This window comes from Rana temporaria, chromosome 3 (assembly GCF_905171775.1).
Source record: "Rana temporaria chromosome 3, aRanTem1.1, whole genome shotgun sequence".
NCBI classification, from domain to species: Eukaryota; Metazoa; Chordata; class Amphibia; order Anura; family Ranidae; genus Rana; species Rana temporaria.
The window spans coordinates 336,051,120-336,195,298 of NC_053491.1; the positions used below are offsets into that span (position 1 = coordinate 336,051,120).

Sequence of the window (144,179 nt, forward strand, 5' to 3'; positions counted from 1 at the left end):
GCACAGGGATGCACAAAACACCTGTGCATTGCCATGGCCCTCAAACAGGTGTACGTTAAAGTACACCCATGTGTATGAAACCTAAAGGAAATGGGCCTATACACACGGCTGCGTCTGACAGCATAATGTTGAGCTGCATTCAGCAGGGTTAAAAGAAAAAGTATCAAGATCCCATGTCAAGTCCTACACTCCACGTGCATGAGGCCTGCATAACTTTAATAGGGTTTTACTTATATCCCTGAACAGAGCTAACATGGATGTCCTAAAAAATACTGTCACTCTCTTAACTGTATATACAAGGGGGAGGTTATTTTTCAATGAGCTAAGGTTTGTTCAGATCCTAGGCCGAACCCACCTAAGTTAACCCGCCAGCAAGTTGAGCCAATCAATGTCTTGGCCACTTACAGTATGATTGGCTCAGTACAGCAACAGCCTTCTGGCGGGATAGCTCGGGTAGATTAAGACTTGAATCCCAGCACGCCTGAGAGCTAATCCCTAGAATTCATCCATACTGGAGCAACCAGAATCTGGAGCAGCTGTGCATGGCAAACAACAAGTTTCTATCGTTCACTTCTAAAGTTTAAAGGCTAACTGCATCTTTTGCACCATGTTAGTTACACTGGTTTATAGGGTGTAAAATAAAACATGGTGGAATTCTAAACCCCCCCCCCCCCCCCCATCGATAGCATGTGGGGGTTCATCTACCCTGTAGCAGCTGTCATTTGTGTAATTGTAATTTTGTGCGGCAGTGAAAATATTAACTACAAGTCCCATCTGCCACCTCAGTCGATGGAGTTGTAGTCCTTAATGGAACATGGGTACGGTAATTACCGCACTCATCATAGTCCAATGACACCTCCTCTATCTCCCCAACTGAAAGTATGTACCTTGATACAATTAGGGCTCATTTACACTTGCTTCGGTTTCAACACACATTAACGGTAACTTTACACTTACTTCAAAACAAGGCTTCGGACCACTAAATGGTTAGCTTACAGTCCTGTTTACACCTTGCTTTTTCTTTGCTTTGCTTTGGCTTTGCTTCAAAAATTATACCCCATGTACCTTTAGTGGTGCTTCAAAGAGTCTTCAAAAGCCTCCATAGAAGTCTATGGCAAAGCTCGCTTGAAGCCCCACCGAATCCTCATCGAAGCCTTATCGAAGCTCCACCAAAGCCTCATCGAAGCCCCACCGAAGCTCCACCGAAGCCTCATCGAAGCACTAAGCAAAAGTAGATGTAAACAGGACTGTAAGCTAACCGTTTTATTTAGTGACAGGAGCTTTGACTAGCATTCAGAGAGCTTCAACAAAGCGTGTCCGAAGCCATGTTTTGAAGCAAGTGTATACTAGACCTTAGAGAGATGGAAGAAGAATCTGCAGAAGCCTGGCATTACACCCACGATCCACTGATCATGATTGTAATGATTTGCAGACTACTGTGAAAACAAAATAATAAATATTTTTTTTCCTGCAAATATGTACCGTATTTATCGGCGTATACCGCGCACTTTTTTGCCCTGAAAATCAGGGCAAAATCGTGGGTGCGCGATATACGCCGATACCCGCTTTCCCGCGCCGAGTTTGAATACTGCGCCGGCATATACCGAGCGCAGTACACTCGTGTATAGTCGGGCAGGCTCGGCTCCTCTCGCACTCACGTCCTGGACTCGGCGCGGGAAAGCGAGGATCGAGCGGGGAGGACGCGGAAGGAAGGACGCCGGACCCGACGAGGCCGCCGATGGACACCAAAACTGTATACTAAAATCTTTTTTTACAGGAATGTCGGGTCCACTTTAGGGGTGCGCGCTATACGTCGGGGTGCGCAGCCAATCAGAGGAGTTTCTCCCTCGTGGGGCATGCTGGGGGAGGGTACTTCTAGGGTGGACGCCATCTTGTAGGGAGTTCTGTTCTTGCTTCAGGGTGCGGCACCCACCTTCAGGGTGTGCGCACATCACGGGCCCCGGCGATATGGCCTACCAGGTCGGGGCGCACGTGCTACGCGGTGTCCTTAGTTCCGGGACTATGATGGCCCGGAGCAACTGAAGCTGTGGCGGGGCCCCAGTCATTCACTGGGTCCCCAAAATTCTGAAGAAGATCCCAAGCGAGTTGTGCTGTTTGATGGGGAGTCAGTCCATACCTCCCAACTGTCCCTGATTTCGAGGGACTGTCCCTGATTTGGAGCAATGTCCCTCTGTCCCTCATTCTCCTCATTTGTCCCTCATTTTGGTCTGATCTATACAGATGTATATAAAATGCACTTTTTATCTATCAAAAAGTGTTTCCCAGTGCTAAACCTTTCATCTGATTTCTAAATTGCTGCATTTGTAAATTCCAAAAGCCAATATAAAGAAATAGTAGTGGTTAAAAAAGCACTTGTGGGTTTAACCAATCTTATTTTTTTGTACAATTCTTCTTTAAGGGGGCGTGGCAAGGGGTGTGTCCTATGCCTACATACTTTTGCTGATAGGTGTTCCTCATTCCCATCTCAGAAAGTTGGGAGGTATGTCAGTCTGAGGCGAGCCCGGAGGCAGGCGATCCAACAGGGCCTAGACAATCCATCGGGGATCGAGGTGACCGGACACTGACCGTTTGTTTGATGGCAACCTGTCAGTCGGTGACCATTTGAGAGACTACCTGAGGGAGATTCAGGCACTAATCTATCAAGGAGGATTTACCTCACTACCTATGTTCTGGAGAAGGGACCTGTGGCAGAGGTTCCGTTCTGACTTGTCAGTTCTATTAAGTTTGTGGCAGAGACTTAATTTCTCCTCAAGTTCCGAGTGATACCCTGGCTGCCAGGTCGGTGTGAGAGGCCTGTCCGGGTACACTATACCCACTCCGGCTGGAGTGGCGACGAGGGGTTAGAGTCCCATTGGAAGCAGGATTGTTTCCGTCATTCATGGGCTGAATCCGCAAGTTCTCCTTTCACCAACCTATCTCTATTTACCTCAAGTTAATTGTTTGCCGTGTTGGGCAAGAATAAAAGCACAGAAAACGACACCCTGCTGTTTGGACATTCCGTCATTGCTCTCATCATCATCATCATCATCCCTAGATACATCACAGAGGTAATCTAACATGCCGACCCAATCTAACCAGCGGCTCCTGCGGGGGTGAGCGCTACAAGAAGCTAACAATCTGCTTCTAAATATTACATGATCATTGTACCTATTTTCTAATTGCCTGATCTTCTTTACTAATCACCTATTAAGCATAAAACACGTTGATTTAAATGTAACACAGTCCTAGCTATGTTATAGCTATGTGGCCTGTCAATTTTTGCTTTTATATGTTCACTTTAAATGCCTAGGGCAGCAGCCTTGGCAAGGGAGGTGATTAAGAATAACTTTAGTCAGTATGGAAAATCCCTTTAGTAAGCAGCCTTGTGACATATTTTGAATAGTATAGTCATTGTTTATTAGCATATCACACCATTATAAAAGTAAACCTGTATCTCCACCAGCTGAACAAATGAAGATTCACGGCCCATTCACATCTGTGCACTGTAAAATGTGATATACACTTTTTGAAAATGCAAATCATGTTTTTATTGTGTTTTTTTATGTGTTTTGTGTTAAATCTTAATGCAACCAATAATGCATTTTGCATGTGTTTTTTTCTGGGGGGAAATGGACATGTGACTCAAAAAATGCACTAATACACCTGCATAATGCAAAAGCTCACAGATGTGAACATGACCTACATTTATAAAGCGTTCAAAGTGATTGTAAATGTTAAAATGTTTTTTGCTTTAAAATAACAAATATGTTATACTTACTTGCTCTGTGCAATGGTTCATCTCTATGCTTCCGGCTCTGCACCGGATGGCGGCGGGAGGGGGGGATGTCCCCTCCCGCCGCCTGTAAGAACGATCTGCGGTGGAACCGCCAAGACTGTCCAAGTGCCTTCTACAGTGTGTTCAGTCAGTCAGACGGGACTGGTGGAGGTGGTGCCTGAGAGTGTTGTGTTATGTCATGGTGCAAGGGAGCCAAGTAGAGTGCCTGCAGCCTCGTAGGCTGATCTGAGGGACGGGAGCAAGGCAAGCCAGGAGCCAGACTGTCAGTGCTGTTTGCAGTGGAGGGACCACCTGGTGTGGAGAGAGACTGTCACTGTGACTCTGGAGGGGAGTCCTGTCCCTGAACTACATACTTACTTTATCGAAAAAAGAATAAGAAATATGTTTTTTTACTTAACCACATCAATACCAGCCCATTGTAAAATGACGTCCACAAAGGACCTCTACCGATCCGGGTGGACGTCATATGACGTCCTGGGCTTTGTGGGGGGATATCTGAATGATGCCTGCAGCTAGAGGCATCATTCAGATATCCTTCTCTTCTGCCGACGATTCTGCACAACGTAAGAACAATCATAGCGGCGGTTCCACCGCTAGATCGTTCTTACAGGCGGCGGGAGGGGACATCCCCCCCTCCCGCCGCCATCCGGCTCTGGCAGGAAGCATAGAGATGACTGGTGACCAGATGGTCACCAGTCATCTCTATGACCGTCGGAGGACCCGGGCGCGATGTTATTACGTCACGCCTGGGTCCCCGTAAGTAAACAAAGCCGCAATTGTGGCTGCTAAGCAACAGTAATCATGAGATCGGTGAATTTTTTTTCACAGATTTCATGCTTTCCAGTCTGTCTTATTGACCCCGCATCTCTCCATAAAGAGGACCTGTCACACACATTCCTATTACAAGGGATGTTTACATTCCTTGTAATAGGAATAAAAGTGATAATAAAAAAAATAAAATAAAAAAAAAGTGTAAAAAAATAAATATGTAAAAAAAAAAAAAACATTTCTTTTAACGCTCCTGTCCCCAGTAGCTCCCGCGCAGAAGCGAACGCACACGCAAGTCCCGCCGACATATGTAAACGCTGTTTAAACCACATATGTGAGGTATCGCCGCGTGCGTTAGAGTGCCAGCAACAATTCTAGCACTAGATCTCCTCTGTAAATCTAAACTGGTAACTTGTAAAAAATTTCAAAGCGTTGCCTATGGAGATTTTTAAGTACCGAAGTTTGGCGCCATTCCATGAGTGTGCGCAATTTTAAAGCGTGACATGTTAGTTATCTATTTACTCGGTGTAACATCATCTTTCATATTTTACAAAAAAATTGGGCTAACTTTACTGTTTTGTTATTTTTTTAATTCATGAAACAATGTTTTTCCAAAAAAAAGGCGTTTGAAAAGTTATTGCGCAAATACCGTGCAAGATAAAACGTTTCAATGACTGTCGTTTTATTCCCTAGGGTGTCTGCTAAAAAAACATATATAATGTTTGGGGGTTCTGCGTAATTTTCTAGCAAAAAAATTATGATTTGTACATGTAGGAGAGAAGTGCCAGAATAGGCCTGGTATGGATGTGTGTATAAAAGCCCTGTATGGAAGTGGTTAATACCTACCTTAAATCACATGTCTAATTGCATATTGTACTTATTTGTAGCCTAAATACTGAAATTTGTACTTTTGGAAATGCCAGTAAAAACTTGACGGTAGTTGCCACCATCTCTTGATTTTTTTCATGTCTCACTGTGGGTAGTGGTTGGCCCATACGGTAGTTGCCGCACCTTTACCCTCTGCACACATAGTTTCCACTGTAGTGCAGGAATAACTACTTTACCCCTCTCTTGGCTATGCCAGTAAATGTTGGATGTCGTGTCAGTAATTTTCAATCTGGTAAGTTGGCAACACTGGTTGGACGGAAGTTAGCCAATGGCTGGGAGCACTGACCGGAGTGTTCTGGCGGGCGACCGCCCCCCTGTCATAACACAATAGCACAGCAGGGGAGATCACCTTGCAGCACATACTCCTAATTTTTAAGGTAATACTATGAAGTAGAGATTTTTATTGATGTATCCTAAAGGATCTGTGGAGGGGGTATATGGGCTGGGTTACGTCAGTGCAATGTGGCAAATAGGATACGTGTCGTAAAGTGCACTTATTATAAAGATATAGAAAGTGAAAAACATATTTGCTTGTGCAAAGGTGTTTATTCTCTTAGTCTGTTAGAAACAGCAGGAAGCAAGATTGTTGCATCTTGTTTCCTGTTTTATGACTAATTCTGTTTCTTTTATGTAGCCACTTTTAAGGTTGTAAGGCTTACAGTGGTTCTAAAGTAAAAAAAAAAAGTTTTTTTTACCTAATGCAAAAAAAAAAAAAGTATTTTTTTACCTAATGCATTCTATGCATTAAGGTAAACGACGTCATACTACTTGCCATCCCCCATCCCTAAACCCTTACCTGACTAATCTTCTGATGGTGGGGGGAGCTCTTGACATCTAATGTAAGGGGGGTGCTCTGGACATTTAGTCTTACAACTGGCCTTTTCAGGGAAGCCATAATGATGAAATTGAGTTTGACACCCCTGCTTTAAAGGGTTAGTTTACCTTTTTTAGAACAAATAAAAAGGTGAATGAACACCCTACACCAGCGGTCTCCAAACTTTTTAAGCAAAGGGCCAATTTACTGTCCCTTTAGACTTTAGGGGTGGCTGGACTGTGGCCAGTGAGAACATATTTTTTTCTGGCATCAGTGGGAGTAAACAGTGTCCCATCTTTGGTTTTAAATGGAGGAATAGTGCCTTATTGTTGGCGCCAACGGGAGAAATATTGCCCCATTGTTTATGTCAGTGGCAGGAATTATGCCCCATTGTTGGTGTCAAGTTGGCAGAAACGTGTCTTGTTTTAGTGGTATAACTAGTGCCCCACAGGCCGGATAAAAGCAAACATGTGGCCCCCGGGCTGCAGTTTGGAGATCCCTGCCCAATTTTTCAAAACTGTTGTGTTTTTTTGTTGGTTTATATGATTAAAATGATTAAATGAAAAATGATTAAATACGACCAAAATAAAGCTCCATTTGTGGGAAAAAATTACTTTCATTTATGTACAGCGTTGCATGACTGCGCAAATGTCAGTTAAATTAACACAGTTCTGTATAGTAAAAAATGGCCTGGTCATGAAGATGGGTTAAGCCCCGTACACATGGTCAGACTTTTGACCGACAAAAATCACATCGGAATTCCGACAGAATTCCATTGGAGTAAAAGAGAACATGTTCTCTATCTAAACTCTGACGGAATTCCTTTGGAATTTCCGATGGAAAAAATCCAATGGGGCATACACACGGTCGGAATTTCCGATGAAAAAAGTCTGTCTGACTTTTTCCATCTGAAATTCCGATCGTGTGTACGGGGCTTAAATCTTCTGGAGGTCAAGTGGTTTAATAACTGTTGCCAATGCCTCAAAACACGTAACTGTATATGCATTGTGATGCACTGCCATTGACTTCTACAGGCTTCCCAACGCACTACAGTGCAGAAAAAAAACAACCCTAACATATTTTTCAAAATGCATAGCAGTGCTGAGATGGAAACAAACACAATTCATTCCTTTGGGAAGTTGGACCAATGAGTCTTAGCATGCTGGAATACGTGAGATAAAATACAATGGTGTAAATAGGCCCTAAAAAACGTATCAGGGATTACAGAGCTACATTCATTTATGTATTTTATACCTCTCTTCAGTTCAACTTTAAATAAACTTGAACAAACCCCGATTTGCACTTTGAAGGAAAGAAGGAAGTAAACAGCCAGTGATATAAGGCAGTGGTCTCCAAACTGTGACCCGGGGTCCAGATGCGACCCTTTGCTTGCTTTTAATTGGCCCTTGGGGCATTATTCCCCTCACTGTCAGAAATCAATGATGGGACTTTTCCTCTCATTGATACCAATGATTGGGCACTATTACTTCAACTGATACCAATGATGGGGCGCTATTCCTCCTAATGATGCCAACGATAGGGCACTATTAATCTCATTGATACCAATGATGGGGCACTATTATAAGCACTGACACCAATGATGGGGCACTATTAGTAGCACTGACACCAATAATGGGGCACTAGTCCTCCCATTGATACCACCGATAGAGTACTATTAATCCCATTGATACCAAGGATAGGGCACTATTTCTCCCCATGATACCAACAATTGAGCACTATTGCTACCACTGATACTAATGATGGAGCACTATTTCTCCCAATGATACCAATGCTGGGGCACTATTACTTCCCTTAAACAGGAAGTAAACCTATGCTTAAATCTACTGGGAGGATTCGCTCAATTAGTTAATTTAGCTCATCCAAAGTAATAGGCCTGTGGCAGAGGCCCTAGAGCCAGGTCTGTGAGAGAGATCTGTTCCTCCCAGCAACCTAAGTGACACTTCGGCTGCCCGGCTCGTAGCAGGAGCCTGCCCGGGGGCACTTCACCCACTCTGGCTAGAGTGGCGACTAGCTGCAATTTGATACTACTGAGAGCAGGATTGCTCGGTTCATATCCAGGCCTGATACTGCAAAGTTCTCTCTCTTGCTTCATCAACCTTTTCTTCCTACTTGACGTTGATGTTGGTCGTGTTGGTCTGGAATCAAAGCATTGGAAAACCTTTATTCATTGTCTGGACATTCGCTTACTACTCTGTTCTCCATCTGCACCCTAGACAACACTAAGTTAACTCAATACGCCGATCCTAACAACAAATCCTGCTCCTGCGGGGGTAGCGCTACACAAGCAAAAATGTCTTCTTCATTGTTAGTATTGCAATATAAGCATATTGTGACGAAGAGAATTATGCCACCATTGAGAAAGAATGTTTGGCGGTGAAATGGGCTTTGGATTCTCTCCGGTGCTACATCGTGGGTAGACAGTTTGAACTGGTGACGGATCATGCCCCATTGAAGTGGATGGCACAGAACAAAGAGACCAATAGGAGAATAAATAGGTGGTTCCTGGCCCTCCAGGAATTTAGTTTTGCGGTAACGCATCGCCCCGGTGCTAAAATGGGGAATGCAGATGGGTTGTCCCGAGGGCATGCCTGCCTGGCAACCTGTGTCCCAACCCTAGGGTTGAAACAAGAGGGGGGGGGGGTATGTGACAGGAAGTCAGGTAAATCTGTGGGTGTTGTCACAGACGGGACATACATTTCTGCCTTGTTTAGACAATACACCAATTGTTATTAGGCGTCGGCTGCAAATGTAGCCAGAAAAGGCTAAAGGCCGTTGGAAAACTTCAGCTGTTCAGAATGAGGCAATTAAGGCCTGTATAAGTAGTCCAGAGAATTACCACTGATCTGCTGCACCCTGAGGCTTTGTGAGTAAGGAGAAACAGTGTACTGAAAGTCTTCTGAGGAGGTGAGGAGAGGATTGATTTTTCTGTGTGATAAAAATCAAAAGACTATTGTTTTCTGCTGTATGACCAGCAGTGTCTGCCCAGCACTAGGCTGTACCAGACTTCATTAGATAGGTTCCTGTGTGGTGAAGATAGACGCCCCAAGTGGCCAGGGTTTATTTTATGTTTGATTTTGTTTATGCTGTTTTGGATGCTTGCACTTGTTTCCAGCAAGATGGAAGAATAAACCAAAATCTTTGTTTTCAACCGTCTTCGACTGCCTGTCTGTATAAATTCAGGGGTAGATCCACAAAAAATTACGCCGGCGTATCTATTGATACGCCGGCGTAATTTCAAAATTCCCGCGTCGTATCTTTGTTTTGAATCCTCAAAACAAGATACGACGGCATCTCGGCTAGATCCGACAGGCGTACGTCTTCGTACACCTTCGGATCTTAGATGCAATTTTTCGGCGTCCGCTAGGTGACGTTTCCGTCGTATTCCGCGTTGAGTATGCAAATAAGCTATTTCCGACGATCCACGAATGTACGACCGGCCTTCGCATTTTTTTACGTCGTTTCTGTTCGGCTCTTTCCGGCGTATAGTTAAAGCTGCTATATGGTGGCGTACTCAATGTTAAGTATGGCCGTTGTTCCCGCGTATAATTTTGAAAATTTAACGTTGTTTGCGTATGTCGTCCGTGAATGGGGCTGGACGCCATTTACGTTCACGTCGAAAACAATGACGTCCTTGCGACGTCATTTGGAGCAATGCACCCTGGGAGTTTTTAAATGAAACACGCCCCCTACCCGCCGAATTTGAATTCCGCGCCCTTACGCCGCGAGAGATACACTACGCTGCCGTAGCTTACGGCGCAAATTCTTTCAGGATTTAAACCAAAGCAAAGTAAGTAACAGCGGCGTAGCGTATCTTACATACGCTGCGCCCGGCGCCTCTCAGTGTGTAGTGAACCCATCCAAGGGGTCACACACCCCGCTACCGAGCTAACCCCTTACAATATATACACAATTACACATGCATATAAGCATGTATACACACGTATACGTGTAAATTACTGCACTCAAACATAACATTTTCTATTTTTGTTTTACAGCTCTGTACACATCGCTTTATAATTCATCTTCATACAGCTGTGTGTATAGTTCCATAGACTACATCCAGATCAGTTTGGCCTCTGGCACACAGGACTAAAAATCATCACTTTTTATAGATTCATTGTAGTCTCAATTTGGTTTGGACAATTGGTGCCTGGGAGATATTAAATTACTGACATCATCAATGATTCACCCATACAGTGTCTTGAAAAAGTATTCATACCCCCTTGACATTTTCCACATTTTGTCACGGTACAACCAAAAACGTAAATGTGTTTTATTGGGATTTTATGTGATAGACCAACAAAGTGGCACATAATCGTGAAGTGGAAGTAAAATGATAAATGGTTTTCAATTTTGTTTACAAATAAATATGTGAAAAGTGTGTTATGCATGGGTATTCAGCCCCCTTTACCCCTAACCCCTAACTTAAATACCCCTAACTAAAATCTAGTGGAACCCTTTGCCTTCAGAAGTCACCTAATTAGTAAATAGAGTCCACCTGTGTGTGATTTATTCTCAGTATAAATACAGCTGTTCTGTGAAGCCCTCAGAGGTTTGTTAGAGAACCTTAGTGAACGAACAGCATCAAGAAGGCCAAGGAACACACGAGACAGGTCAGGGATAAAGCTGTGGAGAGAATTAAAGTGGTTGTAAAGGTAAAAAAAAAATCCTAAATAGCTTCCTTCACTTATCTCATCCTTCGATTTTGCTTTTAAATGTCCTTATTTCTTATGGGAAATCCTCACTTCCTGTTCTTCTTTCTGTAACTCCACACAGTAATGTGAGGCTTTCTTCCTGGTGTGGAGTGTCGTGCTCACCCCCTCCCTTGGACAACAGAAGAGTCAGGACGCCCACTAACACACAGCTCCTTTCTCTATCTGTAACATAGAGAGCGTTCTGACTCTCCTGTTGTACAAGGGAGGGGGTGAGCACAACACTCCACACCAGGGAGAAAGCCTCGCCTTACTGTAGGGGACACAGCAAATGTGGAAGAAGGTGCTCTGGTCAGATAGGACCAAAATTGAACTTTTTGGCTTAAAATAAAAACGACCATGTGTGGCAGAAAACTAACACTGCACATCACCCTGAACACACCATCCCCACCGTGAAACATGGTGGTGGCAGCATTAAGTTGTGGGGATGCTTTTCTTCAGCAGGGAAGCTGGTCAGAAATAATAGGAATATGGATGAAGCCAAATGCAATCTTAGAACAAAACCTGTTAGGCCTCGTACAGACGACCGGATCTATCCGCTGGGATTGATCCGCGGATCAGTTCCAGCAGATAGATCCGGTCGTCTGTACGTCCGAGTGGACATTTCCCGGCGGATAAAAATCCAGCCGACGGATTCCCAGAGGATAACATTTTTGTAGCATGCTACAAAATCTATCCGCTGGAATCCAGTCCAGCGGACTGATCCGGTCGTCTGTACAGACTCACCGGATCAGTCCGTCTGCTCCCCTCCCTCGCATGCGTCGTAATGATTTGACGCATGCATGGAAGTATTTACCTTCCAGCATCGCTCGCGTCGCTGCGTCATCGTCGTGGCGACGGCGCGACACGTCACCGCGGATGTATTCCGCACGGATTTCGATCTGATGGTTAGTACAGCCATCAGATCCAAATCCGCCAGAGGATATCCTCTCGTGTGTACGGGGCCTTAGAGTCTGCAAAAGACTTGAGACTGCCGCGTTTTGCCATGATTTTGTTCAGGTCACCGATGTAAAAGGCAGAAAAACACCTGTAATATGCCTCAAAGAAGCTCATGTTTTTTGGGCATTTTACAAGCATTTTATGAACTGAAAACGCTCAGGTGTGAATGCAGCCTAAACATACAGTAAAAGCTACATTTGAAAGATTTACTTTAGATCAAAGCATATTCATGTGTTAGAATGGCCCAGTCCAGACCTAAATCCAATTGAGAATCTGTGGCAAGACTTGAAAACTGCTGTTCACAAATGCTCTCCATCCAATTTGACAGAGCTTGAGCTATTTTCTTCATAAATTTGTTTGTTAATAAAAAAATGCCAATAGGTGTATATTGATTGATTTGCATGAAAGTTATAGCACCTACAAATTATGGTATATATACTGGATTTTTTTTTATACTACTAATGGTGGTCATCAGCGACTTATTAGGGGACTGTTTACCAAATCAGAACTCTGGCCTGTGATTGTACACAGCCGATCAGCAGATCCCAGCTGCGATCTATTGACTGGGACTTGCTAACAGTCTCCCACTGTGTACAATCACTAAACCCAGAAATAGGCAGTCACATATGGGTACGTCGCTTTGCCTACATCGCCCGCTCGCCCACAGTACACTGTGGGGAGGGGTCGCCAGGTGATTAAGTAAATTTCTCCAAAACATGATACTGTATATTTTCTGAAAACAGACACCCTAGAGAATAATAGCTCCAATTTTTATGTCATGTGATATAAGCACAACATTTTATGAAATGCAAAATATCAGTTGAAAAAAGACCAAAGTTAATTTTAGGGCACATAATTGCAATATAATACCAATGTTTTGGTAAAATATAAAAAATTTGGTTGGGCCAAGTACATAGATACTCAACATGTCAAGCCTTAAATTTGCATGTGCCTGTGAAACAGTGACAGACTTTGGCACCCTCAATTTTTTTATTATTGCTCTCACTCCAGCATGTTAGGTGACATGTAACATGTGTAGCCTGATTGACATTTTCATGCTTCGGCAACTCATGAATTTACGTTTGCACATGCATGTGTGTGGAGGTGGGGCACAAAAATTTGGGGGGGATGTTAAGTGCTAAAGATTATATATATAGCTCAGCATCACAGGACAGAGTATACAGCCCCAGATTTACAGGACAGAGTATACAGCTCAGCATGACAGGACAGAGTATACAGCCCCAGAATCACAGGAAAGAGTAAACAGCTCAGCATCACAGGACAGAGTATATAACTCAGCCTCACAGATCAAGGCATATAGCTCAGCCTCACAGATCAGGGCATATAGCTCAGCCTCAAAGATCAGGGTATATAGCTCAGCATTACAGATCAGGGTATACAGCTCAGCATAACACATCAGGGTATATAGCTCAGCCTCACAAATCAGGGAATACAGCTCAGCCTCACACATCAGGGAATACGGCAGTACAGATCAGATTATACAGCTCAACCTCACAGATCAGGGTATACAGCATTACAGAACAGGGCATAAAGCTCAGCCTCACAGATCAGGGTATACATCTCAGCCTCACAAATCAGGGTATATAGCACTACAAATCAGGTTATATAGCACTACAGATAAGGGAATACAGCTCAGCCTCACAGATAAGGGTATATAGCATTACAGATCAGGGTATACAGCTCAGCCTCAAAGATCAGGTTATATAGCCCTACCGATCAGGCTATACAGCTCAGCCTCACAGATCAGGGTATATAGCATTACAGATCAGGGTATATAGCACTACAGATAAGGGAATACAGCTCAGCCTCACAGATAAGGGTATATAGCATTACAGATCAGGGTATACAGCTCAGTCTCAAAGATCAGGTTATATAGCCCTAACGATCAGGCTATACAGCTCAGCCTCACAGATCAGGGTATATAGCATTACAGATCAGGGTATACAGCTTTGCCTCACAGATCAAGGTACACAGCTCAGCCTCACAGATCAGGGTATATAGCTCAGTCTCACAGATCAGGGTATATAGCATTACAGATCAGGGTAAATAGCATTACAGATCAGGGTATACAGCTCAGCCTCACAGATCAGAATATATAGCATCACAGATCATGGTATATAGTAGGGTTGTCCCGATACCGATACCAGTATCGGTATCGGGACCGATACCGAGTATTTGCAGGAGTACTTGTACTCCCGCAAATACCCCCGATACCTAAATAGAATACTTGCCCCACCCCCCCCACCGCCGCCGCAACGAATGCCGCCGCCGACCCCGTCGCATACCGCAACACCGCCGCATGGGTTAAACAGCGTGCGGGGAATATCACAGCTTTCATTTGAATAGCTGTAGTATTTCCCGGCGCGCCGCGTATAGACACACCCCCTTGCTCGGGATCTGTCCAATCCCGAGCAAGAGGGAGTGTCTATACGCGGCGCAGCAGGGAATACTACAGCTCTTCAAATGAACTGGATATATGGGGGACATGGCTGCATATAGGGGGGACATGGCTGCATATAGGGGGGACATGGCTGCATATGTGGGGGGACATGGCTGCATATATGGGGGACATGGCTGCATATATGGGGGACATTGCTGCATATGTGGGGGGACATGGCTGCATATGTGGGGGGACATGGCTGCATATGTGGGGGGACATGGCTGCATTTGGGGACACATTTAAAAAAAAGTATCGGTATTCGGTATCGGCGAGTACTTGAAAAAAAGTATCGGTACTTGTACTCGGTCCTAAAAAAGTGGTATCGGGACAACCCTAGTATATAGCATTACAGATCAAGGTATACAGCTCAGCCTCACAGATCAGGGTATACTGCTCAGCCTCACAGATTAGGGTTTTTAGGTTTACAGATCAGGGTATATAGCATTACAGATCAGGGTATACAGCTCAGTCTCATAGAACAGGGTATATAGCATTACAGATCAGGGTATACAGCTTTGCCTCACAGATCAGGGTATATAGCATTACAGATTAGGGTATACAGTTTAACCTCACAGATCAGGATATATAGCATTACAAATCAGGGTATATAGCATTACAGATCAGGGTATACAGCTCAGCCTCAAAGATCAGGGTATAAAGCATCACAGATAAGGGTATATAGTATTACAGATCAAGGTATACAGCTCAGCCTCCCAGATCAGGGTATATAGCATCACAGATCGAGGTATGCAGCTCAGCCTCACAGATCGGCACTGACAGCACCCCCCTGCGGGAAGTCCAGCACTTACCACTGGGCTGTGGTGTTCTCTCCAAGTTCTCCAGACTGGGTCTCGTTCAGAGCAGCAGCGGTGGTGGAGGTGTCCTTCCTCGAGTCCAGCATGTGTCTCCTCTGCTTGTGCCTCCTCTTCCTAAGCGCCAGGCATCCAATGGGATTGCTTGGCGCTTTGGCCGATCGGGAAACAGGTCTAGGTCTAATGACCTGCCTCCTGATTGGCGGGGAGGAGCGTTAGTGTGAAAATAGCGAAAACCTTTTTCTGACACTTGTTTCTTATTAAGTTAAAATCAGTATTTTTTGGTACAAAATTACATTATATATATATATATATTTTTTAGCAGAGACCCTAGGGAATAAAATGGCGATTTGTGAAATATTTTATGTGACACTGTATTGGCATAGCGGTCTTTCAAACGCAATTTTTTGAGAAGAAATACACTTCAATTAATAAAAAAATAAAAATAAACAGTAAAGTTAGCCCAATTTTTTTGTATAACGTCAAAGATGATGTTACGCCATGATAATCGTGATCTTTATTCTAAGTAAAAAAATTGTGATTCTCATTTTAGCCAGAATCGTGCATCTCTAGTGGAGAGGAATTAGAACAGATTTTGAAAATGCATATCTTATATAAAATATATTTATTTGATTTCCATGTTACAGTATATTATTTTACTTGCATTTTTTTTTTTTTTTTTTTTAGTGTTTACAATATATTTGTATAAACTATTGGATATTGTATCCTTGTCGTACTATTTAATGAATTTCATTATTTGTACATTATTTATTTGAAAGAAAATCTGAATAAAATGTTTTAAAAGGAAAAAAATGTGATAGGGAGGAAATGCTCAGCATAGAAAATCACTGAAAACTGAGCATGTGCAGAAGCTGCCATCACTGCTCTGCAAAAATCTACAACTGCATTGGGGACTTGGAAAGTACAATACAGATAATCAGGGTGGATTTGATATAAATCAAGTCGATTTAAATCACAATTTAAATCACTAGTAAAATAGCTTGATTTAAATCAATTCAATTCAAATTATAATTTTTAAAGAGCAACTGTCCTTTTTGTCTTGCATTGGCTCCTCCTCTGGCCCGCTGTTGACTCACCGAAAGTCCCATTTACTTTAATGGGATGGCTGATGATGCGGCAGTGACACAACAAGGTGAGGGATGTGGCGGCAGCAGGTGAGTGAATGCCCACTAACAGGCGCTGCCATGATGGATCTGAAATGACAGGTGCTCTTTAAATATAAGGACTTATTCTTGCTGGTAATTACAATCTTTAATATTTGCAAACAAAATGAAGGTTTCCTATTTATAATAATAAGCTGTCAGGTTAGTAAAACAGCGATATCAGAACAGATTTAATCATACAGTTTGTAGTGTTCATACATTTGCAAAACTATGGGATAAAGGAATATTCCTGAACTTTGTTTTATCCTATGGTTACTGTGAAATTTGTGAATGCATCGATGCAGTGCATGTTATCTCAGCTTTCAGAGCTTGGATTTATTGAATGAGTTTACCAAAAATGTAAATATTGCAGAATATACAGCCTCATGCTACATAACTAAGCTCCATTTCATGCTGAATAAACTCAATTATTAATGTATCTTAAATAGAAAACTATTAAAATAAATCCAAAAACTCGATTTAAATCCCAAAAATCTGATTCTTTTTTGTTTTTTATCATTGATTTATATCCACCCTGCAGAAAATGCACAATACAAAATATGAATTCCATAGTGACTGAGTGAGTATGAACAGCATGTATTACACCATTTATTGATAGTTTTTTATGATGTGGGTTTAGTGACACTTTAAAGCAATTGTAAAGTCAGAATGTTTTTTTATTTTAATGCATTCTTTGCATTAAGATAAAAAAAACTTCTGTGCGCAGCAGCCCCCCTTGCCCCCCACCCCCCTAATGCTTACCTGAGCCCCATCTCTGTCCAGCGATGTCCATGAGTGTCTCAGCTATCCGAAACTCTCTCTCCTGATTGACTGAGATAAAGCAGCAGCGCCATTGCTTCCACTGCTGTCAATCAAAGTCAATTAGCCAATCAGGAGAGACAGGGGGCGTGGCCAGGCCACAGCTTCGTACCTAAATGGACACAGGGAGCTGTGACTCGGCTCAGGTGCCCCCATAGTAAGCTGCTTGCTGTGGGGGCACTCGACAGGAGGGAGGGGCCAGTTGCACAGAAGAGGGACTGGAGAAGAGGAGGATCGGGACTGCTCTGTGCAAATCCACTACAAAGGGCAGGTAAGTATACCATGTTTGTTATTTTTATTGAAAAAAAACAAAACGAGACTTCACAATAACTTTAAGGACTAGATCTATGCATGTACATAGTATTTTTTGTAGTGTTAGGGCTTATTTATACTTTTTCTGGGGATGGGGGTAAAACCCCATGGTTGAGCCACAGTTTTACTGACCCTCAACCAACTCTCCCTTTGCTGCAGAGGAATGAACTCGAGCACCCTCTATAGCTACATCACGTTTTGCTTTAAGTAAATGGGTCAGCGTACAACATTGTGTGGTATTTAGGGGGTTAAAACAAGAGGTGGAAAGGCGATACAATGCCTCCTCACCTCCTGTCAAATACTCTCTGAAGAGTGATCTGAACGCAGGTCACTGTTCAGAGACCAAAGCAGGTGTAAACGAGCCCTAGGACAGATATGTTGTCTGATTTCAGGGTGTTTTTCCCTTGTGCGCTGACGCGCATTATTGGCAGACCTTGATGTGCGTTTCCAATGTGCCTTTAAATTTAGAATTTGGAGTAGATAGAGTTAACAGCTAACGGTCAAAGCTTACGCATGCAAAGCTCAGCATACATTCTCGCACACAGAGGTGGTGCTGGAATGAACTCCCAGCGAGGGACCTAATGGACAAGAAATACGCTGTGATGGAGACGAGTATTTCTGCCTTAATGCCTGTTACCAGTGCATTGAATCGTGTTTTGATGTGCTGCCTAGGGTTGCCACCTTTTCTTCAAGCCAAACCCGAACACTTTAGTGGCCTGGGATACCTTTGGATGCCCCAAGGAGAGTAGTAATGCGATGCGCATAGCTTGCCGCAGCGAATGGTGGGTGTGTCCAAATTGCTCTTGCTGACATCATCGTCCTGCCACCCAGTGATGCAGAACCTGCCCCCAGACAGCTGCCCGCAGCTCCCGAATGACGACAGATTAGTGTGTGACTATCTCGGTTACTTGGGGAGCCACAGTCCAGTCTGAATAATGTGTCTGGGTTTTAGTCTGGATGAAACCCAAACACTCAATGCAAAACCCGGACTGCCTGGGTGAATCCCGGACAGGTGGCAACTCTAGTGCTGCCATTGACTTCTGTGGGCCTCCAAACCAGCGGCGGTGCGTCCATAGTGGGTGCAGGAGCGCCGCCCCCTCTCTCCTCTGCGCCGTCACTCAAGTGTACAATACATAGAGATTCATGCATTGCATGAATCTCTATGTATTGTCGCAGCTGCCACCAACTATTCAGATGGCCGGCCCCCTGTTGAGCGCCGGCCATCTGAATAACAGTAGTTCGTTGGTTTTTGGAAGTGCCTATCAGAGCCAGCGTCTCTGATAGGCTTTCCGATTACAGCCTATTGGCTCTAAATGGCTTCTAAATAGTTAACCAGGGGACCCAGAGGGTGTGCGTTCCCTGGTTAACACTGACACTCGTCTCAGCCAATCAGATTCACCAGGTCTGGTTACCGGTAACCTGATTGGCTGAAGCAACATCGAGGGCGGGACTCAGGAGAAGACATAGAGGGAGTGCGGAGGGAGGATGGCTGACCCAAGAAAGGTAAGTGCCGGGGGACGGAGGACGGAGCAATCTGGAGGTTTTTGAGGGGGCAAACTGGCGGCAATTGATGGGCACATTAGCGACAATTGATGGGCACAGTGGCAACAATTGATGGGCACAGTGGTGACAATTGATGGCACAGTGGCTGCGTTTGATGGCATGGCACATTGGCTGCGTTTGATGGCATGGCACAGTTGCGACAATTGATGGCACAGTGGCGACAATTGATGGCATGGCATAGTGTCGACAATTGATGGCACAGTGGCCACAATTGATGGGCACAGTGGTGACAATTAATGGCACAGTGGCTGCGTTTGATGGCATGGCACAGTGGCTGCGTTTGATGGCATGGCACAGTGGCTGTGTTTGATGGCACAGTGGCGACAATTGATGGCACAGTGGCGACAATTGATGGCACAGTGGCGACAATTGATGGCATGGCATAGTGGCGACAATTGATAGCACAGTGGCCACAATTGATGGGCACAGTGGTGACAATTAATGGCACAGTGGCTGTGTTTGATGGCATGGCACAGTGGCTGCGTTTAATGGCATGGCACAGTGGCTGTGTTTGATGGCACAGTGGCGACAATTGATGGCACAGTGGCGACAATTGATGGAATGGCACAGTGGCGACAATTGATGGCATGGCACAGTGGCGACAATTGCTGGCACAGTGGCCACAATTGCTGGGCACAGTGACGACAATTGCTGGGCTCCTGAAGAAGCTCCCATCGAGCGAAACATGTAGAGCAAACACACAAGCTAATGCTGCATTTGATCTTCTATGTACCACCCAAATGGAGATCTCACCTATTTTTCGTAATTGATGTTATTTAATTGTCTTAATAAAAAAAAATTCTATTTTTCCATATTCCTTGGTTTTTGAATCTCTATTTGCACCGTCTAATAGTCCCCGGGTTCTATTGGTACCCTTTTTCCTTTCTTGTTCCCAGTGAGGCTGCAGTTGATGTTTTTTCGTTTGTTTGCGCCCCCCCAAAAAACTTGGAGCACCAGCCGCCACTGCTCCCAACCCACTCAAATGCACGAAAAATGCATGCATGCGATGGGATGTTGGACGCATGTGTTTTAGCATGTTGCGATGCGCGTGTTAGAACGCAAACATGTAAATGGGCCGTATGTTTTGGGGAATATACTGCAGGCATGCATTTCATTCTTTATTTAGAAACATTAGTTAACATTCGCTTTACAAATTTTAGATTATAAAAACAATTTGATTAAAATACACTGTAAAACTGGGAAATACAATTACAATCCAAAATCTACTAAACATTCCATTTAAATCTGGGGAAAAAAGCCCATGTAATACTGACAGATGTGAGGGCAGGAAAGGGAAAGGCAACGTGCGGAAACGCTACACTAGAATCCAGCAGGACTCAGAATGAACTCGAGTACCCTCTAGCTACATCATGGAGCGCTCTGCGCACGCGCCGCAAAGTTTCGGCCCTACCGCATGCGTAGTGCTCTCTCCGGTTTGCCAGGGCGTGGGCGGAGCTGTCAGGGAGGCCCGGATGCGCAGGCGCAGTGTTGCTGCTGTTTGTTGTTGTGGGCGGGTTGCAGGCTGTGTGTTCGCTGCGTGAACGGCCGGTAAGGTTTTGTGTGGGCCGGAAATCCGTAAGGGGAGACTCCGTCTGTAGACGGGTGTACGGACAACGAGAGGCGGGCGGTGGAGGCCGTGCTCGGTACTGTGTGAGGAGGCAGGGCCGGTGGGCCTGGAGAATGGAACCCTGGAGACACTGAGGAGACACGGACAGGTAAAGGGTGACATACACGGGAGGGGGGCAGAGATAGCGCCTGTCTGTGTGGTGTCACTGAGAGGGGCCTTATGGAAAGGAACACAGGGGGCAGTGCCAGGGAGGGGATAGCCTATGCCCTCTCCTTCTTTCCTCCTGACACATATAGGGGAACACTTCTTCACCAGTCACCACTAATACTAATGAAATTCAATTACTCTCTACCCTTGTTTGCCATATCGTGTGTGCCCGCCTCCGCTTTGCCATATCGTGTGTGCCCGCCTCCGCTTTGCCATATGGGGTAGTGCCCACCTCCACTTTGCCATGTGGGATAGTGCCCACCTCGCCATATAGGGAATTGAGCCCCCCTTCTTTGCCATGTGGGGAAGTGCCCACCCCTGCACTGCGTGTGTGGTAATGCCTGTCCCTGCCCACCTCAGCTTTGCCATATGGGGCAGTGCCCCCTCCTGCTCTGCCATATATGGAATTGGGCCCTCCTGCTCTGCCGTGTGTGGCAGTGCCTACCCACCTCCACTTTGCCATATGGGGCAGTGCCCACCTCAACTTTGCCACATGGGGAAGTGCCCACCTCCACTTTGCCATATGGGGAAGTGCCCACCTCCACTTTGCCATATGGGGCTGTGTCCCTCCTCTGCCATATATGGAATTGGGCCCCCCTTCTCTGCAGAGTGTGGCAGTGCCCACTCCTGCCATATGGGCCAGTGCCTCCTCCTGTTCTGCCCCTGCTCTGCCACATGTGGCAGTGCCCACCCCCACTCTGTCATCTGGCAGTGCCCACCTCTGCTCTATGTTGACAGTGCCCACCCCCTCTGTTGTGTGGCAGTGCCCACCTCCACTTGGCCATATGGGACAGTGCCCCCTCCTGTTCTGCCCCGCCACATGTGGCAGTGCCCACCCCCACTCTGTCATCTGGCAGTGCCCACCTCCGCTCTATGTTGACAGTGCCCACCCCCTCTGTTGTGTGGCAGTGCCCACCTCCACTTGGCCATATGGGACAGTGCCCCCTCCTCTGCCATATTTTGAATTGGGGCCCCCTTCCCTGCATGGCAGTGTCCACCCCCGCTTTGCCATATGGGCCAGTGCCCCCTCCTATTCTGCCACATGGGGCATTGGGCCCCCCTGCTCTGCCACGTGTGGCAGTGCCCAACCCTTACTCTGTCGTCTGGCAGTGCCCATGCCCGCTCTGTGGACAGTGCTCACCCCTGCTTTGTCACATGGCAGTGCCCCCCTCTTCTTTACTGTATGGACACTGCCCACCCCTGCTTTGTCATATTTTATTTATTTTTTGGAGCATCACAGTTTTGTCAGGTGGTGGTTGTGTTCACTTTTGTTTCTAGAGTCTGAGCATCCTATTTTTTACCATTTACTCTAATATTTTGCTCTTGGCTGACCAGTTTATATTCTGTATGCAGATTCGTCTTGCCTGTCTGATTAAAGCATGTTGTCTCAGACGTGTTCTATAGAGATGTTTCTCATCCCATGGGATGTGGTAACGCTGCTTAACGAAGTATAAGGGACATAGAAATTAGAACCCAGCAGTCATTTGCCAGATAAACATAATTTGCCCCTAGACTGGAAAAAGGAGACCTCCGCTTTTTTTATGTGTAGATCAGCAGACATGGCTGATCAGTAACCTGGCTGTCAGGATCCCTCTTACCTTGTGCACTTGGAAGAGGCCACAAACTTCCCTATGAAAGCTGTACTGTGGGTTATTAAAGTGAGGCAGCATTGATGTGCAGTACAATGAATGGGATCGGGCACACAGAGAATGAATAATCTTTATCTGTTTTCTTTCACTAGTGCCAACACTTCATCATATCCTGCAAAACCTGCATGGGTTGTGTGCTGATCTGCTACTAGCTAAAAGCTTATGTTGTGCTCAATCTGTACTTGTAGTAATGATGATTTTCTAATCAGTCAGCTTTTTCTTTACCTTTAGCCCTGGTTCACACTGATGCTACTTTGAAATCGTGCTACTTTACCTGAAGTAGCGCAATTTCAAAGTAGCAAGGTCAGCGCGATTTCAGGTGCTACTTGATAAACATTTGTGTGGCTTCATACACAGATGTCTATAGAAATCGCACCTGAAATCGGCAAAAGTAGTGCAGGAACTACTTTTTCAAATCGGTGCGGCGCCGCAAAATCGGTGTCGCACCGATTGGAACAGTGCCATTGCCGCCAATAGGCTGCGACTTGTCATGCGATTTGATCTCTCAAATCGCCTGACAAATCACTCCAATGTGAACCTAGGCTAAACAGTGCTTGGTTTATGACTTCAGTATTGGTCAAAAGACTTTGGGACTTTGTTGCAGCAATATAAATCACACAATTACAAATTGGTGTATAAAATGTAAAAAAAACAAAAAACGTATTAAACAACAGGTTCAAAATAGACACTTCACATCCTGATCTTATACCATTCCTACAATATACATCAGGGCTCGACAAATCCCGGGCGCCAGGTTGTGAGCTGGCGCCATCTGGTGGCGAGCCGTTGGTATTACAAGTTATTACCACCAGATGTGTGAGCTAGCGCCATCTGGTGGTGGCCGTTGGTATTACAAGTTAAGCATTACAAGTTAAACAGCAATACTAATGTCATTTTTCACTATTTTCACTGCCATCTTCTTCCCTCTAATTAGAACCCCCAAACATTATAGGATAAAAAAATATATATAACACCCTAGAGAATAAAATGGCGATCGTTGCAATACTTTCTGTCACGCCGTATTTGCGCAGCGGTCTTACAAGCGCACTTTTTTGGGAAAAAATTACACTTTTATTAATTAAAAAATAAGACAACAGTAAAGTTATCCCCATTTTTTTAATACTATGCAAGATAATGTTACGCCGAGTAAATTGATACCCAACATGTCACGCTTCAAAATTGCGTCCGCTCGTGGAATGCCGACAAACTTTTACCCTTTAAAATCTTCATAGGCGACGTTTAAAAAAATCTACAGGTTGCATGTTTTGAGTTAGAGGAGGACTAGGGCTAGAATTATTGCTCTCGCTCTACCAATCGCGGCGATACCTCACGTGTGGTTTGAACACCGTTTACATATGCGGGCGCTGCTCACATATGTGTTCGCTTCTGAGCGCAAGCTCGTTGGGACGGGGTGCGTTTTCTGGCTCCTAACTTTTTTAGCTGGCTCCTAGATTCCAAGCAAATTTGTCAAACCCTGATATACATATACTGCAGGGATACATGAAATTATTAAAATGGGAGACATCTTTTGTCTAGTGCAGGGGTGTCCAAACTTTTTTCAAAGAGGGCCAGATTTGATGAAGTGAACATGCGTGAGGGCCGACTATTTTGCCTGACATTCTTTGAACCATTAAAATTTGGTCTAAGTGTGTTCATCTGAGCACTAATACACTGCCCAACAAGAATTCTCTTGCCTTTGTGGCTGTGTGTGGTAAAGAGAAGAGCTTGGGCGTGTTATTTGGATATACTGTGTATATATTTCTTTTGTGGCCCCAACGAATCCGAGAGCGCTGCTGAGGGCTAAGGATGAGCTTGGGCGTGTTATTTGGATATACCGTATTTATCGTCATTTAACACGCACAAGCTTACAGCCTCACCATTGCCATGAATGCAGCCTCACCATTGCCATGAATGCAGCGTCACCATTGCCATGAATGCAGCGTCACCATTGCCATGAATGCAGCCTCACCATTGCCATGAATGCAGCCTCACCATTGCCATGAATGCAGCCTCACCATTGCCACCAATGCAGCCTCACCATTGCCACCAATGCAGCCTCACCATTGCAACCAATGCAGCCTCACCATTGCAACCAATGCAGCCTCACCATTGCAACCAATGCAGCCTCACCATTGCAACCAATGCAGCCTCACCATTGCAACCAATGCAGCCTCACCATTGCAACCAATGCAGCCTCACATGTGCCTAAATGTAGCCTTACATGTGCCATAAATGTAGCCTTACATGTGCCATGAATGCAGTCTCACCATTGCAATCACTGCAGCCTTACCTTTGCCATAAATGCAGCCTCACATGTGCCATAAATGCAGCCTTACCATTGCCTTACCATCAGTGCAGCCTGATCGATGCTCATCTGCAGCCTCGAAGGCAGAGGGAGGGGGGCGGGACGAGTGCCAACAGATTACAAACGGGAGAATCTCTTGTTTACTCTGTGGCCTCTTTAATACAAAGTCCCGCCTCTTATTATAGACAAAACAGTTGTCCAATGGCATCCCAGGAGACGGCGCTTCCAATACAGACGCTGCTAAGAAAACAGGAGATTCTCTTCATGTAATCTGATGGCGCTCATCCTGCCCCCTCCCTGTCCCCTCCAAGGCATCGCCGATAAATGCGGTATATATCTTTTGTGGCCCTGGGGGCCACACACAATATATATATCCAAATCCCCAGGGGGGCCATATTAAATCAACAGGGGGGCCGCATTTGGCCCGCGGGCCAGACTTTGGACATGCCTGGTCTAGTGTATCAGGGATGGAGCAGCCTTCTTCCCATGATATAATTGCTACTCTCTGCTTATGACTTGAGTACCGGCCTGTCATACTCCTTTATTACCAGGCCCTTTTCATTGCTGTAATAGTTTGCATAAAAAATTACTTGGTCATGCAATACTGGACCCAAATGAATTTTTATATAATTTTTTGGAGCCCGAGATAGATTTGTGGTATTTATTAACCACTGGGTTTTAGGAATAAAGAGGGGGTTAAAGCATGTTGCTTGGGATTGGTGCACTAGCTACATTAAATGTACAGGTCATATACACAGGGAGAATGTAAAGGGGTTAATGTACACGTCACATAGAGACTCAATAAAGGTGAAATGTACAGTTAAGGAGGACGACGAACGGGGTAGAAATAAAACAATAAAGATCCCGCAATCTGTTTAAACGCATGACCACAAATCACTTCATTCTGGTAATGTTCATTGATAAATGCTACTTCCTCTCTTTCCACCATTGTGACGGTAAGGAGAGGGCTCTCAAATGTAAACACCACAGTGTTTGGTCGTTATAGCCATCACAAGGTACAGAGCTGCTCAAATTGGCTCTGTACATTGTGTCTGTGACCCGCACTGCCTGTTGATGGCTCAAATCAAGGTCATTCATGGGAGCACATAATGCCTGTGTCTGTTTTCTGAAGTGCCAGTTATAAACATTACTTCAGAAATACACATCTATCACTCTGCTCTTCTTAAGTACAAAAAGCGCCCAAAAGAACACATGTATTTATATTGTATATAATCTTTATAAGATCGCAATTGGGCATGTATGACTTTTTAAAAACCACAAAAGAGAAATGAGCCCTTAGAAATAAGGTACTCTTTAAAGTGATATTAAACCCAAAAATATCATATGTTGCAGTTTACCAATCCTTTAAATGCAGTAAGTTCATTTTTTTTTTTTTTTTAATAGGCTTTTTCACCTGGTGATTTGGCTAGTGTCGCACCTCTTTTATTAGGCCCCTTTCACACAGGCTTTCAGATCAGGCCCGCCTGTCAGTTTTTCAGGCGGACCTGATCGGATTTACTTGATAGATTCACCTCTATGGAGCGGCTGATGTCAGCGGTGACATTTCAGCAGACATCCGCCGATACCCGATTCTATCCTGTCCGTAAAATCCAGACAGATGGTGACCCTACTTTCCATCCATCTGGAGGATCGGACACTCACTTCACCTCTATGGAGCGGCGGATGTCAGCGGTAATATGTCAGCTGATATCCGATTCAATCCTGTCGGTAAAATTCAGACCGATGGTGACCCTACTTTCCATCCGTCTGGAGGATCAGATGAAAATGGATAGGTGGTCAGTTTTCATCTGATCTCCCCATAGAGGAGAGCAGGGCTCTGACAGGTCCATCTCGGCACAGTGAGCGGAGACGGACCTGTCATCCACCTGCTCAGCGGGGATCAGTGGATCGAACCCCTAGCTGAGCAAAGCGGAGTGGTGAACCCCCTGTGTAAAAGGGCCCTTAGAGTGCCTCCACAGGGGCACTTTTGAACAGCATCATTGTCAGTTTGAGGGTAGGAAATTGTTAGTTGGACTAGAACATAGGTGATCAACCTGTGGCCCTCCAGCTGTTGCTGAACTACTAGTCCCACAAGGCATTACAAGGCTGAACAGTTACAAGCATGACTTCCAAAGGCAGAGGCATGATGGGGCTTGTAGTTCCGCAACAGCTGGAGGGCCACAGGTTAAGCACCCATGGACTAGCAGATTTAGATAAACCAACACATAGAAGCCAAACTGCAGTTAAAGCAACTGTTTTTTTTCTTTTGGGATAAATATTGTACATAAAAGCTGATCATTGTACGCACCCCTGTCAGTGATAAATAGTTTGTCCCAACCCTTTAAAGTGAAAGTAAACCGCTGCCTTTTTTCCCCCTGACCTACAAAGTAAAGACACAATGTGCTAGTATTCATACTAGCACATTATGTGAAACTTGCCTGCAAACATATCCCTCCACCGATACGTTGTCACCACTGGAGGCCGCATCCATCTTCCCCCGTCCCCCTTTCGGGAGCTGCTGGTCATGGCACAGGGCTCTGAAGAAACTGCACGGGTGGCCATTCCTTCAGAGCACACGCCGATGAGGGTGCACATTTAGGAGATATTTACAGTCTCTAGTCTATAGATAAGCCTTATTATAGGCTTATCTATAGGTACAAATAATCACTAGGAGTTTACAACCACTTTAAAGGAGTTGTAAAGTCAAATGTTTTTTTTATCTTAATGCATTCCATGCATTAAAGAGGAGTTCCACCTAAAAATGGACCTCCGCTTCACCCACTCCTCGCCCCCCTTACATGCCACATTTGGCATGTAATTTTTTTGGGGGGGGAGTGGGGGCTTCAGGAGAAGGGTACTTCCTGTCCCACTTCCTCCTTCCGCCGAGGGGCTGAAAAGGCGATTAGCTTAATCGCCCTTTCACAGCCCCTCCCTGTAGGCGAGCGCCTGTCCAATCGGACGGCGCTCGCGCATGCGCAGTGGGTGCCCGGCCGTGAAGCCGAAAGCTGTCACTGCTGGGTGCCCACACTAAGAATGAAGACGACGGCCGGCGAGGGGGGGGCGAGGAGCGGAGCCCCGGCCGGCGCGTCGCTGGAGCCGTGGAGCAGGTAAGTGTCTTTTTATTAAAAGCCAGCAGCTGCACTTTTTGTAGCTGCTGACTTTTAATAAACTTAAAAAAAGGTGGAAAACCCCTTTTTAAGATAAAAACCCTTCTGTTTTTCCAACGCCCCACCTAATACTTACCGGAGCCCCATCTCTGTCCAGGGATGTCCACGTGTCTCTGCTGTCCAAGACACTCTTTCCTGATTGGCTGAGACACAGCAGCGGCACTATTTGCTCCCACTGCTGTCAAAGTCAGTCAACCAATCAGGAGTGAGAGGGGGCAGGGCTGGGCCGCAGCTCCATGTCTGAATGGACACAGGGAGCTGTGACTCAGCTCGGGTGCCACCATAGCAAGCTGCTTGCTGTGAGGGGTACTAAGCAGGAGGGAGAGGCCAGGGTCACAGAAGAGGGACCCGGGAAGAGGAGGATCTGGGCTGCTCTGTGCAAATCAACTGCAACAGAGCAGGTAAGTATAACATGTTTATTATTTTTATTGAAAAAAAAAACAAGACTTTACAATCGCCTACTATAATAAGGCTTACCTGTAGGTACTGTAAATATCTCCTAAACTTGCACAATTTAGGAGACATTTACTGTATACACTGCCGCCGACATCATCTGAAGGAACGGTCTGCTTGTGTTGTTTCTTCAGGGCCCGTGCCGTGACCGGCAGCTGTTGTACGCATGATTAACGTAATCGCATCTCCTGCCAATCGAAGCGGCGGAGCCTGCAAACCTGCAATTGACTCTTGTAAATGTCGGCCATGTGAATGGTGTGTCTGCGGATTCAGGGCATCGTTCCAAGGCAAGTATTTCACAATGAGCTAGTATGCAATGCATACTAGCTCATTATGCCTTTGCCTTGAAGGCTTTTTTTTTTTTTGTGAGATTTACAACCTCTTTAACCACTTAAGGACCGCCTCCTGCACATATACGTCGGCAGAATGGCACGGCTGGGCACAAGCACGTATATATACGTCCTGTACTTGTACCCAGCCATGGGTCGCGGGCGCGCGCCCGCGACCCGGTCCGAAGCTCCGGGACCGCGGGTCCCACGGACCCGATCGCCGCTCGAGTGCGGCGATCGGTCCCCGGAGCTGAAGAACGGGGAGAGCCGTGTGTAAACACGGCTTCCCCGTGCTTCACTGTGGCGGCGTATCGATCGCGTCATCCCCTTTATAGGGGAGACACGATCGATGACGTCACACCTACAGCCACACCCCCCTACAGTTGTAAACACTCACAAAGTGAAGCCTAACTCCTACAGCGCCCCCTGTGGTTAACTCCCAAACTGCAACTGTCATTTTCACAATAAAGAATGCAATTTAAATGCATTTTTTGCTGTGAAAATGACAATGGTCCCAAAAATGTGTCAAAATTGTCCGAAGTGTCCGCCATAATGTCGCAGTCACGAAAAAAAACGCTGATCGCCGCCATTAGTAGTAAAAAAAAATAAAAATGCAATAAAACTATCCCCTATTTTGTAAACGCTAAATTTTGCACAAACCAACCGATAAACGATTATTGCGATTTTTTTTTTTTTTTTTTTTTTTTTTTTTTACCAAAAATAGGTAGAAGAATACGTATCGGCCTAAACTGAGGGGGGATATTTATTATAGCAAAAAGTAAAAAATATTGCATTTTTTTCAAAATTGACGCTCTATTTTTGTTTATAGCGCAAAAACTAAAAACCGCAGATGTGATCAAATACCACCAAAAGAAAGCTCTATTTGTGGGGAAAAAAGGACGCCAATTTTGTTTGGGAGCCACGTCGCACGACCGCGCAATTGTCTGTTAAAGCGACGCAGTCCCGAACTGTAAAAACACCTTGGGTCTTTAGCCAGCATATTGGTCCGGGGCTTAAGTGGTTAACTCATGGTCACCAGATGAAAATAAAGCAAAGAAATCCAAAAAAACAAACAAATGCAGCCAAATATTTGCTTTTAGTACTACTTTAAATTTGTATACTGAAATAAATCAGAAATCAAGTATTAAAAATAAATACTAGTGAAATCTCAAGTACATATACTTGAAATGTAAATGATACAGCCGGCCACAAACTATAGCAAGGAGTGAAAATTCTAAAGTAAAATTAACCACACAAAATAAAGTATTTGGTGTGAAAACTGTATAGGAACAATGTGCAAGAAATTCTCTGACAGCCATGGGTAGGCGATTACACAACACTTGTGTCCATGGATTTAATGGAATTTGTCTCTTAACATTCTAGTGGAGAGTTTTTGACCTGAAGGAAGACACTGTTTGTGTTTGTAAGGGTTTAGATGGAATCTGCAAGTTTTCCCAAAGTAACAGAGGTTGCTATTGCTGGCTTCTTTTAAAAATGTTAGTTTGGTTTATATAGAAATTTGAGTTGAGGCTACAATGGACTTTATGGTACCATACAAACACTTGGCATACACAGAATAGATATTAAAGTTGAATTTTATTTAATTTACAACAACATATTAAAAACATACATAGTTTATTTAAAAGAGAAGGCTATGTAACTCTGTAAATTCACAGATAATATCAGCCTTTCCAGTGTCACTTTAACAACTCCCTCTATAACAACTATACATTAGCATGCTCGACATGTTTCGTGGCAATCGTTTTTTGCATACTTATGGTGTTCTAGAATAGAGATCATTATTATACTACAAATAGAAAAAAAAGCATTTGTCTTAACAAAAAATGGAGATATAGCATGCGCGCTGACATAACCCCCATAAGCCACCTTACCTAGAGCAAGACCATGTGTGCAAAAGTCCAAATGGTATAGGTTCTCCCCAATGGGTGTGGAAGCCCCCCACAAACAAAGGGGGAAAGAGGTATGGCTTGTAATCTGATAAAGAGATTGCCAAAAATGATAAATTGGGCTCAAACCTAGCCTACTAGAGCAAACACAGTTATATCAGTCTAAGCTCATGGCTGCTAATGCACCGTAACAGATGCAGCAATCTGAGACAAGTCCTCTCGATAGAGCTATATAAACATAGTATTATATGTGTCCATCGTACAGGCGGTCCCCAAGTTACAAACATCCGACTTACAAACGACGACTACTTAGGGAGGGAGACAACAGGAAGGGAGAGGGAATCTACCCCTAGGAAGGGAAATTCACTCCTGTAAGAGTTGTCATGGGAAAACGGTGTCTTCACTGATGCTTCATCACCAAGGCTTGTTCCCACAGCAACTAGGGTTGTCCGATACCACTTTTTTAGGACCGAGTACAAATACTTTTTTTTTTGTGTACTCGCCGATTCCCGATACTTTTTTTTTTTTAAATGCGTCCCCACAAATATGCAGCCGTGTCCCCACAAATATGCAGCCGTGTCCCCAAAGAGAAAGCCAAGCCCGCCGCCGTCTTCTAGTTGATCAGTGCAGGGAACATTACAGCTTTCATTTGAATAGCTGTGTGTTCCCCCCCGCCACGCCTCATCATATATAGCCCCTCCCCCTTGTCCGGGCACTTTGATAGACAGATCACCCGTCCCAGGATTGGATGGGTGGTCTGTATCAAAGTGCCCGGACAAGGGGGTGGGGCTATATATGACGAGGCGGGGGAACACACAACCCTAACAACAACCCAACATTTTCAAAATCCAGTTGTCATTGGGACAGAAAGTGAGGTGAAATCTTCTGAACAGGGGCACAGACGGCAAAACTAACGTTACAGGGCTCGTGATAATCCTTCCCTATGCTATCCAAAAAGCTTAAAAATAGTTTTTTTGGCTGGAGCTACACTTAAATTTTTTTTACCCTTTCCGACTTACAAACATATTCTACAGACCCTAGCTTGTTTGTAACCCGGGAACCGCCTGTATATATTTCGAACTAGGAAAAGTAAAACCACGCTTTTATCGTAAAGGTCCAGTCCGCCATATAGATGTATGCAAGAGGAGATAAATACAATATATATATATATATATATATATATATATATATAATCTCTCTCTCTCTCTCTCTCTCTCTCTCTCTCTCTCTCTATATATCTATATATCTATATATACGCGTTCCCGCGTATACCGCGCACCCCTAAAGAGGCCCCCAATCCTGTGGAAAAAAAGTTTTTTTTTTTGTACTTACAGTTTTGGTGTCTTGCGCGGCGGCCTCGTCGGGTCCGGCGTCCGTCTGCGGCTTCGGGTGTCCTCTTCGTCGGGTCCGGCGTCCTTCTGCCGCTTCGGGTGTCCTCTTCTTCGGGTCCGGTCCAGTCTGCGGCGTCCTCGCGTCCTCCCCGCTCGTTTCCCGCGCCGAGTTTTGAATACTGCACCGACATATACAGAGCGCAGTACACTCGTGTATTGTCGGGCAGGCTCGGCAACACTCGCGCTCACGTCCTGTACGTCCAGGACGTGAGCACGGAAGGAGCAGAGACTGGCCGACTATACCCGAGTGTACTGCGCTCGGTATATGTCGGCGCAGTATTCAAAACTGTGCGCGGGAAAGCGGGTATCGGCGTATACCGCGCACCCACGATTTTGCCCTGATTTTCAGGGCAAAAAAGTGCGCATTATACGCCGATAAATACGGTATATATGACACACGCACACTCTCACAAAAGTGAGTACACCCCTCCACATTTTTGTAAATATTGTATTGCATCTTTTCATGTGTGAAATTATACACACACTTAAAGTGGTTGTAAACCCTTACAGACCACTTTTACCTACAGGTAAGCCTAAATTAAGGCTTACCTGTAGGTGCAAGAAATATTTCCCAGTCCTAAAAGGTTTAGGAGATATTTGCAGAAAAGGCAGGCACCGATGTCTATGGCGCATGTGCTGTAGACAACGGCGTACTGAGCGAGCCATTTCCAACGGCGATTGTGCCATGACTGCCCCCGCATCGGCCCTCGTTCCCCTCCTTCATCGCGGCCATCTCTCCCAGAGTGACTTTTTCAGGTATCGCGGCTCCGGCGCTTTCTATGCAAGTTCTGTGTGTAGCGGCCCCCCATCTCTGTCTAGCGATGTCCCCTCGTCCCTCTCCCCCTGATTGGCTGAGACACTGCAGCAGTGCCATTGGCTCCCGAAGATGTCAATCAAAGTTAGTTAAGCAATCAGGAGAGAGAGAGGGGTGGGGCAGAACGGCAGCTCCATGTCTGAAAGGACACATGGAGCTGAAAATCAGCTCGGTTGCCTCCATAGTAAGCTGCTTGCTGGCTGTGGGGGCACTTGACAGGATGGAGGAGTCAGGAGAGCTGAAGAGGCACCCTAAAAGAGGAAGATCCAGGCTGCTCTGTGCAAAACCAACTGCACAAAGGCGATAAGTATAACATGTTTGTTGTTAAATTTGTGGCCCCCCTTTGTCAAGTAGCGTTGGATTCTGAAATATCCAGGCACCTTTAGATGGGAGGTCAATCCTCCCCCTTCTCGGCTGGATCTCCTGGCTCCTACCTCCTATTGAATGCCCCCACAGCAAGCAGCTTGCAATGGAGGCACCCAAGCAGGCTTGCTCTTGAGCCACTGCTCTGTGTCTCCAAGCACAGATAGAGCGTGGCTTGGCCCCACCCTCACTCTCCATAATGGCTCACTGGCTGTGATTGACAGTAGCAGGAACCAATGGCTACCGCTGCTGTCTCAACCAATGAGGAGGGAGACAGAGGCGCTTGTGCACATTGCTGGATCGAGGGGGGGCTGGGGGACGCTGCTGAACACGTTTTTTAGCTTCATGCCTAGAATGCATAAAGCAAAAAAAAACTTAAGCCTTTATAACTACTTTAGGTAGCCTCTAGCAACCCTTGGAAGAGCTTTAGAATTTAATTAAACCCTGGTTAAAGCGGAGTTCCACCCAAAAATGGAACTTCAGCTTTTCGGAACCGCAAGGCTTCACTTCCTGATCCCCTCAGAGGATGGCGACGGGCAGCAGAGAGATGAGCAATTTCTCGTCTTCTGCTGCTGACATCGCGGGCGCGCTGGACAGGTAAGTGTCCATTTATTAAAAGTCAGCAGCTGCAGTATTTGTAGCTGCTGGCTTTTAATATTTTTTTTTTCACAGGACCTTCGCTTTAAGAATGACTGGTCTATACATTTCTCTCATTGCAGGTCTCTTTCAGAGTAACATTTTCTTGGACATGCTTCTAAAACCAGACATACTTGGCTTCTGATCTTTAAATATATAATTGGTTCCCTTTAGGACACTTTTCAGAGTAAACTTTATTTTTTAAGATGTGGCTACACATTTTGTGAGAAAGGGAGGTGTGGTTGATTGTCCTTTTCTCCAAACCTTTTATTAATCCTCTGTGGAGAGAGACATGAAAGTTGTAATTACAAGGTATTCCAAGAGAAATATAATTTGTGTAATAATTTGGGTTTTTAATTATTTAGGGGCCTACAACTTTGGAAACAAGCTTCAAATTTTATGAGCACGGCCTAAGTAGAGCGTTCTCCTTTTAATCCAGTGGCCATTCCAAAAGGGGTATTGGTAATACGCTATGCATTTCAGTGAAAGAAAACCAATACGTTTGGCTATCACACGAGGGCATTGATGGGAAGTGGTCGCCCTGATTGGGGTCACAGCAATCAAGAACTGTTTGAGGGTCAAAGCCAGACCTATGCCAGTCAGAACTAAGGAAAATTCCTAGAGACAGTGCCAGTCTGATCTAGAGACCAACCTGTAAAACATCATTGCTCTTTTTAACCACTTCCCGACCTCCTCATGTACATATACGTCAGCAGAATGGCACGGACAGGCACATGTACGTACCTGTACGTCCTCTGCTAGACGTGGGTGGGGGGTCTGATCGGGACCCCCCCCCCGCATGTACATGCGGGGGTCGGGTCCGCTCGGGGAGTGATCCGGGACGACGGCGCGGCTATTTGTTTATAGCCGCTCCGTCGCGATCGCTCCCCGGAGCTGAAGAACGGGGAGAGCCGTGTGTAAACACGGCTTCCCCGTGCTTCACTGTGGCGGCGCATCGATCGGGTGATTCCCTTTATAGGGAGACCCAATCGATGATGTCATTCCTACAGCCACACCCCCCTACACTAGTAAACACACACCAAGTGAACACTAAATGTTACAGCGCCCCCTGTGTTTAACTCCCAAACTGCAACTGTCATTTTCACAATAAAGAATGCAATTTAAATGCATTTTTTGCTGTGAAAATGACAATGGTCCCAAAAATGTGTCAAAATTGTCCGAAGTGTCCGCCATAATGTCGAAGTCACGAAAAAAATCGCTGATCGACGCCATTAGTAGTAAAAAAAATAAAAAATATAAAAATGCAAAAAAACTATCCCCTATTTTGTAAACGCTATAAATTTTGCGCAAACCAACCGATAAATGATTATTGCGATTTTTTTTTTTAACAAAAATAGGTAGAAGAATACGTATCGGCCTAAACTGAGGAACAAAAAAAATTATATATGTTTTTGGGGGATATTTATTATAGCAAAAAGTAAAAAATATTGCATTTTTTTCAAAATTGTCGCTCTATTTTTGTTTATAGTGCAAAAAATAAAAACCGCAGAGGTGATCAAATGCCACCAAAAGAAAGCTCTATTTGTGGGGAAAAAAGGACGCCAATTTTGTTTGGGAGCCACGTCGCACGACCGCGCAATTGTCTGTTAAAGCGACGCAGTCCCGAACTGTAAAAACCCCTTGGGTCTTTAGGCAGCAATATGGTCCGGGGCTTAAGTGGTTAATATACCAGTACAAAGGAAATGCAGTGGCGTTGCTAATGTTGGTTTTTGTGAACTGCTCTACCTAGGTCCAATGTTTTAGAGTCTTCAAATAAACTACAGCTGTGTGTAGAACAAAACTAAGGTAAACCCTGAGTACTTAAATACACTAAGCTTTATGTAATCTGTCTTTTAGAAAGGACACTTGTGTACCACAATGAGAGAGAAATCTTTCCAGCTGGACTGCACCAGTGTTTGCTCATACCATAGCTAGTGTATTAGACTTGAATTGTGTAAGGATGTGTCCATTCAAATTTTTTTTTAAATCATTGCTGTCCAGCAATGTTAATTTTATAGCACTCTGGTCCTTTTTATTGTGACTCTTGGTCTTGTGCCCTTCTTATATTGGATTAAGTCGCATTAAATAAACGCTGAGTTGGCAGCGTGTCCTGTTTCTGATTTTCTTACATTATTAGGCCTCATTTCCACTGGCGTTTTTACAGCCACGTTTCTGAGCGTTTTTTACAGCTTAAAAACGCCTGTCCATGTTATTCTATGGCTTCATTCCCACATAGGCGTTTTTGAGCTGCAAGTGGCATAGACGTTTTTGAGCTGTAAAAAAAACGCGGGACCAGGGCGTTCTGAAGCTCCAGAGTAGAGCTGTAAAAACGCCAGACGTTAAAAAACGCGCAAAAACGCTCAAAAACGCGACCGCGGCATTTTTAAAGCTGCAGCTCACAAAAAAAAAATTTTTTTTTTTTTTTTTTTTTTTTTTTACAAAATAAACATGGACAGGCGTTTTTAAGCTGTAAAAAAGCCTAACAGTGGCTGTAAAAACGCCAGTGGAAATGAGGCCTTAAAGGTGAACTGAAGGTATCTATCTTGTGATAGAATTTGTGCTAAAAAAAAACAAAAAAAAACCACTGTAGTAAAGTGTAATTTTGTATATCATACAGTTTGTTGCACTAGGGGTGCTATTTAAACCTGTTTGAATACTAAAGTGGTTCTAAAGGCAGAAGGTTTTTTATCTTCATGCATTCAATGCATGAAGTTAACCACTTGCTGACCAGGCCTTTTCTGGAACTTTTTGTTTACAAGTTCAAAGTATTTTTTGCTAGAAAATTACCTAGAACCCCAAACATTATAGATATATTTTTTATATAGAGTATAAAATGGCAATCATTACAATATTTTTTGTCACGCTGTAAGTGTGCAGCGGTCTTTCAAACTGAATTTTGTTTGGAAAAAATCCACTTTTTAATGCATGGCTCGACAAAATCCGGGAGCCTGGTCGCAATTGCGACAAATAGTGACCTGGCTCCCGGGAAAGCTTAGGCCTGCAGAAGGCTGCAAAGCCATGGCCTCAATTACCAGCCGGTGCGGGCCCGTCGCGATCGCGCAACGGGGGGGAGATGGGGGCGCACAGCGACACAGGATCCTGTGTCTCTGTGCTCCCCCACCACGCCGGCCGGTAATTGAGGCCGCGGCCTTCTGCAGGCCTAAGCTTCCTTCTGTGATCTCGCGCCATCTTGTGGTGGCCGTTGGCATTACAAGTTAAACAGCAATTCAGCAATTGTAATGTTTTTCACTGTGTTTTCACTACCATCTCCTTCCCTCTAATTAGAGCCCCCAAACATTATATATATTTTTTATTCTAACACCCTAGAGAATAAAATGGCGGTCGTTGCAATACTTTCTGTCATACCGTATTTGCGCAGCAGTCTTGCAAGCGCACTTTTTGGGGAAAAAAATGTTTTTAATTAAAAAAATAAGACGAGAGTAAAGTCAGCCTAATTTTTTTTATATTGTGAAAGATAATTTTACGCCAAATAAATTGATACCCAACATGTCACGCTTCAAAATTGCGTCCGCTCGTGGAATGGCGACAAACTTTTACCCTTTAAAATCTCCATAGGTGACGTTTAAAAAATTCTACAGGTTGCATGTTTTGAGTTACAGAGGAGGTCTAGGGCTAGAATTATTGCTCTCACTCCAATGATCGCGGCGATACCTCACTTGTGGTTTTAATACCGTTTACATATGCGTCGCTACTCACGAATGCGTTCGCTTCTGCCTGCGAGCGTGGCAGGACAGGCGTGTTTTCTGGCTCCTAACTTTTTTAGCTGGCTTCTACATTCCAAGCCAATTTGTCAAACCCTGCTTTAATGAGTTAAAAACACAATAGTTACCCGGATTGTTTTTGTATAATGCGAAAGAAGATATTATGCAGAGTAAATAGATACACAACATGTCATGCTTTAATATTACGCACGCTTGTGGAATGGCGACAAACGACAGTACTTAAAAATCTTCATAGGCGACGCTTCAAAAGATTATTACAGGATACCTGTTTAGAGTTACAGAGAAGGTCAAGTGCTAGAATTATTTCTCTCGCTCTAACGCTCATGGTGATACCTCACATATTTGGTTTGAACACCGTTTACATACGTGGGCGTGACTTATGTTTGTGTTCGCTTCTGTGCGCGAGTATGGAGGGATGGGGCACTTTAAAAATAAATATATATATATTTTTTTACACTGTCCCCCCCCTTTTTTTTTTTTTATCACTTTAGTAGAATTTCTACCATGCAATGCAGGCAGCAGAAAAGATAATCTGCCAAGGGTTTAACGCCCCGTACTCTTTAAAAAAAAAAAAAAATGTACTTCTAATTTTAAAATGCATAAACACTGCATAGTAGATCTCAGAAACCAGTCAGTTATGTTCATGGAATAGAAAACAAAACTGAATGCTAAGCAGGAGCACCGATCTCTGTCTTCATCCCAGACCATCCCCCACACAGTTGGCAAGCACCAGCTAGGAACACAGTTTTTAGCACTGATCACTGTATTATTGTCACTGGTCCTCTTTTGCGCAAACCAATCAATATACACTTATTGAGATCTTGTTTAACAAAAATATGTAGATGAATACATATTGGCCTATTTTTTAAAAATTGTCGCTCTTTTTTTGTTTATAGCCCAAAAAACAAAAATCCCGGAGGCGATCAAAAGAAAGCTCTATTTTTGGGAAAAAGAAGGACATTTTATTTGGGTACAGCATTGCACAACCGCGCAATTGTCAGTTAAAGTAACGCAAAATGGGCCTGGTCATTAAGGGGGTTAAACCCTCTGAGGCTGAAGTGGTTAAATTGCGATTGAAGAACCGATGGGCAAATATTGTGTGATGTAAAAAATTTGAAAACCCACCATTTTATTCTCTAGGGCCTCTGCTTTAAAAAAATATATAATGTTTGGGTTTCTAACTAATTTTTGAGCAAAGAATACAGATTTTTACATGAAAAACAAAAGTGTCAAAAAAAGGCCTGGAGGTCAAGTGTTTAATTTACAGTTCACAGTCTTAGGGTCCTTGAAGCTGTGTAGGCAAGACCAAGAGGACTTGAAGCTGTGGACCAAGAGGACCAGACCTCTTGGTCCACAGTTAAGAAAAGGATTATGGTCTCAAAATTCTTAAGACATGGGTTCAGTTTCCTACAGGGCCACTTTTATATGAACAAAAAAGTCACTGCTATCACCCATACATCACATGGAAAGCAGAGCTCCCAGGTGCTCAATCAACAGCCGCCGGCTGCGTAGAATAACGAGCAAAAGATGATCCATACTCCGGCTGTTGCTCCTAAACAATTGACGTATTTATTGACAAGCCACAGTAGACAAACGCAAATAGGAAAGACGCGTTGCAGCCTAAAATGCCTTAGTCATACCCACCATTATGACTAAGGCCTTATAGGCTGAAACGCGTCAACCTTTCCTATTTGCGTTTGTCAATAAATACATCAATTGTTTAAGAGCAAAGACCGGAGTACGGATCATCTTTTCCTCACACTTTTATATGAAGTTCAAGTGCTCCCTGCACTTGTATGAAGTTCACTAAGGCATGTGAATAATTTAAACATCTTTTACCCAAAATACTGTGCTGTGTGTATGAATTTTGATAGGGACTGTAAGGGAATGGATCAGTGTGAATGAGTATTCTTTGTATAGTACTGCAAAATATGTTGGCTATCTGTGAAAAAGGTTACACATAAAAATGGATTACTCCTGCAGATCAGCATTTCTGCTCAGCCTCTTACCTGTCTTTTTGTTTTTGTGTTTTCACAGTTTGACTTTAACTTTCTCCAAAGGGAATTGGTATGGGTGCAAAGGAAAAGCTGGAAGCCATGTTGAACGTGGCCCTACGAGTGCCTAGCATTATGCTACTAGATGCCCTTTACCGATGGGATGTCGGCTCCTTCTTCCAGCAGATCCAAAGAAGTAGCCTGAACAGCAACCCTCTCTTCCAATACAAGTACCTGGCACTCAACATGCATTATGTCGGTATGGCATTCCTTTCAGATTTCTCATGACCTTATGTGTTTAGTTTAGTATTCATTAATGCCGAAAGATGCATTTTTTTTTCTTGGCTATAAATTGCTTGCTTTTATAGAGAACACAGAGGGCAGATTGATTCCCTGTCTGAGAAATATTGTCATGTATCCAAATATTTGAGGGGTTAGTGTTTTTTTTTATAATCATTTGTGTTTTTTATGAATTAATTATATTTTACTGTCTAAAACATGTGATCAAACTGCTTGAGTAAGGCTATTGTGTCCCTTTTTACATTAAGACAGTCGTTGCAATTTAGTAAAACAGTGAAAGGTGAGTTTCACATACAAAATACGCTGTTCAATAGCCACAGAGGATCCAAAAGATCTTTGTTTTCATCAAAGATCTTTGCAAACCCAGATATTACCAGACCAAAGCAGTGCTGTCACCCACTACACTCCACAGCCTGAGTAGAGCTATGGGATGGACCCAAAAGGCTCCACCCACCACAAGCAGCCTGCAGAAAACTAGAAGGGATGGATACCCCTTGCACAAGGAAAGAGAGCAGCAGTGACTGGTCTTTGTTCCCGGATGCTCCTGAGGCAAGGTTTAAAGAAGAAGTCCAGCCTGAGCTTTTTAGGCTGGGCTTCTCCTCTGGGCCACAGGAGTGCAATTCGTTTTGCACTCCTGTGACCCGTTTTCAGTGGAGAGCGGTCTGAAGTCCGCTCTCACTGCCATCAGTCGGGGGAACCGCATCATCGCGACTTCCAAGTCGGGATCCGCCAGCTGCCTTGATTGATGGCAGTCTCAGCGAGACGATGAGACAGCCTCTCCACTGCTCTGCGCTCCAATGAACGATGAGAAGTAGAGCAGAAGCCATGCTGACTGACAGTCAGTATGTCTCTGCCTGGGGAGGAGTGAGAACCGAGCCATCGGCGGTGTTCGTGGCTCGGTTCTCAGTGCAGAGACGCCGAGGGACAGTGGCAGCATCAGCCTGATGCTCCATCCACCGAGGGAAGTATGAATAGCAAAAAAAAACAACCATACTTCTCTTTTAACACTGGGTTAGATCTGAAAGAAATACTCAATGCACATCAAGATTCAAATAAGAATACATATGACTCTTGTATTTAGACAATAGGTCTATGTGCTGCCTCTCGGATTAATGCCCTCCTTGCCCAGTCCGTGAGTTTTTGTGTGTGGCCGTCTTTTGGCAGGTTTGCTGTTGTGCCATGTTCTTTCCATTTGGTTATGATAGATTTGACGGTGCTCTTAGGGATCATCAAAGTTTTGGATGTTTTTTTTATAACCTAACCCTGACTTGTACTTCTCAACAACATTGTCCCTTACTTGTTTGGAGAGTTCCTTGGTCCTCATGGCAGTGTTTGGTTAGTGGTGCCTCTTGCTTAGGTGTTGAAGCCTCTGGGGCCTTTCAAAAAGGTGTGTGTATATGTAATGACAGATGATGTGGACATCATTTAACTAATTATGTGACTTCTGAAGGTAATTGGTTGAACCAGAGCTTGTTATGGGCTTCGTAACAAAGGGGGTGAATACATACACACATGCCAATTATCCATTTTTTATTTCTGAAAAATATTTGTATGTATATATTTTTCTAATTTTTTTTTTTTTAACTAAAGGCTGTAATGTAACAAAATAGGTAAAAGAAACAAGGGGGGGGGGGGGGTGTGAATACTTTTGCAAGGCACTGTATATCCCTAGGCTTCCTGTACTTTTCCTGTTAATCTAGTATTTCTGCTACAAAGTGTACGTGCTGTGTGCAAAAATTAAGAGTCTGCAGGATGTAGCTTTTACACAAGCAGAGAATTAAATAAGACTTATTTCTAAAAACTGTTCCAGAGGAAAGGGTAGCTGTCCCTCAAAGCTTCTATCTATATCTAGATTTTGTTCTGTGAGGGAGATTAAAAAGTTAACACAACTGATTTGTACAGCTTTAAAGGGCTACATTAAAATAAAAATAAAATCACAAGAGATATTACTTGCATTCAATGTGACGTTTCCCTTATGCTGTGTTCTTTGCTGTTGGCTCCTGCTTTTTCTGTCCTCTGACATTACCACTCCACCGTTGCAATAATCTTAAAGGGGTTGTAAAGGAATTTTTTTTCCCCCTAAATAGCTTCCTTTACCTTAGTGCAGTCCTCCTTCACTTACCTCATCCTTCCATTTTGCTTTTAAATGTCCTTATTTCTTCTGAGAAATCCTCACCTCCTGTTCTTCTGTCTGTAACTCCACACAGTAAGGCAAGGCTTTCTGGTGTGGAGAAAGCCTCTTGATATTTACTATATATGCAGCCAATGACATCATCGCCGCATGCGCTCTGAAGGAACGGCCACCCGGGTTGTTCCTTCAGAATCCTGTGGCGTAGAAGGCAGCTCCCCCCACACATGCCCGGGAGTGACGTCATCGTGGCTCCGCCCATTTACACAACTGGTGTCCATGGACCCGGAAGGAAGACGGGTGAAGGTGGAAGCGGCCTCCAGCGATGACAGCGCATCACTGGAATGCTTCGTTTTCTGCATCTTCAAGGCCTAAAATGATTTTTTTAAACATGGGTGCAAAACGGCTTTGGCAGCGATGGGGTTAAAAACCCTTTATATTGGCATTAGAAGTGCCCACAATTCATAGGCCCTTTGTAAACTCTGGAACTGCCGTACAACTGTTCTATTCAGTTTGGTTGATTGACTTTAACTGAAGTAGACAAGTATCATGTCCTAGTAGTTCAGTTCAGAAAACAACTTAAACTTGGTGCTGGGGCAACCCTGGCACTTTTTTTTATTCTGCTTGTTTTTGTTTATCCAATGACACAAATGTACAACTCTGTGTGCTATTTTTTAATTACCCGATTTTCTTATTCTCTTCTGCAGGTTACATCCTAAGTGTTGTTCTTTTGACTTTACCTCGCCAGCATCTCGCTAAGCTGTACCTCTACGTTGTAACTGCTTTGCTGCTTTACACAGGACATCAGATTTCCAGGTGAGGAGGGTGCATGGGTCATTGTCCAGAGACGCACACATGGCAGTTATCAATCTCTCTTATCAGGCATGTGATAAGAGAAATTGCAGCATTATCATGTGTACTTTGTGGATTTTGGGTTAAGCTTATTACATGGGCTGAATCTGTAATATCGTTATGTATTTTTTTTTTTTTTTTTAGTTGCCTGCCTAAAAGGACTATGAAATGAAAATAAAATCAACCTTGTGTTAGGAGCTGCTAATAACGTTAAAACATATGCTGACAAGATCAGAACATCCTAAATAGATTATTCCAGTTAGCAGTGGCTTAGTGGTAGGCACTTCTGCTTTACAGCACTGTGGTCCCTGGTAATGAAGACATTACCTGCTTAGAGTTTGCATGATTCTCCCTGTGCCTTTTTAGTCTTTCTGAGTGCTCAGGTTTTCTCCTACACTTAATAGACATACTTGTAGGTAATTTGGCTCCTGCCTATAGTTGACCCTACTAATATATTATTTTAATCTAACGAGTGCACCTAAAATGGCTGCCTCACCTCCTATCTGCCCCAACACCAATTTGATAAGTGCTTTGTGTCCCCAGGGAGGAAAACGCTATGGAAATATACAGTAAATTAAACATGAAGTCCAGCCTGAGTTCTTTTGGCTGGGTTTCTCCTATGGGTCACAGGAGTATAATTTGTTTTTCATTCCTGTGACGCGTTTTAAGCATAGAGTGGGCTGAAGTCCGCTCTCTGATGACATCACAGGAATCAGTCCAGGCACCATGTCATCGCGACAATGAAGTCTGGATCTGCCAGGTACCCATCTCGGCCTCTCGGTGAGCCACTGAGAGCCTGAGATGGCCGTTCCCCGCCCCTTCACAGCTCAACACTCCAGTGAGCGTGTGGGGGCAGAATGGAGAGTTGCTGATTAACAGTTGGCAGCTCTCTGCTCAGGAAGTTGTGAAAACCGAGCCATTGGCGGTGTTCGATCGCTCGATTCTCAGTACAGAGGCACCGGGGGACAGATGTAGTATCAGACCTAGGTAAGTATATACCTGCAGGAGAAAAAAAAAAAAACACACTTCTCTTTTAAATTGATTAAAAAGGATTGACCTCTTTCTAAACCTTTAAACGGTTCTGTCAGGACAAAAAAGCAAAGTGAGCTATCAGGCATTAAAGGTTCATAGAAAAACCTGCGGCATCCTCCAGATCCCCATTCTTCTTCCTGAATGTTAGGCTGTTGTAATAGGCAAAGCCCTAAAACTTCGTGTTGTAGTCTGCCAGCCCAGTCCTGCCTCATGCACACGTCTGTTTGTCCGTGAGGCAGCCCATTAAAGTAAGTAATGAGCCAATAGCAATATGTGGGAGATGGAAATAGTAGGAAAGGCATGACAGAGGGCAACACTGCAGTGTGGCGAAGGTAAGTGGTGTTTAGGTTAGGTGCACATTAATGCGGCTCTGCTACATGCAAGGAAAAGGTCCTTTCACCATTTCTGAAATGAGAGCCCACGCAGTTCCCAGTGTGTGTGGTGTACCATTACGATTGATGCCACCTGCATGCATCATCTGCGTCTTTCTGTGCAGGTGGTTGCGGCTGTTGGAATAGGTGTGAACCTAGCCTGACAGGAGAAAATATCCACACAGGAGGATAAAGGTAAAATTGAAGAGGAAAACTAGGACAGCCGCACTCCAAAAAACTTTCTTTTAATTAAAACTGGTCACAAAAATGACATGCCACAGCAAAAGGTAGACCGAAGTTGACCCGTTTCACACTGTATCTCAGTGCTATGATTAAGCAAGGAACGTTTTTTGGAGTGCGGCTGTCCTAGTTTTCCTCTTCAATTTTGCATATCGTTGCATTGCCGGCACCCATGGTTTGAGAAGGTTCCTTGGTATCATCTGAACGGTTACTCTTTCTCTCAGGAGGATAAAGGGATTGTGGGGGTGCTGGATCGTTGGCAGCCTTGTCATAAGTAAACTTTTTTGCTTTTTAAATGTTTTTCTCTTTATGCAAACAAAACAATATCAAATGGTGTTGTCAAATTAACATATGATTCCATTGTACATCTATTAGGGATTATGTTTGCAGTGAGCAGGAGTCTGGCTATGAAGGTCCTATGCATCTAGAGCCATTGTCTATGAACCGGTTTCTCACTGCACTCGTAGGTGAGTGATATCTATTTACCTTGATACACTGTAAAACCTGACAACTTTACCTTTTTTATTCAATGTTGGAGGTGTAATCTCTATAGATGGTAAGTGTACATACAGTGAGGGTAAAAAGTATTTGATCCTCTGATGATTTTGTACGTTTGCCCACTGACAAAATTTGGTGGCTATAATTATTATTATTTTTTTTTTCAAATAACATTTTATTTTATTATGTTTTTTTTTTTTGCATAAAAGATACAAGAGCATACAAGTCAGCAGAATATAGGAAGCAGTGTGTATCCAGTTTATCAAACCAATACTGTTAACCACTTAAGGACCGCCTCCTGCACATATACGTCGGCAGAATGGCACGGCTGGGCACATCCACGTACAGGTACGTCCTGTAATAGTACCCAGCCGTGGGTCGCGGGCGTGCTCCTGCGACCCGGCCTGAAGCTCTGGGACCGCGGGACTCGCGGACCCGATCGCCGCTGGAGTCCCGCGATCGGTCCCCGGAGCTGAAGAACAGGGAAAGCCGTGTGTAAACACGGCTTCCCCGTTCTTCACTGTGGCGGCAGCATCGATCGTGTCTTCCCTTTTATAGGGGGATACAATCGATGACGTCACACCTACAGCCACACCACCCACAAACACACTTCAGGTCACACATAAAATCGCTGATCGCCGCCATTAGTAGTAAAAAAAAAAATAATTAATAAAAATGCAATAAAACTATCCTTTATTTTGTAAACGCTATAAATTTTGCGCAAACCAACCGATAAACGCTTATTACGATTTTTCTTTTTTTACCAAAAATAGGTAGAAGAATACGTATCGGCCTAAACTGAGGAAAACTTTTTTTATATATATATTTTTGGGGGATATTTATTATAGCAAAAAGTAAAAAATATTGAATTTTTTTTCAAAATTGTTGCTCTATTTTTGTTTATAGCGCAAAAAATAAAAACCGCAGAGGTGATCAAATGCCACCAAAAGAAAGCTCTATTTGTGGGGAAAAAGGACGCCAATTTTGTTTGGGAGCCACATCGAACGACCGCGCAATTGTCAGTTAAAGCGACGCAGTGCCGAATCGCAAAAACGGGCAAGGTCCTTTAGCTGCATTTTGGTCCGGGTCTTAAGTGGTTAAAATACGGCATTATGCTCTGAATCGGTAACAAGCACATAACTAAATGTTGTTGTGATTCCGCATGGCATCGTGGATTGGCATCCACCAAACCAGATCAGTCTGTAATTTTAATGTTCGGTTTATTTTAACAGTGAGAGACAGAATAACCACAAAAATATTAAGAAAAACGCATTTCAACAAAGTTACCAATTGATTTGCATTTTAACCCTTTCATGACTAAGCCTATTTCTGACATTTGGTGTTTACAAGTTAAAATCTCTATTTTTTTGCTCGAAAATTACTTGGAACACCCAAACATATATATTTTTAGCAGAGAATCTAGAGCATAAAATGGCGATTGTAAACCTGAAGTGACGTTGTTCCAGTCTATGGATAGCCGACAGAAGTGCCGGATCGCAGATCGGGTCTCCCGGTGGGACGGGAGGCCCAGTCAGAGCGGCGGAGGAAGTTTTTTATTTTTTCCCCCTGCTCCTCCGGGATAACAACCGAGTGGCTTTTAACACATTGGTTGTTATGCCCGGAAAGCCGATCGCCCGCTCTAAACAATGGTACCAGGATAATGCCTGCAGCTGCGGGCATCATCCCGGTATAACCCCACGAAAGCCGAGGACGCAAATATGCGTACGCTCGGTGCGAAGGGGTTAATGAGTGCAATTCGTTTTTTACCCCTTCGCAAAACATGACTTGGTACTTGATGGCAAAACCCTTGTTGGCAATCAGAGGTCAGATGTTTCTTGTAGTTGGCCACCAGGTTTGCACACATCTCAGGAGGGATTTTGTCCCACTCCTCTTTGCAGATCCTCTCCAAGTCATTAAGGTTTCGAGACTGATGTTGGTAACTCGAACCTTCAGCTCCCTCCACATATTTTCTATGTGATTAAGGTCTGGAGACTGGCTGGGCCATTCCAGGACCTTAATGTGCTTCTTCTTAAACCACTCTTTTGTTGCCTTGGCCGTATGTTTTGGGTCATTGTCATGCTGGAATACCCATCCACGACCCATTTTCAATGCCCTGGCTGAGGGAAGGAGGTTCTCGCCCAAGATTTGATGGTACATGGCCCCGCCCTTCATCCCTTTTGATGCAGTGAAGTTGTCCTGTCCCCTTAGCATAAAACGCCCCCATAGCTTAATAATGTTTCCACCTCCATGTTTGATGGTGGGGATGGTGTTTTTGGGGTCACAGGCAACATTCCTCCTCTGCCAAGCACCGCGAGTTGAGTTGATGCCAAAGAGCTAGATTTTGGTCTCATCTGACCTCAACGCTTTCACCCAGTTCTCCTCTGAATCATTCAGATGTTCATTAGAAAACTTCAGATGGGCCTGTGCATACTTGCAGGCACTGCAGGATTTCATTTTTTCACAGTGTAGTGTGTTACCAAGTGTGTTTTTTTGGTGACTATGGTCCCAGCTGCCTTGAGATCATTGACAAAATTTTCCTGTGTAGTTCTGAGCTGATTCCTCACCGTTCTCATGATCATAGAAACTCCATGAGTAGTTATTTTGTGTTTCTTGCATTTGCAAATCTCACCAACTGTTGTCACCCTCTCACCAAGCTACTTGGCGATGGTCTTGTTTCCCATTCCAGCCTTGTGTAGGTCTTCAATCTTGTTCCTGACATCCTTTCACAGCTATTTGGGCTTGGCCATGGTGGAGAGATTGGAATCTGATTGCTTCTGTGCATAGGTGTCTTGTATACAGGTAAGCTGAGATTAGGAGCACTCCCTTAGACCCCTTTCACACTGAAGCGTTTTTACAGCGTTTTAGTGTTCAAAATAGCGCTATTAAAACGCTCTCCATGCATCTCAATGGACCCTTTCACAATAAGTCCTGCAAGCCTCTTTGGAGCAGCTTTTGGGGCGCTAAAAAAAACACACATTTCAAAAAGCCCCTCTCCATTGAAATGCATTGAAAGCGCTGTAAAAACACCTTGCCCTTTCACAACGAGGCACTGCAAAAGTGGTGCTTTACCCGCGTTTTTCGGGCACTGGCAGTGTGAAAGGGCTCTGGAAGCACTCGGGCTTTCACATTGGGATTGCAGATGAGGCTTCTTTCAGGCGCTTTACAAGCTTTTTTTTTTTATTGCCAAAGGGCCTGAAAAACACTTGAATAACGCCCAAAAAACGCCCCAGTGTGAAAGGGGCATTAAGAGTGCTCCTAATCTCAGCTTGTTACCTGTACATAAGGCACCTGGGAGCCAGAAATATTGCTGGTTGATAGGGGATCAGATAATTATTTCACTCATTAAATCAAATCAATTTATAACCTTTTTGAAATGCGTTTTTCTGGATATTTTTGTTGTTCTGTCTCTCGCTGTTAAAATAAACCTACCATTAGAATTATAGACTGATAATTTCTTTGTCAGTGGGAAAACCTACAAAATCAGCAGGGGATCAAATACCTTTTTCCCTCACTGTAGATGCTTATAATTGGTAGATGGCAGCCCATGGTTTGAAAATTATCTGACTTCCAAAAGCCCTTTTTTAATAGTTGGTTGCCTATACACTTGATTGTTCCTGTAAGTGCTCATCTCTATGTGCGTTGCAGACAGTGGAAAACACTTTATTGATGGCTGCTCAATTGTGCTACTGAACAAACTGTGACTGCTTGGCTTTTTTAATGCAGTGCAGCCTGGCCTTGGAAATCCTTTTTCAATGAGTCACTCTGGTTAATGTACTAAAACTGGAGAGTGCAAAATCGGGTGCAACTCTGCATAAAAAACAATCGGCTTCCAGGTTTTTTTTTTTTGTCAAAGCTTGACTAAACTAACTGAAGTTAGAAGCTGATTGGCTAATGTGCAAAGCTGCACCAGTTTTAGTAAATCAACCCTTCTGTCTCTACATGATCAAAACAGCAAAATGGCCTGCCTTTTAACCCCTGATTGATATCTATGCGGTTTCCAGCAGCCATGTTTGCTTGGGCACAGCAACTCATTCATTTGAATGGGCTGATGTTCCCATGAAAACGTGAGAAAAAAGTCTCTGTACCATTTCCAAAGATGCAGCAGGGAAAACATAATTCAGTGCAGTTCCCAGTGCATGGGGTGATGTCAGGATTATTAATATCCCCACGCATCTCCTAAGCAGCACTGCATTTTTCTCTGCGGTTGCGGGAAGGCATGCGATTTACATGCCTTCTTGCACCCTCTAAGATGTGAGCCTAAAAGAAGAGGTTTTATGCTTGACTTTCCAGCAGCTGGTGTTGTAAAACTTCATTGCACTGCTGCTGCCTGGCCACTTCAGGTACTTAACATTTCTGGGTGCGTAAATAACTGATACTCTTACCAGCTCATACATCATCACAGTCACATAGGAGCCAGCAGAAGGAACCACTTAATGGGCAATCCATCTGACCTATTGAATACTTGCAGCAGCTGGGGAGCTTTTGAAAACCTGGGCTGCCAGAAACGGGTGTATAACGCTGCTTTATACAGATTTGTCTTTTTTCTGTTTTGACCCTATGGTGATGTGGTCACTTTAAAATGTATGTTCAGCTAAATGTTTTAGATGGCTTGGGGAAGAATACAACCCCTATCTGGTTTGTACTGCTATCTGGGCTCTGTTAGAGAGATTTATCCTTACTTTCTGTCCCGGTGACAAAAGTTTACCAGACAAAAGTTTAGGGACAAGATAACGGCTACATAGAATGACATTTTTTATCTTAATTATGCGGTACGTGACACAGGGGAGGAAGTCATAGACCTTGAGTTATATGCCGCTACCGTCAGTTGATTTGAAACTGATAAAATCTTTGCTGGGACTGCCCTTGTGCACGCTCGTAAAACTCCACCCACTACATGCTTGTGTTTTTAGGTGATGGACCTCTTCTATGGAGAAGTTTACTAAACCATTCTTTTTATATTTATTCGCTACTTTGACACTTCTATTGATATCCAACTGCTTATTGCCTAAGGGCTTGTTAGCAGTTTCCAGTTCGGTTACCCTTGATTTATATCTTAGGAGCCATACTGGGCTCCTGCAGCAGCGAGGCTGGCTTGGAATGTTTGCTTCAGGCACTGGATTCAGTGTTTGGCTCACACCTAGGCAAGTGCGTGCGTCAAGTGTAGTTAGCCGGAGATGGCTTTAGAGAGCCATGGCCCATTCGTTTGACACCCAGGCCCTGAAGACCGCTTTAGGGTATGCCCATTGTGACAGGTGAAGTTTGATTTGCAGGTGGGTAAGGTAAGACAGGATTTCCCTGTATTTGTGACTGGGTCCTGTTTTTACATATTGAATGTTATTAGTTTTCACTTCCTTTTGATACAGACGACAAAAAAATAAACTGAAAAACTATCGGAGTAATAACCTTTCCCCTGCACACAGCTCCCTTCCACTTAAAGCGTTTGTACAGGAAAAAAAAATTTCCGTTTAAAATAACAAACATGTCATACTTACCTCCACTGTGCCGTTCGTTTTGCACAGAGTGGCCCCAATCCACGTGTCCTGGGGTCCCTCGGCAGCTGTCTTGGTCCTCCCCGCAATTAGTAACCACAGTCATGCGAGCGCTCGCATGGTGGTCACTAATTGCGGGCGCGCTCCCGTGATACAGCGAGCGGCCATAGCCGCTTGCTGTATCACTCGGCCCTCGGTGCGCCGCGTCACTGGATGTGATTGACAGCAGCGCTAGCCAATGGCTGCGCTGCTCTCAATCCCATCCGCTCTAGCCAATCAGCGGCCAGGCTGAGCGGCGAAGAGGATCTTGGGACCGCGCGGAACTTTAGAGGGGTCAGGTAAGTATAACGGGGGCTGGGGGGCGGCGTTATGCGATGTTTTTTCACCTTAATGCAAAGATTGCATTAAGGTGAATATTTTTTCTACAGTGAGCTCACTCCCGGAAGTGGGGAGGGAGGAGGACCTGTCAAAAACAAGTCCCCGTTCCCCCCTCCCCCTGAAAGGTGCCAAATGTGACACTGGATGGGGGAGGAAGCGTATAAGCGGAAGTTCCACTTTTGGGTGGAACTCCACTTTACACTTGTGGCACTGCATGCCAAGGTGCATGCTACATGCAGGATCCAGTGCCTGAACCAGTAAGTTCCCGAGATCTACATCGAGGGTAAGGCTGGGTTCACACTACGGTTTTCCCGTCCGTCAGCCGCATACGATTTCAGTATTGAAAACGTACGGGCCCGGACGGGAAAACGTAGAGATAGGCAATGCATTGCAAATCGTATGCACTCGGATGCATCCGGGTGCGTACGATTTGCTGGCAAAACGTTTTTTAAACGTACGCAAAACCGTGTTCAACCACGGTTTTGCGGTCGTTTTTAAAACAGTATGGCAACCGCATACGTTTTCCTTTTAACATTAATGTTAATGGAAAACGTACATATGTGCGGTTCCATACGTTCCCGTCCGTTTCAGCCGCATACGTTTTTTCATATAAATCGTATGCGGCTGACGGACGGGAAAACCGTAGTGTGAACCCAGCCTAACTGATCCAGAAACTGATAGTAAGCCCTGATGCAATCGGCAGTTGGATCTTGATAGAAGTGTCAGTTGAAGTCGTGAAGAAAGCTAAAGCAAGAATAACTTGGAAAACTTCAGTTTGAGTGGTCCATCATCCAAGGACACTAGTGAAACTAGAGTTCCACGGAGGGGGTGGGGTTATATGAGGGTTCACAGGGGGCGTTCCCAGCATAGTCTAGGCCAGTGCACAATCACCTGAAATTAGCTGCATATAAGCCATTGCCTATGATTTGTTGCCCTGCATTGTACTCCATTTTACTATTATTTTTTTTGTTTTTGTTTATAGGATAAGGAAGGCTGCAACTCGGCTTTCTATTACTGTGTGTGTCACAGTTGTGAATTGAGGGAAAATCTCTGTGACAGAGCCCTGAATAGCAGTTAATACCTAGCAAGTTTTCTAGTCATTCCACACTCTATCCAAAACTTTGAAAAAAAAAATCTAATTTTGGCTGGACATAAACTTTTAGGGGAACAATATTTTAACCTTCCCTGACTAGTAGTCTAAGGGCCCTTTCACACTGGGGCATTTTTCAAGCGCTTTAGCGTTAAAAAAAGCGCCTGTAAAACGCCTGAAAGAAGCTGCATCTGCAATCCCAATGTGAAAGCTCGAGTGCTTTCACACTAAAGCGCCTGAAAAACACCCCAGTGTGAAAATGGTCTTAGCGTTAAAAAAAAGCGCCTGAAAGAAGCTGCATCTGCAATCCCAATGTGAAAGCCTGAGTGCTTTCACACTGAGGCGCTGAGCTGGCAGGGCGTCAAAAAAAGTCCTGCATGCAGCTTCTTTGCAGCGCTTTAGGAGCGGTTAATACACCGCTCCTAAAGCCCCCTTCCCATTGAGGAAGCTTTTTTTAACGCCAAAGCGCCTGAAAAGCGCCTCAGTGTGAAAGGGGTCTTAGCAGCGCTTTACCAGCGTTTTTCGGGCGCTGGCAGTGTGAAAGGCCTCTGAAAGCACTTGGGCTTTCACATTGGGATTGCAGATGAGGCTTCTTTCAGGCGCTTTACAGGCTTTTTTTAAACGCCAAAGCGCCTAAAAAACGCCCGAAAAACGCCCCAGTGTGAAAGGGGTCTTACTCTCTCCTGATCCATTGACTGAACTTGCTGTGACTTTCCAGAATTGTTCAAATCCTTTCAGCTTCTACAGGGTTAGGCAACAGTTATCTAACTCCTATGGGTCATAAAAGCATATGTGCTTTATATGATAAAGTTGCTCAGCTGCATAATATTTAGTATCAACAAAGTTTGTAAACTTTGATAGGAGAGATAAGGGATAGTTTAGTATATTACATGATTTTTCATTTTCCAGCAATTCTTAGACTATAAGTAGTACTAGAAAAATAGGTCTAAATGACTCAAAACAACCAATTAAATGTTTTGCATTTTCTTAACTTGTGCAAGCAAAGTGACCCTCACAATCTAGCTGCGATTGACACTTGTCCTTGCTGTAAGTTTTCTGATTGACCCCCTTTTCCCAGAAAAAAAATTGCCTCTAATAACCTGTTTATGCTACCAGAGGTTTAACTCGTGGTCATTGTGACATTATGTTACAGGCCAGTTGGTCGTCTGTACTCTCTGTTCCTGTGTGATGAAGACAAAACAGATCTGGCTTTTCTCCGCTCACATGGTCCCCCTGATGGCTCGCCTCTGCCTTGTTCCTATTGAGACCATCGTCGTCATTAACAAGTTTGCCATGATTTTCACTGGACTCGAAGTGCTGTACTTTTTGGCATCCAACCTGCTGGTGCCTTTTAACCTTGCGAAGTCGGCATACAGGGAGCTGGTTCAGGTAAAATGTTTTGAATAAATGCTGAGGAACTATCAATATGAATCTTAAGTCTGCTTTGACATGTTGCAGTATTCTAGAGGGGTGGGGAAATGTTTCAGTACTTGTCCAAGGGACCAATTCAGGGTCCCAATCAACTTGTCCCTCATGACAATTTACTTGTCCTAATAAAAAAAAAAATTCTAACCAAAACCGTATTTAAATAAGGTGAAGGATTGATGTTTTTTTTATTAGGCAGAGGTGCTTTTAGGAATGTCTGGGGCTTTTAAAAAATGAAAGGGGCTTTATGGCGACTTAAACTTTTATTTTTTTTAACATTGCGCTGTTTATCTCCTACTCACCTCCCTGCCTGCCTCCCTTACCATGCCTGGGGACTAGCAGGGAGGGGAGAGACCTTGCAGTGTGATTGAGCACCAAATGGGTGCTTGTCAGGATAAGGGGGGGGGGGGGGGTTGGTGTCAGGGTCTCTTAACGCTCAACAGAAGTGTATTTGCTAAATGAATAAATAAGGCCCCGGCCCAAGCAAGTAAAAAAAAAAATGTTCAGTTGACGTTCGCACATGAAAACACTTGAGTGCTCAGTACAAGCGCATGCTGAGCAGCCAAATCAAGCTTTTGTGTCCGCTCTGTTAACCACTTTAAGACCAGGCCTTCTTCTGACACTTTTTGTTGTTTGTTGTGTTTTCTTTCTTATTTTTTTAAATGAACATGTTGTACTTCCCTGCTCTGTGCAAGGGTTTTGCACAGAGCAGCCCCGATCCTCCTTTTCTGGCAGCACTCCTGGGAGCCGATTTCCATGGGGGAACTCGTGTGAGCATGCTTCTGAGTCCTGCTGCGTCCTTTGACACAAACGGCCCGACTCGCCCCCGTCCGCCGGGTTTACAACTCCTTTTTTTTTAATTATTTTTTTGCTGGGAAATTACTTGGGACCCATATATATATATATATATATATATATACCGGTATATATATATATATATATATATATATATATATATATAATTTTAAGCAAAGACCCTATAGATTAAAATGGTGGTTGATGCAAATTTGTATATTGCACTGTCGCAGCGGATTTTCAAACGCAATAATAAAAATATACTTTTGTGAATTTTAATGCAAAAATACACAAAATATAACCCGGTTTTTGGTAATATATAAAATATGATGTTCTGCCGAATAGATGGATACCTAACATGTCATGCTTTAAAATTGCGCACACTCGTGGAATAGTGACAAACTACGATACTTAAAAGTCTACATAGGTGACACTTTTTAAACTTTTTTACAGGTTACCCGTTTAGAGTTACAGAGGGGGTCTAGCGCTAGAATTATTGCTCTCACTAACTTTTGAGGCGATCCCTGACCAACGTTTACAAATGCGTGCGTGACCTACTTATGCGTTCGCCTTTGCACGTGAAGATGGGGGTGCTTTAAAGAAAAAGTGTTAATTGTCCCTTTTAAAAAAAAAAAATTTAAGCACTTTTATTGCGGTCACAAGAAATGTAAACGTCCCTTGTGAGAACAAAGCATGACAGGTTCTCTTTATGAATACATCTGGGGTCGTCAAGACCCCAGATCTCTCCTCTACCCTTGAAAGCATCAAAATAAAATATAATAATAAAATAAATTGATCCGGGGCTTTACAAAAATTTTTATTGTTTGTTTACATCCATCATAAACCGGAAGTGACATTATGACGTTGCTTCTGGCCTCCTAGATCATGAAGAGGTGAAGAGAGAAGATTTGGTCTCACCTCTACTCTATGCCCAGGCGTGCAAACCACCGGATTGTTTGTTTCCTGGGCTCACCAGTGTTTTTTAGGCTTGCCATTCTCACCGGAGAACCAAGGATGCAATCTGCCGATTCGCACGACTGGCCGTAGAAGTAAGGAGAGACCAGATCGTCTCTCCTCACCTCTATGATCTAGGAGGCCAGGAGCAAACGTCATCATTTTTTTTTTTGGAAAGCATCAGATCCATGTTTCCTGGGCTGGCTGGTGAGAATGGTAAGCCTGAGACGACGACCTAAAAGCAATCTAATGGCTAACCAACCAATCTGTTTACTTTTAGTGAAAAGAGAAACGCCAGCTGAAAACCCTGCAGCTTGCCTGTAACGGAGCTAAAAAAAAAAAAAGAATCACCTGCCCAGCGCCCGAAATTGCATTTCCTGGGTGTGGGGCGCTATGATTTGTGCATCCCTGGTTCTAGCAAATGTGCTAGAACCAGGGATGCCAAAAAATAAAATCTCCCAAAGATTACATGACCTTGCTAGGATTCAAACATTGTACATTTTTATCAAGGTCACTGAACAGTTGCTCTGTGAGAGTTTGGTATAGGACAAGACATTTAAAGACTGGATTGATTCTCAGTCTTGGTTCTCCATGGTATTCAGTATTGCATACTTTGTGGTCCTCAAAGTAGAAGCACTACTTTAAATGAATAAGTTGGAAAAACATGCACTGCTGGTGACTACAGAAGCTTGGGCTATAAAAACACTTTTAGGTCGTTTTTATAATTACTGCCCATATACATAATATTACCAAAAGTATTGGGACGCCTGCCATTAAAAATTTAATAGCATCCCATTTTTGGTCCATAGGGTTAAATATTGAGTTGGCCCACCCTTTGCAGCTATAACAGCTTCAGCTCTTTTGGGAAGGCTGTCCACAGGGTTTAGGAGTGTGTCTATGGTAATGTTTGACCATTCTTCCAGAAGTGCATTTGTGAGGTCAGACACGTGGACAAGAAGGCCTGGCTCGCAGTCTCCGCTCTAATTCATCCCAAAGGTGTTCTATCGGGTTGAGATCAGGACTCTGTGCAGGCCAGTGCATCGCATACTAGCCCATTATGTGCCACTTATCTGCAGAATAAGCCTGCAATGTCACCATTGTCCCCACTGTGTAATTGTCCATCTTCAACCTCTCTTCCTTCCGGGGGCCGTGCCGTTGACTCCGTCTCTGCAATGGGCCGGAGTCGCGTGACGTCACTCAGTGCGCATGAGCCGGTGTTTAGGAGATATTTTCAGTACCTACAGGTAAGCCTTATTATAGGCTTACCTGTAGGGAAAAGTGGTTGTATAGGGTTTACAACCACTTTAAAGTGGTTGTAAACCTCTGATTGTGACTTTTACCTCTAGGTAAGCCTAGGATTCTATCTCCTAAATGTGCGGCGTTTACAAGATGTTTGCTGTAAACTGCGCCAATGATGTCATTGACGCATGCGCTGTGAATAAACAGTTTCTTCACTCGCAAGTGCTGTGGCTGACGGATCCTGCGTGCATGCATGGGAGTGACATCACTGGGCTCTGGCCAGTCACAGAATTGGAGTATGCACCCCCGGAAGGAAGAGGGGCGATGATGGATGCGGCCATCAGCAGGGACAGCGTGAGCTTTGTTTTCAGGCAAATGCCAAATAATGGGCTAGTATGTGATGCATACTAGCCCATTATGCTTTTACTTTGCAGGGGAACTAAGAGGAAGTAAAACCCATCCGGGTTTACTTCCTCTTTAAGTGTTCCCTTCACTGGAACTAAAGTCCAACACCTGAAAAACAACCCCACATCATAATCCCCCCCCCCCCACCAAATGATTTGGACCAGTGCACAAAGCAAGGTCCATAATGACATCGATGAGCGAGTCTAAGGTGGAGGAACTTGACTGGCCTGTACAGAGTCCTTACCTCAACCCGATAGAACACTGTTGGGTTGAATTAGAGTGGAGACTGCAAACCAGGCCTTTCGTCCACATCAGTGCCTGACCTCACAAATGCTCTTCTGGAAGAATGATCAAACATTCTCATAGACACACGCCTAAACCTTGTGGACAGCCTTCCAAGAGGAGTTATAGCTGCAAAGGGTGGGCCAACGCAATATTGAACCCCTACGGACTAAGACTGGAATGCCATTAAAGTTCATATATGTGTGTGTAAATGCAGGCTTCCCAATACTTTTGGTAATATAGTGTACAATGTACCTGCAAATGATGTGCACTATGAATTGAGTGAATATGGCATCTCTGGTAGAGGCCTAAAGTCAGCTTTTTGTTTAATTTGTATCATCCATGCTGTCCTAGCTTGATAAGCGATGGTTTGCTGTTTTCTAATTACACTGTGTGCACAATTATTAGCCAAGTGGTGTTTTTGAGGATTATTGTCATTGAACAACTACAGTGCTCTCGGTCAATCCAAAATGTTAAACCTCCAACCTGAATATTTATGAAAGTAAAAGTGAGGTTTCTTTACCTTGGCCATGTCTCTGAGCACTGAACACCTTGTACTTCTGGGCACTCCAGGTAGGTTGCAGTTCTGGAATATGACAGCACTGGAGGACAATGGGTTCCTGGTAGCTTCACGTTTCATTCTTCTCAAATCTTTGGCAGGTAATTTTTTTATTTTTTTCTCAACACATTTCTTGCGACCTTATTGACTATTTGCAAGAAAATGTTTGGTTCTGATATGCTTAAACCCAATAAGCATTCGAGTACAGCGGAACCTTGGATTATGAGCATAATCCGTTCCAGGAGAATGCTAGTCATCCAAAGCACTTGCATATCAAAGCGAGTTTCCCCATAGAAGTTAATGAAAACGAAAATAATTTGTTCCACATTGACTTCTATGGCATGCAATACCGCATGTGGCCAGAGGTGGGGGGGCGCTGGAGAGACTTGGAAATACTCAGAGACCATTCGGAAAGGCTCGGGAACTGAGTATTTTCAAATGGCCAAATGGGGTACTGCACAACGCAGAGGCTTGAATCCTGCTTGCTTTGCGAGACAACACTCGCAAACTGAGTCAGGATTTAAAAATAATAATTGCTCGTATTGAGAAACGCTCGTTAACAGAGTTACTCGCAATCCGAGGTTCCACTGTATATACAGCTTGGAGTTAGACAATATGCATTCAAATGTTGTTGATTTACTCGCTTGCCTAATAGATGTGCACACAATGTGGTTGCTTTAGGTACTTTCCCAGTTTTGCATTTTTTTTTTCCTGGGAACTTGCGATGGCAAGAGGGAGCTGACAGAGTCAGGAATGCAGATAATCTGTTGGTCCCATACGTACAGAGCTATGGCAGCCTTGGTATAACCCAAATATAGATTTCAATAAAGTGATTAACGTATAAATAAAGTAATAAACTGTAAGTAAACTGTCAACTGAATTCCAATTTCCCTTTCCAGAAAGCCCACAAAACCCAGATAGGTTTATTATGTGAATATCAATGTCTGATAGTTACCTGGCACTTGGGTTCTTTTTCCTTCTGCATGACTCTTTTGGTCATTGAGACTCCCATTACAGCATGCATGCTCCCATTTTTTCCATGCCTTGTCCCATTGTTCTCAGCCGCCTACCAAATGCAAAAGTGCTTGTCGGATCGGTTACAAAAAACGGCTTCTTTCTCCAGGGAGAATTACCGTCTTAATTTAACATTGTAGACATGTATACCTAATACAAAAAAATACTAAATGGGCAGCCCAATGCATGGAAGAGCCTGTTGTAGAATTCAGATGACTGTTTACTGTTAGATTATATAAAAGTGCACTTTTAAAGACCTCGGTGTGGGATTATTTGTATATTGGCTCACAGTTTAATTTGCTCCAATAAAATATGTATCACAAAGTTGTGGAACTTTTTTTGAATGATATAAAAAACATTTGGCATTAACTATTTCCAAATAAAAACAAAATCCTGTTTTTAACCTTTTTGATCCCATCAGTATGGGTTATGTCTTCTCTCATCATGGATGAATTCTGTTTGTGAACCTCCACTTTTTCTTGTTTGTTCTTGCACTACAGGTGGTAGAAGTGTATGGTCTACTGGCCCTGGGGATGTCACTGTGGAATCAACTTGTGGTCCCGGTCCTATTTATGGTTTTCTGGTTGGTCCTTTTTGCTCTTCAGATTTACACATACTTCAGCACACGGGACCAGCCTACCTCTCGGGAGAGGCTCCTCTTCCTCTTTCTTACAAGGTATGTTTCAGTAAATGGACTAACAGTTTAGGTGAAAAGACAAACTTTAAGAACAGGTTAAAAAAAGCAAATGTTTCATAGTGCTTCAGCAAACAAAATGACATACTCTTAGTGTTTATATTTGCTTTAATTAAATGTTTAGCAGCACTCTACAGAAAAAGTATTTGTCTTCATTCTGACACTGACTTAACCATAAACATCTGGCAGTGAGGGGCTGGGGAAGCCTAAACATTGCTGAGGTTACTCGTGATTCTCTCGTATTTATCACCCAAGATGATTGCTAATAACCTGCTTTGTATATTGGTTGCTAGGGTGCGTCCGATGCAAAGCAGATAACACGAGTGACCTGTCAGGCGTAGACCTTAAATACCAATCTGGCATGTTAGTCAGCATTTTAATATTCATTGGCTTGGAAAGCTTATCACATTCCAGAGATAGTGTGTAAATGAAGTGTGTGTCTATGTGGATAGATGACCATCTAACACTTGAGTTAACATTTTTATTACAAGACTTGGTTGTTCATCTGAGTGCTATTAAATTTTGCTTAATTTAAAAGAAAAAATGAGCAGTATATAACAGTATATTTACCATTGTCAGTGATTGCTAGCCTGCTTTTTTCTTTTGCTTTTTTTTTTTTTTATCATTTTATCTAGGTATATAGTCACTAGATATATTTTATGCAACTAAGGCTGGGTTCACACCGCAGCACGGAGCGACTGTGTCCTTGTTCTCATTGTTTCAGGTCTGATTTCAGTCCGAATTTTTGGCTGAATTCGCACATGAAACAGACCAGAGGACGCATAGGACTCCTGTGCAATTCGCACAGGAGCCCAGCGGAGATGTGTGAACCGGTACCATAGAGAGCTGGTCACAATCTCCTGACATGCAAATTATGCTGTGAGTTTTTGAGTAGTGAGACTGACCTTTCAGGCTATAGTACAGGGATTGAGGGCGCTTCCTCGCCCTCTCCCCCTCTTCCTGACTGGGCAATCGAATAGAGAACATTATCATGACTTTGAGGACCCTATTCTTCTGGAACAATTGAAGCTCATATTTTCGGTGATAATTTGTTCATTCCCTAGAGAATGTACTTCATCGGGTCTCTAGGATGACACTCTCTCTGTGCATAATTTTGTTAAAGGCTAGGTCGGCTGAACCTGCTTGCAAACCCCATGCCATTCAATTGTTAATTGCCTGTTTGGGTTATCCCTTGAAAACCTTATCAAGGAGGTTATGGGGAACAAGGTCTTCTACCCCACAAAAACAGCCTAAGCCTACTACAGCCATGACTACTACCACTTTCCACTTTAAGTGCTCATCTTGTCCCACACAGGCATCCTAATTTAAAGTGTTTTTTTATTCAAAGTAAATAAATCTTGTTCCCTTAAAGCATGTTATGCAGCACAGTGTTTGTGCTGTGTAATTTGGCCCTTTCTATCACCAAAAATACCTGGTCGATCCTGCCTGCTTCTGCTCTCCTCCCTGTAAACTGACCATGGTTTATCATGGCTGCTAAGCCCCGACACCGTGGTCAGTTTACCTTGGTCATCCGCAGCTCTCCTCTGTCCTCTCCCTCCTCCCCTCCCTTCCTGTCAGCTCCGTCTGCTCCCTGATCCTCCCCCTCCTGCTGCTGTCATAATTGTAATATTTTCATACAATCCCCTGTGTTTAATAACGTTCTATGCCCCAGTGTATGTGTTTTATAAAAAAATGATTTGTACCTTATTTCACAGTGCCTCCCGGCGCTCACGTGACTGCTCGGCTCTCTCCTCCTCTCCTTCCTGGCTGATGTCGACAGCAGTTCTCAGCCCCTCCCGCTTTAATTCTCAGCCCAGGAGAGGAGAGAGCTGAACAGTCACGCGAGCGAAGGCAGGCCCTGTGAAAAAAGGTACAAATCGTCATAAAAAAAAACGCATACACTTGGGCATAGAACGTTATTAAACACAGGGGATTGTGTGTTCATAACCAAGTGGCTTTATAACCACTTTAAGTCCAAAGTGGGTTTATCCTTTCATCACAAGTCTTGGACCCCAAAACCCTCCAAGCCTACTCAGAAGTCCTCTTCAAAGCTAAGGGGCACCCTCACTTGTCGGATTGGAGGGATGTCTGTTTTGCCTTTGCTCCAGTCTGGATCAGAGATGTCCTGGACCTTTGTGTCCAATCCGTAGTTTCGAGGGGCTAGCTATAAAATGACACTCCTATCCCTGCCCCCTCTTAAGTTCCTAACCTCCAATCTGTTAGTTTTCCCTCAATCAAAGACAGGCTGGTTTGTGGACAGTCCTGTGTCAACTTCAAGCACAAGGAGTGTAATCACAGTTGTTTTGGAGTTCCAATGTATTCTCTTGTAATCCCCTTAAGGCCCATTAGACTGCTACAGAGAGGGGACATTAGTGAGCCAGTCAGGGCTCTACAAATGTCCTCAGTATGAAGCAAATAAGCTGTGTACAGTGCAGAGAGATGATATCAGCAAGCTGCTTCTCCTTCATTGTCCAGTCACAGGATGAGGCCAGTCTTGGATCAGGCTATTATTTAAATGCTTTATAATCTATAGAGAAGACCAGCACCTGGCTGTACCACCTGGAAAGGGTGCCAGGATCTCGGAGCTCATTTTTCAATTGTGTATCTATCTGTGTGCTGAAGTTTTGCTAGATTTGGGTTGCTCTGCTTTCCCAGGATCCCAGCCAAAGGTCCTTGCCATCTATCTCTCACCTAGGAGTTGGAAGTCAGAATGTAAGTTAACCCTTTTGCTGCTGGAACATGTTTTTGTTGCACACATTAAAATGTGCATCTCTCCCCATGCCCCCCCCCCCCTCCCCCTCACCAGTATAAAAAGGTAGCAGTTGCAAGTTTTAAATGCCACATGTTTGTGCAACAGTTTATCAAACCTATCATTTTGGTAAAATTTAAAAGATGAGATTGTTTCAAGTAAATAAAAATTAACAGGTTATGCCCAAAAAATTCTTCACCCATGAAACAACACACATAATATGCCTTTATAGCTGGTTTATAAGTAATTGAACACTTTTCAGGTTGTCCAGGATAAAGGGTTAACTGAGCAAAAAGCTAAATAATCCTAAGCAAGAGACAAGATATATAAACTGGAAGAAGAAAAACAGATCATTCTGGAGTTATTGGTTTTAATGTGCAGTCAGTAGAATATTTAGCTTTTGATTGATCACATCATGAGTTATCTTCCTTCATATTTTTTTCCTGGAAAGCTCGCCCACCAACCGGGGGCCACATCACACATGTTCTTATCTGGCAGTTCCCTATCGTTTAATCATCATGATGAATGCCAAGTTTTTTTTTTACCAAGTCTTTAAGGGTGTCCGGCTGGTAAACATCATCATTTTTATATGTGGTCTGTGCGCTACGTGACCAGCTTACTGTGAATAGACTAGAATTTTTTTTTAGCAACCATGTTCACGTGCTCTTCAGGTTGGCAGATGCCAAATGCTTGAAGGCCAACTGGAATTTAAGTTTAAATCTGCTTAATACATTCCAGGTGCATAAAATCAAAAGGTGTGCAGAGTCTTATGCCACGTACACACGATAATTTTTCGGCATGAAAAAAAAAAAGGACGTTTTTCGGCATATAGAAAAAACATTGTTTTTTCCAACTTCATTATTACAACGACGTTGCCCACACACCATTGTTTAAAAAAATGCTCTAGCAAAGCGCGGTGACGTACAACACGTACGACGGCACTATAAAGGGGAAGTTCCATGTGGATGACGCCACCCTTGGGGCTGCTTTAGCTGATTTCCTGATAGTAAAAGACGATTCGCGCTTTTCTGTCTGTTACAGAGTGATGAATGTGCTTACTCCATTACGAATGGTAGTTTTACCAGAACGAGCGCTCCCGTCTCATAACTTGCTTCTGAGCATGCGCAGGTTTTTAACGTCGTTTTAGCCCACACGCGATCATTTTTTACAACCCGAAAAACTTTTTTTTAAATGTTGTTAAAAAATGCAGCATGTTCGAAAAAGAAATTTGTCATTTTTCAGAACCCGAAAAATTATGTGATGCCCACACACGATCATTTTTTTTTTTTTTTTAAACCTTTTTTTTTTTTTCATGCCGAAAAATGATCGTGTGTACGCGGCATTACAGTTTGTTTTCCTTGCAGCCAGAGCCTGAATTGGAAAGCATGTCTTCTTCCAGCATGCTGCATAGAAAGACGCCCTGTGTAGAAGCAGTGGTCTCCCTGTAGAGGTCCAACACACCCCTTACTGAGTCCTTACTGAATACCTATAGCTCTGCAATCAGCAATGTTAATTGGAGGGCTCTAGTTCTCATTAGGTGGGTTTGTGTCAGATCTCTACAGAGAGAGAGACTGCCTCAGCCTCTCAGCCTGTGTCTGCTTTTTATACAAAAAGAACTCTAACTTTGAACACCTTTTGGTTTTGATACACCAGGAATGTATTTAGCTGATTTAAACGGAAAATCGAGTTGGACTTTAAAGCATAACGCTAAATGCACATTAGAAATGTTTATGTGCAATGTCCATCCAAATGAGTTATTTCAGTTTTTAGGTAGTAAAACCTAGGTTAGGTAACGGAACAACCCACTGACTTTGTTACTGCTGCAAAGGGAATTTGCCTACTGAGTCTGGAACTCCAGGTATATTGTTGGTGGTGTATCAGAATCATTGGGTGTTTCAGTTCTCATGGACTGAACTTGTTTCAGTAATGAGTTTGTGTTAGTAAAACATATAGGAGCCATTGTTACTAATTTTGTTTCATCTGTCATCCTGATTTTAGCTTTACTAACTAGTAAACCTGTTTTGACCTGGAGAAAGTGAAAAATCGCAACTCTTGTTCTGCATGCTTATTGTGGGTCACTGATTCATTTAGGTGGAAATGATCTACAAGTATAAAAAACGGGGCCTTCCACTTTAAAGACAGGTTTATATCTGTCATCGCAGGCTCATTTTAAAGAAGAACAATTATCTAAAACCGGCACATGCTATTTCAACCTTTTTTTTGTTCATTATATGTATTAGATTTAATTGTAAAATATAGAATACAGTTAATATTTTTATAAAAAAAAAGTCCATAATTTTTGTTCTTTGTTTCTGCAGCATTGCAGAGTGCTGTAGCACTCCTTATTCTCTCCTGGGTTTGGTCTTCACTGTGTCCTTTGTGGCTCTAGGAGTGCTGACCCTCTGCAAGTTCTATCTGCAGGGATACCGCGCTTTCATGAATGACCCCGTTATGAACAGGTGAGAGTGCTGTCAAGTGTTTTATATTTTGGAGAACCAGAAAATCTTTGAGCAGCCAGATTCTGTATGCAATGCTAGACCCCAGAGTACCACAAGTGTCTATTTTCTTCCATTTATTTAAACATTTCTCCTCTGTGTGCCCTCATAGACCAGGTTCTCTTTATTATTCCTCACTACAACTAAGCAAACCCACCTGCGAGTACCTCAGTGGCCAGTAAGGGAAGTTTTACTTGACATGGGGCAGATGTGTGTGCAGTGCCTACCTCCTGAAGTGAGTCACGCCCTTAGTAACCAAGAGAAACCAGCTTTTTAGTTTGAAAACGTACTTGCACTTCTGTGCTTTGTAGAAGTGATCAGGTGGCTTTACATCTATCCAAATCGCTTCTACAGCAAGATGCACAGCCTGCTGATTATTCTTAAAAACAAGTGTACAGCTGCAGTGAAGGTTGTGAGCTTTTTTTTTGACTGACTGCTAGGTCTGTACTTGTTTTTTTATTTTCCCTCAGTTAAATTTGAGTTAATCGGGTTTTAAAGGAGATTATATGTATAGCCAAAGCTCTTTTGGTCCCACTTTACCTGTGGGTCACAGGAGTGCACTTAGTTCTGCACTCCTGTGACCCTTATTCAACCGACAGCGGGCTAAAGTCTGTTTTCAGCTGATATCACTCAACCAGCCCCAGGCTCTGGGGAGACCCTGACTTGATTTTGTGTCAGCTGGAAGTTGTCTATAGTTAAATTTTTAGGCCAATCTGTGTACTACGTTTGTGTTCCATGAGACCTCCTATAGCCAAAGATCTGGTTATTTAACAGGTTAAAAAAATATTGTATATGTTTACCAATTTTTTTTAATTGTTTTATTTTTCACACCTCTGATCATAATGCAAATGTTTTCAAGGTATGTCTCAGTTGGTGTTGAGAACAAACAATTAAATATTTTTTTTCTCTTCGCAGGGGAATGACAGAAGGGGTGACTTTGCTGATCCTTGCTGTGCAGACAGGACTGATTGAGTTACAAGTGGTCCATCGAGCTTTCCTGCTCAGCATCATTTTGTTCATTGTAGTAGCTTCAATATTGCAGTCAATGCTGGAGATAGCTGACCCCATTGTCCTTGCTCTGGGTGCTTCACGAGACAAGTGAGTGTTGCCTGATGCTTTCTCTGGGCACCATGTAGACCTAAGCACTGAATTATAATTTTGTTTTACTTTTCCCATAGGAGTCTATGGAAGCATTTTCGGGCTGTCAGTCTATGTTTGTTCCTCCTGGTTTTCCCTTCCTATATGGCCTACATGATCTGTCAGTTCTTCCACATGGATTTCTGGCTGCTGATCATAATATCCAGCAGCATACTCACTTCTCTTCAGGTACAGTCAATATAACAAGATGTCTGCTGTAATGTCTTTTCCATCAGGGAAATTTTAAAGCCTGGTTGGCACACTTAGCTGGACAATAGACATCAAGCAGCTTGTACTTTAGGGCTTAACAAGGAACTTAAACCCGTCCCTTTATAATGTTTTATTTTATTTGTTTTGCCCTTTTTACCTTTTCCACAAAAAACATACTCGACTGCTCAATTATGCCAGTGCTGTTTCCTGTATTCTGTGCTCCATCTCAGCATTGCAAGTCCTGCGTTGCCATGCTCTTATATGATGTCACCAGAAATCTATTTTTGGTTCTTTAACCACTTAAGCCCCGGACCAATATGCTGCTAAATGCCCAAAGGCGTTTTTACAATTCGGCACTGCGTCGCTTTAACAGACAATTGCGCTCTCGTGCGACGTGGCTCCCAAACAAAATTGCCGACCTTTTTCCCCCACAAATAGAGCTTTCTTTTGGTGGTATTTGATCACCTCTGCGGTTTTTATTTTTTGCGCTATAAACAAAAATAGAGCAACAATTTTGAAAAAAATTCAATATTTTTTCCTTTTTGCTGTAATAAATATCCCCCAAAAACGTATATAAAATATTTTTTTTCCTCAGTTTAGGCCGATACGTATTCTTCTACCTATTTTTGGTAAAAAAAAATCGCAATAAGCGTTTATCGATTGGTTTGCGCAAAATTTATAGCGTTTACAAAATGGGGGATAGTTTTATTATTTTATTTTTTTTACTACTAATGGCGGCGATCAGCGATTTTTTTTTGTGACTGCGGCATTATGGCGGACACTTCGGACAATTTTGACACATTTTTGGGACCATTGTCATTTTCACAGCAAAAAATGCATTTAAATTGCATTGTTTATTGTGAAAATGACAGTTGCAGTTTGGGAGTTAACCACAGGGGGCGCTGTAGGAGTTAGGTTTCACCTAGTGTGTGTTTACAAATGTAGGGGGGTGTGGCTGTAGGACTGACGTCATCGATCGAGTCTCCCTATAAAAGGGATGACTCAATCGATGCAGCCGCCACAGTGAAGCACGGGGAAGCCGTGTTTACATACGGCTCTCCCCGTTCTTCAGCTCCGGGGAGCGATTGCGACGGAGCGGCTATAAACGAATAGCTGCGCCGTCGTCCCGGATCGCTCCCCGCGGGAATCCGACCGCCGCATGTAGCGGGGGGGGGGTCCCGATCGAACCCCCCACCCGCTAGAAGGCAAGGACGTACCTGTACGCCCATTTGCCTGTACGTGCCATTCTGTGGACGTACATATACATGCGGCAGTCGGGAAGTGGTTAAGCTGGCCCAGCGATGCATGGCAGCATTTACGGAGTGTGGTAGACAGTTCCAGCACTTGCGCAGATTTTCCTACAGTTTCAGTGTCTTCTTAAAATAACAAGTAAAACCAAGGCGGGAGATTAACTTTCTCATTCAGAGGATTGTTCATGAAGTGACAACTCTCAGGAAAAGTGGATAAATAAAATCTACCAGTGCTTACATATGAAGTGAACATTCAAGTATTACATATGCTAAAGCCTAAATGTAGCTAAAATAAAAAACTGAAAAATTAGCACAAGGGACATAACTTAGTCAGTAAGGATGTGTTATGCTGATTCCTCTTCTGTTGGTGGAGATTTTCCTTCACCCCCAAAGTCCCCCCTCCCAAAATTGTCCAGTGTAGCAGGGATTAAAGCAGAGTTCCACCCAAAAGTGGTACTTCCACTTGTTCGTTCCCTCCCCCCCTCTCGGTGCCACATTTGGCCATTTGGCACCTTTCAGGAGGGGGCTACCTGTACCTGTTCTATGTTTACCTTAGAGATTAAAAAGAAAACTGAATGAGCTGAGCTGCTGGAAGTGAAAGTGCTTCTGCTGTAAACTGAGGATGAATTCAACTGCATTGCCTGTGGCTACAGGTGTGAGTGGGGGTTAGTTTATATGTGGATGACACAACATTCTGACATTTTTAGAACCAAGGTCTTGATCTGTGTAGTAGTGACTGCTGGTGTTTGTTTCAGCACTGTTTTGACAGAAATGGGCATGTCATTGCCTGTTAAATTGTAAACTCAAATTCATACGTTGTTGGCTACAGATTGCAGTTGCAGCTAATTATGTGTACCTATGCAGAAGTTACTGAAGTAAACTTAAAACCTATATATTTTTTTCATAGACTTTTTTTATTCTTAAAGTGAATGTAAACCCGAAAAAAAAAATTCGGGTTTACAGAGAAAAACCTTAGTCCGTTCCGCCCCCTTGCTGTGAGTGACGGGTTATTTACATATCTCATGCATTAGCCTGGAGATTTTTTAATTCCCATCCCCACTCCTTTTCTGAAGTCATGTGGTTACTTTTCTGGATGTTGGTGATCATAGCAGAATTTAGTGTAAGGGGAGTGTAGAGTCTGACATCACGACTCCACCACAGAGCTCCAGACAACAGATCCACCCACAGAATCTGCAGTTTTTCAGTTCTTATAACAGAGAGAGGGGAGACATTTGACAGGTAAGGATACATGCAGATGGCATGTATAATCCTTATAGATCATCACTGTGGTAGTAGTTTAGAAAGGATGAGAGTGGGTTTACATCCACTTTAATTGTACATCACAGGAAGCAGAGCATCTTCATATTCATGACGATGGTGGTTATTCTGCCATCTTCTCTACATCCTCTGCCTTTTCCATTGCCGCTACGCTGGATGAGCAAAACGGCTTGGCTGGTGCCATCTCAGTAGAGGCTTGTTTGGCTATCTCATCCAAGGCTTCCAGGGGCACTCAGTGTTTGGATAGAGAACAGTCGCACTTAGTGGTGAGGGACCTCAAGCCACAGTCGTAGATTTGTGTTGTGGGACTACAGGTCGCAGCAGATACTACAACTTTGGGATTTGAGGTTGCAGCAGAACCTCACAGTGAGATTACAGGACTTGGTAGAACCATGTGTTGTGGGACTGCTAGTTGCAGCTAAGTATACAGAGACCTCCAACCTTTCTTAGTGGGGGTGTTGGGGGAACTGGGTCCTCTTCCCAGAGTACCAGCATACCAGTGTTTCTTTTGACACAGTGCCTCACAGCTGACACAGACTGGTAATCGTTACCAAGGGTCCTTGTAAGTTCACTGGCAGGCCATGTCTCCCAGACGACAGAGAGTAGGGCATGTAAAGGAGTGAAGGGTTCCAAATACTTGCAGGTGGCAAGGTATCTGAGTGCAGCCCTTTGTGTAACATATCTCCTTAGGGTCAGGGTGTTCCATGCAGCTTTGTCTGGTATCCCTGCTATGTCTGGGGCACCCTTCTCCAGTTCCTTTGTGACATTGGAGTAGTTCACCTCTGCAATCACTGGAGTACAGCAGCAGTCTTCTGAAATATTTGCCGGCTTGGATCACTTTTGTCACAGGTGGAAGTGTTCCCCCTCTCTCCCCCCCCCTCTTTATGGAGGAGGAACCAGTGAAACACGAGGTAGAGAAAGGTTGAGCCTATTCTGGTAGAAGGGAACCACCTTGAGGACTGGAGTTGAGAAACACTGGTCTAGACTAGTCCTCTTCTGCAAACATCTCAGGATTTGGATCATGGCAGCCACCACAACAACCTCAATCCTTTACTATACATCTTCATTTAACATGGACAAGGCATCCACCTGACAAGGTGTCTGTTCCACCAAAAAGGTTTGCTCAGCAATAGTGAGTTCGCTAAAAAATAAGGTATGTCTTCGGTAGATCTGGCAGTTTCTCATTTTAATAAAAACTTTGCGTGCCCAATGGACAATGTTCTGGAATTTAAGAATGCCCCAGATAAACATCTGGGGACATTATTTAATTGCACCTTTTAGCTGTTTGTCAATGCCTTTAAAGTCTGAGTTCATCATATGACAAGAGTACCTGCTAGTGGAGGGGTACTAAAACAAGTAGAAACCTCGATAATTTCCCACGTTTTCTTCACTTCTCCATGGACACCTTGAAGGACTCCTCCATACAGCAATTTTCTTGCCTAACGGGTCTTGTCCATACATATGCGCAGGATCTTATCGCTGAAGTGTTGTTGACCGAAATTGCCCTGCTGTGCAAGAAGCATATGGAATGTTTACCTTTCCGAGGGGAATGTTTGTTTGGTCCTGCCCTGGATGATTACATCCAGAAGTTGACCATGTGTAAGAGTACTCTCCTGAAAGTTAAAAGAAGGCTAAGGCTCCATTCACATCTATGCGACAAAACGCCCGACGCCGGACGCTTCTGCCGCTAGAGGGGAGAATTCCCATTGCTGTCTATGGAGATGGTTCACAGCTCATAGACGCCGAACGCCTGTCGCCTGAAAAAAAGCCCCGGACCCTTGGCAGAGCGTCTTGAATGTCACCCGGTCCTGTACGGACAGCCAGTGGAGGGACCTCAAGACTGGGGAGACTGATTCCCACGGCTTTTTACCTGTTACCAGTCTGGCTGCCGTGTTCTGGACGACTTGTAGACGTGCCATCTGGTATTTTGGTAGTCCTAAGTAGAGGGAGTTTGCGTAGTCGAGTCGTGAGTTGATGATTGTTCCAACCACTACTGCCGTGTCTTCTTTCGGGATAAAGGGGATGAGTCTATGTAGCATGCGGAGCAGATGATGAGAGCTGCTGACGACTGATCCTATTTGTGCATCCATCGTCATGTCTGAGTCGAAGATGATTCCGAGACTTTTGATTTTTTTGCTTGGTGCGATGGTTTGTCCGAGGATGGTGGGTGGTGTCCATGTGGTCCTAGAAATGGATTTCTTATTTGCGTGAAGGATGAGTAGTTCTGTTTTCGATCCGTTAAGTTTGAGGGAGCTTTCGGTCATCCAATTGTCGATCAGTGTGCGGCACTTTCCAAGTTCATGAAATTGGTCTTTTTTGTTGGTGATTCGAAGGTAAAGCTGCGTGTCGTCCGCATAGGAGTGGTAGCGCAGGTCCTGTTTGCTGATGATTTTGCGGAGCGGGCGGATGTAGATGTTGAAGAGTAGAGGTGAGAGGGGTGATCCTTGCGGGACTCCGCATGTGATGGTCCGTGTTTCTGATGTGAAATCTCCAAGTTTCACGGTCTGAGTGCGATTTTCCAGGAAAGATGCGAACCACGGTAGGGCTGCGTCAGAGACTCCTGCTACTTCTTTGAGTCGCGTGAGCAATATGTTGTGATCTACTGTGTCGAAGGCTGCACTAAGGTCCAGCAGCACTAGGAGACAGGATTCTCCGTCATCTGCTGCTTCAAGGGCGTCATCCCATATCTTGAGAAGAGCCGTTTCTGTGCCGTGGCCTGGGCGAAAACCTGATTGTAGAGGATCTAGGAGTTTGTGGTCGTCCAGGTGGGGCTGGAGCTGTTGCACTACTGCTTTCTCCATGATTTTGGAGATCGTGTTCAGGCTTGTTACCGGTCTGCGCTGGTTAGGGTCTTTCGGATCGAGGTTGGGCTTCTTTAAGAGAGGTTTTATTATGCCTTGTTTGAGGTTGTTCGGAACCATCCCTTCCCTGAATGATTGGTTTATGATGTGCGTTATGGTGGGTGCCAAGATGTCCGTGCATTCTTTCAAGAGTTTTGTCGGGATGATGTCGTTTGGGGATGTGTTGTCTAAGCCTATGGTTTAAAAACCTGCTGCTTTTTCTACTACCAGGAAGCATTTATTTTGCCAATCTCAGGCCTCGGGGTATAAGCCTAAACCCCAGTCCCAACTCCTCAAGAAACCACGGACTCCAAAGCCCTCTAAGCCAAAGGGCGAGTTCTCTTTACAATTAAGTTCACCCCCACTCACATGGGTGGGGCGATGTTTTCAGGCCTTCACTGAGGTTTGGCAGGAGGTAAATACGGACAAGTGTATCCGCTACATAGTGGCTACAAAATTGAATTTTAGAGCCTTCCCCCCTCTACGCTTTATGCTTTCAAATGTTTCTTTAAATCCACCAAAATTATTTTCTCTCTCAAGCTCTCAATCATCTCCCATCTCAAAGGGTGATCATTCCAGTTCCGAAGGGTGTAAGGTTTTGCATTTTTTACTTTTAATTTAACCTCTTTACAATTCCGAAACCAAACAGCGATTCCCGTTCCATCCAGCATCTCAAAAGGCTCCACAAGCTTCCATGTGTGCAAAAGTCCTGGATGGGATTAGTGCAGTCGGTGCTGGCCTCTCTCCAGCAGGGGGATCAGTGGATATCAAATATGCTTATCTACACAATTTTTTCATGTCCTCCAAAGGTTTCTGCAGTTTGTGGTGGAGGAATGGCAATTCCAGTTTGTGGCCCTGTCGTTTGGTCTGTCCATGGCTCCCAGAGTGTTGATCAAGGTCCTGGCTCTTGTTCTCAGGGTGTTATGTTACTGAGGTATCCCTGTTTTAGGGCACTTGGACCTCTTTCTGAAAGGACAATCTGCTCTTTTTTGGAGACCAATATTCCTCACACAGTGTACACTTTGGAGAGGTTTAGAAGGGTTCTGAATCTTCAGAAGTCTGCCTTGAATCCAGCTCAGGGGTTAGAATATCTGGGCCTGATCTTGGATACTGCTCAATTGAGGGTGATCCTCCCGCCAGGAAAATGTCATGCTCTGAGGACTCAAGTGGACTTTCCCCAAACGCTAACAAATAGTTTGATTCCCTTTTGCACAAGGGCTTTTGGAAAGATGGTAGCTTTTTTTTTTTTATGCGGTTCCTTTTGCCCTGTTTCATTCCAGACTCCTCTGTTGGAATCTCTTGGTGGCATGGGAACAGGAGGACATGGGGTTTGGAATCCCCAATGTCATCCAGAGCACAAGGCTGTCTCTGGACTGGTGTATCGTTTTACGGATGCTGGAAATGGGAATATAGTTTTTAACCCTGTCCTGTCCAGCCTGACTCTACACCATCTTTCAGTCCAGGGGACTTTGGTCTTCGCAGGAGAGGTTGTTGTCCATCATAATCTTGGAACTGAAATCTATTTGTCTATTTGCTCCATTGGTCCGTGGTGCTGGAGAACCTCCCTGTGAGGGTTTAGTCAGGCAACGCCATGGGAGTGGTGTACTTAAAAAATCAAGGAGGCACCAGAAGTCGGATAGCTCAGGAGGATGTGGACCTCATACTGTCTTGGGTGGGACACCATGTTCACACATTGATTGCTGTTCATATTCCAGAAATGGAAAATTGTCTGGAGGATTTTCTTAGGAGTCAGCAACTTTAAGGCTCTGCCAACGATTAGGGACTGAGGATATGATTCTGGTGTCCAGATTGTGCAAAGCTGGATAGGTTTGTCCTAAAGACCAGGGATCCTTGAGCGTTTGCGGTGAATGCTCTGGTGACACCGTGGTACTTCTGGTTCTCTCAAATCTATTCCTTTCCGCTATTACAGCTTTTACATCGTCTGCTTTGCAAGTATTGAGTGGAAGGAATTATGGCGATTCTGATCACTCTAGTCTGGCCCAGGAGAACTTGGTACTCTGACATTGTGAGCATGTTGACGGATGGTCCCTGTACTCTTCTAGACTGACCTGACCTACTGTCACAAGGTCTTAACTTCTATCCTTATTTACAGTCGCTGGCTTTAACAGAAGGCTGTTGATGACAGATTTCTATGGGACAGGTATGTCTTTGGTTCAGACATTCCTACCTCAAGAAGATTTACAACAAAACTTGGAAGACTAATTTTGTCTGGTGTAAAGCTTGGGGGGTTTTCACCCCCACAAGTATATGGTTGGCCAAATTCTGTCTTTTCTCCAGTCTGAAATGGATCAGGGGTTGGTCTTGAGTACACAGATGTCAAATTTCAGCCTTGGCTTTCCTTTCAGAGACCGATTGTCTCACGTTCCTTGGTGCAGGCCTTTGTACAAGGTGTTAAAAACATTGGGCCTAATCCTCAAAAAAGTGTCGCAACGTAACTTTTTCCATTTAAGTTACACCGCCGCAAAATCTCTAACTAAGTGCCCGATCCACAAAGCACTTACCTAGAAATTTTGAGCGGTGTAACTTAAATCGGGCCGGCGCAAGGCGTTCCTCTTCTCCAGGGGGCGATTACAATTTAAATGAGGTGCGCTCCCGCGCCGGCCGTACTGCGCATGCTCGTGACGTCATTTTCCCGACGTGCATAGCGCGAAATTACGTTACGTCGGGCTTTGTGGATTGCGACGGGACAATAAAGTTGCGTCGGGTAAAAAAAGATACGACGCCAAAAAAATTTTTAATTTTAAAAAAATCGCGTCGCGAGCAAGAAAGGTCTGTTTTTACAAGGTGTAAACAGTTTACACCTTGTAAAAGCAGCCCTAATTTTGCGTTAGCAAAATAAAACTTACGGAGAAAAAACGAAGCTGAAAAGCTTTGTGGATCTCCGTAAGTCCTAATTTGCATACCCGAGGCAGCATTTCGACGCTAAATGCCCCCAGTGGCGGATGCGGTACTGCATCCTAAAATACGACAGTGTAATTCAATTACACATGCCGGATCTTCGTCCTAACTATGGGAAACTGATTCTGTGGATCAGTTCCATAGTTAGGACCAGGGATACGACGGAGTAACAGCAGTTACTCCGTCGTATCTCTTTTGAGGATTTGGCCCATTGTTCCACCATCTAAGACTCGATAGTCTCAGTGGGACCTCAATTTGGTACTTTTTGTTTTGCGGAAATTCTCTTTTGATCCCTTCCGGGATATTCCTTTAGGCCTTCTGACTCAGAAGATTATTTTGCCATTACCCTATGTCTCAGATGGTAGAGATTTTTGAATGGACAGCCGCACTCCAAAAAACCTTGAGGGTTGTCTTTATTGTAAAACAAATAGAAAATACACAGCAAAAATAGGGATGACTGCCATCCCTATTTGTTGCTGTATTTTGTAGTGCATTTTCTATTTGTTTTACAATAAAGACAACCCTCAAGGTTTTTTGGAGTGCGGCTGTCAATTCAAAAATCTCTACCATTTGCATCGTGCATTGCCGGCACCCTTGATCTCCTGAGAAGACATTGATTGCTTAGCATACCCACCTGGAGCGGTAACTCCCTTCTCCCACCCTATGTCTCAGAGTTTTGTAATTGGCTGCTCTTTCCTGTAAGAAACCATTCCTGGTGCTCCATTGTGGCAAGGTGGTTTTACTGCCTTAGCGGTCTTCTTTGCCTAAGATGGTTTATTCGTTCAATCTCACTCAGAACATTGTATTGCTGTCCTTCTGTCCTAAGCCTCAGAGGATGATAAGGATCCTTACACCTTGGATGTAGTTCATGTTGTTAGGTTACCTGAAGTAGACTGCTGCTATTTGGCAGTCAGATTCCCTCTGTTTCCTGAGGGTCCAAAGAAATGTCAAACAGCTGGCAAATCTACAATTTCTTGATGGCTCTGTCAGCTTATTTCTCAAGCCTATGGTTGAAAGGGAAAAACTCCACCTTTTTCAGTGACTGCTCATTCTATCAGTAGTGTTGGTACCTCCTGGGCTATTTGTCATCAAGCTTCTGTAGTTCAAATTTGTAACGCTGCTACTTGTTGATTGGTCAGCAAGTTTTATAGTCTGCTGTGTGAAGTTCCAACATATTATGGTTTGGTTGTTTGGGTCCTGTTGGCTTGTTGCCCTTTGAACATCTTCAGTGGTTTGTAACATCCCTATTTTCATGAGAATGAGATTTTCAGTTTTCCGTGTCCTGTGATGTACTTCAAGAGATCGAACGGGTAATTTCACCCCTATTTCTTCTTGTGGTTCACAATGCTTCAAAAAACTGAAGCCTTGCCTAATGGGGAGGAATTAGGCCTAGGAGGGGACTCTTTCTTTTTGTTCCAGGGCCCAGTCACCTGAAAGTGGTAGCCTGATGCCGCGTACACACGATCGGAATTTCCGACAAGAAAAGTTTGATATGAGCTTTTGGTCAGAAATTCTGACCGTGTGTAGGCCCCATCGGAATTTCCGACAGCAAAAATTTGAGCTGGTTCTCAAATTTTCAGACAGGAAAAGTTCTTGTCGGAATTTCTGATCGTCTGTATGCAATTCCGACGTACAAAAATCCTACGCATGCTCAGAATCATTGAACTTTTTCTCGGCTTGTCGTAGTGTTGTACATCACTGCGTTCTTGAAGTTCGGAATTTCCGATAACATTTGTGTGACTGTGTGTATGCAACGCAAGTTTGAGCCAACATTCCGTCTGAAAAAAAATTCATGGTTTTCTTTACGGAAATTCCGATCGTGTGTACGCGGCATAACCCCTATGGTCCTAGATATGAACATGCTCTGTGTTTCGTGGTCTACTCCTGGAGGGTGATTTTACAGGTAAATGAAAAATCCAATTTTCCTATTTTGCTAAAAACCGCTACTAGATTAATGGGGTTTAATCCTCATTTTAAACCACCTAAATTCAACTATCTGAACAGCTTATAGTCATGCTGTTTATTTACCCAGTTAATTAAAATTTCCCCCCTCCCCCATACTGAAGAAAGATCTAGTAGTTATTGTTTTGTGTGGGGATGGGGTAAAGTACTGACACACTAACTTCCTTCTTATCCCAACAGGTCCTTGGTACTCTTTTCATCTATGTCTTATTTATGATTGAGGAGATCCGCAAAGAGCCAGTGGAAAACATGGATGAAGTAATTTACTATGTAAATGGCACTTATCGTCTGCTGGAGTTCCTGGTGGCGTTGTGTGTTGTCGCGTATGGAGTTTCTGAGACTGTGTTTGGCGAATGGACAGTGATGGGTTCCATGATTATCTTCATACACTCATACTACAATGTTTGGCTGCGGGCACAGCTTGGCTGGAAGAGCTTCCTCCTTCGCAGGGATGCCGTGAATAAGATCAAATCCTTACCTGTTGCCACAAAAGAACAACTGGAGCAACATAACGACATCTGTTCCATCTGCTACCAGGTGCGGAGGTTGTATGTATGTCATAGTGGTGCACCAACATTTTGGCCGCTGAAAATAGAGTTTTCAGAATTGTGCAAATAATGGCTGCCAAAAACGCCCACGATTTTTGCCACAATTTTACTTTTACTTTGCTTTTGGTGTATTATTCATAGGTCATGTGACTCAAAATGCATCAAACACAACACAGCATTTTTGCTGTATTTTTTTATGCATTTTAATATGGAGGTGCGGTTTGCCAAATATGCAGCAAGCAGGATTTTTAACACCGCTTCAAAAGGTGCCAATAATGGCCAACAATAAATTCATATTAATTTAAATTCATGATATTAAAATGTTGAATATAATACAACTATTTAAAAAAATATATACAGCGGGTAAAATAAGTATTGTATAAGTATTTGAAGGGGTCCTGCGTTTCTCCAAACTATGCTATCTTCTGTAGCAATGTGATTGCTGAATACAGCTTTGGACCCACTCTGGAGATCCTTGGTGTGCTGGTGAAATTTTTTTACTTTGACACGGTTCCAGCCGTTGGTCGCTACAGCACCCACTTAGATGCAAAGCCATTTCTACAGGAATGTATGGATTAGCGTGTTAAAATAAGTATTAAATACGTCACCATTTTTCTAAGTAAATATATTTTTAAAGGTGCTATTGACATGGCGTTTTCATTACATGTTGGTAACCACCCATACATAGAAAAGAAACAAAACAAATAAGTTCAGAAATTAAGTTATGTGTAATAAAACATAATGATAGAGGAAAAAGTATTGAAGACATGAAGAAAGGGAGGTGCATAAAGGCATGGAAAGCCAAGACACCAGCTCAAATCTATCAGTAATTGGAAAGCAATCCTACCCCCCTTGTCAGTGCAAATTAATATCAGTTGGTTAGGTCTCAACTGATGACCTACAAAAATGTGTCTCATTACCAAGGTCCCAGAGATGAAACCTCTCATAATGGCTAAAGGCAAAGAGCTCTCAAGACCATCACAGCCTTATTGTTGAAAGACATACTGATGGCATTGGTTACAGAAGGATTTATAAACGTCTGAATGCTCCAGTGAGCACTGTTGGGAAAAGAACATCACTTTACCATAAATTGGTCACTACCAGGTGCTCCTCACAAGATTTCTGACAGGAGTGAAAAGATGTTTTAGAAGAGTTGTCCAAGAGCCAAAGACCACTTGTGGAGAGCTTCAGAAAGACCTGGAATTAGCAGGTACAATTGTTTCAAAGAGAACAATAAGTAATGCACTCGACCACCATAGCCTGTATTCACGCTCCCCAAGCAAAATTCCATTACTAAAGAAAAAGCACGTTGAAGCTCGTTTAAAGTTTGCTGCACAACTTATAGACAAGCCTGTGAAATACTGGGAGAATATAGTCTGGTCAGATGAGACCAAAATTTTTCTTTTTGGATGCCACAATACACACCATGTTTGGTAGTCAAATTACACTGCACATCACCCTAAATCGCCATACCAACAGTAAAGTTTGGAGGTGGGAACATCATTGTGTGAGGCTGTTTTTCAGCATAACAGTACTGGCAAACTTCATGTCATTGAAGGAAGGATAAATTGAAAAATGAACCAAGACATTCTTAATAAAAAATCTGCTGCCATCTCCCAGGATGATGAAGATGAAAGTGGACATTTCAGCAAGACAATGATCCCAAACACCAAGCCAAGGAAACTCAGTTGGTTTCAAAGAGAGAAAAAGCTGCTAGAATGGCCCGGCCAATCACCTGTCTTGAATCCAATAAAAAATCCATGGAAAGAACTGAAGATCAGAGTTCATAGAAGAGGCCCACAGAACCTTCAAGATTTGATGTCTGTGTGGAAGAATGGGCCAAAATCACACCTAGTCAATGCATGCGTCTAGTTTCTCCATACAGGAGGCGTTTTGAAGCTGTCATTACCAACAACAGATTTTTTATGAAGTATTAAATACATTTCAGTTAGCGTTTTCAATACTTTTTTCCCTGTGTCATTCCTTTTTATTACACTTCATTTCTGAACTTATTTTTTTATTTTTTGTTTGTATGAATTGTTACCGATGTGGTGAAAATTTCATGTCCATACCACCTACATATATATATTTTTTTAATAATATACATTTTCGGTTTCGGACAAGTGCATCCTGAATTTTCAGTTTCGTCACCGAAATTTTTATTTCGGTGCACCACTATTATGTCACCTTTCACAGTAGGGCTTATGCAGGGTTCAGAATATGCAGTCTTTTTGTTACTGAGCTGACTTGAATATGAAAGATCTATACTTGTCCCTCTTTTTTAGCTTTGCTTCTGGTTTAGCACACTGCCTGTCCTCTCCATGAGTGTGCACAACAGTAACATTATAACAAATTAAGTTAGTTGTATTATTTGCATCATATATGTGTTTTTTTTTTATGACCTTAGTTCCAAGAGGAGTCTGACAACATTAACACAGTAGGTTTTGTTTTTTGTTATATAATTGTGTTTGTTGGGTTACAGCCATTCCTGAGCCTTATTGCCGTCTGTATCTTTTTGTCCACTGCCATCTTTCTTGGTTCTTGCCTTGGTGACACAGGAATCGGAAATTAGAGGAAATCTCCCCAGTAAAACTTCTCAGTCTCCTTTACTCTATCTGAAAACTTAAAAAAAAAAAAAAAATTGTGGAATTTCACTTGAAATATATTAATATATAATGTATTTATGAGGCAGAAAAGTGAAACGCTCTATTTTGTAAATGTTCTTTACTCGTCATGTTCTGTTATGCTTGGACTTCTAAAGCCGTGTTTGAAATGTATATGTATGCAACTTTTTTTTTTTGTATAGGGTAGACCCGGGGTTAAAACTCTAGTCTACTTTGAACACTAGCTAACAGAAAAATTGTAAGCTTGCCCCCATATATCCATTTTCTCTACCCAGCATACCTCAGTTTTTTGCTAGTGGTCTAAGAGGTTTAATAATTTCACTGCCAGGCCCTGTGTTCCACTTTTTTAAACTCGGGTGTCCAGACAATTTTTCCAATTTTTCCATTGCCTTTTTTTTATTTTTCCCTTTTTTTTTTTTTTATAGCTTTCAGAGTTTGTAAAAGACCCACCAAACCATATATTTTCTGAAAGCACAGGACCAGTCCAGTAGAATAAAAAGAAGGTTCTGCTGATTTTTAAGTCCCAATGATATTTGCGCAAATGTTTATCTAAACAATATTTTTGCCAAAAATACACTAAAATTATTATTGGCAGATAAAAACAGCAAATTTTACAAAATTCCTACTTAATATAAAAGCTTAATCTGTGTTAAGTTAAATAAGTTAATAAATAACAAATATTTGTAACTTTATAATTGCGCCTTTTTGCGAAATGGTGAAAAACGATAGATGCAAAAGTGTAAATATCCAAATTTCGCTAAAGATCTGAAGGTCTTAATTTTTCCCTTTTTACAACAAATACCCACCAAATCATATATTTTCTGAGAGTACATGACCTGTAGAATAAAAAAAAAGTGCTACTGATTTTTAAGGCCCCGCAATATTTGCGCAAATGTTTATCAAAACAATATGTTCACTAAAAATACACTAAAACCATTAGACAAAAACAGCTAATTTTACAAATCCCTGCTAAATACCTACTAAATATAAAATCGTAAACTGTATTGTTAATAAATACCAAATATTTAACTTTTAAATTGCGCCTTTTTGCAAAATGATGAAAATCGTACATATCGTACAATCTGAAGGTTTTAATTTTTCCTTTGTAGCTTTCAAAATTTGTGAAAGACACCCCCGCCCCAAACCATATGTTTTCTAAACGCACATGACCTGTAGAATAAAAATTAGGTGCTGCTGATTTTTAAGGCCCTGCAATATTTGCACATATGTCTATCAAAACGATATTTTCACAAAAATATACTAAAATCATTATTAGCAGATACCAACACAAATTTTACAACATTTCTGCAAAACTAAAACTCCTACTAAATATAAACGTTTTTAACCTGTATTGAGCGAATAAATACAAATATTTGTCAAATTTTAAATTGCCCCTTTTTTTTGCAATGGCAAAAATCAAACATACACAAAAATGTCTCTAAGATTTTTGGGGTTTTCATTTTTTACTTACAGCTTTCCCTAGACCATTCAGGTCTAGGGGAAGCACCACAAATTCCAAGCAACCTTGTGCAATGCATGTGGTTGCAGTGCATTTGTTGGTAACATGGGGTTTAAGCTGGCGGTGAAGAGGCGTTGCATTGCTTCCCCCATTGTCTTAGTGAAGATGCCAGCACCTGAGGCCGATTGAAGAATCGGCTCAAGTGCTGACATCACTGGATCCCTGGACATTATTCAGTCACTTGGGACAATAAAAGTAATATTCAATGGGCTCAACATGCCTCTCAGCAATTTCCGTGGGGTGGCTACTTTCCAAAATGGGGTCATTTGGGTTGTACTGCCCTGCCATTTTAGCACCTCAAGAAATGATAGGCAGTCATAAACTAAAAGCTGTGTAAATTCCAGAAAATGTACCCTAGTTTGTAGACGCTATAACTTTTGCGCAATCCAATACATATATGCTTATTGACATTTTTTTTTTAACAAAGACATGTGGCTGAATACATTTTGGCCTAAATGTATGACTTAAATTTAGTTTTATTAGATTTTTCTTATAACAAAAAAGTAGAACATATAATTTCCCCCCCAAAATTTTTGGTCTTTTTCCGTTTATATCGCAAAAAAATGATATCTTAGAGGCAATCAAATACCATCAAAAGAAAGCTCTATTTGTGGGGGGGGGAAAAAGGATGCAAATTTTGTTTGGGTACAACATTGCATGACCGCGCAATTACCAATTAAAGCAGCGCAGTGCCCAATTGTAAAAAGACCTCCGGTCTTTAAGCTGAAAAATAGTCCGGGGCTGAAGTGGTTAAGGTCCTTGAGTGGCCTAGCGAGTCTAGAGACCTTAATCCCATAGAAAATACATGGAGGGAGCTGAAGGTTCGAATTGCCAAACGTGAGTTTCATAACCTTAATGACTTGGAGAAGATCTGCAAAGAAGAATGGGACAAAATCCCTCCTGAGATGTGTGCAAACCTGGTAGCCAACTACAAGAAACATCTGACCTCTAATTACCAACAAGGGTTTTTCCACTGAGTACTAAGTCATGTTTTGCGAAGGGGTCAAATACTTATTTCACTCGCTAAAATGCAAATCAATTTATAACTTTTTTTTTTTTTTTTTATGCTTTTTTCCGTTTTTTTTTTTTTTTGTTCTGTCTCTCACTGCTAAAATAAACCTACAAAATTATAGTTATAAATTTATAGTAGACTGATCATTTCTTTGTCAGCAGGCAAATGTTCAAAATCAGCAGGGGATTACATTTTTCCCTCACTGTAGCTTTGGAAGCATGGCAGAAATGGAACCCCTGTTGCATTTTAACTGCTGTCTGTGACTTCACAAGAGAGTTTTCCCCCACTTAATGTCCTGATGAGAGCGTTTCACCAGACAGGAAGTGAGAATCTCCAACAGCAACATGAAGATAAAAATGCTTCTTTCTTTTTAAGTTTGGGAAGACTAGAACCCCCGCTGGATTTTTATTTCTTTGTCCCTACTTGGTGAACCGTTGTCAAGGTGTGGTAAGTGAGGGCAAATCTCTCTAACAGAGCACCAAATAGCAATAAAAACATGACAGGGGCTGTAATCCTTCCTTATGTTATCCTCCTAAAACCTGGTTAAGTAGAAGAAGAAGAGGGAACATTTAATGCTGTTTATTTACAATGAGACACAATACACTATTATGGGTGAAAAGATGAGCACCTATGCTTATAATGGCATTGTACTCCCTGCTATAATTTGTCAGAATTGATGGCATATCAACAGTATTTCTATTACAACCTTTCGACATTGCTTATTTAGACTATATATATATATATATATATATATATATATATATATATATATATATATATATATATAGTTAATGTATAAATTTATAGAACCACTTTTTTTTCCCCATGTAAATTCCATTTAATTGATTTTTTTCTTTGCTTTTGTAGGACATGAATTCGGCAGTCATTACTCCTTGCAGCCATTTTTTCCACGCTGGATGCCTTAAAAAATGGTTGTACGTACAAGAGTCCTGTCCATTATGTCACTGTCAGTTAAAGTCCCTGTCTCAGCAGGCGGTAGGGGATCCTGGCACATCTATCAGTCCTACTTCTAATGCCAACAACGTTAACCCACAACCAGATGGACTACCGGGGGCACAAGAAGTAGCAATTCCCCCAGTAAATGAACCAAAGCAGGACACCGGGGAGCCAGAGCTTGCAAAAGACATACAATCAGTGGGCTCTCCAGGGACCAAATCGGAACACACAGGGGATCCTCTGTGCACAAATTCTGAAGGACTAGATATCAGCGAGTTCCTTGAGGGCGTGGCAAGCCAAATGCAGGCTGAGGACTTACAAGAGGAGCAATGCCCCCTTAAAGGAATCTGACCCTCCTTTTTTGCCTGTTTGAACATTTTCATTATGAAGCCAAACCCCATCCTTACCACATGCAGCATTCTGCAACTCCTAAACAGAGAACTTTAGCACTGACACTGATTAAAGTGTATGCAAGATTTTTCCCCCCTTCTTTTTTTTTTTTCTTTTCTTTTTTTTATGTTCCAGTGCCGAAGTTAAAGCATAACAAAACCATTCTTTTTAGCTACTGCCGATGGATACAGATTACTGCTTAATTTGCTGGGTGCTCTTTTTTTTTTTCTTACATTTTTGTTTCTTTTCTCAGTGGGTAATGTTTTGCTAAGGGTTTCCAAATTTATTTTTTCAGCCTCCTGGGATTTTATATCATATCCGTTTACATAGACCAGCCATGGACAAAATATTGTAGAAGTCAAGAACCAGTCATTGAATCTAAGGGCCAGCTGATAACAATAGAAAAGTCTAAGAAGGCCCTGTTACATGGAATTTGTTTAGCCCTAGCATAAACATATTTTCCAGGATTGATTCAAGCATGGGGAGTTATGTTTATCCCAGCTGTGTGATTATTTGGAGACGATGCTGCACGCTTGCATGCTCACTTGCTTGCACTTGAAGTAAACACAGTGTGGGAATGAAAGGGGGCGGGGCATCAGTAACCTCCAAATTCCGTGGATCCTACTTTTTTTTTTTCTTCTTTTCTTTTTCTTTTTCTTTCTGTTTCTTGCTGTGTTATTGTGTCGATGTTCTGATCAGCCCTTATATGAAGTATATTTGAAGTTCAGGTGATCACTACTTGTCGTGGGATGAACTTCATTGCACAGAAGGGGCTGAAGAACCTCATTACTGCACTCTCAAATATAAAAAAAAAAGAAAACCTACAGTGTTAATGGCAATATTTGCACTTTTTGAAAATGAGTACATATTTCTTGTGTATGATCAAATTCCGCAAATGCCATACTAAGGCTTTTAGTAGACACTTTAATGTGTATATTTTTTTTATTTTTTTTTTGCCCTGAAAAGATTGTTGTGTTGAATTTTTTAAATGACATTGCTTTAGGTGGATGAAAAAAATAAAAAAGGCAATTTTTTTATGTGAATTTTGATATAAAATAAAAAATTAGAAAAACCAATTATTTATACTTTGTGCACATTTGGCCGTAAAGGGAAAAAGTGAAAAATTAAATCATTCTGATGGAAGTTGTGACATTTCTAGGTAATGGTTTATTTTGCTTTTTTTTTTTTTTTTTTTTTTTTTTTTTTTATAATTTGTGGTACGTTTTGGATGTAGACTGACAGACATAGCTGAATGTCTTAATAAATTATATTTAATCACATAGTGCCATGGTCTTTTATGTACATTTGTAATACCATGGTGAATTGTGGATGGAGATTTGCAGGAAAACTGACTAATCTGTATTTACATTCAGGTGACGCTTTGTGGTTTTACATCCCCTAGGCCTCGCACACACTTGCGGCTGGGGGTGGTAGAACCACAGGGTTGAGCCATGGTTTTACCACACACCACCAACCGCTCCCCCACAAGGTGGTGGTGCTATGCAATGCGGTGTGGCAAACATTAACCACGCTTCTGCAAATATTGTAGATTGGTAGCTTGGCGAGCTTAGGAGAGCCTAGAGGGTGGAAATGTGTATGTACCATAAGCAATACAAAAATAAATGAACAATGCATTCAATCAGTCATACCCAGGTAGTAAACGCAAACCAAGAGCATTTTTAACATTTTTGGATGAAAAAGGTGGCATCTAGACAGGGAAGAGAAATTAAAATAAAATGGAGGGGGAATGAGGAGGCAAGGGGGGGAAGGGATGTGAGAGGGTATAACGAGAGGGGGCCAAGGCATGGGCAATCGTGCTCAAGGGCTGTTTCAATGATGAGAAGAGGAAACAAATCTGAGGTATGAGAGAGATTTGTTCGAAAAACGGAACAGGTCCCAGTGGAGACAGCATGTATTATGGTCCTCTTTTTTGTCATTCAGGCAGCTATCAGTTGTTCCATGTGTTCAATATCGTTCACAAATTTTTTATTGAAAGAAAAACTTGCATATCTCTCGGAAAACCATAACATGGCCATATGGTAAAACGGAGTTCCACTCAGGGAGAAGTATATAGTGTTAAGTAGAAATCTGACAATAGCAGTTGTAATTTATAGAGCAAGTGATGTCCAGCGGTGCTCAAGTCATAATGGAAAATGGAACTAATGAACAACAAAAAAAAAACTTTAAGACAAACTATGGTGACCCTCCTCAGCCATAGATCAAGGATTAGTAGGGACAGCTGGACACTAGAGAATTTAGGTGAATTAAAACAGGCAATGGCTGGGATGTCAACCCAAAAGTCACCGGGCCCAGATGGGTTGCCCATAGAGATCTACAAAAGATATGGGGATATTTTGCTACCAGAACTCCTTAAGACACTAAATTGGGCACTTACTAACAGAAAACTTCCCGCTTCTATGACAGAAGCTACCATTATAGTCTTACACAAAGAGGGGAAAGATCCAACTGAGGCCTCCTCGTATCGCCCCATCTCACTTCTTTGCACTGACGCCAAGATCTTGGCCAAAGTGTTAGCAACTCGTCTCAATCGATATATCCAAGAGCTTATACATCCCGACCAATCTGGCTTTATCTCCAATAGGTCAACTAGTATCAATATTAGGAGAGTGTTCCTGAATATGCAAATTCCAACTGAGGGGGGGGGGGGGGGGCCCCAGAGCAGTTTTAGCCCTGGATGTTGCCAAGGCTTTTGACAGTCTAGAATGGGATTAACTTTGGAAGGTCTTAGAGAAATTCGGGTTTGGCCCCCAGGCTTATTAGCTGGGTGAAGCTGTTGTACAACCAGCCAAGAGCAAAAATTAAAATCAATAACGAATTCTCAGAAATTTTCCAACTAGAGAGAGGAACGCGACAGGGCTGTCCCCTTTCTCCCCTGTTGTTTGCTCTAGCGATGGAACCATTGGACACTAAGATATACAGGGGTTTCGCAAACAGACTATGGAGGACAAGATCTCATTGTTTGCGGACTATGTCCTCTGTTTTTTTTTGGGAGATGTCGAAACCTCGTTAAAAGTGATCAAAACGGTGGGCGACTTTGGGCTATGCTCCGGGTTGGTTATCAATTGGGAAAAGTCAGCACTATTGCCAATTGACCCTCTTGGTGCCCAGATACCTCATGGAATTCCTCAGCTAATAATAGTAGCCATGATGAAATATCTCGGGATATGGATTACGAGGGACACCAATAGTTTTGTCCAAAACAATTTAATTCCCTTTTGTCTAAATGGGAACAAAAAGGAGACATCTGGTGTAGACTCCCATTATCCATAGCGGGCGATGCAATCTAATAAAGATGCTATGGTTGCCCCAGCTACTTTATATCCTCCATAACTCCCCAATCTGGATAGACCAAAAATGGTTTAAAATAATAGAATCCCTCTTCAGAGAGCTAATTTGGAAGAAGGGTCAAGCCAGGATCTGCCTCCAGACCATGCAGATACCAGCTGTGACGGTATCGGTATGATATCCCCGTCAACGTTCCCTTCTTCCCATAACGAAAATCACCTCAATATTCCACGAGGAGGGATATCCCTGGAATCGCCCAGAAAGCCACACATGAGACAAGCTTACTGCTAGAACAAGACTTTAATGACACAAACTCAGCTTATATGTGGTTACAGCCTGTTAGGAACGCCCCCCTCACACAGTGGGGTTTCCCATACAGATTATAGGAGACAAGTCGGAGCCGACCCTGCAGACACGTTTCTTTAGATAAAGACATCACTGGAGTTAAATACTAGTTGTAACAGCCTGACCACAATGAAGCAATCGGAATAATTAACATGAGCCACTTATCTAATCATTGTAAACAGTAAGGCCGGTCTCCTTCCCACACACAATAAATCAATTACCATTTGAACTAGGGAGCTGGCTGAGGAAGGGTCAATTACATGTCAATAGCTTGTAACACATGAATCCATCTAACCCACAATTTAACCAAGCAGGGAGATTTACACTGACATCCTTCACAATGGCCCCCCTTTTTCTCCCTGCTCCGGCAAACCCGGTTGGACCTTCCCTGGTCCAGTAGGGTTGACGGGTTCAGAGCTTTTAGTCCGAGGTTAACTCCGTTTGGCGTGACTGACCTCCATTGGTAACTGCTTCCGACTCAGGTATGCCACCGGGTCGTCAGATCACACGCCGGTCAGTCCCCAAGTCTTTGTGCGATCTGCAAAGTCACCAGATGTCAGTGTGAAGACAGCGAATGGGTCTGTGCGCCGCCGTCTAGGTGTCCCGCTATGGGAGGGGGCAGGTTATGGCTCTGAAGTGACAATCACAGGAGATTCATAAAAAGAAAAAGTTATATTTGTTGAAATGCTGTAGCACTGGTGCTCAGAGTCCGGGGGGGGGGAGGGGACTCAGAGCCCCATAAGGTCAGCCACCCCCTGCTCCCTCCGCAGCCGCCGGTTCTCCTCTTGGAGCTTCTCCAGCTCCATCTCCAGTTCATGGAGCCTGGGGGTGTCAGCCTGCTGTGACCTCAGGTGGTTGTTCTCCTCCTCCATGCGGCTTATGCACTCCTCCAGCTCTATGTACTCACGGATCAGCTCCTGCTTGCTCATGTCCTGCAGGCTCTCCACGTGGTCCTTCATCATCATGAACTGGGTGGTGGTGTAAGGGGCCACCGGTGGGCCCTTGGCGAACATCTCGGCCCGCATCTGGGACGCCCGCTGCGATTCCATCTCCTCCAGTCGCTTCTTCTCCTCCCAGGTCCGCTGGTTAAATGACTTCCAGGACCTCTTCTTCTTGGAGGGTAGCTGGCGGTGCCTCTTTCTGTGTAAGAGTCTTCCGTGGTTTTGCGTGAGTCCCTGAACTTCTGTCGGTGGGACTCTGGGGTTACTGCATAACGAGCCAGGAGCACTTCTTTAACCCGGGCGTAGCTATGGATATCCTGATCTGGCACGGTCCGGAAAGCATCAGAAGCTTTGCCTGACAGTTTGCCTGACAATATTGCAACCCACTCTCTTCTAGCTATTCGGTGCAGGTTACATTGTCGCTCAAAATCCGCCAGGTAGTTATCAATTTCACAGTCCTTTTCATTAAAAGCGCTAAACGGAATCTTCCTTGCGTCTGCTGTGCTGTACTCACTGTTCGGAGAAGGTGCGGCTGCTTGTTGGACTGCTGCCAGTTTTAACTGTAGTTCTGCGTCCCTTATTTGTTTATCCTTCTGTAGTTCTGCGTCCCTTATTTGTTTAGCCTTCTGTAGTTCTGCGTCCCTTATTTGTTTAGCCTCCTCCGCTAACAGGTCCATCACTTTCAGCACCACATCCGGCGTTGGGTTCGGGCCGAACCACGCTAGCTTCTCTCTCATTAGCTTGTTGGCTGGTGATTCCTCCTCCTGAATCACTGGTGTATCCATCTCTTGTACTGCTGGCGTTGCTGCAATCCCGTCCTCCTGGTCTATCTCCATTGATTCCGCTATGATGACCCGCTTGGTTTTGTTGCTAGCAATCCTTCCAGTAGTTCTTCCAGTGTCTGCTTGGAATCCGGGTGTGAAGGAGGGTAGAAGGGAAGATCCCGCTGCTGCCAACCAATTTGTGACGGTATCGGTATGATATCCCCGTCAACGTTCCCTTCTTCCCATAACGAAAATCACCCCAATATTCCACGAGGAGGGATATCCCTGGAATCGCCCAGAAAGCCACACATGAGACGAGCTTACTGCTAGAACAAGACTTTAATGACACAAAAACTCAGCTTATATGTGGTTACAGCCTGTTAGGAACGCCCCCCTCACACAGTGGGGTTTCCCATACAGATTATAGGAGACAAGTCGGAGCCGACCCTGCAGACACGTTTCTTTAGATAAAGACATCACTGGAGTTAAATACTAGTTGTAACAGCCTGACCACAATGAAGCAATCAGAATAATTAACATGAGCCACTTATCTAATCATTGTAAACAGTAAGGCCGGTCTCCTTCCCACACACAATAAATCAATTACCATTTGAACTAGGGAGCTGGCTGAGGAAGGGTCATTAACATGTCAATAGCTTGTAACACATGAATCCATCTAACCCACAATTTAACCAAGCAGGGAGATTTACACTGACATCCTTCACACCAGCTAAAGAGGGGAGTATGGCAGTCCCACACCCAAAAACATACTTTGTAGCTTCGCAGCTACAACATCTTGCAAACTGCGGAGTGAAGGGAGGGGGAAATTCTGGCAGATTGATGCTAACAGGGGCACAGGACAATAGCGGAGGCTGACTCGTTTATCCATAGATGCCCGACAAAACTCATCCGTAAAGTGTGGCAAACAACAAAAGTACTATAGGAGAGGTAACTGTCAGCGCAGATACAAAGTACATATATGGGTAGGAGTATGGTGATTAGTCCATTGGAAATAGTAGTAACAGGCAGTTCAATGGTTAAAAATGCAGGTGATGTGGCTGTTCAATGGCGGCTGCTGTCCTCAGAGAGCTGACTCTGTGGTAAACAAAAAAGGGGTAGAGAAAGGAAGTGCCACCTAAGTGCAGTATTAAAGAGGTTCTTTTAATGACACATTGTAAAAAACACACTTACAAGAAGGTAAGGAAAGAAGGCTCATCTGTAACATCCTGTAGTCCTCGTCCCGGATCCATGGGCTGCTTTAGAAGTGAAGAAAGCAGTTTGTGTGGAGTCTTCAGGCCTGTCCTGTGGCCTTCGGGATGTAGTCTGTTCCAGCCTCCACAACAACAAAAGTACTGATGGGTTATAAGGGAACAACAACTTTTGCCCCTCTCTGGTGCAATAAAAATTTAAGGGAATTAAAAGAAATTGAGAGATCTAAAGAGTGGGAGAGACAAGGTATAAGCCAAAAACAAAAGTGCAGCGCCAAACATGAAAATCTAACCAAACATAGGTGTGGCTAGAAAAATAAACACAAGTGTGATGTGTCACACTTCAAGGTTAGGAGGATAAAACGCTGGTGCGATATATCCAAACACACATCCGACATGTGAAGAAACAATCAATGAATGATAAAGTTCAACATGAATGGTGAGAATTCATAAAACACATTAATATTGTGTGTATGGTGTCCATCCCATTAAATCCAGCCTTCAGAGCTTATATGGTAACTGATGTTGGTAAATTTCCAATGCAACAGTAGCTACGATCCCATTAACAGACGTTCCCAATCATCAAGAGGTAGAGAGATAAAATACCCTTACCAGATGTGGTGGACCCAGTAACACCGTACGGTGGTGGGTCAAACGTGCTTAATCAACCCAACGAGTGGGGGGCAACTTCTCTCGATGCCTCTGGACCGTAGCTCTCCACGCTGGTAGAAATCCAAATCAACTGGATCCTGGACATAGAAGTGGTATCAACAGCTTCCTTGTAGGCATAGGATGGACTCACCATAAAAAAGAAAGAAAAAAGAAAAAAACAAAAGAGGATGCCTCCTCATAGTGTAAAAAAGCAAAATTTATTGTTCAAAAGGCAAAAAGCCACACATGAACACACTCAGCAATACAACACTGAAAATGCGTAAAACCACAGCAAGGAAAAAAGCCAAAAATGGAATATAAAAATATAAAAATCCCTGTATTCAATAAAAAGCACAGTTAGGAATGGCTGGGGCCAATGTATGTGCCCGACCGGTTCCGTGTAATGACACTTCAACTGGGGCATACATCAGTCAGGCATTCCTCTGTGCTTAAATAACATTGTGAATCATTTGATTGGTAGCTTACGTGAGTCCAGCTGATCCAAATAGTTGATTAAAAGAACCTGATGGAAAACAAGCAATCCAGAAGGAAGTGAGTGCATTGGTGATGAAACCACCTGCGCTCAATGATCCAGGGTGTACCAAAAAAACGTGGGTGTACTAACTAGTGGGAGAAGAGAGGGGGATGGTGGGACAAGGGGAGGGGGATGTGTCATAGAAGCACACCCTGTGACTCCCACATTATTAGATAATCAATTCGCCGCAATCGCGGCTATGAGTGCCCCCTGTCATGTCACATGGCAAATCGACCTGGATGGGCGTGGATGACAGCGCCACATCCAATCAGAGCATAGCATCGAATGACCCGGACGGGTCATGTGACCGCAATCTGCAGCACATGACCACAGGTCACAGCGGGGCCAGCAGCCAATCAGATTGCGGCCATGAGTGACGGAGCCAGCAGCCAATCAGGCCGCGGCTCACTCATTAGGATCCTCTGGTCATGTTATTATATGGCCACAAGGTAACCTGGATGGGCGTGAATGACAGCGCCAGCATCCAATCAGAAATCGCCACGAATGACCCGAGCGAGTCATGTGACCGCAAACTGCAGCACATGACCGCGGGTCTTAACGGGGCCAGCAGCCAATCAGAATGTGGCAATGAGTGACGGAGCCAGCAGCCAATCAGAGCGCGGCCGCGGCTCCCTCATTCAGAACCTGCAGTCATGTTAATAATACATGTTTATCAGGCGGCCATTCAGATCGGAGGAATGGATAGAAATGTAACTCCTGACCTCTAGTGGTCAAACCAGAGAGGGAACGAATTTTTCAATAACAGTCGGCTAACAGAACCCAGGACAGGAATGTTTTAAATTAATTACAAGGAAGATGTGTATACGTATGAACGTAACACATATAAATATAAACCGGACAAGTCCATATATATTTAATTAGGGTATAAATAGCTTATCACAGATCATATAGTAATACAATCATATAAGAAAGTATATATGTAATAAAAATATGTGAATATTATATGGAAATAATTAATTGAATGAATAGAAAAAAAGGGGGAACAAGTTTTTTTAGAAGTTATATTCATATATCACTCCACCTATTAGATGTTACTCCAAGGGGAACATGAACTTCCCCCCAAAAAATATTAAATGAATCAACTTCCTATTATATAACTTTGATAGAACGTGGATCTCACGGCCACTCCCAACAAATGTAATATACCATATGTACCGAATGTCATGGTACTAGACACAACATGTTGAAAAAACAGGAAGGGCCAGAGCCCCCAAAAACAAAACAGAATTTTATAACTGGGAAATGAAACAAGGGATGGTGCCTCTCTATTTTCATTTCTAATGTTAACTGGGCATCAACATCAGGCCTGATTAATAAAGGCATTGATGTTTCAGTCCACATTAAGGCCATACGGTACGTAGCACTTGAGCCGGTATATCCAGGAGGTCTCTAACCTTTACACACCCCTCAGGCTAGGTTCCCCTCTCCAATGGGGTATGAATCGGTCAATAATCTGAAAACTAGTGCCCGAAAGGTCCCTATTATGACTCTCTAAGTAATGCCTCGGCACCGTATGGTTTGTGCGGCCTTTCTTAATACTCGTGATATGTTCACCTACCCTCGTGGAAAAAGACCGTATGGTCCGGCCTACATATTGTTTCCCACAAGGGCAGGTGATGAGGTATACAATGTACTTAGTAGCACAAGTGGAGAAATGTTTCATAGAATATTCAATGGAAGTGGAAGTGGAACGGAAAACTGAGGTCTTTTTCCTTCCATTCCTTTAATTCAATTGTATGACGGTGAACATATGAAATCCTTCTTAGACCTGTGACAGGAATTTAATATAGCAAAAAATTCATTCTACAAATACCTCCAGATACGACGCGCTATTCAAGCCCAGTTTGGGTCACAACCAATTGTATGGTCCCCGGCCCCTATCCTCCTCAAAATAACTTCTTCAAATACAACTAAAGGCCTGATCTCCAAACTGTACTCCAGAATAGGAGCTAAAACAATAAGTAGGGCAGGCCCCATCAAGAGTAGAATAGGATGGGAGAGAGACGTAGGTCAAATGACCACGGAACAGTGGAGCGCGATCTTGAGGAGGGGGGTACTGGTCTCGATCTCTCCATCTCAGAAAGTATCAAACCTGTTCCTTTTGCACAGAGTATACTACACCCCTAGGAGGATGTTTAATCTTGGGTGGAGAAGCACTGACGAATGTCCAAGGTGTAGATCGTCTGGCAATCTCATTCATATGCTATGGAAATGCCCAAAGCTATTTAGATACTGGGAGGAGGTGATAGACATTAAATAAAACAAAGCTAGAAGCTGAGTCCAAGACATGCCTATTAGGCAGTATAGAGGAAGATAAAGTGCCAGTCGGCTCCCTTGAGGTGGTACTGAGATGCCTCTTCCAGGTAAGGAAGTTAATTGCGTTGAGGTGGCAGGCCCAGATGCCACCCACTACCAAATCTTGGGTTGAAACCATTAACTTAATGATTTGGAGTGAAAGAGTGACACTCGCCAAACAGGGCAACTATAGAAAGTTTGTGAGGATGTGGAAACCTTGGCTAGACGAAACAGGATGTCCTATATAAGATGATGGTAGTCAGCCCTCAAATTTAATACACATCTTAACACTTTATCAGGCATCCCTTCTTAGGGAAATGTTAATTAGCGAAGTATATCAACTTTAAAAACTGATTTATGGTGTGGGTGGGTGAGGGTTAGAGGGGTGGGTAAGGGGGTAAGAGGAAACGAGGGAAGATGATCTGCAACCGAGAGGTTTTTTTTTCACGCTTCACAATGATATAAAGAAATAGAAAGGGGTAGAAGGGAATAGGGGGGAAAAAGGGAAAAATAAAAAACTATGGTTGTGTACTCGATATGTCAAGATATGCACATTGGTGTATTGCTTTTTTCTATATACTTTTGTTATGCAAACAACAATAAAAAGTTATGAACTTAAAAAAAAAGAGAATTTAGAGTGAGGAGCGAAGAACGAGAACATGAGGGGGATAGGGTGAGGTCTCAGGAGTCACCAAAGTAGTGATGCCACAAGAGTGTGCGGATAATAAATTGTCTACATATATTGGAAGTCCAAAAGTGAGCCATCAAAATCAGGGGGGGCTAAAAAATTGTCCGCCCAGGGGCGACAATATTCAGTGTAGCTCCTGATTCTGTCTTGGAGAGTGGCTTCAATTTTGGCATGAATCGGTGCCTGGGTAACTTAGTGTTTTGTAGGCAGAACACAAAGTGTGGGTGTTTTCCAAGATCGTCACTGCAGCAGCAGTGAAAGATTTAGTCAGTTCTAATAAGTTATTGTTTAGCAATGCAATCCGAGGATCGGGTCGTATATGAGAATTCAACAATTAAGAAATCATTAAAAATATTTTGGCCCAGAAGGATCGCAACACCGGACAGGTCCACCAGACGTGGAGGTATGAGCCAGACACACCACAGTCTCTAAAACAGCTCAGTGGATAGCTTGGGACATATTTTGATATATTTTGGGGTACAAGATACCACCTAGATAATACTTTGTAAAATGCTTCTATATTTTATATATTTTGGAACGATTTAGAAGTTGGCAGCCAAATGTTCGTCCAGTCCTCAGGTGTAAAGTCAAATGACAGATCTGCCATCCATTTAGCAACATAAGTAGGGATGGAGGGTTTTAGGTGGGACAAAAGGGCTTTATATAGTATGGAGATTATCTCTTTGGCATGGGGATCTGATGGGCACAATCGCTCAAACTTGGTTATTGAGTCAAGGTTTGAATAGGATTGTATGCATGTGGTGTGAAAGTGTCTGATCTGGAGGTATCTAAACATTTCCAAGTTTATATTGTTCTTCGAAGAAAGTGAAGGGTTTACAATTGGTGGAGGTAACTGGTGTAATCGTGTTGGAACCTGATTGATACGCTTTATTTTATGCCATAGAGGCAGGGAGTTATAGGTTAGGGTACATGTATTGAACACAAAGCCTGCCGGTCGAATGAGGCCCCCTCGCACCTATGCTGCAGCTGCGAAACCCCCTCATCTCTGCCCCCACCTTGTCTCAGCAGTCGGCATCAGAGAGGAGGAAAGAACTCCTCCTACTGATCCTGTGCCTTGATGTGCAGCCACAGCACCCCCTTGTTTCTGCCCCCTCCAGTCTCCGCATTCCGCAGACTCCGGAAGCTGGCTCAAGCCCTCCTCTAGACCAAGAGTCTCCACACTATGGCCCTCCAGTTGTTCAGGAACTACAATTCCCATCATGCCTAGTCATGTCTGTAAATGTCAGAGCCTCATGGGACGTGTAGTTCAGCAACAGCTGAAGGGCCGTAGTTTGGAGATCCCTGCTCTAGACCCTGAACTTTCTGCTTCCCAGCTCTTTTCCAGCAGCAGCACAAGGCATAGGGGTGCACTGTGATGTATGGGAGGGTGGGTGGCTGTTTACTTCTGGCAGTGAGGGGCCTCTTGACATCTGATGTAAGGGGGGGGGGGTGCTTTGAACACATACCTATAAATATTATGAGAATAATACAATTCTATGCCATTTGAAAAGGAGGGTCGCACACCTCTGGTATCATCCACAAGAAACTTTATTGAAGACTGCTCAGACAAAACACCATATCGGAACCATGTTTTGTCTGTGCAGTCTCCAATAAAGTTTCTTGTGGATGTTACCAGGAGTGTGAGAAGGTTCTGTCCTGCTCTGCACCCGCCCTTCAGAGCTTAAGTAAGTCATAAGCTAGTACTAAAACTAGTAGTAATCGAATACAGAGACAATTATTTAATATGATAAAGAGTGGATATATTTATATAGTCTTGCAGATACAAACAGCCCTTTGAGGGCAGCCGTAATGGTGATGTGGCAGTTTAATGTAACAAAAATGTAAATTAAAGCACCACAACAGATACAGCTTTATTCCAATAAAAGTCAGGAGGACAAACCAAAGAGTAGCCAATGTGCTTTGGGGTCCAAAAATGGCACCTTCATCAGGGCTAGAAAAAAAATAAGGACATCTCCATATCAATACAATATCGCCTCCTCTGGGGTCATAGTTAAAACAAAATACCTAACAGAATTGGATGTATAAAACTTAAAGCTGAACTAAAGGGAAAAAACTTACCTTCCAAGGGTCCAACACCCATGAAGTCCCTCACAAGTGCCTGCATCTTCTCCCCAGCTTCCTGTGGGTTCCAGTCTTTGGCCGTCTTGATTGGTCAGTGCAGGATGGCGTTATTCCTGGGCGTGTGCAAAATACACAAGAGCCTCAGACAAATGTGTAGCACTGCCCTCGTAGGGGTTGCTGAGTATAGTCTTCCCTAGGCCTTCTTCTGATTATCCTGCAGCCAGACACTTGGGTATTTTCACACTATCACCCGCACACTCTTCTACTCGTTATCCAAGGATCAGTCTAGGGTATTTGTTTTTGTTGGGCATTTATTGGTAAATCTTGGATAGAAGAAGGGATTAGTGGGATACACTTCAACTTGCACAGAAGAGGACAACTCTCGCTTGACCCATTACATTTTATTGAATAGCAGATTCCCTGCCGGATCACACTATAGCTGTGTGGGAGAATAGATCCTTTGCTTGCTCTGGCAGCAGACTCCATGCACCTCTCTTCTTCAGGACACTCACCAGTATCCCCTTTGACTTACACCTGTCCACTAACTTCACCAACGTAAAGATGGCTCTTGCAGAACAGGCCACTAGACAAAGATCTGTACTCACAGTAGCCAGGAACAGATCCTCCTAGATGCGTCTCCCTTCTAGTCAGCTCTGCAGGACATCTGGGTTGCAGCTTCTGCAGCTCCGGCCCTCAGGTCGACTACCTGAGGCTGCACGGCAGCCTGTACAGAAGGGGGGCACTAGCTCCCTCCGGGACCCCCTCTCCAGCCGAAAACATTGAGCATAAAAAAGCCCTAGGCATATATACAGTCACCCAGCATGCCTTGAGGCACCACCGTCTGCCAATGGCCAAGGCTGTAACTACGCCTATGCTACATTTGGCACCTTTCAGGGGGGAGCAGATACCTGCCTAATCCAGGTATTTGCTCCCACTTCCGAGCATAGATAGCCACGGCTATCTACGCCACATCTGGCTCCTCCTCCATCCCCCGCTGTTATTTGGGAGACCAACAGGTCCCAGAAGACAATAGGGACCAGTGAGGACACGCAGCAGGGAACCAGGCTGTGAAGCTGCAAGGCTTCACTTCCTGATTCCCTTACTGAAGATGGCAGCACCTCCACCTAAGAGCCGAGGAACAGATCAGGTGAGGACATTGTGAGCGCCCCACAGGTAAGTGTCCATTTTTTTTAAAAGTCAGCAGCTGGAGTATTTGGAGCTGCTGACTTAAAAAAAATTTGGGCTGAACTCTGCTTTAAGTAAATAAGTCAAATATTTTAAATAAATTGTGTATAACTCAAGCCATACATTTACAACCCCTGAACAATCCCCCTAGCCACACCAACACCATGCATTATAAGAATAAGCCCAAGCACACCTATCCATCAGTGGTAGGTCCAAATGAGACTGTACAATTTGATTGTACCATATATGTACAGCCTAGGTCAGGGTGTCAGATTCAATTTCATCACAGGCCGCATCGGCATTATGATTTTCCTCAAAGTGCCTGTTGTATCTGTAAGACTAGATGTCCAGAGTACCCCTCCCCTCCTTATACCTAATGTCAAGAACACCCCCACCATCAGAAGTCAAGAGGCTTCCACCCTCTCCTACATCACAGTGTTCCCCAATTGTGCTGCTGTTGGGAAGAAGCTTTGGGGGGGGGGGGGGAGTGCAGAGTCTGGAGAAGGACCAGAGCTCTCCTGCAGCTGCAGAACAGGTGCGAGCGCCACATGAAATAGAATGGTTTCGGCCAGCTGGCCTTGTGTTTGATACATGTGACCTAGGAGGTGGACAAAGAATTGTATGACCACAGATCATTCAAAACAACACTACATTATTTCCAGGGGGTATAGGTTGCCTACAGAAGGTAACTGCTATATGTACCTTGTAGTCATATTAAACACATTTTTGTTAGTAGTTCCCATTTCGCTAAACAGACAGGACACGACACATGGCTCCTTATGGTGTAAGCTACATAAGCAATAAAAAAAAGCGACAATCAATATAACACTTTCATGCCTAAGCCCATTTCTGACATTTGGTGTTTACAAGTTAAAATCTTTATTTATTTTCAGTACATCATGGAACACAGAGCCATTAATTACTACATGGGTTATAAGACCACCTTCAGGTGATGCACACTGGCATAATGAAGACTGGAAGTCACCTTCTATATAACCCCTCTTACATGGGGAGTACCTCTGTTTTTCGGCCAGTGTCTAAGGTGTTGGTCACGGTTTACTTTATGCTCCCCAGAAGAGCCCTGCCCAGGGGCAGGGAGCTGTACAATCGGATCCATTCAAAAAGCCAAAACAAAGGCAAAAGTGGATGATACCCAGCCTCGATACTGAAGAACAAGGTTTTGCCCAGGAGAGCTGGGCCCTGGGATTCAGCACCTTGGTCACATTTCTATACCACAGGTTGTTCTGGCAGGGCACTCTACAGGTCCAAGGCAGTGGACCCTATAAATTAAAAGGGGACCCTGTCCTTGAAGGTCTGGCAGGACTCAAGCCCGCCGTGATGGGTGAAGATTGTGTAACTGTGTTAATTTGAGTAGTACCCTGTGGCGGGAATGGTAAGTTAAGAAGATCCTTTTGGACTTCTTTTAATAAATAGTTGATGTCTTGCCTGTATTCTCTCCTACCACTAGAGGGTGTGAAGTAGCATACCTGGTGTCAGCATCCCATGCCTGCCTGGTTGATGGTCTGTCAGCAGGACTTGTGGAGGAGTTTTTCCTTCCCTCTCAGTTCATCAGCCACCTTCCGCCCCCCCCCCCCCCAAGATCCTTGTGTGAATCGCAGCTTGCGCACGTGCGAAAATAATCTCTTATTTGAAAAGAGACACAGAGTGGCGCTGCTGGCGTGCACGTTTCCGTGTGCGCATTGCCCTACGGTGCATGCGCGAACCGGCATTTTTTTATAAATTTGAGCCGTGTGTGTACAGGTGCGCGATGGAGAAACGCAGACACTATTCACAGGGTAAAACAGAAAAAAATTGTGCATACCATATGTGTAAAAATAAATGTGAAAAAAGCTGCGACTTAAAAATATTATACAACATCAATATACATAAGAAAAGGGGAGGAGTCGCGCTATATACCAGGACTAAAAATGCTTATTATCCAATATAGTGAAATGGACACAATATAAGGTAAATATCCAAAGGCATACAGTGAGTGTCCATGATATATATAAAAAATTGAAAAATTAAAAAATAATAATATAGCAAAGTCCAATAGAAGACAAAGGTAAGGATAGTCTGCCCAAAGTGAAAGGGATCCACACACGGTGCAGTAGATGAAACAAGAGCCTCCACCACCATCAAACACTGACCCTTACCAGAGCCAAAGATCTCAAAGAGATAAAACACAGCAGAGATGTAGAAATAACAGCCATCCTCGACATTAAGGGTGTGATTGTAGCATCTGTCTGGTTAAATAAGTCAAGTCTTCACCCGTATCTCAAACAGTCACAGGGTAACAGCATTCCAGGATATGAAAAAAGGAACCAGGGAAGACTCGCATAGTGTAAAATCACTTATACATTTAATGGATAAAAAAAGAGTGCGCACTTACATCAGATATGTAGGTAAACAGCATAAAAACAATCAGCCGGCCGGCTCTCAGTAGCGTGTACCCGTCTCTTCTGGGTCCTCACACGTGATGCGGTGACGTCACCGCATCACGTGTGAGGACACTATTCACAGGGCACATAAGCGCTGGGAACAGGCATTTACAAGACATATCTGTTCAGCATCTGAGCTGTGGCATTTGATAGCGGCATATTAAGATTGCTAAGACTGAGCTCAGCAATAGATGCATAATAACTGGTACCTCTGCTTTGTGCCTGTGACTATGTATTCCCGAAGGAGAGGGGCAAGCACAGGGAGAAGGGGTGCAAAAGCGCAGCGGTCTGTCTCTGGGAACCCTAGCCGTGCCTCCACGGCACCTGCCTCCCCTGTAAGACCGGAAACGGTTGACCAAGTTGAACCCTTGTCAGGCATTGTAGCTACCTCCAACACCCCAGCCTCTGCATATGTCACTAAAGATGACTTGGCTACGGCTCTGGCTGGTTTGGAGGGTAAATTAGCTAGTTTGATTACGTCCACCTCCCAGTCTGGGAGAAAACGTGACAGGTCCCCTTCCCCTGCTCCTGGGCCGTCGGCTGCAGATCAGGAGTGGGTAGAGGATTTGGATGTGCTTCTAGAGGACCCATTGGAAGGGCAGGAGGAGAGCTCCTCATTTGATGGCTCAGCCCCAGAGGAAGCTTCCACAACCTCACAGTCTCAAAGGTTGTTAATTTAATCGCTCACTGAGACAGTACGTATTGGTTATAAATTGCACTTGACAGAGTCGGCTGAGGCCCCCTTTTCCTCTCTGGGTTCTCTAAGGCCTCCTCAAGGGGCACATCCTAAGCGCCTGTTGCTGGAACAGCCTATTTATGCTGACTGGGAACACCCAGACAGGCATTTTATTCCTCCTAAAAGATTCTCTCAGATGTATCCTATGGAGGAGAAATTCACAAAAAAAGTGTCAGCGGTAGACACTGCTGTTTCTTCCCTGAATAAAAATCTTACTTGTCTGGTCGACAATGTTCAGGTATTTAAAGACCCAGCGGATAAAAGGCTGGAGTCATTGCTTAAAGCCTCCTTTACTATGGCTGGTGCATTTGCACAGCCTGCGATAGCAGCTATTTGCGCCTGTCAATTCCTTAACCTCCCTGGCGGTATGATTCTTTCAGATTTTTGGTGCTGATAGCGGTACAATTGTTTTGCATGGAAATTTGGCGTTTTATATTGTAGGCCTGTAATTCTTAAGAATAACTCACTTAAATCTGTCCAAACAAGAGTCTAGTAGACATCCCGGGTATGATAAAGTTTGAAACACAAAATCATAAATTATAATATAATAAATGACTATAACAAATAATATAATAATAATAAAAATTATTACTTTCAGTGCTTGATGACGAATTTCCCCACAAATCACTATCGCTCAATTCTGCAAGTGATTCTAATTTATTATCGCTGTTTTCTAGCTTGTCTAAAACCACTTTTGACATAAAGGGACACTTTTTGGTTGCTATGGACAATCTACAGTTTCCAGGCAGAAAGAACAGTCTTTATTATATGAAAGTGCATGCAGGGGTACTGCGTTTTTATCCATTGGAATTTGGCACCGATCTCTACCCCGTGCATCGTAACGTCGCAGGGAACAGAGCTCGGCAGCACACGGGCACTGTGGGAATCCAGCGAGGAAACAACTCGATCACACAGCGGGGAGACATCGCAGGATCCAGGGGACAAGGTAAGTCCCCTGGATGCGATCCCGAGTCTGGCTCAGGGGTACCGCTAATGGTACTGGATTTCCACCCCGAGCCAGACTCCGGATTACCGCCAGGGAGGTTGAGGATAAGGTAAAACAGGTCGTCGGAGGGGAATAGGTTCCAGAACTTCCTAAGGCCCTTTGTTTTGCTGTAGACGCCATTAAGGATTCTATCCATCAGACGTCACATCTCACTTCTGCTGGTACACATGCGAAGAGTACTATGGCTTAAGCAGTAGTCAGCAGAATTACTTTGTAAGGAGCTGCTGACTGGGTTTCCTTTTCATGGAGAGCGTTTATTCGGGAATGATTAGGATAAATACATTCAGAAGATCTCGGGTGGAAAAAATACCCTTCTTCCTGTAAAGAGAAGAAATAAGCGTCCTTCATTTAAACGTTCTACCTCTCTGTCGCATCAGTCTCCAGGCAGTCACAATGGCCTCCGCCGTCAGCCCCAAGAGGAAGGCCCCAAGGCCAGGCTCAGGGCCAGAAAAAGGAGCTGCGGTGGCTCGACGCGATTGGCACTGCGCTGACAAGCCATTCACCTCTGCAGCTAGAGGTTCGGATCCCGGTCTCAGCTACATGTGAATTGAGTTTGGTGGTCTCAGTCCGGCTCCCGGTGGGTGTGCTATGCGAGGTAAGCTTGCGCTTAGTACGCCCACCCCCCTCCCACAAAAACACCACACTTACACGCACTCAAAATTTGGTTAACATGCACGCACTTTGACCACGCGGTCTCTAAAAACAGAGGCGAAGGACTAACGGGGCTGGTTGAGCGGGCTAGATCCTCTCACTCCCTTATAGGGAGTCCCTCTGCCCCGTTGGGCTTCAAAGTGGAGCAGGTAGGGCGGGCTGTGTGGGAGGACCCCCTCACACACCCACCATTGCCACCCGGGACATGGAGAAAGGTGGCAGATTGCCTCTGGGGGAGGCCTGCCTACTCCCAACTCCTGCAGTCCGGCTCCTCTCTCGAGTACACGCACAAAATACACTTTAAAAAAAAAACAATGGCCTCCGCCGTCAGCCCCAAGAGGAAGGCCCCAAGGCCAGGCTCAGGGACAGAAAAAGTCCTGAGGACAAAAATCTGCAAAGCAAAATCCCGAAGCCGAAGCACGAGTGGGGGGAAGGCTCCTGCAGTTTGCAGGAACCTGACAGGAGGAGTTCCAAGACAGATGGGTCATCTCCATAGTTTTTCTAGGTTACAAGCTAGAGTTTCGAGAAATTCCTCCGCCTCATTCTCTAAAATTGAGTTTGGTGGTCTCAGCCCGGCTCCCGGTGGGTGTGCTATGCGAGGTAAGCTTGCGCTTAGTACGCCCACCCCCCTCCCACAAAAACACCACACTTACACGCACTCGAAATTTGGTTAACATGCACGCACTTTGACCACGCGGTCTCTAAAAACAGAGGCGAAGGACTAACGGGGCTGGTTGAGCGGGCTAGATCCTCTCACTCCCTTATAGGGAGTCCCTCTGCCCCGTTGGGCTTCAAAGTGGAGCAGGTAGGGCGGGCTGTGTGGGAGGACCCCCTCACACACCCACCATTGCCACCCGGGGCATGGAGAAAGGTGGCAGATTGCCTCTGGGGGAGGCCTGCCTACTCCCAAATCCTGCAGTCCGGCTCCTCTCTCGAGTACACGCACAAAATACACTTAAAAAAAAAAACAATGGCCTCCGCCGTCAGCCCCAAGAGGAAGGCCCCAAGGCCAGGCTCAGGGACAGAAAAAGTCCTGAGGACAAAAATCTGCAAAGCAAAATCCCGAAGCCGAAGCACGAGTGGGGGGAAGGCTCCTGCAGTTTGCAGGAACCTGACAGGAGGAGATCCAAGACAGATGGGTCATCTCCATAGTTTTTCTAGGTTACAAGCTAGAGTTTCGAGAAATTCCTCCGCCTCATTCTCTAAAATTGAGTTTGGTGGCCTCAGCCCGGCTCCCGGTGGGTGTGCTATGCGAGGTAAGCTTGCGCTTAGTACGCCCACCCCCCTCCCACAAAAACACCACACTTACTTACACGCACTCGAAATTTGGTTAACATGCACGCACTTTGACCACGCGGTCTCTAAAAACAGAGGCGAAGGACTAACGGGGCTGGTTGAGCGGGCTAGATCCTCTCACTCCCTTATAGGGAGTTCGTCTGCCCCGTTGGGCTTCAAAGTGGAGCAGGTAGGGCGGGCTGTGTTGGAGGACCCCCTCACACACCCACCATTGCCACCCAGGGCATGGAGAAAGGTGGCAGATTGCCTCTGGGGGAGGCCTGCCTACTCCCAAATCCTGCAGTCCGGCTCCTCTCTCGAGTACACGCACAAAATACACTTAAAAAAAAAACAATGGCCTCCGCCGTCAGCCACAAGAGGAAGGCCCCAAGGCCAGGCTCAGGGACAGAAAAAATCCTGAGGACAAAAATCTGCAAAGCAAAATCCCGAAGCCGAAGCACGAGTGGGGGGAAGGCTCCTGCAGTTTGCAGGAACCTGACAGGAGGAGATCCAAGACAGATGGGTCATTTCCATAGTTTTTCTAGGTTACAAGCTAGAGTTTCGAGAAATTCCTCCGCCTCATTCTCTAAAATCAAGCGTTTCCAAGGATCCAGTAAAAAGAGCTTCATTGTTTCAAGCACTAGACCGGTTGCTGTCTCAAGGGGTGATCATAGAGACCCCCTCAAGAGAACAGGGAATGGGTTTTACTCAAATCTCTTCACGGTACCCAAACCAAATGGGGATGTCAGACCCATTTTGGATCTCAAGGGTCTGAACCAATTTCTGAACATCCGCTACTTTCACATGGAATCAATTCAGTCAGTAGTCTCCTCCCTTCGGGGAGGGCAGTTCTTAGCGTCAATACACATCAAGGACGCACATCTCCATGTCCCAATTTTCCCTGCTCACCAGATACTCCTGCGATTCGCAGTAGAGCAGCGACATTTTCAGTTTGTAGCGTTGCCCTCGGGTTGGCCACGGCACCTCGAGTGTCTACAAAGGTCCTGGCTACATTGTTAGCAAGTATAAGAGCTCAGGGGATAGTGGTAAAAGCATACCTAGACGACCTGTTGCTGGTCAACTAGTCCATAAAGGGGCTAGTTCTGAGTGTAACCAGCACAGTCAGGTATCTGGAGCATCTAGGTTGGATTGTCAACCTAGAAAAATCTTCCTTACGGCCAGTAAAAAGACTGGAGTACCTGGGACTGGTGGTATACACAGCCCACAAGAGGGTCTTCTTACCCCAGGCAAAAGTCTGCACAGTAAGAGATCTGGTGCACATGGTCAGGACAAGGGAGAAGCATCCCATTTGTCTCTGTATGAGACTGCTAGGAAGATGGTAGCTTCATTCGAAGCAGTTCCCTATGCTCAGTTCAATTCAAGACTGTTGCAAAACAATATCCTGGCTGCCTGGAGCAAAAGGAGCCAGGATTTGGATTGTCCAATGCACCTGACTCCAAGCATACGCCAAAGTCTCAATTGTTGTTTACTAACTGAAAATTTGCAGAAGGGGAAAACCTTCATGCCAATCACTTGGAAAATAGTGACAACCGATGCCAGCCTTGTAGGCTGGGGAGCAGTACTAGAAAAGAAGGCAGTTCAGGGAGAATGGTCAGAGTCCAAGAAGACCTTGCCCATCAACATTTTAGAAATTCGGGCAGTACAGCTGGCCCTGAGGGCATGGTCGGGCATATTGCGGGGATACCCTGTCAGGATTCAATCCGACAATGCCATGGCAGTGACCTATATCAATCACCAGGGCAGCACCAAGAGTTGGGCGGGCCAGAAAGAGGTAGATCATATTCTGGTGTGGGCAGAGGAGCATGTTCCTTGACTATCTGCGGTGTTCATCCCAGGGGTAGAAAATTGGCAGGCAGACTTCTTAGGCCGCCAGCCATTGCTCCCAGGGGCGTGGTCCCTACATCCAGATGACTTTCTGGCCATTTGCCGGAGATGGGGTACCCTGGACGTGGATATTATTGTATCCAGATTCAACACGAAACTAGACAAGTTTGTGTCCCGAACAAGGGACCCACTCACTTGCGGGACAGATGCATTGAGTAACTCCTTGGGATCAGTTTTCTCTGATTTATGCGTTCCCTCCAGTTCAGTTGCTCACGTGTCTGCTTTGCAGGATCAAAGGGGAATGCAAACAGGTGATTCTATTGGCCCCGGCGTGGCCCAGGAGGTCCTGGTATGCGGAAATGGTGAGGATGGCAGTGACGGATCCTTGGGTTCTATCAGCCCACCAGGATCTGCTGTCACAAGTGCCGGTGTTCCACCCTGCCTTACAAATGCTGAATTTGACGGTTTGGCTGTTGAGACCCTTGTTCTAAAAGACCAGGGGCTTTCAGACTCAGTGGTATCTACCCTAATTAATGCTAGGAATCCAGCTTCTAGGGCTATCCACTATAGGGTCTGGAAGACCTATGTTTCTTGGTGTGAAAGCAAGAGATTAGATCCTCGCAAGTATAGCATTAGCAGGATTCTAGACTTTCTACAGTTGGGAGTAGAAATTAAGCTAGCCTTGAGTGCTATTAAAGGTCAAGTCTTGGCCTTGTCAGTTTTTTTCCAGAAACCTCTTGCTTCTCACACCCTAGTACAGGCTTTTATGTAAGGTGTAACACACATAAATCCTCCGGTCAAGTCGCCAATCTGTCCATGGGACTTGAATCTGGTCTTGTCAGTCCTTCAGGGGCCTCCCTTTGAGACGATGTGTGAGGCCCCATTACCCATGGTCACAAGGAAGCTGGTATTTTTGGTTGCGGTAACTTCCGCAAGAAGAATCTAGGATTTGGCAGCACTATCTTGCAGATAACCATTTCTGGTGGTTCATAAAGACAAGGTGGTGTTACGTCCCCGGCCATCTTTTCTGCCTAAAACAGTGTCCAGTTTTCACTTAAAGTGGAGGTTCACCCAAAAACTAAATTTTTAACATTAGATTGAGGCTCATTTTGGGAAGCAGAATCGGGTGTTTTTTTTTAAATCAAAGCAGTGCTTACCGATTTAGAGATAGATCTTCTCTGCCGCTTCCGGGTATGGGCTGCGGGACTGGGTGTTCCTATTTGATTGACAGGCTTCCGACAGTCTCATACAGCCCGTCACGATTTTCCGAAAGTAGCCGAACATCGATGCGCAGGCGCCATATAGAGCCGCACCGACGTTCGGCTTCTTTCGGCTACTCGTTACGCGATGTATGCGACCGTCGGAATCCTGTCGGAAGCCTGTCAATCAAATAGCAATGCCCAGTCCCGAAGACCATACTCGGAAGCGGCGGAGAAGATCTATCTCTAAAACGGTAAGTACTGCTTCGATTTAAGAAAAAACACCTGTAACGGACACATGCATGCTGCCGAGACAGTTATAATCTTCGTGCAGGGGGACTACAAGGAACTGCATGGCCTGTCACAATTGGATGTACCACAGTGTATTCTGAGCTCAAAGGGTTAATTGGACAAGTTTCTTTTCATTGTTGAATGCTAATGTTCCCTTCGCATAGATAATGAACTCTCTTTTGTGTGCAGGTAAACAGCCCCCCTGTGAGGTGTATGCTGATGGGGATTATGTGTGAGTGATAATTGTTTTAAACGTTAATTGAATTCTATGTGCCTGGCCAGGAAATGTTAAGTGGGGTGAGGTGCCGAAGCGGCTAGAAACTGGCCAAGTGATTAATTCAAGGAGATGTCATTGTTCTTGTAACAGTTGTAACCAGATACAAGCAGGTGAAATATGCCAAATAAAGTCAGTCTGCTTGACCCTTCAAACGTAGCACGTCTCGTTTCTTGGAAGGGCATATCGCAGCTTGCCAGGGAAAAGGACGTCTCCAACGGCTGAGACCCTCACACCAGTGGGTAGCCGTTACATTGGTTGGCAGTGGTGGGATGGTCCTTTTATCCAAAGAGCAAGTGCTGAATGGAGTCGCAGTACGCCAGGCTGAAAAGATCCACACTAAAAGATCTATTGGAGAGTCGTGGTAGGAGCACCAGCAACAGACCACGGAGGGAGCTGATAGCTGACCTGCTGGAGCTGGACGAAATGGATGGATCCATGGAAGGAACGGAGCCCCTTGCACCTGTAAGCAAAGAAGATGTAATTACTGGGATTGTACAGCGGAGATTATCCTTGTATCCAGAAACGTCCGTGGAACTAATCAACCAGCTGTTCCGGGAAGCAAGGGAAGAGATACAAACGAAGAGGGGACAAGAACTGGAACTGGTAAGAGCGAGACAGCCCATTACACCTGCAGTTCCTACCCCCCCACCTGCTGCTACAGGAAAGAAAATACCGTTCACTGCATTTAAAGCTTTTGTAGAAAGTGAGGAGGAAATCGATGGATATTTGGCGGACTTTGAGAGGCAGTGCTCACTACACCAGGTACCACCAGACCAATGGGTCACTATTTTGTCGGGGAAATTGTCGGGCAAAGCCAATGAAGCCTTTCGGGCTCTCGCTCCAGAGGATATTTTACAATACCAGCAAGTTAAAAAGGCGCTGCTAACCCGATACGCCGTAACGCCAGAAGCCTACCGCCGGCGCTTTCGGGAGTCCAAGAAGATGGCTGTGGACTCCCACATGGAATGGGCCAACCAGTTACAAAGGGTGGCATCCCTTTGGGTCCAAGGGTGCAAGGCCAACACCGGGGAGGAAGTATTGCAGCTGTTCCTAATGGAACATTTCTTTCAAGACCTGGCCGCAGACATACAAGACTGGGTACGAGATCGCCGGCCCGCTAACTTAAACGAGGCGGCTCGGCTAGCAGATGAGTACGCGGAGACGAGGAAAGTAAGCCAGGGTACTACACGGCTGGCTCAGAAGGTAGAACCGCGTACTCCAACCATCACCCCATGCCCAGAGTTTCGGGCTCCAGTCCCACCACGTCCTCAGGGGCCTAGCAACTACCCCCGGGATTCGCCTAGGGTGACGTGCCATCACTGCAGCGACACGGGACATATTGCTCGTTATTGCCCTTTGAGAGCTACAAATAACAATTGGAGACGCACAGAACCTAACACAGAGGTCACTCCATCACGTCCCTCTGCGGCCCACTGCCTGGAGACCGAGGGGGGCCCTGAGGAATGTCTGGGAATTTGGTATGAGGCAGACCCAATACAAGCTGCCTCTCCGGATAACCGTCAGCATCACCGTCAGGAGGTACGAGTGAATGGACAAGTAGCACAAGGCTTAAGAGATTCCGGGACTACTATCACTCTGATTCAAAAACATCTGGTAAAGCCAGAGAACGTGTCCACTCGCACAGTTGCCGTCCGGGTCGCAGGGGGTGCTGTATTTCGCGTACCCACCACCCGGGTGCACTTAGACTGGGGAGCCGGGTCAGGAAAGACCACAGTTGGTATCATGGACAACCTACCTGCCGAGGTGGTGCTGGGCAACGACATTGGCCCTCTGACTTCGGCTTATTTACCTACACCTGCTGCTGCTTGTCCCGGGACCACCCGCGTTGCTGGAATCAACCCACTTGCTGCTGAGAACCGGGTAAGACTCCCTTCCCCGACATGTACTGTAGATCCGGCACAATATCACAGTCTAAAATGGGAATGTGACAAGTTGGCCAGTGAGAAATCAGAGATGCAACGACACTATGTCATGTATTATGAGATGTCCCGTGGCTTGAACATTGAAATGCACAAACAGGTGGAAATTGTCAAAAGATTAAATGGGATTTGCATCCAGGTGGTGCCGTATCTGTCCCAAGAGCATCAGCAACAGGTTTTGGGAGCCATTGAGAGAGCAAAGCAAGTGACTGTTCCAGAATTGAATTCTATTATTCACCGTCACCATCAGCTACCGACCTGGTAAGCCAATGGGAAGGCCGACGGACTGTCCAGGCAAACGGAACTTTTACCCTAACAGCAGACCGGACATCCCCAAGTTGATCCGAAAAAGATCAATCCGGGTCTGCCGGAGTGTTACACAAAGGGGGAGTAGTGTAACGGACACATGCATGCTGCCGAGACAGTTATAATCTTTGTGCAGGGGGACTACAAGGAACTGCATGGCCTGTCACAATTGGATGTACCACAGTGTATTCTGAGCTCAAAGGGTTAATTGGACAAGTTTCTTTTCATTGTTGAATGCTAATGTTCCCTTCGCATAGATAATGAACTCTCTTTTGTGTGCAGGTAAACAGCCCCCCTGTGAGGTGTATGCTGATGGGGATTATGTGTGAGTGATAATTGTTTTAAAGGTTAATTGAATTCTATGTGCCTGGCCAGGAAATGTTAAGTGGGGTGAGGTGCAGAAGCGGCTAGAAACTGGCCAAGTGATTAATTCAAGGAGATGTCATTGTTCTTGTAACAGTTGTAACCAGATACAAGCAGGTGAAATATGCCAAATAAAGTCAGTCTGCTTGACCCTTCAAACGTAGCACGTCTCGTTTCTTGGAAGGGCGTTCGATGGGATATACCGGCGGTACCTGCATATCGCAGCTTGCCAGGGAAAAGGACGTCTCCAACGGCTGAGACCCTCACACCAGTGGGTAGCCGTTACAACACCCGATTCTGCTTCCCAAAATGAGCCTCAATCTAATGTTAAAAATTGTTTTTCGGGTGAACTCCCGCTTTAAACCAGGATATTTTGCTGCCTTAATTTTTTCCGGAGCCGAATTCGGCAGTAGAAGAGTCATTTGATTGTCTTGATGTAGTGAGAGCAGTTAGTTTCTACCTGGAAGCAACTGCTCAGATTCAGAAAACGGATGCGTTGTTCGACCATCTCTCGATGTGTTCGTCAGATTATTACTCAAGCCGATGGTTTACAAGGTAAAGTTCCACCTTTCTGTCTTAGAGCGCTCTCCACCAGAGCAGTTAGCACTTCTTGGGCAGTGCGTCACCAGGCCTCTATGGCTCAAGTGTGCAAGGCAGCAACTTGGTCATCTGTGCATGCATTCACAAAATTTTACCAAGTGGATGTGGGTCAACAGGAGGATGCTGCCTTTGGGCGTAGTAATTTGCAAGCGGCGGGATAGGTCCTCATGTCTGTCAGAGGTCTTATTATTATTGGTGTTACCCTCCCATCAGATGGCATTGCTTTGGGACATCCCATGTAGTAATGAATGGCTCTGTGTCCCGTGATGTACTTAAAAAAAAATAGGATTTTTATAACAGCTTACCTGTAAAATCCTTTTCATGAATAAAAAAAAAAAAAAAACAGTAAAGCTAGCCTAATTTTTTTGTATAGTGTGAAAGATGATGTTACGCTGAGTAAATAGATACCAAACATGTTACGCTTTAAAATTGCACGCACTCGTGGAATGGCGACAAACTACAGTAGCTAAAAATCTCCATAGGCGACTCTTTAAAAAAAAAATACCGGTTACCAGGTTAAAGTTATAGAGGAGGTCTAGTGCTATAGTTTTTGCTCTCACGATTATGGCGATACCTCACATGTGTGATTTGAACACCGTTTACATATGCGGGCGCTACTTCCATATGCGTTTTCTTTGCTGCGTGAGCTTGCGGGGATCGAGGTACTTAAAAAAAAAAAAAAAAACATTTATTTTTACTTATTTTACATTGTTAAAAAAAAATGTGATCACTTTTATTGCTGTCACAAGGAATTTAAACATCCCTTGTGACAGTAGTAGGCGATGAAAGAAGGGATCGGGGGTCTAAAAGACCCCCGATCCCTCCTTTGCACTGAAAACAGCGATTCTGAATAGTGTATTTTTTTTTAATCTGGCACCATTGGCAGCCGAGTAAACCGAAAGTGACATTATGACATCACTTCGGTGTTTACAGAGAGAAAACTTGAACAAAGCCGTTACCGGCCTCGTGCCAGTCTGTCTCTAGGCGCCGGAAGTGACGCGTCGCGTATTGGGTCTCCCCGTGGGACCGGAGTCCCGGTAAGAGCGGCGGTAGGGGGCGTGTCCCTTCCCGCTCCTCCGGGATAACAACTGAGCGGCTTTTAGCAGCATCGGTTGTTATCCCTGGAAACCAACCGCTGGCTTTGCAGCTGCGGGCATCATCCCGGTATAACCCCCCTAAAGCCGTGGTCGCATATATGCATAAGCTTGGTGGGAAAGGGATAATACAGTGGGAGCACTGTGATCATACATGATTCATTAATACATAATTACATACACAAAATGATTAATGCATGCAATTTCTGCAGCTTTTACCATAGGGAGCTGTTAGTTCTGTCTCTTTAGTGATCAATCACTATTATTGAATAATCACTAGAGATTTTGGTAATACAATTGAGCTACTTAAAAACTGCGTGGGTAGTGTTAACCTAAAAAAAATCCTTTTGGAAATCAAGACACAATATCAAACCAAGATTGTACCTATAAACTAAGCTATGAATTTTTATTATTATTTAAACATTTTTATTAACATTGAAGAGGTCGCCACTCCTGCAAATAATTTTGTAAATGCTTTAAACTTTCTTCTGAATCAGTTTTTTGGGCAACTTTTGATGTCTGCAATTGTATCCTAGATGGTTCTATGTATGTAAAAAATGTTAGGCAGTCAACAAAACTATTTATTTTACATCTTTTCTGACAAAAATGAGGTAAGGAATCCACAATACACCCAGTGATTAGCGAGAGGTTGGCAAAGAATACGTCTTTTGGTATAGGAGCACTACACATTATTTACCACTAGATGATGCTGTTGCATTGCAAAAATAAAAATCGGACTGTATTTCGTTGCAAAATTTTTTGTTACAATTTATTACAAAATTAGCATGTTTTTAGGCTCCATTGGCACTTGTCATGCTTGGACATGACAAGTTGAATGTTCAGATCAGTGCGACTTAAAGTCGCAGCAATTTTGAAAAGGTGCCTGCACTACTTCGGTGTGACTTTTTTAGACGACTTAGGTCTATTGATTGTAAAGTCGGATCAAAATTGCACTTAAAGTCGCACTGGAAATCGTAAAACTTTGGAGTCGTGCTAGTGTGAATGGACCCTTAAATGTCGTTTTGTTGAGTAAATGTGTATAAAAGTAAAAGATCCTTTCAAGAAAGCAATGAATTGTACTTTCACATGTTTTATTTCTATTCACAATTTTTATTAAGATGAAATGAAGTCTGAAATACAGGCAAACATCCTAATGTGCTTATAGGAACCACATAATGGGTCTGTTTTACCCGTTTTGTATTTCTGTCCATCCAATCTTGAGACTTACAAAGCTCTATAGCACAGCACAGCCCCGTTGGGCAAGGGAGGAGTCCCGATTTTTCTCTGCTTCAGGTCTTGTCACCGGAACTCTGGCCTGACAACTGGATTCTCCATCACTAAAAAAAATTCCGGGTCCATTCCGGGAATTAAATGGTCACACTTCATGTGTGTGTATACACACACACACACACACACAACAAGTGAACTTGAAAGTGCAGTCTCTGTAGATCTGAGGGGAGGCTCTGAAATTAGGGGAAGCTCTGCTGATTTTTTCAACCAATCATGTACAAGCAAAAATGCTGTTTTTTATTTTCCTTGCATGTTCCCCTCAGAACTACAGCGACTGCACTTGAAAGTGTACTTGTACAGCAAAGTGGATTTGCCTTTTCGTAACTAACCCCCATTGTGTTACCAAAAGTATTGGGATGCCTGCCTTTACACGCACATGAACTTTAAAGGCATCCCAGTGTTAGTCGGTAGGGTTCAATATTGAGTTTTCCCATCCTTTGCAGCTATAACAATTTCAACTCTTCTGGGGAAGGCTGTCTGCAAGGTTTAGGAGTGTATCTATGGGAATGTTTTTTTTTTGTGCAAATTTGTATTGAATTTAGAAGGGGTGGAGGTTACAAAACATAGCCTATTGGGCATACCCAGGCTTGAAAAAAACAGTGAACAAGGTGACAATAACCAAAACACATAAAACTTAAAAGCTGGTAACAAAAGCCCAAAGTAACCTCACTCAAAACTGCTGGAAGGTACTAGGTAGATGTCAGAAAAACTTTCCCATAGTGTACACAACCAAGCGAAAACAGGTACTTAGAAGCAAGGCAGTGCACATTATTGAGGCGTTGGTGATGATACAACAGTATTCCTGGAATTTGTCCCGATATCCCACACCTTGAATTTTTTTTTTTTTAGGGCATCCCCTTAATTCATATGTGAATTTATAGAAAGAAAAACACATATTGGTTGCGCTAGGATCATATAAAGACAATACAATCAATTAATATTCTAAAAGCAGCTAACACAATATGCAAGGATAAGCACACAATTAATATAAAGAGAGTGGTGCAGCGCTAGTATTATCGTAATATAAAGTCCAACACAGGGGCGGACTGACAACTCATGGGGGCCCCGGGCAATAGGAGATTATGGGGCCCCCTAGCAAAAGATTATGGGGCCCCCAGGCAATAGGAGATTATGGGGCCCCCAGGGAAATTGAGATTATGGGGCCCCCAGGCAATAGATTTTGGGGCCACAGTATACATACACACATAATATACATACACACACTGAAAAGGTACTGTAGAGGCAGGGCAGCTATAATCTTGGGATTTTTAGACCAAAAGAATGTCGGTAAGGGACATTTCAGGGACAGATGTAAAAAAAACACAGATTTTTACATACTGTCCTTGGTTTTACTGAGGCTGGCAACCCTGGTGGGGCCCCCTAGTGGCATGGGGCCCTCGGGCAGTGCCCGAGTGGCCGAATGGTCAGTCCGCCCCTGGTCCAACATGAACCAAAGGGTATGATGGTGTAAATTCGCAAAGACTGAACCAATAAATATAATTCATTTAAAGTCCATGAATAATCAAAGAATTTTCTTGAGGTAACACAGTTGTGTAGAAACCACCACCATCACCCAAACACACTGCCTCTTACCCTCAGATGGAGGGCTGGTGCAAGGATTTTTCCACCCCCTTGGCTCCGCCCCTGACACATGTTACCTACCTGACCATTACACATACCTACCTGACACATACACTGACCTACCTGATACATACACTGACCTACCTGATACATACAGTGACCCACCTACCTGAAAACCACACTGACCTACCCAACAACCACACTGACCTACCTGACACATACACTGACCCACCTACCTGACACATACACTGACCGACCTGACATCTACACTGACCTACCTGACACATACAGTGACCCACCTACCTGACACATTGACTTCTACTTCCTGCACTACTCACCCCCCACCTCGATGTAGATCGGGGAGGATCCATCCTCCTCCTTACCTCTGCTCTTCATGGCTTGATTGACTAAAACATCAAGGCTCTCCTCAGCAACGGGCGAGCAGTAAAGCATAGGAGTCCCTGCCAGAGTTGCCATCCAGCCGCTCCATGGTGTCCCCGCTGGCTGGGAGGTCAGCTAACAGATGCTGCATCTTTCAATGCTCCCATCTCCACCGAGCCCTGCTTGTCCGCTGCACTCACACAGACACACAGCCCCACCCTAGAGGGACAGACTGGAGTCCTGAAGCGGCGCTCAGCGGGACACATCAGAGGATTGTCAGCCCGGGCTGTCAGCCGGGCTGGCTGTCCCTAGGACAGCCAGCCCGGCACCAAGCGCTCATGCAGCCCCAGACCATGATACTCTCACCACCATGCTTGACTGTTGGCAAGACACACTTGTCTTTGTACTCCTCACCTGGTTGCCGCCACACACGCTTGACACCATCTGAACCAAATACGTTTATCTTGGTCTCATCAGTAATTCATGTCCTTAGTCTGCTTGTCTTCAGCAAACAGTTTGCAGGCTTTCTTGTGCATCATCTTTAGAAGAGCCTTCCTTCTGGGATGACAGCCATGCAGACAAATTTGATGCAGTGTGTGGTGTATGGTCTGAGCACTGACAGGCTGAGTAGAACCTGTCCTGTTAAAGTGGTTGTAAACCCATTTTGCAAAAGAAATAAAAAATCTAACACCTGCAAGACAAAGGCATAATGAGCTAGTATGCATTATGTAATACTCACCTGGAATCGAAGCCCAGCTGCGGTGCCCGACACAGCACTGGCCAGCGACATGTCATCCCTGAGTTACTTTTGGATATTGCAGCTCAGGCGCTGTGATTGGCTGGAGCCGCGATGACATCACTCCCACGAATGCTCACGGGACCCGCCGTTAACAGCAAAGTCACTGAAAGCAATGGCACGTACATGCCATTGCTTCAGTGCACATGTGTCGATTACATGCACAGGGCATAGCTCCTAAACCAGAGGATTCCCAAAATGTTAGTGCAGACTTGTGGGAAAATCAGTGAGCCAATTACACAAGCAGAAAATCAAATTTCTGGGGGAGTTCCCTACACCATCTGCATAACTCCCAACTTTCTGAATTGGGAATGAGGGACACCTGCTAGTATGTAGGCATAGGACACCCCCGCCACCTCCCCTTTAAAGGAGAAATGTACAAAAAAAATGATTGGTTAAACCCACAAGTGCTTTTTTTTTTACCACTACTATTCCTTTATACTGGCTTTTGGAATTTACAAATGCAACAATTTAGATATTGGACGAAAGGTTTAGCACTGGGAAAAAAATGTTGATAGATAAGTAGTGCATTATATATACAACTATATGGATCAGACCAAAATGAGGGGGAAAAAGGGACAGAGGGACTTTGATCCAAATAAGGGACAGTTGGGAGGTATGCATCTGTGAACAAAACGCCTCCAGGTTGCCATATTGCAGTGTTTTTTTACATAAAATTTTGTTTTAAATGCTGCAGATTGAAAAGGAAAGGTAATTTTAATAACATTGGATTAAAATATAACTTGTGTACAAATTTGTTTCCATAAAAGTGGAATAACCCTTTAATATGTTAAAAATTGTATGCTCAAACCCTGGGGTAATGATACATAGTATTCTGTGCCATTCATAGATCCATTTTCTTTGCCGTAAGTAAGCAAATGCAATTTATTCAAATTGACAGTAAAGTCCATATGTTTTTTTCCTAAATAATGCAAGGCTAGATAAGTAATTTATGTTAACAGTGTGAAAAGTACTTTACAGCTTGTATTTACTCTGCTTACATTATTTTCCTTGTTTTGTTACATTGAATACATTATTATTATTCACTTTACACATTCAGGTAAAGTGCATTTTGAATGTAACTTTTTATTGCATTTATTTAAGAAAATCAAAGCCATTCTCACTATGTTAGCGTTGAATTGTCAATCAATGGCTTTGTTAATAGTGCTTGGTGCCTTAAAGCGGAGCTCCAGGCTTCTTCAGAAAAAAATAAAAGGCAGCAAGCTACAAATACTGTAGCTGCTGACTTTTAAGTCTCATGCACACTGAATGTTAAAATAACGTTATAAAAAAGGCAGTAGCTCTGCAGTGAGTTTTTCAACGTTTTCGCAATAGCGTTTTTATCGTTTTTCCGCATTAGCGTTTTTGTTTTTTTGAAGAAAAAATTATTATTATTTTTTTTCAATGGATCCAAAACGTTACAAAACACTGGTGAGCGTTGTTTTTGAGCGTTTATCGGCATTTATCAGCGTTTATCAGTGTTGGAGCCTTTTTACAGCTGAAAAATTTCTCTCAGACCCCCCTAGTTTTTTTTTTTTTTAATGCTCAAAAACGCCACTGCCCAAAACTTCTGATAACAGCCTATGTGTGCATGGACACATAGGATAACATGATGGAGAGTTTAATGACTGTAGAAAAAAACATGTACAGACAAAAACAGCTGCTGTAAAAACGTCAAAACACGTCCAGTGTGCATGAGGCCTAAATTTTAGGACACTTAACTGTCCACTAACCCAGTGGTGCCCTCACCCAAAACAATTTTTCAATCGCCTCTCGGGTGCTGCCTCCGCCATCTCGGGTAAGGGAAGCTTAGCGCCTTCGCTGCCAGTTCCCTACTGTGCATGCTCAAAGCATGCTGCGCTTTTTGAATGGCCTGGCTGCGGGGGGAAGAGGAGGGCTAAGCTTCTGGCTGAGTTAGCCGCGACGAACTGACCCGGAAGTGGGAGTGGGTACCTGTCATAACCAGGCAGCACCCAAAAGCCGATTGAAATACTGGCTCGGGTGAGGACACTACTGGATTCGTGGACAGGTAAGTGTCCTAATATTAAAAGTCAGCAGCTACAGTATTTGTAGTTGCTGATTTAAAAAAATTTCTGAAGAAGCCTGGATCATTCACTGTAATCCCATGTAGGGGTTATAAATCTGAACAGAGATCACTACAGCCACTAGTTCATGTCTTCTATACATTGCTAGGGAAGTAAAATTGTGTCATGAAGACAATCTCTTGTTCAGGTCAGAGTGGAAAGGAATTAAATAGAAAGCACTAGACTTGCCTATCCAAATGAACAATCTCATAATCTTGCCTCATAAAATATTAAGGGAGCATGTTTTCCTGCATTTCTTTGTACAATCAGCAGTTTCTTTTATCTGTGCTGGTAAGCAAATGATGACATAAGTCAACAGATCACACTTAAAACACACAAATGCAGAAAGAAAACCCTAGTTCTGTTTTTTTGAGGGGGCCAAAATGTAACCAGATTACCCTCTGACTAGTAATTATTAATAGTCTGCTCTCAATGGCTGAAAATACAGTATGTATGTGTGTGTGTGTATATATATATATATATATATATATATATATATATATATATATAGTGCCTTGCGAAAGTATTCGGCCCCTTTGAACTATGCAACCTTTTGCCACATTTCAGGCTTCAAACATGAAGATATAAAACTGTATTTTTTTTTTTGAAGAATCAACAACAAGTGGGGCACAATCATGAAGTTGTAGCGCCAACTTTTGCTGCGATTACAGCTGTAAGTCGCTTGGGGTATGTCTCTATCAGTTTTGCACATCGAGAGACTGAAATTTTTGCCCATTCCTCCTTGCAAAACAGCTCGAGCTCAGTGAGGTTGGAGAGCGTTTGTGAACAGCAGTTTTCAGTTCTTTCCACAGATTCTCGATTGGATTCAGGTCTGGACTTTGACTTGGCCATTCTAACACCTGGATATGTTTGTTTGTGAACCATTCCATTGTAGATTTTGCTTTATGTTTTGGATCATTGTCTTGTTGGAAGACAAATCTCCGTCCCAGTCTCAGGTCTTTTGCAGACTCCATCAGGTTTTCTTGCAGAATGGTCCTGTATTTGGCTCCATCCATCTTCCCATCCATTTTAACCATCTTCCCTCTCCCTGCTGAAGAAAAGCAGGCCCAAACCATGATGCTGCCACCACCATGTTTGACAGTGGGGATGGTGTGTTCAGGGTGATGAGCTGTGTTGCTTTTACGCCAAACATAACGTTTTGCATTGTTGCCAAAAAGTTCGAATTTGGTTTCATCTGACCAGAGCACCTTCTTCCACATGTTTGGTGTGTCTCCCAGGTGGCTTGTGGCAAACTTTAAATGACACTTTTTATGGATATCTTTAAGAAATGGCTTTCTTCTTGCTACTCTTCCATAAAGGCCAGATTTGTGCAGTATACGACTGATTGTTGTCCTATGGACAGAGTCTCCCACCTCAGCTGTAGATCTCTGCAGTTCATCCAGAGTGATCATGGGCCTCTTGGCTGCATCTCTGATCAGTCTTCTCCTTGTATGAGCTGAAAGTTTAGAGGGAGGGCCAGGTCTTCGTAGATTTGCAGTGGTCTGATACTCCTTCCATTTCAATATTATCGCTTGCACAGTGCTCCTTGGCATGTTTAAAGCTTGAATCAAGAAAAACGTACTACACAAGGTAGTGACAGGGCGGACTTTTTCAGGCAATCACAGGGACATAGGGATTTAGAAAAATATAAATTTAATTACAAAAAATTACATACAATAACTTCAATAAAATACAGTGAAAAAGTACAGGATATACATTCACAAGCAATATTATCTTTCGTCTCACCTACGCGTTTCGCCTAGCGGCTTCTTCAGGACGAGTTTGAGAGAGAGTTTTTAACAATAGAGTATTGCTAGTATCATAAGTCAGTAAGACTGCTAGCCATCCACGTGCATCGAGGACCGTTTGGGATCGCAGATGTACAGAATGTATATAGCTTGTGAGAAAAAACTCAAGGCAGCCTAATAGGAAAAGAAAAGACGATTTCCTATGGTTGGCGGCAGACCGTGATGTATAAAGATTACATAAATAGGTAGGTTCTGAAGTAAAACGAGAGCCCATATAGACCGGGACCACAGAGGCACGGAGCAGGGGAGAGAAGCCAGGGTGGAAATTAAATCCACATGCTGGGCAAACCACACTGCAATGTCCAATAGAGGACAAGCCAGAGAATTGAAGGCCTCAGCAGAGAGGGAGTATCGTGTGTAAAAACTCTCTCTCAAACTCGTCCTGAAGAAGCCGCTAGGCGAAACGCGTAGGCGAGACGAAAGATAATATTGCTTGTGAATGTATATCCTGTACTTTTTCACTGTATTTTATTGAAGTTATTGTATGTAATTTTTTGTAATTAAATGTATATTTTTCTAAATCCCTATGTCCCTGTGATTGCCTGAAAAAGTCCGCCCTGTCACTACCTTGTGTAGTACGTTTTTCTTGATTCAATATTTCGGATGTTGGCAAAAGTGAGTGCCTTTATGTTTCCCCCTCCCCTTACCTTTTTGAACTATGTTTAAAGCTTGGGAAATCTTTTTGTATCCAAATCCGGCTTTAAACTTCTCCACAACAGTATCTCGGACATGCCTGGTGTGTTCCTTGTTCTTCATGATGCTCTCTGCGCTTTAAACTGACCTCTGAGACTATCAGAGTGCAGGTCCATTTATACAGAGACTTGATTACACACAGGTGGATTCTATTTATCATCATTAGTCATTTAGGTCAACATTGGATCATTCAGAGATCCTCACTGATCTTCTGGAGAGAGTTTGCTGCACTGAAAGTAATGGGGTTGAATAATTTTGCACGCCCAATTTTTCAGTTTTTTATTTGTTAAAAAAGTTTGAAATATCCAATAAATTTCGTTCCACTTCATGATTGTGTCCCACTTGTTGTTGATTCTTCAAAAAATACAGTTTTATATCTTTATGTTTGAAGCCTGAAATGTGGCAAAAGGTCGCAAAGTTCAAGGGGGCCGAATACTTTCGCAAGGCACTGTATATATATATATATATATATATATATATATATATATATATATATACAGTACAGACCAAAAGTTTGGACACACCTTCTCATTCAAAGAGTTTTCTTTATTTTCATGACTATGAAAATTGTAGATTCACACTGAAGGCATCAAAACTGAATGAATTAACACATGTGGAATTATACAAAAAAGTGTGAAACAACTGAAAATGTATATCATATTCCAGGTTCTTCAAAGTAGCCATCTTTTGCAGCAGACACATCTCTAGAACTGTTAAGAGGAGACTGTGTGAATCAGGCCTTCATGGTAGAATATCTGCTAGGAAACCACTGCTAAAGAAAGGCAACAAGCAGAAGAGACTTGTTTGGGCTAAAGAACACAAGGAATGGACATTAGACCAGTGGAAATCTGTGCTTTGGTCTGATGAGACCAAACTTGAGATCTTTGGTTCCAAACCCTGTGTCTTTGTGCGACGCATAAAAGGTGAACGGATGGACTCTACATGCCTGGTTCCCACCGTGAAGCATGGAGGAGGAGGTGTGATGGTGTGGGGGTGCTTTGCTGGTGACACTGTTGAGGATTTAATCAAAATTTAAGGCATACTGAACCAGCATGGCTACCACAGCATCTTGCAGCGGCATGCTATTCCATCCGGTTTGCGTTTAGTTGGACCATCATTTATTTTTCAACAGGACAATGACCCCAAACACACCTCCAGGCTGTGTAAGGGCTATTTAACCAAGAAGGAGAGTGATGGGGTGCTGCGCCAGGTGACTACCTCTTGAAGCTCATCAAGAGAATACCAAGAGTGTGCCAAGTAGTAATCAAAGCAAAAGGTGGCTACTTTGAAGAACCTAGAATATGAAATATATTTTCAGTTGTTTCACACTTTTTTGTTATGTATAATTCCACATGTGTTGATTCATAGTTTTGATGCCTTCAGTGTGAATCTACAATTTTCATAGTCATGAAAATAAAGAAAACTCTTTGAATGAGAAGGTGTGTCCAAACTTTTGGTCTGTACTGTATATATATATATACTATATATATATATATATATATATATATACTATATTACCAAAAGTATTGGGACACCTGCCTTTACAAACACATGAACTGTAATGGCATCCTCCCAGTCTTAGTCCGTAGGGTTCAATATTGAGTTGGCCCACCCTTCACAGCTATAACAGCTTCAACTCTTTTGGGAAGGCTGTACAAGTTTTAGGAGTGTGTCTATGGCAATAGGAGTGTGTCTATGGGAATGTTTGACTATTTTTCCAGAAGCCCATTTGTAAGGTCAGACACTGATGTGGATGATAAGGTCTGGCTAGCAGTCTATGCTCTAATTCATCCCAAAGGTGTTCTATCGGGTTGAAGTCAGGAAAGGGACATCCCCAAACTGTGCCCACAAAGTTGGGAGCATAAAATTGTCCAAAATGTCTTGGTATGCTAATGCCTTACGAGTTCCCTTCACTGGAACTAAGGAGCTAATCCCAACCCCTAAAAAACAACCCCACACCATAATCCCCCTTCACCAAATGCCTTGAACCAGTGCACAAAGCAATATCTATAAAGACATGGATGAGCAAGTTTGGGGTGGAGGAACTTGACTGGCCTGACCTCAACCCAATAGAACGCCCTTGGGATGAATTAGAGTGCAGACTGTGAGCCAGGCCTTCTCGTCCACATCAGTGCCTGACCTCACAAATGCACTTCTGGAAGAATGATCAAACATTCCCATAGACACGTTCCTAAACCTTGTGGACAGCCTTCCCAGAAGAGTTAAAGGTGTTATAGGGCTGCAAAGGGTGGGCCAACTCAATATTAAACCTTACAGACCAAGACTGGGATGCCATTAAAGTTCATGTGCGTGCAAGGGCAGGCGTCCCAATACTTTTGGTAATATAGTGTATATGACATTAATGGAAATGCTGCAAAAATTGTACCTCTAGGTATATTGTCCTGTCCACTTGTTTTTTTATGAGTGTGGAGTTTAGGCACCGTGTTGGTCGTCATTTGGCAAAAAAATAATAAAGAGAAGTAGGAGGTTTAAGGATGATTTTCAGAATTTTGTACTAGGCTGGCAGAGGGTAGGGATGAGCTTTGTGTTCGACTCGAACATCGTATGTTCGATCGTTCGTCGAATTACGAACGTTTTGGGCCATTCGCGCCAAATTCGAGTGGCGTGTCACGGCCCATAATTCACTGCAGCATCGCAGTGCATTGCTGGCTGATGATTGGCCAAGCATGCACTATGACCCGCATGCTTGGCCAATCACAGCTTGCAAAAAACGGAGAGCCATAATTGGCCAAAGCCAGGGTGGCTTTGGGCAATTATGGCTCAGGGGGTTTAGTACACGCCCCACACTATAAAAGGCCGCCTGCAGGTCGGCCTTGTGTAGTGTGTTGCGGTGGTTAAGAGAGAGAAGACAGAGAGAGAGAGAGAGTGTAATTTTTTGTAGGTAGATAGAGCAGGCAGGCAGGCAGGCTAGTCAGTTAAAGTTACAGTGTGTAGAGGATATATATGCATCCCAGGTGTTGTATATATATTTATACACTGTATAGTTTAGCTAGATCCGCTCTTCCTAATTTACTGACAGGCAGGCAGGTGATTGTGCTAACTGCAGTATTCTCATGTGGTGTACTACCTGTGTCCTTTGCAGTGTGCACCTAAAGCTACGTGGTGTGTGTACTGCCTGTGTCCTCTGCAGTGTGCACTCAAAGCTACGTGGTGTGTGTACTGCCTGTGTCCTCTGCAGTGTGCACCTAAAGCTACGTGGTGTGTGTACTGCCTGTGTCCTCTGCAGTGTGCACCTAAAGCTACGTGGTGTGTACTGCCTGTGTCCTCTGCAGTGTGCACCTAAAGCTACGTGGTGTGTGTACTGCCCGTGTCCTCTGCAGTGTGCATCTAAAGCTACGTGTTGTGTGTACTGCCATTGTCCTCTGCAGTCTGCACCTAAAGCTACGTGGTGTGTGTACTGGCATTGTCCTTTGCAGTGTGCACCTAAAGCTACGTGGTGTGTGTACTGCCTGTGTCCTCTGCAGTGTGCACCTAAAGCTATGTGGTGTGTGTGCTGTCTGTGTCCTCTGCAGTGTGCACCTAAAGCTACGTGATGTGTGTAGTGCCCATGTCCTCTGCAGTGTGCACCTAAAGCTATGTGGTGTGTACTGCCTGTGTCCTCTGCAGTGTGCACCTAAAGCTACATGGTGTGTACTACCTGTGTCCTCTGCAGTGTGCACCTAAAGCTACGTGGTGTGTGTACTGCCCCTGTCCTCTGCAGTGTGCACCTAAAGCTATGTGGTGTGTGTACTGCCCGTGTCCTCTGCAGTGTGCACCCAAAGCTACATGGTGTGTGTACTGTCTGTGTCTGTGCTATTTTTCTCAATGATTTTCATCCATATTGCAGGGACCAGACATTACATTAAAGCCGCAAGCAGTTTTAAATGACTTTTTTCTTATAGTAATCTCATTTTGTGCAGGGACAGTTCTAAACATGTGCCACTTCACAGACATAATATAGACACCCAGCAGGTACGATATTTAAATGAATTTTTCATTTTTTTTCACTTTAAGCATCATTAAAATCACTGCTCCAGAAAAAACGACAGTTTTTAAAACTTTTTTTTTCCATTGATACACGTTCCCTGGGGCAAGACCCAAGTTCTCAAACACGTTTTACGACAATAACTTGCATATTAGGCTTTAAAATTAGCACTTTTGAATTCGAACGTTCGAGTCCCATAGACGTCAATGGGGTTCTAAATGTTCGTGCGAACGGTCGGTCCTTTCGAAGGTTCTGGTGCGAACTGAACGGGGGGGGGGGGGGGGTTTGTTCGGCTCATCCCTAGCAGAGGGGTGTTGTTTTAATCATTCTATTAAAAAAAAAAATGTTTTCCTATAAATTCAATAGGAAAACTTTTTGAAAGATAAAAAGTGCATTTTCTGTACAACTATATAGATCAGACCAAAATGAGAGACAAATGAGGAGGAAAGAGGGACAGAGGGACTTTGTTTCAAATCAGGGACTGTCCCTCGAAATCAGGGACTGTTGGGAGCTATGACAAAAGGATGCACCTAGATATCTATATATGAATTGTAATCATTAAACTATGGTAAATCAAGTGATATGTGGAACAAGTTCAACATATTTCTTTCAGATAAACCAACAGTAATTACACAATTTGTGTACCTACTGAACGTACACAATAGTTTAGTTTTCCATCAATGTTAACATGTGCTAATGTAAAGGTATAGAGACAGAACATATTATTTATCAGGCACAACTATTTTAAGCATAAGCATTTAAACATCTGCCATTAGGACTTGCCATTACGCCATTGTTTTATGCTTGATTCCTAATGTGGGAACTCGGAACTCTATTGGTATTTGTTTTGGTCTTGACCCACAATGACCCTCGCTTCCTCTTTGTGCAACAGTTCTGAACACTGAGCAATGAATGGCCTCTTATTTGATCTTCCTTCACTTTGGACTATGTGGGGGCAGAAGGAAAACACAGCAAAGGAGGTCAGCTGCTGCAGAGCCAAGATAGCATACAGCAAATTCCAGTCTATTAAATACTCCAGCCTATTACCCTGCACTTAAACTTTGAACAATCAAGGCTACTATGAACAGAAAATTTGTTACCATTGCTGAATAACGTGTTTGTTCATGAAAAATAAATATTTCAGCAATAGATGGAATCGTAATACGTTAAGCCACCCACTTCAAAGTCAGCATCTCCCTACCACGGTGCCTGTGTCAGTTTCCTTATTGATACATCAGGACTTTCCCAAAGTTCCATTGCCTTATGTTGCACTACAGTGCTGCAGAGAATGGCGCTGATATCATAATACCAGCTCCCCAACAGCTTTAAACTGCTGTCTACTTTTTTTTACTATCTATAAAAAATGTATTGACAAATAAACAGGGAGCCCCAGGATGCCAGAATGTATTGTAAGAGAACACAGCAGAAGCTTCTTTCTTTCAGACCTTCTCTCTGGATTAAACTACATCTAAAAGATGAGTCATTAATATGACTCAAATGTTTGTGTACATTTTGCTTTGAGCTCCGTAAACCTATATACGGTAGGTCTTTTTTATCCCACAGAGGAGGTAAAGATAAATTGAAAATACATAAAAAACGCAACAACTCCATCTACTGGCTGAATATGAGAATACACAAAATATTTATATGCAATTATTTATTTTTACCTTATTAAAGATGTATTTTTTGGTCTCGATTTTTTTAGAACATAAAATAATATATAAAGAAAATACACACAAAAACACAGTACATTATATTATAGTAGAGATGGCTAAGATAAAACAGATTTTCAAAATTGATTGTCATTTTGGAATGACTTGTTTACATTGAGGCTGGGTTCACACTTATACGAATTGGATGTGGGTTTCTCCGCATCCAATTCACATGATAGGAGAGTGTGCCCAGCTCTCTTTGGAGCCGGTTGACACAGCTCCAGGGTGGCTGAGGAGCGCGCTGCAGAAGGGTCTTGTGCGTCTTTGGCTCAATTTTAAGTCAGAATTCAAGCAAAAATTCAGACGTAATTCAGACCTGAAACGGTGAACGGGGACGCACCGGACTCCCTGCTGTAAGCCACTACGCACCCAGCCTTAACTCATCATTCTTAAAAGAAATACATTGTTTAAGTATGTTGAAAAAAAAAACAGAAAGTACTGGATTTTCAGAAATACTAATACACAAATATATACTGTACATATATAAGGTTATATTGAAATGGAGTTGAGAGAGGATGATTCTCCCATTTGTTTCTAAACTGTATTCTAGGGCCTATGTTCAGATTGTATGGGGAACTCTGACTGTTAGGATGAGTCAGTAAGAATATTTTCAGAAATGTGTCCGCCCCTCTCATTCATTTCCTTCTGTACACCTATTTCGGGTGAATAATATCCCTTGTGAAATATGTAAAAACAAGGGGGCGCTAAATATTAGCACCCCCTTTATTTTACATATTTCACTAGTTAAAGTCAGCACATTCTACTTTTCTGGGGAGCATTTTTTTTATTTTATATTTTAAGCATATTGCATAGCGCAAAGTTCTTTTTTTGTGTTCAAATAATATCACTTGCAATTTTTTAAATTTATAAACTTCTGCAATATCCTTTTGACCAAAAGGTGGCAGCGCAGAACAAGAATAATGCACGTTTTTAGACCCAAACTGTCCCGGGTTTTCTACAAATTTTCTGAGAATTTTGACCATTTTATATATATATATATATATATATATATATATATATATATATATATATATATATATAGAGAGAGAGAGAGAGAGAGAGAGAGAGAGAGAGAGAGAGAGAGAGAGAGAGAAAGAGAGAGAGAGAGAGAGAGAGAGAGAGAGAGAGAGAGAGAGAGAGAGAGAGAGAGAGAGAGACTATCTGAAAAAAAATGCAATTTAAAGTGGATATCAGCTAGTTCAGCTCTGCTTTTTAATTAACTATGTTTAACAAGAATTTACTGAAAGCCATATCCCTGTCTTAGGTACTGGGTCAGTTGCTTTTTAAAGTGTATCTAAACCTGAGGACAAAAAAAGTCATATTGTTAGAGTTCTTAGATACAGGCTTTTTTAACATTATTTTTACCTGGAGACCTCACCAGTAACACGTTTTTGTCCTAGGGTGATGATGCTTACACAATGTATCTGTGTAGTAGCCGTATTGTTACACTAGAACAGAAAGTATGTTAGGACTACAGCCCCCCATTTACCCCCACTCTCTCATATTTTGCATAACAACAGTTTTTTTTACACTTATTGCTATATACCTCTTTATAGAACAGGGAGGGGCAGCCATGGTGTCAGTATATTGGAAGCTGTTGCAGGAAAACGATAGGGAAAGCTGTGGAACTGCATTGAGAGAGATTCAGGGTCAGATAGGAAATTGTGCTTTAATTATGATTGCTGGCTTCTGTTGAAGGGTTGGTGTATTTAAGTTTGTGCAATTATTTTGGGGTCATTTTATTTTATGTTGTTAGGGTCTTTATTTTAGGTTTTCATGTATTTTGGTGTTACCATCTCTTTCTAATTAATTGAAATAAGTAATTTACGTTGTACATGGTTTCCTATAATAACTAACCAGATTGCAGCTGCTGTCTTGCTAGTGGAGGTTAGAAAAAGGTTGGAAAAAGAACACAAGGTTCTGATTGGTTAGATCAGGGGTCTCAAAACTTTCTAAACAAAGCTGTCTTTCAGTCTTTAGGGGGGCCAGACTGTGGCCAGCGGGAACATAATTTTTTTCTGGCATCAGTGAGAGTAAACAGTGTCTAATCTTTAGTATTATGCCACGTACACACGATCGGTCCATCTGATGAAAACGGACTGATGGATTTTTCCATCAGTTATCCGATGAAGCTGACTGATGATCAGTCGTGCCTACACACTATCAGTTAAAAAAATAATCGTGTCAGAACGCGGTGACGTAAAACACAACGACGTGCTGAGAAAAATTAAGTTCAATGCTTCCAAGCATGCGTCGACTTAATTCTGAGAATGCGCGGATTTTTAACCAATGGACGTGCCTACAGACGATCGTTTTTTTCTATCGGTTAGTTAACCATCAGATAGTTTTAAAACAAGTTCCTAGTTTTTTAACCGATGGATAAAAAAACCATGGGGCCCACACACGATCGGTTAGTCTGATGAAAACGGTCGATGAAAACGCGGCATCAGTGGGAGAAAAAAATGCTCCATTGTTGCTGTCAGTGGGCAGAATAGTGCCCTGTATCATTGAGATGAATAGTGCCCCAAGGGCCGGATAAATACAAGCAAAGGGGCCTCATCTGGCCCCTGGGCCGCAGGTTGGAGACCACTAGGTTAGATCATGCACTAGAAGTGAAAATGCACTGAGGAATAGATTATGTAATCTCTTATCAGTCACTAACAATTTACTAGTTTTGTTAATTTTTATAACACTAACAAATTTCAAGGAGCTATACTAAGTCATTGAAAGCATACCCAGCATTACAGGAGCTGACAGTCCAATGTACTGGATGCTCAACAGCATATGCTATTGATGGAGGTCCAATTACCAACCTGTGTGTTTTCAGATTATGGGAGGCGTCCAGAATATCAGTTGGAAATACACACAACAGGTAAATATACACACAGACCTGCATGGCCACGAGTCACCATGCTAAACCCTCTTTTAAAGATTTACCCTGCTAATGTAGAGTAAAGCAACATCACTTTAATACCAGGAAAAGGGGAAACCTTTACCTTGCCAACACCCAAATATATAGAAAAAAGTTTGAGAAAGTAGAACCTACTTTCTCAAAAATAGCGGACTTTGTAGGCACAATACGAGGCAGGTAGTATAAAATATTAAGTAAAGCTCTCCCGGTGGTATCTGACGCCCTCCAGACTACACAGATGCTTTCCATCTGCGCCAAACTGTTGCTGGCGCTGCGGGGAGGAGGAGGGGTCGCTGATACATATTTTTTTGGTCCTGCCCCAGATTGAGGAATTTCTGCAGGAGGTCCGTCGGATCACGCAGGAATTTACAGAATATGTCATCCCGGATGATGCTGCGTCTTTCCTCTTACATCATTCAAAGATCCCCACCAAAACATACCAGAAGTCACTGATACGCCACCTGCTCAATTCTGCAAAGGCGTGTATTACCCTGTATTGGAAGCAGCAATCTCCCCCGTCTGTTGCGCACTGGCTGAGGAAGGTGGAGGAGGTGCGGAGAATGGAGGACTTGATCCTTACTGTGCAGCACAGAGGGGAGTTGTACAAAAAGACCTGGTATATATGGACCATCTTTGTTTTCTCTAATGAAGGGCAACGCCTCTTGGGAACTTAGGGGCAGATCCACGTACATCGGCGCATATATAGGCCGGCGTAGCGCATCTCATTTCCGCTATGCCGGCTCAACTTAGAGAGGCAAGTACCGTATCCTCAGAGTATTTTCGCCCAACGTTGCGCCGGCACGACGTAAATTCCTAGGCGTAAGCCGGCGTAATTCAAAGTAGGAAGGAAGTGGGCGTGTTCCATTGAAATGAGCCGTGACCCCATGCAAATGAAGGGCCGAACGAACGGCGTATGCGCCATGACGCTGACTATGTTCCGTGCCTCTCTGCGCATGTTCAGAACTAGGCCCGGCGTAATCAGTGAGATACGCCCAGGGCATAAATACGCCCAGACATGCGCCCGTCGAGTGCAAAAGTACATCCGAAGTACATCCGCTTGTTTCCCCCCTGAAGCAAGGTACTTTTGCTGGTTTCTTTGCTGCTTTTTTTTTTGAGCCATGTCTGCTCCAGCTGCTGAGAAGAGGAGGAAGTTGAATTATTCTCGCCAGGAGAAGGCAGTGATTATCAGGGCCATGGCCCAGTTTGATGTCTTCCTCCATGGTGCAGAGAGTGCCAACACCACCAAGGCCAGGAGGACAGAGATCCTGTCGCAGATTGCAGCTGATGTGAATGCCTTGGGATATGAGGTCAGGACCCCAAATGACATTAAAAAAAAAAAATGATTAGCGTCGCCTGGTGAAAGGTAAGATGGCGAGGATGAGGGCTCATGCCAGGGGCACTGGAGGGGGACCAGCAACTACCGAGACGCTCACTCCTGAGGAGCAGGTGGTTGCCCAGTGCCTCCACAGGCATCAAGTGAAGGGAGTTGAGGGCTTTGACTCCGTTGAGGATGCCTTGAGGACAGGTAAGTGTGTTTTATCTCCTATCTGGTGTGTAGCATGTGTGGGGGTGGAAGGGAACATGTGATACGTGTGTGGATCCTCCAACATGTGAATGTTTTGTGTCATTCACAGATGTGCAGGAGGGTGCTGGGCCATCTGCTGCCGGTGGCCAGTCCACACCATCCCCCGGACATCAGTCCGAGTCAGACCCCCTGGCAAGCCAGGAGTCATCAGTGGAAGGGAGTGGCCACACCTCTCCTCAGGAGGTGGTTGAGGAGGAGGTGACCAGTGGGAATGAGCTGAGGCTCAATTTGGAGGAGTCTCCCCCTTTGACTGGGACCAGTCAGCCCTCCATCAGGGGTAGCCCCTCCCGGTCCTCCCCCAACAGGGCTCCCCCCTCAAGGGTCTCCCCTTCTCCACAGCCCCAAGCCTCTTCTGGCCACAGGAAGGTGTCCAGGAAGACTAGGGGGGTGTCAGATGTTCTCCCAGAACACCTCAAGAGGGACCAGGCCCGCCAGACCCGCCATCTGGGTGAGGTTGCCATGCATGTGGAGCGCATGGCAGACAGCATGGCCTCCTTTGCCACTATGACAGAAGCTGTCCAGGACGTTGGCGCAAATACGGCTGCTGTGGTCTCCTGGCTGGGGGATCTGCAGGCCACCACAGCAGGCCTTGTGGATGAGGTCCACGCCCTGACAGAGGCTGTCAGGGACAACACTGCAGCCATCCAGGCGGAGGGGAGGCAGTCCAGGCTGCTGCAGGCTGACACAAATGCGGTCCTCACGCCAGCCGTGGAGAGACCAGGGGATGCTCCTCCTCCTGAATCCCCCCCCCCCATGAGTCTCCCATGAGGAGCCGGGGCCGGGGACGCGGCCGTGGCAGGCGTGGGGCACGTCAGCGTCGGTGATGATTTTTTTGGTGTTTATTTTTGTATACTCAGGTTATGAGTTTTTTATTTTTATTTTTGTATACTCAGGTTATGAGTTTTTTATGTTTATTTTTGCATACTCAGGTTATGAGTTTTTTATGTTTTATAGCCCAAGCACACGGTCAGTAGTGCAGGCTACAGTGTGACTGGTGTTTGAATGTGGGGGTGACATTCCTGCTGGAAAAGGCGTGTCACCCTCGGTCGTTGGGGAGAAGTGATCCCCAGGACCAGGGAGAAGTGATCCCCAGGACCGTGTGAATGTGGTATGAATGGACAGCAACATAATTGGAGCCTTGACGGGGCGTTGCTGCTCCCAAGTCCTGCATTGTGGACTTGGGCTAATCCAATGTGATGAGGATGTGGGGTGTGTGTGCTAGGGACCACAGTGGTTTGCATGCGTGCATTCTCCTTGTGCCATGATGAATGTGTGTGTTTAAAGCGGAGGTTCACCCAAAAATCCACTTTCTGTCACTAGATCCAGCATACTGCTGACATCTGCAGATGTCAGCAGTATGCTGGATCTAGTGACAGAAAGTTGATTTTTGAGTGAACCCCCGCTTTAACGTGCAAAGATACCTACTGTGAGGCATCTCCTGACTGCTCTTCCCTCAGCAGACGGGGTAGCCTCGGTTAGGGGGGGAATGTCTGGTTCGGGGGTCAGGTCATTAAGTATATCGATCTCCAGGCCCTTTCTCACGGCGAAGTTGTGCAGCATGCAACATGCACCGATAATCTGGCACACAAAGTTTGGGGAATACAACAGGGTACCCCCGACTTTTCCAGGCATCGGAAACGGGACTTCAGGAGGCCAAAGGTGTGTTCCACCACTGCACGGGTACGTGTGTGTGCATCATTGTATCTTCTCTCTCCTGTGGTTTCAGGATCCCGGAATGGAGTCATGAGATGGGGCCCAAGTGCATATGCAGAGTCACCTGGAAAGGAAAAGACAGGAGGATGTTAGTCGTGCATGTGCCCCTCGTGATGTCTGCATCATGGGGTCGGACAGTCATGCCTGACTCCCATGTCACTCACCAACCAGCCAGCTATTCCCATACACATTCTGTTCAAATTCTGTTGGGATGGTGCTTTGACGGTATATGTAGCTGTCGTGGCTGGACCCTGGGTGTTTAGCACAGACGTGCCATATGAGGCATTGGGCATCGGCTATCACCTGTATGTTGATAGAATGCCAATGCTTACGATTGTGGTATATGTGCTCTGTGTCACGGGGGGCGTAGTGCCACATGTGCAGAGGCGTCCCTAGGGGGGGGCCAGAGGGGGCCCTGACCCCCCCAACATCATGCTGTGCCCCACCATGTGCCCCCCCAAAAAAAAAATTTTTTTTTTTTTTTTTTTGCAATTTTTGTATTTTGCTCCCCGAGAGGGAGAGCGTCCCCAGTCAGCTCTGCGGGGGATTGCTCCCCCTCCCTCTGCTCACCGACACTGCATAATGCGAGCACTCACACAACCAGATATTCTAGCCTGGACCGTGTTTAAGTGTGTGCACTGCAGACTGCAGTACACTGTAATCACTGAACTACATTATCTCCATCCCTTCTCTCCCCCCCATCTGTCTCCCTCCCCCTCTTCTGTTCTTTCAAAACATTCACTATTTACTTTCACTTTCAGTTAGGCAGATAATATACGGTGCAAATTTCTTTCCTGCATCCACAGATTGCAGGAAAGAAACTTGCATGATTCCCCCATCAACAGACAGTGCTGACAGGGGAATATCCCTCCTGCCCAGCAATTATATTCTCCCGACAAACAGTGATTATCACTAGTGGCTATACAGCAACCACTAGTGATAATTATAAGAGAATCTGCTCATTAATGGTTCAAATCTCAGCCAGTTTCTGCTGAACCAGCTGAGATTTAAACTGTCTATGGCTGGTCTTAGCTCTTAGGCAGCTCATACATTGATTAGCACTGTGGGGTGTCGGCTTCCTGGCGGGATTGGGCATGTGGGATTTCAAACACACCCGAGACCATATCTATTGGTTGTAGACAGTTGAGCTCCCTGCAGGTTGCTTAGCAGCAGTGGACCCTGCTATGACAAGCTGATCGGGATGCAATCCAGGTGATGCTCTTAGTCAAATCCTAGTCATAAATATCAGTGATTTTATTGATCAAAGCCCACACTTTACAGGCATAGAGCCCACATGGCTGCTGATCATACGGTTGATTATATTTATGTGGTTGTACTCTTGATGCTAATAAATACTGTGTTTATTAGATCTGACTGGGAGCATCACCTGGATCACATCCCGATCAGCATGTCAACAGAGAAGGTTATACAGCATTATTACTGCTGCTAGGTGACCAGCTGGGGGCTCAGCTCTCTATAACCAATAGTGCCAGCCTTCCCCTGCATACACCCATAAAGTCACTAGCACTAGGTCCTAATTGACTGCCGTCGCTGCCAAGGAGACAGATGCCAGACCAGCGCTGTAAATAGCAGGGACAGGACAGCTGGGGAACCCCACAGTGGCAGAACACCAGGGCCCGGTGGCAAGACAACCTTTGCAACAATGATAGTTCTCCCACTGCTTTGGACCCTTATATTTTCTTGGTGTGCTGGTGACATATATCTCTTGTTTTCTGCCACCCTGGGGGGCCCCAATACAGTAGGAAGGGAGCTCACTGCAGAACATGTAAAAGGGCCCATAGTGGGATCGTAGTAAAGGGCCCCAGGATATATATATATATTTAATTGCAATTTATAGTTGGCCCCTCTACTTTTGTCCCTGTCCCCCCATGTGCCCCCCCTAAATATGAAAGCTGGAGACGCCACTGCACATGTGTGCAATCAATGGCCCCCACGGTGCGTGGGAATCTTGCAATACTGTAGAAATCACGCATTGCCTTCTGCCGCAGATGCTCCTGGGTGGGTCTGACAATGTGGTGGGCCATGCGTCTGAGGATTGCGGGGACAACCTGGTGCACACATCTGCTAATGGAGGATTGTGCCATCCCAGCCACAACTCCACTTGTACGCTGGAACGAGCCACTGGCAAGGAAATGGAGTGTTGCCAGTACCTTGACCAGTGGCTCCACTGCATGTGAGCGGTGTGTCTGGCTTGTGATGTCATCTTTCAGGGTTGTGGTTAATTCCAGGATGGCAGCAGGGCTGAATCTGAAGATGCGATACACCTCCGAATCACCCATGCCAAAGACGTTTAGGCGCGGTCGGTATATCCGCTCCCGTGCCCTCCTCCTACACGCCTGTGAAGCCAGTAGTATAGCTATGACTATGGATGCCCCTGGCATGTTGGCATACAGATTGTTGTCCTGCAAGTGTGGGTGCTCAGCTAGTCCCTAACGGTGCTGCTGAAGCTGCTCTGCAGCTGACCTGTGCATGTCTGCTGCTGACTTACCCCTGCTTTATGAGGGGGTAACTTTAGGCCGGACGTACAACTTATGCGCGGCGCGCGTAGCCCGCGTTGGGCGCACGAACGTTCGTGGATCACCGTATCTCCCTCATTTGCATATTTGAATAGCAAATCAATGGTGCGTCCAGCGTATATATGCGCCCACGATGCGCCGGCGCAGAAAAGTTACGACGGTCGGAAAAAGCAGATTTTCAGGCGTATCTAGTTCTGTGGATACGGCGCATAGTTACACCGGCGTATATATACACTTACGCCGCGCATCTCGAGATACGCAGGCGTAAGTGCTTTGTGGATCTGCCCCTTAGATTTTTGCGTCTCAAGCCCTGGACTCGCGCTCTATTGTCGCCGCTATGCCTTTCCCCCTCCCTCCCCTGTATGTGTTGTCCCCCCCTCCCACTTCCCTCTTGGTGAATTTTTGTCCTTTTTCTTTCTTTTTTTTTCTCCCCTTGTATGTTCTTTGTTTGTCCTTTTTTCTTTCTCTCTTTTTCTCTGTTTTGCATGTTAGGAAAAGGTGAAAAGAAAAGGGGAGTGCGCCCTAGGCCTTTGAATGTGTTCACAGAGCCTAACCTATGTGCGTGTGGACCCCTTGGGGTCATTTGGTCCACAGTCTCTTGCCAACATGGTTACTGACACGATACTGTTCGTTCTAGCGGGAGTTGCGGTGTAGGGACTGTGTACCTTTAGTATGTTCGCTTATATTTCTGTTGTTCACATTATTCTTGTACTGTATGGGGCCTCCCCCCTTTTTGTGGTGTTCAATAAAATAAATATTTGAAAAAAAAAATATTAAGTAGAGTTAATTACGTAGAGTTCTACTCTTTATTAATAGACTTCTATACATTCAACATGATTGGATCCTTGCCTCCATGCTTGGGTTTGGGTATTTGTTTATTTATTGAGAAGTAGAGGGTGTTGCTATGATTTTATGACATTTTAAGAAGTTTTGTAATAAAGATTGCAAATTTTTTATACTACCTGCCTTATGCTGTGCCTACAAAGTCTGCTATTTTTGAGAAAGTAGGTTCTACTTTCTCCCCCCCTTTTCTATCACTTTAATCCCAGTACCACCTGCTCACACTCAGCATCATTTTGACCCACACTATTTGGTACATGGAGGAAAGAATGGGCGCATGAGAAAAGAAGGAGGGCTTCTAAACCATCCCCTGCACTCTTACCATCCCCTGCACTAGATTTCTCCTTCAGTTTTTTTCTGTTTCGTGCTGAATTTAGCCACATATGTCCAGAGAAGGGGAACAAAATAAGAGAAAGGTTATCAATTTTAATTTAAATGTTGGTGCTGCCCCTTTCTAACTTACTGCCCTAGGCACTAGGCACATGCTTTGAGTAAACATTTTCCCCATTCTCTCTTTGTCATAATTTTTTAATTTCTATTTTAATCTTTATTCATTTTTAAAGTTTATAGTAAAAAACAGCGCCAGACTCACCAACATACATATACAGAAACAACCTAAGCACTTTATCTAATACCATTGCCACATTATACTTCTCCACCCAGGCAACCGATTTTAGCAGTTGATTGCCTTTGTTCTGTCTTCACACGGAAATTCCATATATATATATGCACAGGCCTGCCGCGGGGACAATCTCCCGGTCTATAGAGCCACATCGGGCCCTGCAGCATGTCAATGCACACACCCATCCCTCTGGGTCAGGTCATAGTCATTCATTTAATTTACTGTGTTACCTGCAAAGACTTGGCTACAGATGGGGACCCAGAATGTTAAACATACCTGTAACGGAAAGGCCCGTGGGACCCAGAAGCTCCCCGATGCCTCTTATGTGTAGATCACCCTGGGTCTCTAATAGGGGCACAGGGTGAATGAGAACCCCACTATGGTCTGGGCTAGTCAGATTTAATTGTATATATTGTATATATTGTATATATACTGTGTGTTGGCTGTAGTGTACTATAAAGTTTGCTGTGGTAATTAAGTCTGCTACTGAGATGTAAATGAATCCAGGATGTTCTAAGGATCTGTCATTGTGTTGTGCTAATTGACCCTGTATTGTGTGAAGGTCTATTGATGATAATGTGTGTATTGCAAGTTAACAGACAGTCTAAAGGTCAGATGTCTGACTTATCAGCTGTAGTTAATTAGCTCATGTAAAGTATGTCAGAGCTGGAGTCATAGGCCCAGATTCTCGTATCTGAGCGTAAAACTGCGGCGGCGTAATGTATGTCATTTACGTTACGCCGCCACAGGTTTTACAGGCAAGTGCTTTATTCACAAAGAACTTGCCTGTAAATTTGCGGCGGCGTAGCGTAAATCCCCTGGCGCAAGCCCGCCTAATTCAAATGAGCCAGGTAGGGGGCGTGGATCATTTAAATTAGGCGCGTTCCCGCGCCGAACGTACTGCGCATGCGACGTTCCTAAAATTTCCCGACGTGCATTGCGCTAAATGACGTCGCAAGGACGTCATTGGTTTCAACGTGAACGTAAATGGCGTCCAGCCCCATTCACGGACGACTTACGCAAACGACGTAAATTTTTAAATTCCGTCGCGGGAACGACGGCCATACTTAACATTGGTTGCCCCTCATATAGCAGGGGCAACTTTACGCGTCACAAATCTAACGTAAACGTCGTAACTTCACTGCGTCGACTGCGCGTATGTTCGGGAATTTGCGTATTTTGCTAATTTGCATACTCGACCGGGAAAACGATGGAGGCGACACCTAGCGGTGAAAAAATAAATTGCATTTAAGATCCGACAGCGTAAGAGCCTTACGCCTGTCGGATCTAATGGTTATCTATGCGTAACTGATTCTAAGAATCAGTCGCATAGATACGACGGCCCAGATTAGGACTTACGACGGCGCACATTGCGTTGTGCCGTCGTAAGCCCTTTCAGAATCTGGGCCATAATGTCTACTAAAAGAATGTGTATTGTATAGCAGGTGAGATGAGCCGGGATGTCTACCTTGAAAGGTCATATCTCGGAGTCACCTTGTCTGGGTAAATGATTAGTTAATTAGCTCATGTTACTTTATGTTCTGGTTACCTCCTCTAACTGTATATAAGAGCCTGATTTTCTATTAAAGAGTCTATTCGTTTTGAACCTCAAATAGAGCTGTGTCTTGTTTTGGGGGGAATTCGTATGGGTCGTGTTCGCCGGATTGTGGAGTTATCTTAAATGGGGTTAACCCCTGTCCCATTTGGAGTTCCGTTACAAAGCAGTGAGATGATTCCACAGCCTTAACCACTTGCTTACTGGGCACGTATACCTCCTTCCTGCCCAGGCAAAATTTCAGCTTCCGACACTGAGTTGCTTTAACTGACAATTGCGCGACGTGGCTCCCAAACAAAATTGACGTCCTTTTTTCCCCACAAATAGAGCTTTCTTTTTGTGGTATTTAATCACCTCTGTGGTTTTAATTTTTAGTGCTATAAACAAAAAAAGAGCGACAGTTGAAAAAAAACACTATTTTTTACTTTTTGCTATAATAAATATCCAATAAAAAAAAAAGATTTTTTTTCTCAGTTTCGGCTGATACGTATTCTTCTACCTATTTTTGGTTAAAAAATCGCAATAAGTGTATAGTGACTGGTTTGCGCAAAAGTTATAGCGCCTACAAAATAGGGGACATAATTATGATTTTTTTTTTTTTTTACTAGTAATGGCGGAGATCTGCGATTTTATTGGGACTGCGACATTATGGACTAATTACTGTATGAATGTGACTGGCAGTGAAGGGGTAAACATTTGGGGGCGAGGAAGGGGTTAAATGTGTAACCTGGGAGTGATTCTTACTGTGGGTGGAGGGGACTGACTGGGGGAGGTGACCGATCTGTGTCCCTATGTACAAGGGACACAGCATCTGTCTCCTCTCCCTGACGGCCAACAACCGTAAGAAAAGGGACATTATCGCAGAACTCGTCGAAATGGATAGAGCTGAAAGACCCAACATAACGGAAAGGCTCAGCTTAACAGACAGGACACCGGAGGATGCAAGTTTTGATCGGGCTGTTAAACTAAGACTGGCACAGTGTGGTCCTAACCCTCCACCGGAGATCATAGACATAGTTATAGCGGCTGTGGATGCAACTTGGCTACATCAAAGAGGTGCTGCAGCAGCAGAAGTCACAGCAGCACCAACTGTAGGGAGAGGAGAGCTACAGATACCAGTCGGCATGGAAGAGGAATTCAGAAGTAGGTTACAAGAGATGAAGATACAGCATAGAGGACCAGTATCAAAGGAGGTCCTGTTGGGATGGTCTGATTCGATTCGCTGCGAACTCTGGAAGAAAGTGCTAGCTCTCAAGCAGCAACACCAGGGAAAGGTCCTCCCCTCCATCCATGTAAGGTACTGGTGGCAGTATGATGTACGAATGCCGTTACTGGGGGAACAACCAAAGCAGGAGTGGACAGTCGAGTTAAGCAGGCTGATCCGGGCAGAGATGCGGTTGGACGAGAGCTACAGAGCCCTCCGGTGGTATGTAGCCCAAGAGTTCCCGTGGTCAGCGGATGACAGCCCCATGGAAGGCTTTGACTATGATGGCCTGGGATTGTTGTATTGGAAGCTGTCCAGTGACCCTGACTTTGGGAGTGATTGTGAGTGGCGCTTGGAGGAAATAATGGAGCACAGAGAGCAAAAATTTAATGTCTCGGAAGTGCGCTGGGCACAGGAAGATTTGGAGTTTCTGGTTGTTCAGGAATGGGAGCTGCAGATCGCCTACAGACAGCTTATAGACTATGCTTAGCAGCAGGGTGGGGCTCCCTTTGCCTGGGACTATCAGGAAATATCAGCTGACAACTCTGAAATCCTGGCTGATGAATCGGCAGTGGAAAATCTGAAGATTGCCATCCCTAAAGCCGAAGCGGATTATGTGGAGTTCCAGGGAGCCGGCAACAAGCTGAGGTTGTAAAGCTTTTACTCCCAGCTGAATCACTGGCAGTAGGGCAGGATGCTACTGGCTGCTGCACACAACTGCAGCTTGAGCTGATATCGGGGGGTTGGGACTGTGGTCTCCACTCACAGCAACCCAGCAGAAGAGATGGCAACAGAGCAGAGTGCCACGGGCCTCTGCTCTCAACTAACAGAAGAGGGTGTTCCTGTGGTAGTGGATGGGACTTCGGTCTTCACTGACACAACCCCAGAAAATGGTGCGGCACTGAGACAGGAGGACTTCAATCTCCACTTATATACCCCAGGGATGCTGGTCAGTTGTCCCAGATCCCCAACAGCATAATGGACTGAGCCCAGTCACCCAGTCTTCTCTCCAGCAGCTGAAAGGACTCCAGGGAGAAGGGCCAGTCCAGGCCTCTCCCCAGCGGCGGGCATGTTTTCTGAGAGAGGCAGAGTTTGGCTGGGTGAGTAATGCTCTGTTTGGAGCAATTTATTTGGGGTACTGTGTGGATACCAGCATTAGAGGAATGGAACTATGGACTAACTTCGAAGTCAACCCGTCTGGGGTCTTCCCCTGTGTTAGTCTCCTGCCGAAAGGGGAGAGATGTAACGAAAGGGCCCGTGGGACCCAGAAGCTCCCCGATGCCTCTTATGTGTAGATCACCCTGTGTCTCTAATAGGGGCACAGGGTGAATGAGAACCCCACTATGGTCTGGGCTAGTCAGATTTAATTGTATATATTGTAAATATATTGTATGTTGGCTGTAGTGTACTATAAAGCTTGCTGTGGTAATAAAGTCTGCTACTGTGATGTAAATAAATCTAGGATGTTCTAAGGATCTGTCATTGTGTTGTGCTAATTGACCCTGTATTGTGTGAAGGTCTATTGATGATAATGTGTGTATTGCAAGTTAACAGACAGTCTAAAGGTCAGATGTCTGACTTATCAGTTGTGGTTAATTAGCTCATGTAAAGTATGTCAGAGCTTGAGTCATAGGCCCAGGTTCAGATACAATTACGTATCTATCGGTGGGTGTAACGTATCTCAGATACATTACGCCGCCGTAACGTAGGGCGCAAGTTCCGTATTCAGAAAGAACTTGCGCCCTAAGTTACGGCGGCGTAGTGTAAATGTGTCGGCGTAAGCCCTCCTAATTCAAATGTGGATGATGTGGGCGTGTTTTATTTAAATTAATTGTGACCCCACGTATTTGAAGTTTTTTACGAACGGCGCATGCGCCGTCCGTGAACGTTTTTAAGTGCGCATGCTCCAAATTACGCCGCAAACTGTCAATGCTTTTGACGTGAACGTAACTTACGTACAGCCCTATTCGCGAACGACTTACGTAAACAACGTAAAATACGACGCTGTTCGTGTGTTTCAGACGTCCATACTTAACATGACTTACTCCTGCTTTATGAGGGGAAACTTTACGTCGGAAAAACCCTTTACGCAAACGACGTAAAAAAATGCGCCGGGCAGACGTACGTTTCTGAATCGGCGTATCTACCTAATTTGCATATTCATCGCGTAAATCTACGGAAGCGCCACCTAGCGGCCAGCGTAAATATGCAGCCTAAGATACGACGGTGTAAGAGACTTATGCTGCATACACACCATCACTTTATGTGATGAAAAAAAAAAACATTTTCTGTGAAGTAAAAAACTAAGTTTTTGAAACTTCAATTTTCAAAGACGAAGTTGCCTACACACCATCGTTTTTTCACAATGCTCTAGCAAAGCGAGGTTACGTTGACCAAGTTTTTCCATTGAAGCTCGCTTCATAACTAGCTTCTAGGCATGCGCGGGTGTAAAAACTTCATTTTAAATGTCGTTTTTTGCTACACACGGTCAATTTCTGTGAAGTAAAAAACGACGTTTTGAAAAACGACACATAAAATTGAAGCATGCTTAAATTTTTTTGTCGTTTTTCACAAGACATAAAACAACGTTTTCCCCCACACACGGTCATTTAAAGTGACGTTTTTAAAAACGTCGTTTTTTTTCATCACATAAAGTGATGATGTGTACGCGGCATTACGCCGGTCGGATCTTAGGGAAAAGTATGCGTAACTGATTCTACGAATCAGGCACATAGATACGACCCCGCACACTCAGAGTTACGATGGCGTACTCAGAGATACGCTGTCGTAATTCCTATCTGAATCCGGGCCATAATGTCTACTAAAAGAATGTGTATTGTATAGCAGGTGAGAGGAGCCAGGATGTCTACCTTGTAAAGGTCATATCTCGGAGTCACCTTGTCTGGGTAATTGATTAGTTAATTAGCTCATGTTAATTTATGTTCTGGTTACCTCCTCTAACTGTATATAAGAGCCTGATTTTCTCATTAAAGAGTCTATTCGTTTTGAACTTCAAACAGAGCTGTGTCTCGTTACTGGGGGAATTCGTATGGGTCGTGTTCGCCGGATTGTGGTGTGTCGATAGCTGTCTTGGGTTCGGAATGGAATATCTTAAACGGCGTTAACCCCTGTCCCATTTGGGGTTCTGTTACAATACCTCTAATGGAGATACAGTACATTTCATCCATCCAACCTAAATAGGCCCAAGGATGTCACTTTTTGTATTAAAAATACTGGGTACTGGTTGATTGGGTCTCCTGCTGGCTGGCTCATATATCTTGTGGGCTCTAAAAGTAAGATGTTGCAGTTGATGTTTGAAACCGTACTTCATGGCATCTTCTTTCTCCTTCTGCATGTTCTGTAAGGTAAAATAAGTGAAACAACTTACAGGAAGGACTTGTGAAGTCCATAGAAGGTGATCACAGTTGCATCTCAGATGCAAACAAAAACATTAAAGCTTATAGTAATGCTCGGAGGGTTAAAGGTGGGGTTTTTTTGGGATGCAGTTCAGTGGCGGCTGGTGCTATATTTTTTTTTGGGGGGGGAAACCTGTTGGATCATCAGTCAAATCCCCCCCCTTTCCCGTCGCACAGTCGATTTGCAAATCACCCAATGCAGTGCTCTGCGCCTCAAGCCCACCTCCGGCTCTAATCATGTGCTTAAAAAAAAAAAAAAAAAAATTTAAATCCATGCTTCCGGCCACTGACGCAGTTGTGATACAGATATGAGAACTGTTCTACTTCTCATTTTTGTCCATCATGAGAGTTACATAGCCCTGCTACACAGGCAGAGGAAGGTCAGTGATCTGACTTTTTTCTACTGTGGGTGAGCAATACAGATTGGTGACCTGCCTGCCTCCAGACTGTGATTTATTTATTTATTTATTTATTTATTTTAGGTACTTATATAGAGGTGGCAATTGGATAAAAAAGAACAAAAAGCAGACAGATAAGGTCCAGTGGCGTAATCTAACATGGTTGACCTGGGTGAATTATTTTTTTACATTCCTTTCCCCTCCTTTATAGGTCTTTTTTTTTTTTTAGTAGTAGTAATCTTGAAATTAAATAAATACTAATAGGGGGTAGAAAAAATAGAAACAGCAAAGATTTGTAAAATTTGAACATTAATAAAAAATAAAAAATAAATAGTGGCGCACGTAGTGCACTGGGGCAAAACATGTGTTTATTGTTACAAGCTTACAGGGAACGACATAAATTATATTAATATGATCCAATAAACAGTTGCGACTTTACAATGTATACGCAAAAAATGTCTGCCTTGACAACACATGGGTCTCCAATAGACAATTGTATATTATACACAGACAACAGTCAACTGTTACAATAAGCAGGCAGAAAATTGATAATTGTTGCAATATGTAAACAGAAAATGGGCAATTGACCAGTTATTGGAAAGAAGTTTGTGGTTTAGTATTTAGACATTTTACATGAAATAATAGAATCATTAACTAGAACAACAAACATTGACAAATTTTTATGATTAATGAAAAACTTTCCAGTATCTTTACTAATTCTCATGATAAATGTTTACAAATCTGGTTTACCTGGATTTCTCTTGCTCATCCAGAATCTATTATTTGATATATATATATATATATATATATATATATATATATATATATATATATATATATATATATATATATATATATCAGACCTAGTTGTCTAACATTGTATTACTATCAAACATTTTAACTCCTATTTTTTTTATTTTTTATTATTCTTTAAATTTAATAAAAATATAAAAAATGAGAAAACAGCAATTAACAAATGCACAAATATGACAATATGAGGGCAACAAATAGGTAAATGCAGGGCTTTTTTTCAGCGGGAGCGCAGTTCCAGAACCTCCAGCACAGAATGTATGCAAGGGGTACTAGAGTGTGCTGGAGGGTCTATTGATGTTGGCTACTAGAGGTACTATGGTCCCTGGGGGCAATTGTTGCGGGGGGTCTATTGTTGCTGGGGGAGTCTATTTTTGTTGGCTACAGGGGATCTATTGTATTGCTTCTCTTGTTATTAGTGTCAAATTCTATACACATTACTTGGTTCTGTATCAATTAAAAGGGGTGGTACTGGGAGGTGGGTAGTGGGTGGAACCAAGGGACAGTGCTCGAAGGTTGGTAGGAGGCAGAGACAAGGGGTGATTCGGAAGGGTAGAGTACCTGCACCTATTCCTTAAGAAAAAAAAGCCCTGGGTAAATGTAATTATATCGGGGCAACAAACTTGCAATTGTGATAGAAATGAAACCGCGCTTAGGATAAATGTTTGGGAGTAAATAGAATATAAAATATAAAATAAGATAAAATAATAAAATAACGGACTGCAGCACCCATTGATAAATACTCCCCGGAGGGAATACAAAAGGTAGAAAATATAAGAAGATGGGGGTGGTGGCGCTGTCTATACAATTGCTATTTGTAAATAATAATACAATAATAGCTAACTAAGTGGTCCAAAGCAATAAGGGAATAAGAAAAATTAAGTGATAAAGCGGATACACGCACACCCACACGCACTTCCGGGTTGACCAGCTGATCGTCAGTGGATCGCACGCCGTTCCCAGGCTGGTGCTGACATCTGACCGG

General features: G+C 43.9%; 1 protein-coding gene across 2 annotated transcripts; it reads left to right on the forward strand.

The window, feature by feature from the left end:
- Nucleotides 1–20,544: 20,544 nt before the first annotated feature.
- On the forward strand, nt 20,545–84,043 carry RNF145 (ring finger protein 145). Of its 2 annotated transcripts, none has more exons than XM_040345066.1 (11): nt 20,545–20,783; nt 39,637–39,852; nt 42,729–42,837; nt 44,892–44,983; nt 53,125–53,360; nt 59,145–59,320; nt 64,406–64,546; nt 65,498–65,680; nt 65,761–65,908; nt 76,359–76,715; nt 79,134–79,367. In XM_040345066.1, the coding sequence occupies exons 2-11, from the start codon at nt 39,669–39,671 to the stop codon at nt 79,296–79,298; spliced, it is 1,791 nt and encodes a 596-aa protein (XP_040201000.1). In that variant the 5' UTR covers nt 20,545–20,783; nt 39,637–39,668; the 3' UTR covers nt 79,299–79,367. The 2 variants fall into 2 exon arrangements, with proteins under 2 accessions (XP_040201000.1, XP_040200999.1); XM_040345065.1 differs by lacking the exon at nt 79,134–79,367 and adding an exon at nt 82,749–84,043 and having other exon boundaries at nt 20,552–20,783.
- Nucleotides 84,044–144,179: the final 60,136 nt, after the last annotated feature.

Coding starts and splice junctions, on each gene's coding strand:
- RNF145 (XM_040345065.1), top strand. CDS start 39,669: ATGGGTGCAAAGGAAAAGCTGGAAGCCATGTTGAACGTGGCCCTACGA. Junction 65,681..65,760: donor CTGGGTGCTTCACGAGACAA/GTGAGTGTTGCC, acceptor CTTTTCCCATAG/GAGTCTATGGAAGCATTTTC. Junction 65,909..76,358: donor GCATACTCACTTCTCTTCAG/GTACAGTCAATA, acceptor TTATCCCAACAG/GTCCTTGGTACTCTTTTCAT.